The sequence below is a fragment of the Lynx rufus genome, unplaced genomic scaffold (assembly GCF_022079265.1).
Source record: "Lynx rufus isolate CCGP_SWC_20201006 ecotype Redwood Valley unplaced genomic scaffold, mLynRuf1.p SCAF_22, whole genome shotgun sequence".
In the NCBI taxonomy this organism is placed as follows: Eukaryota; Metazoa; Chordata; class Mammalia; order Carnivora; family Felidae; genus Lynx; species Lynx rufus.
In genome coordinates, this window is record NW_025814837.1 from 15,222,321 (window position 1) to 15,366,499 (window position 144,179).

At 37.1% G+C, this 144,179-nt stretch overlaps 1 protein-coding gene and 1 pseudogene across 5 annotated transcripts; one reads left to right on the forward strand and one right to left on the reverse strand.

Moving 5' to 3' along the window:
* The first annotated feature begins 7,967 nt into the window (after positions 1 to 7,967).
* SS18 (SS18 subunit of BAF chromatin remodeling complex) lies at positions 7,968 to 96,740 on the forward strand. Of its 5 annotated transcripts, none has more exons than XM_047086925.1 (11): positions 7,968 to 8,209; positions 10,816 to 10,892; positions 19,674 to 19,758; positions 48,455 to 48,608; positions 52,430 to 52,651; positions 68,211 to 68,378; positions 69,040 to 69,144; positions 71,946 to 72,038; positions 72,751 to 72,873; positions 75,664 to 75,797; positions 94,965 to 96,740. In XM_047086925.1, exons 1-11 carry the CDS (start codon positions 8,141 to 8,143, stop codon positions 94,989 to 94,991), a joined length of 1,257 nt encoding a protein of 418 aa, XP_046942881.1. In that variant the 5' UTR covers positions 7,968 to 8,140; the 3' UTR covers positions 94,992 to 96,740. The 5 variants fall into 5 exon arrangements, with proteins under 5 accessions (XP_046942881.1, XP_046942882.1, XP_046942877.1 ...); XM_047086921.1 differs by lacking the exon at positions 7,968 to 8,209 and adding an exon at positions 8,875 to 8,997; XM_047086922.1 differs by lacking the exon at positions 7,968 to 8,209 and adding an exon at positions 19,529 to 19,565 and having other exon boundaries at positions 10,840 to 10,892.
* A 23,261-nt stretch (positions 96,741 to 120,001) lies between these two features.
* LOC124517546 (ferritin light chain-like) lies at positions 120,002 to 120,429 on the reverse strand (annotated as a pseudogene).
* Between the last annotated feature and the right edge of the window lie 23,750 nt (positions 120,430 to 144,179).

Consider the following 144,179-nt stretch of genomic DNA (forward strand, 5'->3'; position numbering starts at 1 on the left):
TATTCTAGCAAGCAATCAGTGTAATTCACATTAACAGAATAAAACAGGAGTTATCAAACTACTGCCCAGGAACCAAATCTGTCTGGCCACTATACCTATTTTTGTAAATACAGCTTTACTAGAAAACAACTAGCATATTCTTTTCTATATTGTCTATTATTGTTTCCTGCTAAAATGACAGAGTTGTATAATTGCAACAGAGCCAAGGTGGCTTGCAAAACCTGAAATATTTACTACCTGGTCTTTTATAGAAAAAGTTTGCTGACTCTTGAAATGGGAATAAACCCTACCTCAATAAATGCCGAAGAGCCGAAATCCACTGTCTCATACAATCTTATTGACTCATAATTTAAACATTGAAAGGAATTTCCTTAATCTGCTAAGGGAATCTACAAGAAACCTCCAGAAAACATCATTTCTGATGGTTAAATATTGGAACTTTTTTTAAATTTGAGATCAGCAACATACCTGAGAGTACCTGCTCTTGTCACTTCTATATAACTTTGTAACTGGAGTTCTTTTTAAGAAACATAAGGCAAGAAAAAAGAAAAACTTTGAGTATTGGAAAGGAAGAAATGAAAATCATATCATTTTTACATGACCTAATTGTATATGTAATAAAGAGTCCAAAATAAATTATAGATAAATCGCTAATATTAGTGAATTTAGGAAGCTTGATGGACACATGATTGACATAAAACAAATCAACTATATTTCTGTGAAGCAAAAGCAGATAATTAGGGAAATGAAATAAGATTTTAAGTGGGGCGCCTGGGTTGCTCAGTCGGTTAAGCGTCCAACTCTTCATCTTAGATCAGGTCCATGATCTCACGATTCATAAGACTGAGCCCCATGTTGGGCTCTGCACTGACAATGCGGAGCCTGCTTGAGATTCTTTCTCTCCCTCTCCTTTTGTCCCTCCCCTGGTCTCTCTTTCTCTAAATAAATAAATAAATAAATAAATAAACAAACAAACTTAAAAAAAAATATCATGTGTATAGTATATTTCCAGGAAATACATATAGACCTCTACACAGAAAAAACTAAAATATTATTGGAAGAATCTAATGAAGATCTAAGTAAGGGGAGGTATATATCAGATTCATGAATTGGCAAACTCAAATTGATTTAGGTATTCAATGCAATATCAACAAGAATTTAAAGATGAATTTTTACCAATGGATACACCCATGTAATTATGATCACAATAAAAATACAGATTATTTTCATCATCTCAAAACATTCCGTTTTGCTCCTTTGCAGTCACCATGTCCCCCCTCCTCATTCCTAGTCAACTACTGACCTACTTTGTCACTATAAATTGACTTTGCCTCATTTAGATTCTTATATAGATGGAACCGACAGTACCCTTTTGTGTGACTTTTTCTATGCAAGCTAATGTTTTTGAGATTCATCCATTTTGCTGTGTATATTAATATTTCAGTCCTTTTTATTCCTGAGTAGTATTCTATTACATAAATGTATCATAATTTATTTATCTGTTCACTTGTGTTGAATATTTGGGTTGTTTCTAACTTTACGGTATTTTTATCAAAGGTGCTATGAGTACTCATGTACCAGTCTTGGTGTGGGCAATACGTTTTCATTTCTTTTGGGTAAGGAATAAATACTCGAGGGTGCAATTGCTGGATCATATGATAGCTGCATGTTAAACTTTATAATAATTACTAGTTGTTTTTCTATGTGGTTGTATCATTTGTACTCCCACAGGCAATATATGAATGTTTCTAGTTGTTCCACATACTTTTCGAAGTGTTATGATGTCACTCTTTAATTCTGGAAGTTTTACTGGGTATGTAGTGGTTTCTCACTATGGCTTTAATTTGCATTTCCATGATGATTAATGATGGAGAACTACTTTTCATGTGTTTATTGGCCACTCGTAAATCATTTCCAAGTCATGTGTCAAGTCTTGTGTCCATTTTGTTAGTAGGGTTGTTTGTCATATTGAGTTGTAGGGTCCTTTATATATTCTAGATACAAATTCTTTGTTTTAATGTTTCATAAATTCATTATCTTTTCTCCCAGATTATGGCTTGCCTTTTCTTTTTTCTTTTTTACATTTTTTTAAAGTTTATTTATTTTGAGAGGGAGAGGGAGAGAGCATGTATGCAGGGGAGTGGCAGAGAGAGAGAGAGAGAGAAAGAGAGAGAGAGAGAGAGAATCCCAAGCAGGCTCTGCTCTATTGGCACAGAGCCCGATGTGGGACTCGATCTCACAAACAGCAAGATCGTGACCTGAGCCAAAACCAAGAGTCAGTTGCTTAACTGACTGAGCCACCTAGGCACCCTAGGCTTCCCTTTTCATTTTCTTATGATATCTTTGAGGAACAGAGTTTTAAATTTAATTTTTAGCTTTCATTTTGTTTAGCAATCTCTGTACACAATGTGGGGCTCTAACTCATGACCTCGAGATCAAGAGTCACATGCTGTACCAACTGACCCAGCCAGGTGTCCCTCAGAGTTTTTAGTTTTTTTTTTTTTTTTAATTTTTTTTTTTCAATGTTTATTTATTTTTGGGACAGAGAGAGACAGAGCATGAACGGGGGAGGGGCAGAGAGAGAGGGAGACACAGAATCGGAAACATGCTCCAGGCTCTGAGCCATCAGCCCAGAGCCTGACGCGGGGCTCGAACTCACGGACCGCGAGATCGTGACCTGGCTGAAGTCGGACGCTTAACCGACTGCGCCACCCAGGCGCCCCCAGAGTTTTTAGTTTTAATGAAACTCAATTTATCAAATTTTTCTTTTATGCTTCTTGCCTTTTGTGTCTTATCTAAGAAATGTCTGCTTCACTCAAGGTCATGAGGATTCTCTGCTATTTGTTTTTTTGCAGAAGTTTTATAGTTTTACTTTTTTTTTTTTTAATTTTTTTTTCAACGTTTTTTATTTATTTTTGGGACAGAGAGAGACAGAGCATGAACGGGGGAGGGGCAGAGAGAGAGGGAGACACAGAATCGGAAACAGGCTCCAGGCTCCGAGCCATCAGCCCAGAGCCTGACGCGGGGCTCGAACTCACGGACCGCGAGATCGTGACCTGGCTGAAGTCGGACGCTTAACCGACTGCGCCACCCAGGCGCCCCTATAGTTTCACTTTTAAAACAATTGTTTTTTTATTCTTTTAAGTTTATTTATTTTGAGAGGGCAGGGTGGGGGGAAAGAGCAGAGAGAGAAGGAGAGAGAGAGAATCCCAAGCAGGCTCCACCCTGTCAGCACAGAGCCTGATGTGGAGTTTGAACTCACAAACTGTGAGATCATGACTTAAGCCCGACGCCCAACCGACTAAGCCACCCAGGCACCCCCAAATATTTTTTCTTATAATTATATCTGCCATTAGTATTGATGGGGTTTTGGAGTGATGGGAGTCTGGAGCTGATTAAAGCAATTAAAGCACGGAGACAGGACCCATGGGCAGAAAGAGCTACCTAGCCAAAATATTTCTTAAGGGTAGACTGCATATTAGGTATTTTAGACCATTTCGTGTCTTGAAGTATGTATTTTTCTCTATTAGATTATTAAGTACAAATCTTATCCTTGTTTAGTAATTTATAATATCCTATGTGTTTTTACATATTTTATCCATTAAAATTGGGACAATCTTAAAGAGTCTAGTCTAAGATAGTCACTTAGTGGTAGTGCATAATAAATAATAAACACTGTTATTTCTTTTTGTTAATGTTTATTTATTCTTGAGAGAGACAGAGAACAAGTGGGGGAGGGGCAGAGAGAGAGGGAGACAGAATCCAAAGTAGGCTCCAGGCTCTGAGCTGTCAGCACAGAGCCCAATACTGGGCTCAAACCCACAAACTGTGAGATCATGACCTGAGCTGAAGTCTGATGCTCAACTGACTGAGTCACCGTAGTGTCCCTAAACACTTATTTTTAATAGCCTTTTAGATAGGGTGGTTATTTTTCAGGAAGGTGAATGAAATACGAAATGTAGTGTCCAGTGTCATGCCAAAGGTGGAAGAACTGGGGACTCCAAACCTGTGCATTTGTCACAGTGAGTTAAGATTGAATACAGCTTCACATAAAAGCTTGTTTTAGAAAAGCAATACTTTGTTATAGCATTAACTCCCCAAATATATTTGATTCAGCTCCTCCTTAATTCATTCAATGCTTGATAATGTAAGAAGAGATGGAAATGCTCTGGGTAGTCTTTGTTATAGTCTACTTTGAATGAAACCTTCTGGAGTATTGGAAATAGTCTTTTGAGGAGAATTGGGAAAGGTGATTTGGTTTTGCCTAGCATAATGATTATTTATATAGATATATGCTGTTCTTCTTATGGTCTTGAAATGTGTGGAAGCCACAACTCAAAATAACTCATCAAATGCCATGGAGACAGTGAGCAGAAATATTTTGAAAGATACTACCTGACCGGTTTTGCTCTGAGCCCAATTATGAGCAAACAGGCTTGGTCTGTGCCCCTCCCCGTGTTCAAGGAATTTATGGCAGCAAAGGGGCTTCAAATATCAGCAAATGTGACAGTCTGAATATTATTATTTTTAATATGAAATTTATTGTCAAATTGGTTCCCATACAACCAACACCCAGTGCTCATCCCAACAGATGCCCTCCTCAGTACCCCTCAGCCACCCTTCCCTCCCTCCCACCCCCCATCAACCCTCAGTTTGTTCTAAGAGTCTCTTATAGTTTGCCTCCCGCCCTCTCTTTTTTTTTTCCTTCCTCTCCCCCATGGTCTTCCGTTAAGTTTCTCAGGAGTGAAAACATATGGTATCTGTCTTTCTCTGTATGACTTATTTCACTTAGCTGAATATTATTATAAAACAATATGTATTAAAGAAATGCTTAGATGAAAGTAATCTCAATTATCTATACATGTATGATTTTTTTTGTGAACTGAAATAATTTTTAATGCCATGATTATAGTTTTACTTAATATTAAGCATTTCTTGGAACACCTCATTTTATCAGTTTGGTGAAATACATTTGAGGAATATAAATTCATGTAACACAAAAAATTGAAACATTTGAAAAATCAAACATGGACAATTTTCTTACATTCATTAAATGTGTCTATATTCATTGGTATGAATAATCAAGAATGAATAGTTCATGTAGATTATTTTACTTATTCTAGACCACCGTATAGTTCTCTTAGGATTATTCTCAGACAAAAAAAAAAAAACCCTTTCACTTCTTTGTTATATGACCTCAATTCCATCTTCAGATATCTCAGACCAAGGTGAATCTAAATAATGGGACTGATTTTTCTGGTTGGGAAAATGGTTGCCTGGGTAGGTCAGTTTTAAGTTCCTAGAGTCATTTCTCAGACTTGGGTCAACTTCCCATCTTCATTTTTTGTTTTCTCCTTAACTAAGTACTGGGTACTCTTTATTCTCCCTTTTCTCCCAAATCTGCTACCACTCAATTTGTACTTTGGGATTCCTTTCTCCCCAAACTAATGGTCAAATGAGACAAGATTTACTCTGTGTCCCAAACTGTCTTTCCCCTAACTCAAGGCTCTTACAGTTATAAAGACTCCAAAATTGTAAAAAGGTTCCTCCAAGTTACAACTTTTCTGCTCGATATCTGAATTTTCTATTTTTGCAGTTCAAGCTGACTGACCGTGTTTACCAAGGAAGCTTGAGAGTAAACATAGGGTCCCTTTAAAGTGTCTTCTCTTAGGAGATCATTTGTATTTCTAGCTGGATCTTTACTCCAGTGGCGCCCTATCAATGTCATGTGATGGACATAGAAAATAATGGTATTTTTATGGCACACATGCCATCACAGAAAAGGCTGTGGTTATTTATGCCTAGTACCCTAGAGCCTAACCTGCTACTCTGAAGAAATAAACACCTTCGGCTGAACTGTTACCTATTTTTCATTGATTTTTTCCTGATGTTGGGGAGCTAAAATTTAGACAAAGAAGGTGCTTATCTTTGGGTACCTCCTTGGAATGTAAATCTCCTTGGCACTCTTTTTTTTTATACTGTAATACAGAAATTCAGACTACTCCCACAGGTTCATGTTAAGATTTTGGTGCTATCTGCCAAGCAGACATAAATGGAGCAGTAGGATTGTTTCATTTTTCCTACTGAAATATTGCTCTTAACAATTTAAAGTACTTTCCTGTAAACATCAAGACATGATGATGAAAGCCAGGTGTTGGACATACTGTGTTGATGGTGGACAAGAAGTAGGTTCTGTTCTAAATTCTAGTTTTTCCAATTTCATGTGATTACAATTAACTCCAAATATAACAGTGGTTTTTTCTTGTTCGTTTGTTTTTTAAGGCTTAGGGTAGTGAAAGATAAAAATTTGTTGACAACACTGACTATTAGGAGTATAAGTTCTCTTCCCTTTATTCTTAGGATGGCTTGAGTCTTTTTATCCTTTAGATGTCAGTTTAAAGAGAAGGCATTCCACCCTAATTCATTTGAGTGCTCCTCATTCTTTCAGTCCCTTGGTAGGCTTCTAGTCTCTTAGAAGTTTACATATTTACATATTTGTTTCTACTCTGTCAGCCCTATCAGAATATAAACTCCAAGAGAGCAGGTTCCATGTCCACGTTATTCACAGTTGAATCCTAGGTGCCTAGCATAAAGCCTAGCACACAGAATACACCCACATTTGCTTACTCAATGAAATTTAGGACCTTTTGTGAAGAGCATGTATTTGAAACAAATATTTTTTAAAATACACATTTTTCTTAATTTTTCCAGTTTATTAAAAATTTTTTTCTTAACGTTTTTTGAGAGAGAGAGAGAGAGAGAGAGCGAGCAAGGGGAGGGGCAGAGATAAAGGGAGACACAATCTGAAGCAGGTTCCAGACTCTGAGCTCTCACCGCGGAGCCCTGCGAACCCACAAACTGAGAGATCATGACCTGAGCCAAAGTCAGACGCTTAACCCACTGAGCCACCCAGTGCCCCTCCAGTTTATTTTATATGTAAAGGAAGGGCTTGATATTTGAGCCTCATTAGTGTTGGATGACATTTTACATAAACATTTCCTTTGTGTTATATGGAAGTCCAAATTTACAGAATAATTACCTGCCTCGCCCCTCCTCCAGCACATTACCCACATTTGCCTGTGTTCCTGCCATAATTAGAGACCTTTGGGTCCCCCGCCGCCGCACGCATATTTGAAGCCTGACAATTTGGGCCTAATTTACAAGGCATTAAGTATATAATTGTAAAAGAGTGAAGGTGTCCTATCCCAAAACTTAATCCCGAAGATCCAAGTCAGACGAAATCAACGCACTTTTCTGCTAAGGGCTTGTCCCAAGAGGCGAACTACTCTCCTCTGGCTCTCTAGCCAAGTTGGCCGACTGCCCCTGAGTACTGGACACAGCCCTCGTTTCCCGATTCGGGGTCAGGTTTACTTTCAAATTGTTAGGCATGCTTGTGTGTGCGTGCGAGACTGTGAAGTCCGAGGTGCGCCTTTGGGGCGTAGCCGAGCCGTTTAAATCAGCGAATCCGCGTTCACCTAGACCTTGCACACCTCTGCACATCTCGGCAGATGCTCCACGGGTTTGCACGAACTTGAGGGTCTTGACCTTCCTCCTTTCCTCTCCACCGTGCCCGGACAGCCTGGGGCGGCCACTTCTTCCCCGGGGGCGCGGGGTTAAGATGAAGTTGGAAAAACTGAACCAGATCTAGAGCCGAGCGCCGAAACGCACTTGGAGGGAGGCTTCAGCGCGCCGGAGAGAGAGGCAAGTTGCACCCGCGCGAAAGGGGCGGGCCGGCTCGGGCCGCTCGCATTTCCTGTGACAGGGTCTGCCCCAGCCTCTCCTTCTCCCGCGGCGGCGGGACCATTTCCTGAATCGCTGAAGCGGAGGGAGGACTGGGGCGCGGCCCTACCACTAGCTCAAAAGGGAGGGGGGACGGGTCACGAAAGGAGGAAGGACAAGAGGTCTACCTAGAGCAGGGCAGTGCTGCGAGGCAATGCCTCGCTGGTAACGTGCCAAAAGAGGACTTCTATGGTCCGGAGTAACTCCTGTAGGCCAGGCCGGCCGGCTCTTCGTTCGGCGCCGGAGCATCCCCCCTCCCCGCATTCCCGAGGTGGTTCGGCCCGAGAGGCCGGCGTCTCTCCCCCAGTTTGCCGTTCACCCGGAGCGCTCGGGACTTGCCCGTAGTGGTGACGGCGGCAACATGTCTGTTGCGTTCGCAGCCCCGAGGCAGCGAGGCAAGGGGGAGATCACTCCCGCTGCGATTCAGAAGGTGAAGCCTTGTGGGGTCGGGGATGCCAGGCCCATCCTGCCCTTGGGAGCGCCACCCGGGGCCGGCCCGGGAGTCGGCCCGGCCAGGGGCGGAGGCGGGCCTGCTGGGAGGCGGTCGTGTGTGGGAACCCGAGCCGCGGGCTGTGCCTGAGTGGGTGGCGGAAGGCGGCGAACCGGTTCTCCCACGGAGTCCTTCGCACGTTTGGGCTCTTTCCTACAGGCACAAAAGCCCAAGTAACCGCCGCTGGATTTCTCTAGGGATGGGGCGGCGTTCCGGCGGCGGGGCGCGTGCGCCCGGCGGCAGCGGCCGCGCGGGGAACGGCTGTTTGTCGGAGCCGGCGCCCCCCGCGGCCCCGCGCGTCGCTCCGGAGTTACTTTGGCGTCGCCCCGCCCAGCGCGCCGCGGCTGCTTCGCGCACACCCGATCTCGGGTCGCGGGAGGCCGAGGGGAAGTCGGAGCGCGGGTCGCCGCCCTCCGTTGCGCTGCGCACTCCGGCCGTCTTGGGGAGCTCGCTGGAGAACTTGGAGGGGAGGGGGGACGCTGCAAGAGTCCGAGGGGCGGGCGAAGGAGGGCCCCCTGGACTTCGGGGTTACCCTCGGAGTTCTCCTCTCCCTCCCGGATTCACTCCCTATCCGTGTACATCAGGAGATACTCACTGAGCGCCTACTCTAGGTGCTGAGGCTACGGTGGTGAGCCATGGTCCCTGCCTTCATGGAACTTGGAGTCTAGTGGTGGAGACAGTCTGATAATCGTGACCTATTGCAGAAGTCGTGATAAGTAGTCGGGGAGGTGCGTCCCTTTTTAGAGGGTAGTGCCTCTGTCGCTGCTGTGTTACTGCCAGTTAGGGACACAAAGGTTCTTTATTGTCCGCTACCCCGTGTTGCCTGTGAGCAAGACAGTAGTCTCAATTTTAGTCAGCCAGACTTTGAAAAGTTACTTTCTAAATCTAGCAGTTTACCTTAAATATTTCAGTTTTGTTGTATACACGGAGATGAGGACGGAAGTTGAAGAAAAATCAACTTTTCGTACCAGTCAGGGCACCGATGTATGCCTAGTAGATTATGTTAATGGGCTTCTGTTCACTGTCAAGTTCTTTCTGGTGTGGCATTTGACATTTGCCCAACTGTTGCTTTATTTTATGAACAAACCCGCTTGTCAGTGCCTGGAGATGCAGTGCATTCATACAGTGCATTGGGCTAAGTCTGCAGGCTGGCAATCAGCTGCAAGTACATACATGAAAAACAGGTTTCTGGAGGGATTCACTTTTTACTTTTATTTTTGGACTGTAGAAGAGTTCTGAGGTTGGTGGGTGGGTTGGTTTTCCAAAAAGAGTTTTTCTTCCATACATCTTAAGATGTTTATTGGTGATTAATTCAGGAGATGCAGATCAATTAGTTTTCATTCTCAGATGAGAAGAGAACATGGATTCCAAATTCAGTGCCTTATTTTACAGTGTGAGGGATTGATGTTAGAAATGAGAAGATATATTCTAATGGTGAAGTTTGTTAGGTTGAGGAATCGACTGAGAAGATACGTTGTGAAATCATTAGACTGGACTAAGGGATTTTAAAGACACATTTTTTTGGCATCCAGTGATTCTATTTAAGAAATAAGTACACTTTTTGGAAGAGGATGTCAGTATTTTTTTTTCCCTTTTTTTTTTAGCAAGTGAAAATTATTCCTATGCAGGAAGAAAGTCACAATTAATGTTAAATGGATTTTTGTGTTTTTTACTTAAAAGAGATACATTAAATTATTCAGATAGAGTGATTTTGGTATTATGTTATGCTTATTGAATTTGGGAAATGTGGGCCAAGTTCAGGAGGGACATCTACTCCTGTCCCTTGACCTTAAGATAAATCTGAGCCTCTAGAATCATAAGTGCTTTGCAAAGGATTGCAAAGCTGGCACTAAAACTGACTGGCCTTTTCATTGCTACATCAGTATTCTTTCCTCAATGCCACCTTGTTTAGAGGAATTATTTGACCCTTAAATCCAATATTGCTTTGAATTGCTATGAGACTATAGAATGATAAATCGATACGTGCTTTGTTTTTAAACTTTTGGGACGACTTAATTTTAAGGTAAGCTCATAAAGTCTGTAATAAATATTGTACATGCTTATAAATTATCTAGTTGATTATTCCATATTTGGAGAATCATAGAACCATAGTGTATAACACAGGGAAACTAGCCAGCTATCTCCTCAAGCCTCATGGGCTGGTGTTTTCATGTATTCGTTGTGGATAAGACGAAATTTTTCGTTACTACTGCAAAACATAAGAATGATGCAAAGTCAGCTTAGACCCTTATCTTTTAGTCAGGACAGGCTAAGGTTTCTATTACAGGCAGTCGAGGTAATAAAATGTTTGAATACAAAAGAAACCTCTTCTGGGCTTCAGGTAATAATTCAAAAGGTGAATAATTGGAATAGAATTATTTAAAAATTGTTGATTAAACATATCATTCCAGAGGTGTAGAATAAGATTGAGAAGACTTGAATGGGTTCAGTTCCTATGAATAAACATTTCTAGAAATCTGAAAGATTTTTGAAAATTTAACATGATGCACTGGATTTACAATAAACTTTTTCTAATTTTATTTCAGATGTTGGATGAAAATAACCATCTTATTCAGTGTATAATGGACTATCAGAATAAAGGAAAGACCTCAGAGTGTTCTCAGTAAGAATGATATGAAAAAATTTTTTGTTTCGTATTTCCGTGTTGGTTAACTTTTTGCTTTTCTTTTTAATAACAGCTTTACTGAGATATAATTCATATACCATGCAATTCACCTGTTTTAAAGTGTACAATTCAAAGCTTGTACTATCTTCATAGAGTTGTATTATTATTCAGTTTTAGAGCATTTTCATCATCTCCAAGAGAACCCTATACCCACTAGCAGTAACTTTCCATTTCCACCTAATCCCTCACCACCTGATAACCACTAATCTGCCTTCTGCCTGTGTAAGATTTACCTATTATGAACATTTCATTTAATGGATGCTACAATATGTGGTCTTTTTTGACTGAGTTCTTTTACTTAGCATGTTTTCCAAGATTCATCCACGTTGAAGTGTATGTGACTACTTCCTTTCTGTCACTGAGTAATTATTCATTGTGTGGTTGGTTATACTATGTTTTATTTATCCATCGGTAGTGGACATTTTCATTTCTTGGCTGTTATGAATAATGCTTCTATGAACGTTCATATACACATTTTAATGACTTCCTGATTTTTACAAAAGAAAAATTTGTTCTTTGGGATGCAGTGGGTATCTTTCTTTCTCTTTTTAAAGGTATCTTGCATTGTAAAATAATGACTTCAAATTTGTGTGTTGCCTGATCAGTGGAAAAGTTAGATCTTCACATGTATAGAATAGTTACCATCCATATATGTGGTTAAGAAAGCAAAGCAGGGGCGCCTGGGTGGCGCAGTCGGTTAAGCGTCCGGCTTCAGCCAGGTCACGATCTCGCGGTCCGTGGGTTCGAGCCCCGTGTCGGGCTCTGGGCTGATGGCTCAGAGCCTGGAGCCTGTTTCCGATTCTGTGTCTCCCTCTCTCTCTGCCCCTCCCCCGTTCATGCTCTGTCTCTCTCTGTCCCAAAAATAAATAAACGTTGAAAAAAAAAAATTTAAAAATTTATTTAAAAAAAAAAAAAAAAAGAAAGCAAAGCAATAGAGAATTGGTTATCATTCATAAGAACCAAACTTGTTACTTTGAAGTGATGTGTTGGAAATAAATGGTATCCTTAATAGAATCTGATGTAGTGGAGCAAGTTGAATATTTTATCAAAAGTCTCTAGAAGGGGCTCCTAGGTGTCTCAGTAGGGTGGGCATCTGACTTTGGCTCAGGTCATGACCTTGTGGTTCTTGAGTTCAAGCCCCTTGTCGGCCTTTGTGCTGACGGTTCAGAGCCTGGAGCCTGCTTCAGATTATGTGTCTCCCTCTCTCGCTACCCCTCCCCCACTCTCTCTCTCTCTTTCAAAAATAAATAAACATTAAAAAATTTTTTTAAAAAGTCTCTAGAATACCACTGTCCAGTAGAAATATATTGCAAACCACAAATGCAATTTTACATTTGCTGGTAAGACACATTAAACAAGTAAGAAGAAACAAGAGAAATTAATTTTAATAACATTTTACTTAACCCATTATTTCCAAAATTCTATCACTTCAGTACATAATCAGTATAAATATATTATTATTAATTTTTTTAAAGTTTGTTTCTTTTGAGAGCGAGAGAGCATGAGCAGGGGATGGGCAGAGACAGAGGGGGAGAGAGAATCCCAAGCAGACTTTGTGCTGTCAGTGCAGAGCCTGATAACGGCTCGAACTCACATGTGAGATCATGACCTGAGCCGAAATTAAGAGTTGGACACTTGACTGATGGAGCTACCCAACGTACCCGAGCTACCCAATATATACCCAATATATATACCCGGTATATATTGAGATAGTTTACACTCTTGTTTGTATCTAGTTTTTTGAAATCTCTTGTAAGTCTTACTCTAAAATGTCATTTTGAACCAGCCACATTTCATTCTACCTAGTGACTGCTTTGTTGGACAACACAGCTGTAGAATATTTTATTCTCACCATAGTTTTGTGACATCTGTCTTTCCTGGAGATCTCACTGGTCTGTTCCCAAGTAGATTTTCCCAACAGCCCTGGCTCTTGGCTCTGCATGGGCCTTCCTGCTGTGCTGGACTTTTGCTATCCCTTCATTCATGCTTTATCTAATTTTGAGTCTCTCATGGTTGCTTTGTCTTTTTCCTTTCTGTTTAACATTTTTGAAATGAAAAAGTCATGTAAAAAGTCATTGTAGAAAGGACATCATAGGGTGTAAAAGTCTATAGAGGTTAAAGCAAGTCACAGTTTACTTTTCATTCTTAGGCTTCTCTCCTTTCCACAGGGGTAACTACTTTTAATGGTTTAGTACCTGTCCTTCCAAACATTTTTTGTGCATTTGCACGAAGTGCACTATTTTTTTTTTTTTAACGTTTATTTATTTTTGAGACAGAGAGAGACAGAGCATGAACAGGGGAGGGGCAGAGAGAGGGAGACACAGAATCAGAAACAGGCTCCAGGCTCTGAGCTGTCAGCACAGAGCCCCATGCGGGGCTCGAACTCACGGACCGTGAGATCATGACCTGAGCTGAAGTCGGACGCTTAACTGACTGAGCCACCCAGGCGCCCCCAAAGTGCACTATTTTTAATGGGTTAGAATTTTCTAAATGGAATGGCTGGGTCAGAGACCATCCCTAATAGCCAAATTACCCTGCAAAAAGATTGTATTCGTTTGCTTTCTCCTAGCCAGGTTTCAGAGGCTTGGTTTTCAACACCCTCTGCCAGCACTGGATATTAGTCATCTTTCAAAAAATTTTGCACATCTGATTGGTGAAAAGGGGTATTTTTTTCTAAAAATTTTTATTTTGAAATAATTTAACTCTTAGAAAAAAAGTTTTAAAAACAGTGTAAGAAATTCCTTATGCCCATCACTGAAATGCCTTATGCCCATGACTGAAATTCCTTAAATGTTAACATATTATCTTACTTGCCTTATTACTCATTCTCCCCCCCCATATCATTCATTTCTTCTCCATATCGTTTCTCTGAAATATTTGAGAATAAGTTGCAGCCATGATTCTCTTATCTTTAACTACCTCAGTGTGTATTTTATAAAAACCGACACAAATACTTAATCAGAGTATAGTCGTTAAAATTAAGAATGCAATACTATTACCTAAACTTCAGACCTGTTTAAAATTTTGCCGATTGTCCCATTAGTATATATATTTTTTTGGTCTAGGATCCAGTGCAGGATCAGATGTTTAATTTAATTGTCACATGCCTTAAGTATTTGATCTGGAACCAGTCTTCAATCTGTTATTGTTCATGTTGTTGATGTTGTTGAAGCGTACATAGCAGTTATTTTGTGGAATGTCCCTCATTTTGGGTTTGACTGGTGTTTTCCTTGGTTAGATTCATGTTACGCACTTTTGGCAGGAGCATCACAGAAATGATGTGGTGTCCTTTTCAGGGTATTCTTAAGTAGCCATATGAATGGGAGCCATGGGAATAAGAATTTCCTCCCAGTATTTGTGAGAATTTTAATCAATTAGGATGATGCCCGTTTCTCCACTGTGAAGTTATTATTTTTTTCTTTATAATTCATATGTGTATCTTGTTGTTGGGGAGATACCTTGAGACGCACACAAGCTGTTTCATACTTTCCCTTTCTTTCCTCTCATTTTCACACATTAATTTTAGCACCCACCATGCAAGGATTCTTGATTGAAACAGTTATTACTGTGGTGGTTGCCAAATGGTGACTAAGTCCATCATTCCTTCTACATTTATTTGAAATCCCATTTTAAGAAAAAATTTCTCGTTTCCTGCCTCCATTCATTCGTTTATATCTGAATGGACTTATGGGTTCTTAACTGTATTCTTTAGGTTATATGTAATTCTATTTTCTTTCTTAAATTGTTTCTGATGTTGGCCACTAGAACCCCTCAAGATGGCCTCTTGGTAAGCATCCATTATTTTTTGAGCATTTTCTTATTTTCTTGCACTCCAAAATGTTCTAGGCTCATCTTGTACTTTTTCCTTTTCCAGTTTGGAATCACCCATTTCTTCAAAGCCCTGATTGTATTTTAGAGAATGATATTTAGAAACTTAAGTCTGAGTACTAGGATATTTTATTTTCTAGTCACTTGTACGTTTTGTATTTTATATGACCATTTTCATTACTTTATGTATGTTGTTTCATATCTGTTTATATTTCCAAATATTCTTTTCTTTAAGATTTTATTTTTAATTAATCTCTACACCCAATGTGGGGCTGAAACCTATAACTCCAAGATCAAGGGTCACATGCTTTTCTGACTGATCCAGCCAGGTGCCCTTATTTCAAAATGTTCTTTAAAAAATAATTAGCTGATCTATTTCCTTAGTTTAACTATGGATAGTAATCAGTAGGAAGGAGTTCGCTACCTCAGATCAGCCATGGGATAATAAAAGTTGACAGGTTCTGATTAGAATACTTATTTTCACGTATGGCTTTTTATTTATTTATTTATTTATTTTAATTTTTTTTTTTTTCAACGTTTATTTATTTTTGGGACAGAGAGAGACAGAGCATGAACGGGGGAGGGGCAGAGAGAGAGGGAGACACAGAATCGGAAACAGGCTCCAGGCTCTGAGCCATCAGCCCAGAGCCTGACGCGGGGCTCGAACTCACGGACCGCGAGATCGTGACCTGGCTGAAGTCGGACGCTTAACCGACTGCGCCACCCAGGCGCCCCTCACGCACCCCTCACGTACCCCTCACGTACCCCTCACATATGGCTTTTTAAACTGCCAGATAGCCAAGGGATTTTGTGGTATAGGACTGATTGAGTTTCTTAAAGGACCCAGCTATACATGACATGGATGGGAAGTGTTGATCTAGAATCAAATTTTCCAACTTGAGTCAGCAAAAGTTTATACTGTTTTGTTCTTTATGTTCTCAGCTTTTTTGTGTATAATGATAATTCCCCCTTCTTTGCATATTGGAATAGAGCTCATTTTCTCATGTATTTTGTGCAGATGGGGCTTAAATTGATTTAGATAGTCTTATACTTTGCTCTTCCTGATAGATTTAATTTCATTCTTAGAGTTCTTTAGTCTTTCTTTTTCAATTTGTTAGTGTTGTTTTGTGAGTGAAGAGAAAAAAATTCCTTGTCTCAACCTTAAATGTTCTTTTTTCTTGCATTGGGAAAAGGAAAAGGAAAATGAAGAGGAAATGAATAAATGACAGGCATCTGGGAATTGGTAGTTCAGTTTTAATTCAACAATTCCTTAAGATGTGATAACTTTGAAACTTTTTAAAATATAAAATAACCTTATTTTTATGAAAGCAGCATATGAATTGTAGAAAATTAAAAAACACAGATAACATAAAAATGAGATCGCAAATACTGTATTCTCACCACCTAAATATTTTTCACCAGTAGCATGTTTGTATATATTGCTGTATTTTTATCTACATACACACACACACAGTCATGGTACACTGAATAAAATTAGTAAATCACTTATGGAGCTCATATGCACAGGTCCTCTTCTCTTTAAATTCTGATAACATACGTGTGAGAATGTATTAAATGTATTATTATTATTATTGCTCTATGGTAGTGTTTGATTTGAGCATTTTCTATATCAACTTCTATATTTACTTAAATCAGCCCTTATTTTTTTGTATTTTGTCATGGGTGCAACTTTCGGAGGGTCCTGTAAGTGGTTTTCATGCAAAAATTTTGTAATAATCATTATGTAAAAGAGTTTAGTTTTAAATCTCTAGTATGGAAGATAACTTTTATTCTATAAATTATATTTCTATTATAAATACTATCTTCATAGTTTCTTGGTGAAGGTTTTTTGTTAAAAAGGAGATCTGACTTTCTCGGACTTTTTAGTTACATAAATAAATTTAACAGTGGTTATTTTATGTTGTTCAAGATAATTGGTGGAGTGGTTCTTAGTGGAATCTTTGGGAAGTGTAACTACCTCTCATGGAATAGGTTAACAATTACGGGTGTACTGGAATGTCTGTGAGTGTGTAGTAGGAAGTTACCATCATCCAGTGTAAAATGTTGAAATGTTTATATCTGCCCTTATCAGCACTCAATTTTCTTTTGTTAATGTAGACTGTTCTAGAGATAATAAGCATGTACATTAAAGTAATACTAATTCAGTGATAAATGTAATAGTGTTTGAAGTTTAGGAAAATGTTTCTTTAGTATTTATAGAAGAATCTGCTTTTTATTATCCTTTCATTGGGGTCAGCTGAAGCCAAATTCTTCTGGAATATTTGTTTATTGCTTTTTGGGTGACATATACACAAACTTAGAATATGTATATATACTACCTTTTCATTACTGTTCATCTTTGAGTCTTGAATGATCTTAGAAAAAGCTTATTAGATGAATGCTGTAAAAATAATGCGGTTTTACAAAAAAGAAAACCTACTGAATATTGGTAAGATACCTTATATTAAGTAAAAAAATTTAGGGCTATTGGGACAATTGGAGTAATTTGAATGGGTTCTGTGGATTAGATGATATTACTGTCCTAATTAATTAATTAATTAATATAAATTATCAGTTAATTAATATCAACATTAATTTGTTGTACTGTGGTTGTATATGAGAATTTCCTTGTTTTGGGGAAGTTGACACTGAAGTGTCAGAAGTATTATGTTTGTAATTGATTCTCAGAAGGTTTTGAAAAAAGTATGTGTGTGCTTGCATGTGTGTGTATATTGGTGTGTGTTTAGATATGGAGGAAGACGTGAAATGCCAATGATTGGGGAGTATGGGAGAAAGATATTTGGGAGTTTTTTATACTATTCTTAAAACTGTAAGTTTAAAATGATTTCAAAATTGAACGTTAAAAAGATTTAGGTTGGGGAAATGGCTTACAAATTAAGGTACTCCATAATAGATGCTCTATTTATAGATATTTAGAACCATAAGGGACTTTGGAGATCTACTTTAACTCTCTCATTATCTTACAAATGAGGCTTTAAGACCTTGGCAGATTAGATTTAACAGTATTTTAACATTGACTTGTTAAGGACTAATCAGCATGACTAACATTTTTCCTTAAAGGGTTAGTTAGAGGAAACCATAGTCCCTTAGTAAGGTTTGTTATTTTTATTTTTGCAGGGTGGTCAGCAAATCTCATATCTGAATATATTAAAGCCATATTAATACTCAGAGAAGAAAAGAAAGACTTCATGGAGTAGACTTTGAAATGGGTTATATGTTCTAATTAAAAATGGCAAGATTTGGGAACCCTGTATCTTAAATTCCATTCAAGAGCTCTCCAGAATAATGAAATAGTTCCAGCTAGTGGTGCCTGTTAGTGCTGTTGTAAGAATTTTGACAACATAATTAACCATTGTGAATAGATCAGTACAATTTAATCATTTCTGGTCCTTATAACAAACATTATATGCTTTCTGATTGAGCAACATAGGGTAATATGTGAGGAGAAGCGTTAACAGCCTAAATTATTTTTAAGCAAGAATATAAAAAACAAAAGGAAACAAAGGAACTTTGGGAAGTGTTGGGTATGTCTGTTATCTTGATTTGTGATGATGGTAGTCACAGGTGTTCGTATATGTCCAAATTCATCAAATTGTACAAATTAAATATGTGTTTCTTTGTATTTTAGTTATACCTCAATAAATTTGTAAAAAAAAAAAAAAAATTAAGAGCATAAACCTGTCAGGAAAATTTAAGGTAATTGAGAAATAAGGTTTTTTTTCTCTAATAAGAAAAAAGTAGTGAAACCAGTTCTAATAGAAAAAAATAATGCAGCAAAAACTTTACTAGGATTCCTTATATAGCGTCTAGAGAATGACTTCATCTGGGATCTGTATTAGAATACTTTATTTAGCTGAATAAAGTTCTTTTATCTTATTTTTATTATTTTAACTTGTATTTAATGTTTCTCAGTTTCTAAAACAGCCTGACAGTTTGGTATAGGATTCAAGTTTATATTTGGAGGGTTGACGAACACTAGTAACTGGATCATTACTAATTTGCAGAAGGTTAGCAAAACCAATTCGTAAGATCACAATGAACATGTTTAACCACTTCATTGCAGTAGTGAGAATTTGCTGTATTTTTAAAAGTAAATTCTTAATGGTATTGGTGTCCTGTTATTTTGTTTCATATATACATGTATGTAATTATTTTGTCTCATACATACATATATGAATATGTATATATGTAATTGAAGACACCTGTTCATTGTCTTCTCTATATGCTGAGCCCCAATAGATGGGCAGTATAACTGTAGCAGGCATAAACTATTGGTCACTGCTGCAGGAGAAGAAAAAATTGTGTGGTTCCTACCTCTTTTTTGACATTTTTAGCAGAGCGTGTTGCCTATACTTGGCTTTGAAGTTTTTGGCAACATGAAAATGGCAGAGGGAAGGGAATAAACATACCAGTTTTGTTGAATTCTTTCATTCTAGGTCTCTTTTTTAAAAGCATATGTACTATGTGTAGAGCCAGTAAATTTCTCAGTAATTCCATTTACTAAGCTGTACAACATTAATATTGTACATGTTACTAACTTTTCTGAACCTCAGTTGCCTCATCTGTGAAATGGAGAAAATATGAACTTTTACCTCATAGTGTTAGTTTAAGGACTAGATAAAATATATAGGTATATAAGACAACTATAACAGTATCTAGCAAATGGTAAGATCTGTGTTTATTATTATCTTTGAATGTATTTATTATTTGGAATTATTTTGCAGAGGAACTAGGAAAAATTGAAGTGCTATTGATGTTCAGGTAACATAAATCTTTTATTAAACTCGAGAAATAATTAGAATGCTATTTGTATTTAAGCAGATAGGAAGAAAATTATTTTTAATATTGATATTTGTTTTGTTTTAATAGGTATCAGCAAATGTTGCATACGAACTTGGTCTACCTTGCTACAATAGCAGATTCTAATCAAAATATGCAGTCTCTTTTACCAGCAGTAAGTACCTTTAAAATAGTGTAAAGTAGACCATCTTTATAGAGTTATGTATAGTATAACACATTTTTGTTTAGTGATTTTTAAGTATTGTTTAGTAAATCCTGCCCTCTGAGAACATGAGGGTATTCTTCTATTTGTTCTAAAAGCTTTATTGTTTTGCTTTCGTATTTAATTTGAATTAATTCACCTGGAATTGATTCCCTCCCTGAAAAAGTTATACCCATCCATCCATTCACCCACATACCCACTTGCCTACCAATTTATTTATTTAATTTGTAATTGCACAAATCATTTATGAATAAGTTTATAGTATTTCAAAGCAAATCCCAGGCATCCTATGCTTTTGCTGGTAAATACTTCAGTATGCATCTATGGCAGAGAAGAACCCTTGTTCCACCCAACAAGATTAATCAAAATTCCTTACTTTTTATTATAGCCGGCCTATCTTCAAGCTTCACTGATTATCTTAAAAACATCCAAATGTTTTTTTCTTAATTTATTTAATTTAATTTTTTATTTTTTAAAATTTACATCCAAATTAGCATATAGTGCAACAATGATTTCAGGAGTAGATTCCTTAGTGCCCCTTACCCATTTAGCCCATCCGCCCTCCCACAACCCCTCCAGTAACCTTCTGTTTGTTTTCTGTATTTATGAGTCTCTTCTGTTTTGTCCCCCTCCCTCTTTTTATATTATGTTTGTTTCCCATCCTTTATGTTCATCTGTTCTGTCTCTTAAAGTCCTCATATAAGTGAAGTCATATGATTTTTGTCTTTCTCTGACTGACTAATTTCACTTAGCATAATACCCTCCAGTTCCATCCACGTAGTTGCAAATGGCAAGATTTCCTTCTTTTTGATTGCCGAGTAATACTCCATTGTATATATATACCACCTCTTCTTTATCCATTCATCCATCGATGGACATTTGGGCTCTTTCCATACTTTGGCTATTGTTGATAGTGCTGCTATAAACATGGGGGTGCATGTGTCCCTTCGAAACAGCACACCTGTATCCCGTGGATAAATGCCTAGTAGTGCAATTGCTGGGTCGTAGGGTAGTTCTATTTTTAGTTTTTTGAGGAACCACCATACTGTTTTCCAGAGTGGCTGCACCAGCTTGCATTCCCCAAAACATACAAATGTTTTAGTGATTGTTTGCCGCAGAATCCAAACAAGGTCCACGTGTTGCATTGGTTTGATATGTGTCCTAAGTCTCTTTTAATCTATATCAGTTTATCTTTTTTATTCTCCATTTATTTGTTGAAGAAACTGGGTCGCATATTTTGTAGCTTCTCACATTCTGGATTTGGCTGATTGTATCCTCATGGTCCTTTAACATGTTCTTCCATTTCATCTCTTATTTCCTACAAACTGAAAATTGGGTAGGGAGGCTTGATGAGGGTTAGGTTTAGTTTTGTGTTAGGAATATTTCATTGATGGTGCTGTGTATTATCTATTGTATCACATCAGGAGGAACATTTTGGTTGTTCCATTTTTAGTAATGTTAAGATTGATCAATGAGTACAGCCTGATCAATCTATTATAAAGTTCTCCATCAACTATTCCCTTAATGGTTTTAGCTGTCATTGATGCTTGTTGATCAGATCTGTTATTTTATTTTGGGATCACAGAATGATGAATTTCTAATTGTACAGTTCCTCTTACATTTATTAGCTGTACTTCTTTTAAAAAGAAAAACTTCCTTTCATTAAGTATTTGATTATCCTGAAATAGTCCCTATATGAGAATCATGATAAAGGCTGGTTTCTATCCTCTTATCAATTTTTAGAGTAACCAGTTGGCCCCTGGCAATCTGTAAAAGTGACCAGTGATTTTTTTTTTTTTATTATTGTCATCTAAACGTACAGGTTTTTATATTTTTAATGGGTTTACGTCCATTGCAGTCATTCTTTATGACACTTCAAGTTATCTCATCTTTGGTCAGTGATCCCCTCTTCATTTGGCTCTTGTGTCCTTCTGACATGATTCCGGTATTCTTGTATAGCTTCTTTTCTTTTAGGAATTGGGAGAGCTATCAGGCTGACTATTTCTGCCCAAGAGCTATTCTGCCTCAGCCATTTATTCAAGCAGTACTTTTTCAATGGGAACTGATATTTAGAGACCACAATTTATAGATGTTTGGGACATTTATTATTACTGGGTTTTTGTTTTTCTAGGTATTTTTGGTGGACAGAACTAGTAAACACGTTTTTTAGAAAAAGAAATAAAGTATTGAATTAGTGATATTTCCCTTCAGGAAAGGTTTTTTAGTTAGCTTTGATTTTATGTATTATCTTTTCTGTCTTATTCTAAAAATCTTGGTACCTTAATGATATTATTATAGTTATTTGGTTTATGCTACTACACATATAAAGTAATTTCGGTATAACAATACCAAGGTTGCCACTAACAATAAGGTGCTCATCCTCAAGATATATTCCACTAGGAATAGATAATCAATAAATTTCTTTTTGAATCAGAAGTAATTTATGTAATTATTATTATGGACTTGATTACCAGCTAGGTAGAATTTATTTTTGTGAATGGTATGAGGAATGGATTTTATTTCATTTGTTTCCATTTGGATAGATCTCTGTCCCAGCATTATCTATTGGAAAAACAAAACAAAATAACCTTTCTCTATTTTGTTATGCCACCTATATCATATATCAGGTGTCCATATATGTGTGGGTCTTGGATCTCTATTCCATCCCATTGGTCTGTTTTTATAAAGTCCACTATCTTGTCACACTTGTCATAGTCTAATAAATCTTGATGTATGTTAGAAAACTTCTTACTCCTTGTGTTTTTCAAGAATACCTTGGCTGTTGGTCCTTTGCATTTCCATATATGCTTAAACATCACCATTTCCATCATAATCCTGTTGTGATTTTCACTGAGATTACCTTGACTCTAAATTAATTTGGGGAGAATTTATATCTTTACAATATTGAGGCTTTCAAATCATGATCATTGCACGTAGTTTTATTTATTTTGTCCTTTAAATATCTTTCAGTGGAGTTTTAAGATTTTCTCTGCAGAGGATTTGCATATCTCTCATTGGACTTACTGCTAGGCACTTCATATTTTTTGAGGCTATTTTAAGAGTCTTTGTTTTTTAAGTTTTCTAACTGCATTTGCTATTTACATGGAAATGCAATTGATGCTGAATTTCACAGTCTTGTTCAGTTCTTATTTCTAGCAGTTTTTCCGTAGATGCCTTCTGTTTTCTGTATTCACGAACATATTTGTGAATAATGAGTTTTGTTTCTTTCTTGCCAATCCTTACACCTTTTATTTCTTTCTCTTGCCTTACTTCTCTGGCTAGGACCTCCACTACATTCCTGAATAGAAGTGGTGATAGAGGACATCCTTATCTTGTTCCTGATCACAAAGGGAAAGCTTTCACTGTTTGACCATTAAGTATGATGTTTGCTGTAGTTTTTTTGTAGATGCCTGTCATCAGATTAAGGAAGTTCCCTTCTGTTTCTGTTGTACTGAGTTATATGTTGAATGGATGTTAAATTTTATTAAATACTTTTATTGCACCTAATGAGATGGTCATAAATTTTTTCTTCTTTAATCTGTTAATGTGGTGAATTACATTGATTTACTTTTTAATGTGTAGTAAATCTTGCCTTCTTGTAATTAACCTGCTTTTCATGACCCACTTGGTAATAATGGTCTTTGGTTTGGTTTGGTTTGGTCCTGGTCTCTTAAAAAAAATTGCTGTATTCAGTTTGTTAAAATTTTGATCAAGATTTTTATGTCTTTGTTCTTGAGTGTAATTGATCTTTAATTTTCCTTTCTTATAATGCATTTGTCTGGGTTTTATTTTGAGGTTATGTTGGCATTATAAAATGAGCTGGAGAATTTTCCTACTTTTTCTTATCTGGGATATTTTGCATGATAGAGCTACTGTTTCTTAAATGATTGGTGTAATTCTTTAGAAAAACCATCTGGATCTGGAGTTTTCTTTGCGAGAAAGCTTTTGTTTACTAACTCAATTTCTTTGTTGGTTATAGGACAGTTGATAACTTCCATATTTTATGAGTTGCCTATTTTGGTAAATTGTGCTGTTTAGCATTTACTAAGTTTCAAATTTATTGGCATAAAGTTCATGAAATAATCTTATCTTTCCAATATCCTCAGCGTCTGTGGTGATATTTTCTTTTTTATTTTTAACATAATTTATTCATGCTTTCTCTTTTAAAATGTTTTTGATCACACTTGCCAGTTGTTTTTACCTTTTTTTTTTGTTTTTAAGTCTTTTCAAAGAATCACTTTTTTGTTCTCAACCCCATTATACTTAAAAATTATTGAGGACTCTGAAGAACTTTATTTTTTTTTTTATTTTTTTTTTAAAATTTTTTTTTTTTCAACGTTTATTTATTTTTGGGACAGAGAGAGACAGAGCATGAACGGGGGAGGGGCAGAGAGAGAGGGAGACACAGAGGGAAACAGGCTCCAGGCTCTGAGCCATCAGCCCAGAGCCTGACGCGGGGCTCGAACTCCCGGACCGCGAGATCGTGACCTGGCTGAAGTCGGACGCCCAACCGACTGCGCCACCCAGGCGCCCCTCTGAAGAACTTTATATAGGTTATATATGTTGATATATTTGTAAATTTTCCTCAGTTTTTTAATTAAGACAGAAATTAAAAATTTTTTTATGTTTTATTTTATTTTTGAGAGAGAGAGAGAGAGACAGAATGTGAGCGGGGGTGGGGCAGAGAGAGAGAGGGAGACACAGAATCCGAAGCAGGCTCCAGGCTCTGAGCTGTCAGCACAGAGCTGGATGTGGGGCTCAGACTCATGAAACACTAGATTATGAGCTGAGCCACAGTCAGGTGCTTAATCGACTGAGCCACCCGCGCAGCCCAGGAAATTTTTTTTTTTTAACATTTATTTATTTATTTTGAGAGAGAGAGAGAGAGAGAGAGCGCGCATGCGCACGTGTGAGAAAGAGCAAGTAGAGTAGGGGCAGAAAGAGGGAGAGAGAGAGAGAATCCCAAGCAGGCTTTGTACTGATAGCTGGGAGCCCAATGTGGGGTTTGGTCTCATAAAGTAGGAGATCATGACCTGAGCTGAAATCAAGAGTGGGACGCTTAACCTACTGAGCTACCCAAGTGCCCCAAGACAGAAACATTTTTAATTTTAGGAGTTCATTTAAATTGAATAATAATAAACCCACTGCATGTTAATACAAATAACATTCTTTAAAGGAAAAATAACTATATCTTTTAGAACAGATTTAGTGAGCTATGAATAGCATTGTTTAATAATATTGCAAATTTCTTTTAAATGTTTGACTTAACAGAAAATAGCTGTATTCTCTTCACTATTTTTTTTTTAAAGTTTTTTTTAAATGTTTATTTATTTTGAGAGAGAGAGAGAAAGAGAGAGATCATGTGCACTCTCTATGGAGAGGCAGAGAGGGAGAGAGAGTATTCCAAGCAGGCTCCACACCACCAGTGCAGAGCCCGATGCGGGGCTTGAACTCACAAAGCTGTGAGATTATGACCTGAGCCGAGATCAAGAGTCTGATGCTTAACTGAGTGAGCCACCCAGACACCCCTCTTACCTATTTCTGAATTCCATCTAGTGTAATATGTTTTGGTTGAAATAAAATAAAATTTAATCTCTCACTCAGATACAGAATCAGAAAAGGGAAGACTGTTTTAATAGCCTTTTCAGATTGTTGTACAATAATCTTCTTTGATAGTATGGAGGATCTCAACAAGTGTTTTTTCTAAAGGTTGTTTGCAGTATGGAATCTGAAACCGTATCAATAGAATTTTCTTATTCTGGTACATTAAAGTTATGGGTCTGCCCTGCATTTTGCATTTTGGATGTATCTTCTAATCATGCATAATTTTGTAATATGCTTTGGTCATTTGGAAAATGTAAGTGCATTGAGTTATGTACAACTTCTAAATATTGACATATGATACCAAAACCCACATTTGATATCTCCACCAGTCTCATCAAAAGTAAGCATTGGGAAGCTGTCAAACTGAAGACAGTAGATACAAGTTTGCCAAATTCCCATTTCTTTTTTTGTTTTAATTTTTTTTTTAATGTTTATTTATTTTTGGAGGGCCTGGGTGGCTCAGTCGGTTGAGCGTCCATCTTCAGCTCAGGTCATGATCTCACAGTTCGTGAGTTCAAGCCCCTTGTCGGGCTCTGTGCTGATGGCTCAGAGCCTGGAGCCTGCTTCGGATTCTGTGTCTCCCTCTCTCTCTGCCCCTCCCCCACTTGTGCTCTGTCTCTGAAAAATAAATAAATGTAAAAAAATGTAAAAAAAATAAATAAAATGTTTATTTTTGAGAGAGAGAGAGAGAGCATGAGCAGGGGAGGGACAGAGAGAGGGAGACAGAATCCGAAGTAGGCTCCAGGCTCTGAGCCGTCAGCACAAAGCCCGACACGGGTCTCGAATCCACGAGCTGTGAGATCATGACCTGAGCTGAAGTCGGACGCCTAACTGACTGAGCCACTCAGGCGCCCCACCAAGTTCTCATTTCTTGCTTGAAAAGTCGAGTTTATCATTGGCAGCAAATGCTGTCAGTTGCTTTCCAGGCTCACTGTGTTGATTTTTGAGCAAATGTCTGCCAGATACCAAGCCTGGATAAGTATAGTTTAAACGTCCAGCAGTTTTTCTTGCAAGTAAAAATGGTATTCCATGAAAATGCCTGTATCAGCAAGCAACTCAGTGACAGGGTGCTTTTATCTTACTTTGATTTGCAGCAGATATATTTATTATTTTTTCATTTTGTCACAGAATATTTAACTGACATGGAGAATTTAATAAATGAGTACTTTTTACTTCTTCATCAAGCACATTCTTAAGTGAAAATGACTTTTTCTTTTTTATTTTAACTGTTAGTCTGTGGTAATCAATAATACAGTGATTTACTCTAGAGTTTGGTGCCTTGATTCATTCTAAGGCTCTTGCAGTTACGTCCACTTTTTTACTTTTGCACCATTGTTGTAAATATCAGCATAGCATAAAAATATTGTTATGGAAATCGTTTTGACCTTTTAGACTCTAAAAGAGTCTGGAGAACCACATTTTGTGAACTGTTGCTCTTTTGTATATTTTTGATTATGATTAATTTCTGATCTTTATTTCCTTTTACTTTTGCTGTATTTTGCTTTTCTTATTTCTGAGTTTTGAGGTGAATGCCTACTTTATCAGTTTTCATTTTTTTTTTAATTTTTTTTTTCAACGTTTATTTATTTTTGGGACAGAGAGAGACAGAGCATGAACGGGGGAGGGGCAGAGAGAGAGGGAGACACAGAATCGGAAACAGGCTCCAGGCTCTGAGCCATCAGCCCAGAGCCTGACGCGGGGCTCGAACTCACGGACCGCGAGATGGTGACCTGGCTGAAGTCGGACGCTTAACCGACTGCGCCACCCAGGCGCCCCATCAGTTTTCATTTTTTAATGCTAATAATATGCATTTAAGGGCATACATTTCTCTCTAATAGTGTGAATATGTAGTATATTCATATTTATTCGGTTTCAAATATCTTCTAATTTCCAGTGTTATTTCTTCTTTAAACATGGGTTGACAAATACATTTTTTTAGTTTTGAGACATAATGGCATTTTATCATTTTCTTTTTATTAATGATTTCTGGCTTTGTTGCATTGTGGTTATGTAACATTTTGTATGATTTAGTTCTCTGGAATTCTTTGAGATTTGTTTTATGGTGCAGTGTATGGTCAGTTTTTGTAAGTGTTCCGTGTGTAGTTAAAAAGAATGTGTGGTCCTTTGTCCCTGAATGCAGAGGCCTGTATATGTTTACTGGGTCAAATGTGGTGATCTTGTTTGAATCTTCTATAGCCTTAGTGATTTTTTTTTTTTTAACTTTTCTGATACTTCGTTTATTCTATCAGTTATTGAGAGATGTATGCTTAAAATGTATAATTGTGGATTCTTTTTTCTTTGTAACTCATCCAAGTTTTTGTTTAACACAACATTTTGAGGCATTGTTAGCAAGTGCATATATATTTTAAAATGTTACAGCTCTGTGGTTCTTTGTAACATATCATTATGAAATAATTTCCTTCTTTATGTCTAATAATGCATCTTGCCTTAATGTCTGCTTATCTGAGATTCATGTAGCTCAGTTGGTTTTCTTTAGTGTTTGCATAGTATATTCACCTTTCCATTCCCTTGTGTTAGAGATAATGTGTTTTATGAATGGCATGTAGATTTTAAAAAATAGTTCATTCTAGCAATCTTTTAATTTGCAACATTAAATCCACCCATTTATATTGAATGTGATCGCTCACGTTTCTGAGTTCAAAGCTATCATCATTCAGTGTACTTTCTGTTTGTCTCCTTTGTTGTATGTTCCTTTTTTTCTTTTCTTTTGTCTTCTAATTATTTTTTTTATTCCTTTTTTTCTCTTCTAAGTTGGAAATCATACATATATATACTTAATATTCCTTCGGTGGTTACTATACAGCTGGTAGTGTGCATCCCAGATCACGGACCCTTGGATGTTTTATTTCTGTTCATTCCTCATGACTCATTCATTGTTGTCATGCACTTTAAATCTCTACATGATTACTCACAAGTGATTCTTACTACTGTTTTTATTTTTAGTTAGTATTCATTAGAGTTATCATCATTGTTACCATTTCTGATACTTTTTATTTCTCCCTTCATTTACAACCTTTTTTCTCTGATCATTCTCTTTTTCCTCCCTAAAGCACATATTTTAGTATTTTCATTTGGACTGGTTTGCTGGCGACAAATACCTTCAGGTTTGTTGTTGTTTGAAAATGCCTTTATTTCAATTTCCCCATCATTTTTAAGCAGTGTTTTTGCCAGGACAGATTATTGTTTTCTGGCTTGTATGTATTGGAAATTTAGTTGTTAGTGTTACTATTTTGAAGGGAATCTATTTTCTCTGTGTTGAAGATTTTTTGCTTCATCTGGAGTTTTCTGAAGTTTTACTGTCCTATCTGTAGGTGTGGATTTCTTTTATTTATCCTGCTTGCTGTGTGTTGAGATTTCTGAAATCTGTGAATTGCTATCTTTTATCATTTTTAGGAAATTATCAGTTGGCTTTGTAGATTGTGAACGTGCCTGTGGCAAATGAACCCCTCCTAAGTTTGGGCCCACTTCTCTGGATTTCCTTTCTTCTTTTGAACTTGGCCTGATCATTTTTTACTACCTTGTCTGCTCTTCTATATCTTCAAACATATTATTTTTTTTTTTTAATTTTTTTTAACGTTTATTTATTTTTGAGACAGAGAGAGACAGAGCATGAACGGGGAAGGGGCAGAGAGAGAGGGAGACACAGAATCGGAAGCAGGCTCCAGGCTCTGAGCCATCAGCCCAGAGCCCGACATGGGGCTCGAACTCACAGACCGCGAGATCGTGACCTGAGCTGAAGTCGGACGCTTAACTGACTGAGCCACCCAGGCGCCCCTCAAACATATTTTTAAAGTATCTTTCCAGTTTTTTTTCATTGTTCTCAGTGGAGTTGTTTGAATGTCCTAGTTTATCATTACCTTAGATCAGTCCTTTAAGTATTAGAATTGTATTCTGTTTTGCTGTCCATAGAATAACTAATAGAATATTAGTTACTTTTTTTTTTTTTTTTTAATGTTTATTTATTTTGGGGACAGAGAGAGACACAGCATGAATGGGGGAGGGGCAGAGAGAGAGGGAGACACAGAATCGGAAGGGGGCTCCAGGCTCCGAGCCATCAGCCCAGAGCCTGACGCGGGGCTCGAACTCACGGACCGCGAGATCGTGACCTGGCTGAAGTCGGACGCTTAACCGACTGCGCCACCCAGGCGCCCCTAGTTACTTTTATGGCTACTCAAATATAACTGTTTGTTTGGAGAGAGAACAGACACTTGCAGAATGACTACTATGCATTGAGTCCTTCAGAACTTTTATTTCATCTTCAGAAGGCTTTTGGATATTAGTCCCATTCTACAGCTGAGGAAACAGTCTCAGATAGGTTAATTGACATGCCAAGGGACTCATAGTTGGTAAACGGTAGCATGGGATTTGAACACAGGCCTTACTGAAAGCAGTTTGTGCATTATGGTACCATATCTTGTTGCTACTAGGATGGAATGGAAATAAAATCTTGCATTTGCTCTTGTTGGTGTGTCAGTGTAGGATTCATCCAGGTCTTCACAGAGCTTGAATCTGAATTTTATAACCTGCGATGTCTTGATTATTTTCTTGTGTTGTTATGGAAATGAATGCAGTGATCATTTTCATGTTTTTTTTTTTTTTTTGGTCTAGCATTATTCTTATAATTAGGTATTAATTTTTAAAAAATGTTATGTGACTGGGTCTGCTTATAGTTTAGGGACTAAATGATTGGTTAAAGTGGCAGGTTAAGAATTTAGCTTATCATCATCATGGTGACCTGTAATTAAGTAATTCTTAACCTTGTTTCCCTGTTCTGGCACATCTGAAGATAGGACAGATTCTCAACATGTTCTCATCACTGACAACAATCATGGCAGGGATTCAAGTGTCAGGGTATTGAGGGTGGAAGGGGGGACATTTCCCTTTATTTTTTTTTTTTTTTTCAACGTTTTTATTTATTTTTGGGACAGAGAGAGACAGAGCATGAACGGGGGAGGGGCAGAGAGAGAGGGAGACACAGAATCGGAAACAGGCTCCAGGCTCCGAGCCACCAGCCCAGAGCCTGACGCGGGGCTCGAACTCATGGACCGCGAGATCGTGACCTGGCTGAAGTCGGACGCTTAACCGACTGCGCCACCCAGGCGCCCCTACCTTTAGATAGTCTTACTAGAATCTTGTGGGTGGTTGGGAAGTGGTAGTTTGCAAAATGTCCTCTGCTGTTTCTGTATCCCTTCTACTTCCCTTCTACCCACCAATTGCAATTCTTTTTGCAACTTACGATCCTGTGCAAACTGTGATTTTGTGAGTTTGTCTTGATTTGAAATATTGTCCCCATAAAATGTGGAAATGTCTTAAAGTCTTAAACATTACAGCCTCTTGGATATGTCCCATATACTCTCTAACTACTATAAAAATAAAACATAAAAATGTTTGGTCAGATCATGTATCTTGAGATTCAGTCACTCATCTTTTGCCCTTCTTGAGGAAACTCTTTGATTCTTGAGATGCCAATGTGGTAAAAGTGAGCTTACCGTAGAAATGCATTATGGTACAACAAAATCTCTTAGAATTTACTGTTCTGTTGTCACCTGTTAAGTTATAAACTCTTAAGTGAATTTTTGCATTTGTTTTTTTATAGAATTTTCATTTTTCCTTATAGATTAAATAGGACAATAAAAATCATTACCATTGTGTTCAGGGACAATAGTATGTTATTTGACACCACCTGGTTAGGAACCATCACAAAGGAAAGAGACACATTTCATTCCTAACCATCTACCATTATTTCACTCCTTTAATATGGAGTCACCATTTTATATCCTCTTTTACTAACACATGGAAATACTACCATTTGTAGGGGCGCCTCGGTGGCTCAGTCAGTTAAGTGTCTGACTTCAGCTCAGGTCATGATCTCGCGGTTTGTGAGTTCGAGCCCCATGTTGGGCTCTGTGCTGACAGCTCAGAGCCTGCAGTCTGCTTCTGATTCTGTGTCTCTCTATCTCTCTGCTCCTCCCCTGTTCACGCTCTGTCTCTCTCTCTCAAACATAAATAAACATTAAAAAAAAAATTTAAAAAGTACTTAAAAAAATAAAAAAAAGAAATGCTATCATTTGTATATTTTGAAATAAAATTTTTGCCTCCTAATATTGGTCAAAGTTTAATTTAAAATACATGGTCAAATTTTCATTAAAAATTCAAGTATTTTGAAGGTCAAATTGCTTGAGAAGTTGAGTTAACAAAGGAGGAGGAGTTTTTGAAAAAATAGAAATAAATATATTCTCATAGTAGGAGGTATTAATGAGAGAGACTTGAGGTAGTAAAGAAAAGTGGGGCTAGAGAGAGGGAAAAAATCAGCTAAAAGGTAAGTAATTGGATTGGAGGTGAAATAGGAAGTAAGGTAAATTTGGGAAAACCAGAATAATGGAAAAATAATGAATACAACCAGTCTGACAAAAGGGAGAATACTAGTCTGAGAAATTTTGACTCAGAAAAAAAGCTGTATGTTTTGGGGTAAAAAGTTTTCCAGAATGGAGTTTTTCACTTTACTTCATTAACTAGTTGTTGGAATTGGAAATGTGCTTATAATTATGTATAGGTTCAACTTTCAGGTTTTTATGTCCCCCCAAAAGAAGAATTATGTATTTATAGTACTAGTCATGTATCTAGGACTAGTCTCCATCTAGCAAACTTCTCCTGTTTGAAAGAAAGTCAGGAATTCAAAAACCAGAAATAAATGTAAAAAGATTTACAAGGAGAAATATAAATTACAAAGCCAGTGCACTATGACTTAGGCATTTTACTTTTTGTTGGGCCCTATGTATTCTTTTCTTTAAAATTTTTTTTACATTTATTTGTTTTTGATAGAGACAGAGCACAAGTGGGGGAGGGGCAGAGAGAAAAGGAGACACAGAATCTGAAGCAGGTTCCAGGCTCCGAGCTGTCAGCACAGAGCCCGACACGGGGCTCGAACTCACAAACCACAAGATGATGACATGAGCGAAGTCAGACGCTTAACTGACTGAGCCACCCAGGCACCCCTGTATTCTTTTCTTATGACAAAAGCATTATAAGTTTGTAACAGAAGCTATTTATTCTTAACCTTATACATATTTTAATAAGTTTGGCTCTTTAATTTTAAGCCCGTAGCTGGGAAGCAGCAAGTCAGAAATGGGAGAATAGATTCTGTAGGCAGACATACATACAAGCAATGTAACCAGACAGCAGACGTGGCGTGGAAAGAGACTGAATATTTATAAAAAGCTGACATAACTGAGAATATACACTACTCTGGCTTCGTTAGTATATGTGGGGCCCTATTTACCTTGGTAAACCTTGGAGGCATCATTTGAATATTAGTTCTCATGTTGGTTTTTACTTTCTGAAATAGCATAAACCATTGACATAATTATTTTCATCATGTGGACCAGGAACATTTTGTCAGTAGAAAATATGACTGTGCTATGTGTAAGTCTTTGCTTTTCTTCTCAAATGTACTTTGAAGAAATTGCATTTTTAACTATTAGCCTAATGTTAGTTATTGTTCACTTATTTTTGTCATCTGCCGGTTTTAGTACATATGAAGTGGTGGGCACCATCAGTTTTAGGAAAGACTTATGAGAGAAAACTTTAAATCAAGGGAAGTTTTTGTTATTTTTTATTGGGGAAAAACTTGGGAGAGACAAGAATCTTTTTATTGTAGTTCATTTTAAGGCATACAGTTTGGAAATATTTCTCAGTATTGAAAGTTTTAGAGATGGAAAGAACCTGGACAATCATAGTCTCGTGTTTCTCTGCCTCGGCTGCATATTTTAAAAGCTTCTTAGGTGATTCTACTGTGCATATAAGAATTGAAGACCTTATATTTCCATGCTTTTTAAATGAAGTATCCGGTGACATTCTGGGGATATACAAAATTTAGGAAAACATTCCTATTCCTGTACTGGCAACTTCATTTGATGTTGTAGACCACAAACCATTTTTGCGATACGAGGAAGAAAATCCTTATTCTATAATGTTGTTATGAGGATTAAATAAAACAATTCATGGTGTCCAGCATGGAGGGAGCTACACAGGAAATAGCGATGATGAAGATGAAGGTAGTACACAGCTAGAAAGTATAAATTGGAAGAAAAGTCAGATTCAGGAGTATTTGAAGTAAGACTGGCAGGATTCAATCACTCAATACATATGAAGGGTAAGGGAGAGAGTGGAGACTTGACCTGCCTTGACATTCACTGAGATTGAGTATATCAGCATGTCTGTTAATTTTAAAAGAAGATTGAAGGCTGTTAGGAATTACTTATCTTGCTTTTCAATGAATTCATTATGAGTATTAAGTTTTTAAAAATTCCTAATTTAACTAGATGTACTTCTTGAATTTTCAGCTTTTTAAAGATAACTTTTGTTTGTCAGGTATTCTGTACAAAGAATAAAAGTCTGAACTATTAATAAAAATTGAGGGGCACCTGGGTGGCGCAGTCGGTTAAGCGTCCGACTTCAGCCAGGTCACGATCTCGCGGTCCGTGAGTTCGAGCCCCGCGTCGGGCTCTGGGCTGATGGCTCAGAGCCTGGAGCCTGCTTCCGATTCTGTGTCTCCCTCTCTCTCTGCCCCTCCCCCGTTCATGCTCTGTCTCTCTCTGTCCCAAAAATAAATAAACGTTAAAAAAAAAAAATTAAAAAAAAAAAATTGATTTAGGGTAAGTACAGTCGTCTTACATTTCGTATTTCCTAAGTTGCCTTTTTTTTTGGTGAGGCACACTCAATGTTCTCAGCAGCCCTCAGGCAGCACTTGCTGAACCTTTCATTCCACATGCTTCAGGAAAAGTGGTCACACAGAGTCTTCAGATGCGGTGACTGTGCTGGCAGAGCATCTATGTGCTATGGTAATTCATTTGCTGAAATTCGGTATTCCAGAATTCATTGCTTACAGGTTTGACCCACCCGAAGTGAAGGAACGCGTGGTCAGAGCTGTGGAACATCTTATATGTGAGCAGAGTGTACATCATGTGTAAATTTTACCTTAACTTTTAGCATAGGTGATACTTTGATGTGGTTAGAACATCAAAAACTACAAAAAGTCATACAAAATTCTACTCTCATCTCTGTCTTACACCTTTTTATGCAAAGAAAAGCCGATATAAACACATGCTTTTCCTTTTTTCTATGCATGTAGAACCTTGCCATAGCACACTGTTTTATTTTTTTAGTTACATATTTTAAAAATGAAAGTGTTTACGGGGCACCTGGGTGGCTCAGTCGGTTAAGTGTCCAACTCTTGGTTTCGGCTCTGGTTCGTAAGTTCCTGGGATTGTTTCCTTCTCTATCTGCCCCTCCTCTCTCTGTCTCTCAAAATAAATAAACTTAAAAAAAATAGTGAAAGTGTTTAAATTCTTACTTAGAAGTTTGGAAAGAACTTTCTTAAATATTGACATCATTTGAAGAATTTGTAAGTTTTGACTGTTTGATAAACATCATAATGTGTGTTTAGTCATTATGATACTGACTTTTTTCTCTTTTGAAACTTTTGTTGTTTGACTTTGTGATAGTTTTTTTTTTTTTATTTTACCTTTCTAGCTATTCAGCTTCTTTAACATTCCCATCAAATGTTGACATTCTGTTCTTGAACATCTCTTTACCATATATACTCTTTTGGGGAGATTTCATCCATACTCCTGGTTTCTTACATTCCTGACTTTAGGTTCCATGTATACATCGATGACTTCCAAATATGTATCTTCTTGCCTGAGTGGGAAACATGAATACATTTTCCAGTAGACCTATCCATTTGGGTATTCCACAGGTCTCCCAACACAGTGTGGGCAAGACTCCATTTCCCTCAGCTCACCTTCTGTTGTTTCCTGCTGCTAAAAGAGAAAAAGCCCACAAGCTTGAATTTTTATACTTCCTATCTCAAGTGAGTAGCATAAACACTGAGTTCTTTTACTCAGAAATGTTGTGGTCATCTGTGATTTACTCACCTGCTACAGCTAGTTTCCAAGTCTTCCTCTTGTGCATAATATGGTGCTGCACAATAAGAAGCATCTAATTAAAACATTTTAGTATTAAAAACAGAAGCACGACCACAAGTGAAATGTCTTTTTAATTCTGTATTTGTATGAGATTTAGTATAAAGACATCAATTATATGTCTGATTTTGAGGTGGGGAAGACTTCATTGAGAATAAAAACAAAGGAGGAAACTATAAAGAAGGTACTTAATTTCATCCTTTTAAAAATATTTAAAATCTTTTATGTGCCAAAAAGTTCTGTAAATGAAATTAAAGACAACTCTCAACCGATGGTAATACTACAGTGTAATATATGTTATTTTAGAAGTACTGGACATTAAAAAAAAAAAAAAGAAGTACTGGACGTTTAAAGTACATTTTCCATAGTAGAAGTGATAGGTTTTGCTGTTGAGTGTTAGGAAACGTTTCTCAAAGGAGGTGACCCTGTATTTTGTGGAGAACTGAATTATGGAAGCACGTTCTCTGGATTAGTATAGGGAGTATTTTGCCAATATTATTGCCTATCCTGTCATTTCAGAATCTTAGCAAAAATCATGTTAACTCTTTGCTGGATAGTATATATGAAATTCAAGCACTGTCTAGTTGAGTCCAGATATGTATAGCAATTGGGTATAATCTTGCTGTGAGGAATATAAATATTTGTGTGTATATGTGCATAAATACATTTTTTTGGCAGAACTGTATTGTTAAATCAGTAAAAGTGGCTTCCATATGTACTAAGTAAGGAACTTAAAGATTGTCTCTTCATCATAATTGAAAACAATGTATCTAGCTCACTTCTCTAAGGAGAAACATTTCTTTGCCATATAATTAAGAAAGAAAAGAATCTAAATGTTGGAAATTAAGTAATTCACTCTTATTGACATGGAATAAGTACAGAAAAGTATTTGTACAGGGCTCTTAATTTAAGCATTGTTTATACTGGCAAAATAAAAACAAACTAGGGAGCTAGTCTCAGTATTGGGAGTAGGTAAAAATATAGCTTATGGGGTGCCTGTGTGACTCAGTTGTTAAGCATCTGACTTCAGCTCGGGTCATGATCTCATAGTTCGTGAGTTCAAGTCCCACATCAGGTGAGCTCATGCCCTGCTTCGGGGGAGTACGAATCCTGCTTTGGGTGAGCCCTGCTTCCCTCTCTCTCTTTCTCTGCCCCTCCTGGGATTTTCTGTCTCTCTTTTGCTCTCTCTGCCCCTCGGTCACTTGTGCTGTCTCTCTCTTTCAAAAAAAATAAATAAATAAATGTGTGTGTGTGTGTATATATATATATATGTATATGTGTATATATATATATACACACATAAAATATAAAATAAAATAAAAATAAAAATTAAACGTAAAATAAGTTTGTGTGTATATGTGTATATATATACGTATGTGTGTATATATGTATATGTATATGTGTGTGTGTATATATATATATGTGTATATATATATGTGTATATATATATATGGCTTATATAGTTGAATTCGTCCCTCTTGAAGGAGATTGAATTGTATGTTGATCAAGAATAATTCCTAAAGAAGAATGAAAGAAATCAGAGACTAGTGTAATTCTACTTGTAAAAACTGAAAATACATATATATGAATTTTTAATAAGTTTCTGGAAGTATGCATATCAATTTTTAGCAATGTTTCTTATTTGCATGGTTTCTTAGTGATGACACATTAGTTTTGTAATTTATCCAGATTGGTATAAATGTAAAAATAATAAATTCAAGATTAAACAAATACATACACTCTTGTTTCTTAACGGATGGTATTATTACAACCTTAGGAAAGGCTTAGAGTCCTATACTCCCATGTTTTGGGAGTGGATTAGTTGTTTTTTGAAGTATATTGTAGAGAATTCTGGTCTGGGAAGAAGGAAATTATTCTCTAAGATTCTGGACTGTTTAGTAATTAACCTCATTAAGGTTAGATGGGCTTAGTTTTTCATAGTGGAGATAGTCTAATGTTCTATTTGTTATGGTGGAGGTGTTTGCTGTTTCATAAAATAAAGGTTGAATTTCTGGGGAACCTGTTACTAACTGGGAAGTATATTGTTAGTGAGTGAGTCATTCTGGGGTTTAACTCCTTAGGAAGTTTGGAGAATCATCATGCTATGAAAATCAGTGGAAGGCATTATTAGTTATGAAAGTTCAATTGGTGAGATTTTATAGTGGGACTAAATTCTGTATTAGCTCTCTTACTTGAAGGACAAGATAACATGACAACATGATAAGATTATTAAATTGAGGAAATCATTTAATAAGTTCAAAAGCCTGCATCAGTTCAAGGCTACCCATGATGGCATGCTGACATTTCTTATGGGAATGAATGAGAAATCAGGGAGATCTTTGTGAACTGTTTCAGTTATGTTTAGAGCTCATTTTTGGTGAGACTTACGTAGGACTAGGAAGTAAGGCAAATATAATACTGATGAGGGTTTTGGATCCATTCTTGGTTGACCAGTCCAACACTTTCATTTGTATATGTATTGGTCATCAATCAGCTTTTGGCAGTATTTTATACATATGTTTCCTGTTTTGCTTAATAATTATTTTTAGATCTCCTATTTCTGTGTGTCATTTTACTGCCTCCTTGTGGGGAACCATACTAATGACAGTTATACAAATGATAGTTACACAGATGAAGGATTATTAAACTAAAAATTATATTTTACAGTAATAGGTTTATATTTTAAAGAAATATAGAACATAATTTATAGTCAGAATTGTTTTTAATTTTATAGTAAATCATTTGAGAGTTCATTTATTTACTAAATATTAAGTGGCTACTATGTGTCAGGCAATAGGTATTTTTTGAAACATCAGTTAACAAAATAGACAAATACTCCCATTTTCTTGAGTTTTACATTCTAGCAAGCAAGGCAGGCATAATAAATGATTAAATCATATAGCTTATTAGAAGATAATAAGAACTATGGAAAAGGAAAACATAGGGCAGGGAGAGATGTGTTAGGAATGCTGGAGGTGGAGGATGGAATTTGCAGTATGAGGCAGAGTGGTCAGGAGGACCTCATTGAGAAAGTGACATTTGAGCAAAGACTTGATGAAGAATGTTTTAGGCAGAGAAAACAAACAGTGGAAAGGTCCTGAAGTGAAACTCGGCCTGGCTTGTTCAGGGAACAACATGAAGCTTATGGCTACGACAGGAAAAAGTAAGGAAGTTGTATGGACAAATCCTATCTTGTAAACTGTTGTAAGGACTTTAGTTTTTTTCCTTGAAATTGGAAGCTCTTGGAGGATTTTGAGCAGAAGAGTGAAGAGCCATGTTTTAATAAGTTCATTCTGTTTCCTGTGTGGAAAATTTATGATAGAGGAGCATGGATCAAAACATGGTATCCAGTTATGAGGCTGTTGCAGTAATCAACATGAGAGATGTGATGGTGGCTCGTACCAGGGTGGTAACAGAAGGGGAGGTGGTAGAAATGGAAAAATTGTAGGTATATTTTAGAGGTAGAGTCTAAAGGATATCTAAAAATCGAATGTGGGGGGCAAAGGATGAGAATAAGAGAGGTGTAAGGGATGACTCCATGGTTTTCAGCAGAACAACTGGAATGAGGGAATTGTAATCAACTGAGACTCCTGGGTAAAGGGATTTGGGTGAGCGGTTGTAGTGGAGATACCAGGGATTCGGTGTTGTAGATTTCAGGTTTGAAATATCTGATAGACTTCCAAATGGAGATGAGGAATGTAGAGAATTAAGCAGTGTTGACAATAAAAATCATTATGAAAGTTACCACAAAAATATTGGTCCCTAATCAAATTTGAAATGTTGCTTGTATTTCAAAGTAACTTTTTCATTTAGTAAATATTCTTGAGTACCTTTGTTTGATACTAGATGATTGGGGGCTACAGCAATACGCAAGTATAATCATGGACCCAATCCCTACAGAACTTAACATATGATGCAAAAATCAGACGTTAAGTAATTGCACAGACATTTTATTTTTTTAATTTATTTTGTAAGTGTTTTTATTTATTTTTTGAAAGAGAGTGCAAGCAGGGAAAGGGCAGAGAGTGAGAGAGGATCTGAATCAGGTTCAGCACTGACAGCAGAGAGCCTGATGCAAGGCTCAAACTCACTAACTGTGACCATGACCTGAGCCAAAGTCAGACGCTTAACTGACTGAGACAATACAGGTGCCCCCACAAACATTTTAAATGACAGTTGTAGTGAATGCTATGAGGGAAGGGCACCTAGGACTATGGGAGCAGATAATGAAGCCTGACTATTCTGATAGTCAGGGAAGGCTTTCTTGAAAAAGTGACATTTGAGGTGTAATTCATATAAAATAAGATTGACTCATTTTAATTGTATAGATGAATTTTTACAAATCTGTGTAATTATCACTACAGTTAAGATATAGAACAGGTGTGTCTGGGTAGCTCAGTTGGTTAAGCGTCAAACTTTGGCTCAGGTCATGATCTTGTGGTTCATGAGTTAGAGCCCTACATCTGGCTCTACACTGACAGTGCAGAACCTGCTTGGGATTCTCTCTCTCTCTCTCTCTCTCTCTCTCTCTCTGCCCCTCTCCCACTTGTGATCCCTTTTTCTCTCAAAATAAATAAAAAGGCTTTTTTTTTTTTTTAAAGATATATTGGGGCACGTGGGTGGCTCAGTCGGTTAAGCGTCCAGCTTCAGCTCAGGTCATGATCTCATGGCTCATGAGTTCGAGCCCTACATCGGGTTCTGTGCTGACAGCTCAGAGCCTGGAGCCTGCTTCCGATTCCGTGTCTCCCTCTCTCTCTGCCCCTCCCCTGCTCACATTCTGTTTCTCTCTCAAAAATAAATATTAACAAAAAAATTTTTTTTTAATATATAGAACAGTGTTGTCATCGCAAAAAAGTTTCCTGATGCCCCTTTCTGTCCATTTTTTATTGGGTTGACTTTTTTTATTATTATTGATTTATAGGAGTTCTTTATATGTTCTGGATATAAATCTTCTGTTGGCTATGTAATATTTTTTCCCTTTTTTAAAGTTTTTATTTTATTTTTACTTTTATTTGAAATTTTTTAACATTATTCATTTTCGAGAGACACAGAGAGACAGAGCATGAGTGGGAGGGGCAGAGAGAGAGGGAGACAGGGAATCTGAAGCAGGCTCCAGGCTCTGAGCTGTCAGCACAGAGCCCGATGCAGGGCTTGAACCCGTGGGCCGTGAAATCATGACCTGAGCTGCAGTCAGATGCTTAACCAACTGAGCCACCCAGCTGCCTCTTAAGTTTTTAATTCCAGTTAGTTAACATACAGTGTAATAGTAGTTTCAGGTATACAATACAGTGATTCCATGATTCCATATGACACCCGGTGCTCACTACGAGTGCAGTCCTTAATCCTCATCACCTATTCAACCCATCCTCTCACTCACCTCTCTCTGGTAACCATCACTTCTCTGTAGTTAAGAGTCTGTTTCTTGGTTTGTTTTCTTTTTCCCCCTGTGCTCATTTGTTTTTGTTTCTTAAATTCCACATATGAGTGAAATCATATGGTATTTGTCTTTATCTGACTGACTTACCTTGCTTTAGCATTATGGTCTCCAGCTCTACCTATGTCTTTGCAGCTGGCAAGATTTCATTTTTTTTTTTTTTTACGGCTGAATAATATTTCATTATATGTATACACGGCATCTTCTTTATCCATGCATCAGTTGATGGACACTTGTGCTGCTTCTGTATCTTGGCTATGGTAAATAATGCTGCTGTAAACATCAGGGTGCATGTATCCCTTTGAATTCGTGTTTTTGTTTTTGTTTTTTTTAATATACGAAATTTATTGTCAAATTGGTTTCCATACAACACCTAGTGCTCATCCCAAAAGATGCCCTCTTCAATACCCATCACCTACCCTCACCTCCCTCCCACCCCCCATCAACCCTCAGTTTGTTCTCAGTTTTTAAGAGTCTCTTAAGCTTTGGCTCTCTCCCACTCTAACCTCTTTTTTTTTTTTTTTTTCCTTCCCCTCCCCATGGGTTTCTGTTTGTTTTTGTATTCTTAGGGTAAATACCCAGTAGTATTGCTAGATCTAGGGTAGTTCTATTTTTAACCTTTTGAGCAACCTCCATATTGTTTTCCAAAGTGGCTGCACCAGTTTGCATTCCCACCAACAGTGCAGGAGGGTTCATTTTCCTCCACATCCTTGCCAACACCTCATTGTTGTTGATTTTAGCCATTCTGAGAGGTGTGAGGTAGTACTGCATTGTAGTTTTGATTTGTATTTTCCTCATGATAAGTGATGTTGAGCACCTTTTCGTGTGTGTTGGCCATCTGTGTATCTTGTTTGGAGAAATGTTTGTTCATGTGTTCTACTCATTTTTTAATTGGATTATTTGCTTTTTTGGTGTTGAGGTTTGTAAGTTGTTTATGTATTTTGGATACTAAACCTTTATCGGATATGTCATTTGCAAATGTTTTCTCATTCCATAGGTTGCCTTTTTTCTAAATTCTGTTAATTGTTTTCTTCGCTTTGCTATCTTCTCTCATTTTGAAAATTGTCTTTTTATTCTCTTTATGGTGTGTTTATATGAAGAGGGTTTCTAACTGAAATGAAATCCAATTTATCAATCTTTGTTTTCTTTCTGTATCTTGAGAAATAGTTTGTTGTATCAAGGTCATGAAGATATGCTTCTGTTTTCTTCTAAACGTTTTTTTCTTAATCCATGATCCATTGCAAATTAAATTTGTGTATGATCTGAGTCTAGGAGTCAAGGTTCATTTTTGTTCATATAATATTCAACTGATACAGTACCATTGATTGAAAATAGCATTTTTTACCCATTGAATATAAGTTGTTTTATTATAAGTACAGTGACTGTATGTGTGGATCTATTTCTCACCACTGTTGGTGTGTTTATTTATCCTTATACTAACAACATATCTCAAATTAGTATAGCAGTTTGTGGTGGTCTTTTTCAAGAGTATCCTGGCTATTCTAATTTCTGTGCATTTCCATATAAATTCTAGAATAAGCTTGTGAATTTTCTTCAAAAAGCCTCCTGGGATTGTGATTGAGATTGCATGGAATTTCTAGGTCAGCATTGGGGAAACTGGTATCTTCACTATATTGAGCCTTCTAGTCAATAAAAATGGTATATCCCTCCATTTAGTAAGTGTTTAATTTCTTTCAGCAGTGTTGCATTGTAGAGCTATTGCACATCTTTCTAGATTCATTCCTAGTTATTGAATTTGCTATTGGTTTGCTAAAATTTTGTTAGGATTTTTGTTCATGAGAAAGTTTGGCTTGTAGATGTCTTTCTAGTAATGTCCCTCTTAGGTTTTGATATCATAGGTTTGGTGACCTCATAAAAGAATTGGGAATTGTTCTCCTTTTTGTGTTCTCTGGAAGAATTCATATGATTTGTTTAGTTTTGTATCCATCTATGTTACTTCCTTCATTGTACTACTTTGGATTTGATATGCTGTCTTTTCCTAGCTGCTTGAAATGGAAGCTTTTATCATTATTTTTTTTTACTTTTCTTAAACATGCATTATAAATATGCATTTTAAAGCTACAAATTGTCTTTTTAGCATAGCTTTAACTGCATCTCACAGATTTTGATGTTGCATTTTCATTATCGTTCAGTTAAAAATATTTAAAAATATTTTTTTGTGATTTCTTCATTGAGTAATAGGTTATTAGCTTTCTGTTCTTGATTTCTAGTTCAATTCCACTGTGCTCAGAAAACATACTGTATATTATTTCAATCTTTTGTTATTTGTTGACTTGCTCTATGGCCCTTTATATGGTCTAGTTTGGTCTATGTCATGAGTACTTGGGAAGAATGTATATTATGCAGGTGCTGTGTATAGTATTTTACATATACTAATTGAGTTAATAGCCGTGATTTCACATCTTTTATATTCTTAGGGTTTTTCATTTTTGTTTTGGTCTCATTATTCTACCAGTTACTAGAAGAAGTGTGTTAAAATGAAGCCATTATTATGGGTTTTTCTGTTTTTCCTTTTGGTTCTGTTAACTTTTGCTTTATAGACTTTGAAGTGGTGTTACAGGATGTATAGAAATTTATGATTGTTACATATTCCTGTTGAACTGATCCTTTTATCATAATGAAGTATTCCTCTAGTATTTCGAGTAGTGTTTTTTGATTTAAGTCAACTGTCTGATATAAATATAATGATATCACCATACTTTTATTAGTGTTTCCATAGTATCTTTTTCTTTTAACATGTGTATGTCCTTAAAGTGGATCTTTTGTAAACAGAATATAGTTGGGTGTTTTAAAAATCCAATCTGATAATATTTGTTATCTAAGTGAAATGTTGGGTCCAGATACATTTAACGCAGAACATGATATAATAGGATTTGAGAATATCAGCCTGGTATTAGTTTTCTATTGGTCTCTTCCTTGCCTTTCTTTGAACTAATCAAGCATTATTTTTTCCTCTCTACTAGTTTTTTAGCTGTACATTTTTATATGTGTATGCATTTTTAAGTAGTTGCATATGAAATTACAGTGTACATTTTGGATTCATAAAGATTCCAATCTAAATTTGTACTTTTAGCACTTGCTGAAAAATGCAAGAGACTTAGAACAGTGTACTTAACTTATTCCTTTTTGTGTTTGTCTTTTGTGTTAGTTCTGTCATATATTTTATACTTTTATGTCTGTTTAAACCATATAAGCCTTTGTTACAATTATTCTAAATATCAATATTAATTTATATTTGTCTAAACACTTACCTTTCCATTTCTCTGTATTAAGTCCTCTACTTCTGTGCTGCCATCTGGGGTTATTTTCCTTTAGCTTGATGAATTCCCTTCATCTGTAACAAGTTCTCTCAGCTTTTGTTTATTTGAAGCTCTTACTAATGCATCTTCATGTCAGAAGATATTTTCTCTTATAGAACTCCAGATTGGTTGGTTTATTTTATTTTCTTGTTTTGTCTTAGCATTTTAAAGATGCCATTTTATTGTCTTCTATTTCATTTATTTCTGATAAAAAAAAAAATGTCGTTAGTCTTGTTGTCCTTCTCCTGAAGATAATGTGTCTTATTTTTTCTGACTACTTTTAAGATTTTTCTCTGACTTTGGTTTTTAAGACCTTGACTCGGGTATCGTTTTCTTCATATTCTGGTGAGGTTTATAGAACTTCGCATGTCTGCTTAGAGACTTGTGTTAGCTTTGGAAAATTTTTGACTGGTATTTTTCAAATATTGCCTATGATTCATTTACTCTGCTTTTCTAACTCCAGTTAGATGTGTGTTAAACCATTGTAGCATGTTGTACATGTCTTTATGCTTTTATTTTTTTAATGTTCGTGCCTTTATGTTTCTTGGTGTGTCATATTTTTTATACATTTCTTTCAGCTTACCAATCTTCTATTTTGCTCTTTCTAAACTAGTGAGTTCTTAATTTCATTGATTGTATATTCCAGTTCTGGAATTTCCATTTGACTTTTCTAAGAATTCTAGTATTTTGCTGAAATTCTCCATCTATCCTTTTTTTTTTTTTTAACCACTGAGCATATCAGTCAGTTATTTTAAGGTCTCTCAGATAACTCCAAAATATGAATGACCTGAGTGTCTTTTTCTGTGTTCTGTTATTTCTTTTAGTTGTTCATCTATTCTTTTTTTTTTTTTTTTACAAAAATTTGAGATAAAATTCACATAACATGAAATTCACCATTTTAACTTTTTGAAGAATACAATTCATTGGTTTTTAGTATACTCGTAGTGCTATCCGACCATCACCACTGTATAATTCCAAAACATTTTAATCAACTCAAAAAGAAACCTCATAAATGTGGGCATTAAATCCCAGTTTTCCCTCTGTCCATTCCCTGGTAACATCTAATTAGTCTACATTCTTTCTCGCTGGATTTACCTATTTTGGATATTTCATACAAATGGAATTATACAAATGTGTGGCCTTTTGAGTCTGACTTCTTTCACTTAGCATAATGTTTTCAAGATTCATCTATGTTGTATGTTGAAGTATGTTGAAGTATTGATACTTCATTTCATTTGTGGCTGAATAGTATTCCATTGTATGAATGTTCTTGTTTATCTATCATTTAATAGACATTTGAGTTGTTTCTGAGTTTTTTTGTTTTTTTTGTTTGTTTGTTTTTTTGGCTATTATGAACAATGCTACCATGACATTTGTGTGCAAGTTTTGTATGACTCTGTGTCGTCAGTTCTCTTGGGTCTGTACCAGAAGTGGGGTTGCTGTGTCATATGGTAACTCTGTGTTTAACTTTTTGAGGAATTGCCAAATTGTTTTCCATAGTGGCTGCACCCCTTACAATCCTGCCAGCATGTATGAGTTTCATTTTTTCCACATTCTTGCCAACCCTTGTTACTTTCTGTAGTTTTTAAAAAAAATTATAGCCATCCTAATGAGTATTGTCCGTTTATTCTTGTTTTTGGAATGCTTTGTAACTTTTCATTGAATGCCAGACTTATGAATGAACAATTGTGGAGCTCTACTTGGTGTTATCTAATTCCAAAGAGAGTTAAGTTTTCCTTTGGAAGGTGAAGTACTTAGAGTACCTTGAGTACTGAGCGTTGTCTCTAAGAGTTGTTAGGGCTGATATAGTTGTTTTGACCTTAATCTAAGAAGAGCCTTTTTTGAAGTCTCAACAGAGAGCTTGCGTTGTTTACAAAGGCCTTTCTGACTTGGTAGGGACTACTGCCAGTCTTTTGTTTCCCTAGCCCTGGGCAGAAGCTGAAATTTCTGCTCAGCTCTTTAGCCTCTTAACTGCTGTTCTATGCTAGTTTTTGTGAATTTTCATCCTGTTTGTGGTTCTTCCACTCTGGGATTTTGTTCTTCAGGTTCTAGCTTTCTGATAGTCCAGAATTCCTCCTCCTTCTCAGTCCAGTAGGGCTGCTGACTCTGCTCGGGCTCTGTTTTCTTGTTACCACAGCAAAGTTAGGGAAAAAACCAAGGTGTTTGGAGGAGCTGATCTTCTGTGCTTCCCTTCTTTCAAGAGTTGTAGCCCCTCCTGTTTCTCTCTGTGTAGATTGCTCTTCAGTGCCTTCAAACAATTTTTACATTTGTGTAGATTTTATAACTTTTATTGGCAGATGGGTTAGTTTGATAGAAGCTACTCTATTACGATGGGAGCCGTGAATACTGATGTTTCATTAAGTGTGTCGCAAGAAAATGAAAAAGCTCTTACCTATTGAGAGTGAGAACATAACATTTTCAGCAGAGAATTTGGACAAGAATATAGAAGACGGGATTTTTATTTTCAAATGAGAAGAAGGTCACAGTCAGCCATATTTGAAGGATAGTAAAGGATCATTTCAAAGTAAGATATGTGACACTGAGTTGATGTTTGGTAATTTCTTAAAATTCTGAACGTTATTAAGTGTTTAAAGAATCTGAAGTGGATAAAGAATTTAAAATGAGAATTGAAGAAAAAAGTGTTTAATAAAGAGCAGTTATTTCTAGATTTAGTAGTAAAGGAACTAAGACTCTGAATTCTGTTTATTTACTTATTTGTTTTTAAATTTGTTTGAATTTTATTTACTTTAGAAAGAGAGCATGAGTGGGAGAGAGGGGCAGAGGGAAAGAGAGAATCTTACATAGGCTCCATGCTCAGTACAAAGCCTGATGTGGGGCCCCCTCCTGGGCCCGATCCCACAGCCCTAGGATCATGACCTGAGCTGAAATTAAGAGTTGGATGCTCAACTGACTGAGCCATCCAGGCACTCCAAGACTGTGAATTTTAAATGGGTGCTATTAGAGTTGTACTTGGTTATTTGTGTAAATGTTGGTGATGTTAAATTGTTGGCGATTTGAGTATTTACGTGTGATGACTACAAGACAATGTTTTATCGGTTAAGGGTATCAGAGAGGATTGTGTTCACAAAATCGAGATGGTACAGAAACAGTAACTAAGTAGCCATGTAAAAATGTGGGAGAAGGACACCCGAGTGGCTTAGTTGTTGAGTGTCCAACTTTTGGTTTTGGCTCAGGTCATGATCTCACGGTTTGTGGGATTGAGCCCTGTGTTGGGCTCTGTGCTAGCAGCACACAGAGCCTGCTTGGGATTCTCTGTCTCCCTCTCTCTGCCCCTCCCCACTTGCACTCTTTATTAAATTAAATAAATAAACTTAAAAAAATGTGGGAGGAAGAGAATGACAAGTATGGGAGCCAACATTATGTTTTTAGAACATAGAGAGGTAGAGAAAGAAGGCAGAAATAGATCTGTAAATAATAGCTCCTTCTCCTCCTGTAGGCTTAAAAATGGGGATTTGGAAAGAAACTAACCATTTGCTTTCTTCACCAAAATATCCCCAAGAAGGGAACCAGGTGTTGCAGACCACCTTGTATCTGTGTTTTTCCTTTCGCCCTTTTGTGAACTCTCAAGGTTAGTCAGTGATTTTCTTCACACTTTCATTAGGAAATTTGCCAAAGGCATCCTTTTGAGGCAGCTGTCTCTGTACCCTTGGAGGCCATCAGTAATGTTTCCGATCTATAGGAGTCGTCGGCACAAAAATGTTGGACTGAACTGAGTCTTCGTGGTTTAAAACATTCCCTTGCCAAAATTTATTTCCCCCTCAAACAGTACAAAGTATATCATATTTAGGGGCTTCCTGTCCTTTTATAAATTTTTGTTACAGTGACTTTTCAGGTAAAATCCATCATTAATAGTAAATATGTCTAAATATATTAATAATGAAAGGAAACTTAATTTTTAAAACATAATTTAAGTAATAACAGTGAACACATTAAAATCCTTGTATATAAACAAATGTGAATTTTGGTATAGAATATTTTAAAAACTTATTTTCACTATCGAGATTTTATAAAGTAAAATATACTTTAATTGTGGTGTTCTTTTGGTCTGAGGTGGTCAGAAGATATCTTCACACTAATGATCTTGTTAAGTTTGGGGGTCATATTAAATTTGATGTAAATAATTGTTATTAAAATGCATTAGAATAAGTTGAAATGTATTTGTGTTTTTGTTCCTATTTAGTTTAATAGTACAGGCAACTGTTACATGCATCTTTAATATATTAGTCTAACTGTTTCTCTTGTTTTACTAAACTGTCTTCTTTCAGCCACCCACACAGAATATGCCTATGGGTCCTGGAGGGATGAATCAGAGCGGCCCTCCCCCACCTCCACGCTCTCACAACATGCCTTCAGATGGAATGGTAGGTGGGGGTCCTCCTGCACCACACATGCAGAACCAGATGAACGGCCAGATGCCTGGTAAGTTTTTCTCCTCTAAGACATTAACACCAGAGTTGCTTAGCAACTGAAACGACATGGGGGCTCAAGGGATACTAGATTGTTGATGACAAAACTGCTTTGAATGCCCCCGAGTACAAGCTCTCTTAGAGTTTGTTAGCTACAGAGCTACGTGACCTGTATTCAGTGTTTATCAGGCTGCCCTTGGGCTTTGATGTAGCTGACACACAGCATTCCTCTGATGAACAGAACTGGCTAAATTTAGTCTGTCTGAAACTATGCAATACAGCTGGCTTTAGAAGCTTTTTGGAAAAAAAGGCATTGCGCCATGACTTAAGAATTAAAACCTCTTTATAGATTATAAAGGTATTATAACATTTCCTTGGGTTTTGTATTTACTTGAAAATTTACTGGTCTCAGAAACAGTATTGCTGGAAAAAACACATGAGGAAAAGAAAGAAAACAATCTGTAAAGTGCTAATGTAATATATTTAGTATTTCCACATTGATACTATTGAAGCTGAGTATAAATTTTTACAAATATATATGTTTATGGCATAATATAAATATGGAAATTGATATTAAAACAAATTTAAAGGAAAAATAATTTCAGATGTTTTAGATAATGAGTTATTCCTTTTACTATTTTTCCGTTCTAAGTTTGGAGCCATTTAGAGTATCTTCCAGGCCGTTGGATGCTTAATTAGTTACCTTTTGCTGATTTGAACTTTTAATCTGAAAAGTATCATTAAACTCTTTTGTTTTTGCAACAATAGCTACAACCCATACCCATAATTCTTGGTGGGTTGTTTTCTTCATTTAATGTGAGAATATTTTTACTTTCTAAAGACAAAGGCTATTTTCATTAACAAAGTATTATACAGATAGCAATAATGAAAGTAAATGAAATAACAAAGCAATTCATTTGTAAAATTAGTAATTAGCATCTTTAGGATAGTCTTGTCTTAGCTGATTGTGTTGGTTGGTAGCATTGGTATCCAGGGACAGTGGGTGTAGAAAATGAAGTAAAGGAGAACACAGAGCAAAAGAAGCCAGATAGCCCGGTTTATAAAAGATGGGTGTGCGATTGATCGTGTAGAAGGGTGATGCTGTTTCAGTGGCTGTCTTCTGTTTCCTTTGGGGGCTTGCCACAGTCCATGGCCCCCATGACCCACACCCTGGGAGGGGAGAAATAGGAATAAAGACCTCTAACTACTTGTTATGTTGTAGTCAAGAGGAAACTTCTGGTGAGTCCACATTTAGCTCATCAGGACCTGTTGCTTTTAGAACTGGAAGGGTAGTGCGAGTTAGGAGTTTTGTGACTTTTTATGGTCGTACTGTTAATTAGAATTTTGACTTCTCCATATAAATTCAAGCTTAAGGCCAGAGAAACACTTGAGCAGCAATGTAATTATTGTTAACGTGACATTTGGGTTTTTGTATAAGGCCATCTGGAGTAGTTACATTCTTTATAAACCAGAGATTTTTCAACTAGTTATGACATAGGTTGTTCAGAACACTGTAGAGCTTCCAAAATAGTCTCTTATAGAGTGTTCTAGTTAGGTGTAGGAGAAATTGGTCCAGTTACTTATGTTTCCTTTATTTAAAACCTTAATAGAGCTTAGCCAACTTTTTTGTGCACACAAATTTGTATCTAGTCTTTCAGTTTCCTATTTTTGTGTTGTTTTTTATTATTTTGTAAATCTAAGTCATAGAGCTACTTATATCTTCTTTGATCTTGGTCAGATAACATTAGTTTCAGATTCCTTTTTAAAAATGTTTAACTGATTTGAAAAAAAATAAGATAATGTATGTCTCTGGTACCAAAATCAAAAGGTACCAAAGGGTATACAGCCCTTACCTCCAGATACTTTGTTCCAGAGAGTCATTGGTATCTGGGTATCCTTCAAGAGATAATTCTCTGTATCTAAAACATATGCATATTCACATTCCTTTTTCTTTTGTCTTATTCTTAAAAAAAAAAATACAAGTGGTGGCATATATTATGTAGTATTATGTTTAATATTTTTCCCTCTTAAAGATGTATCTTAGAGACCATAAGTATATAAAAATATATTTTGGAGACCACTCAGTACATAAAGAGCTGCCTTATGCTTTTGGTGGCTGTATTTCATTCTTTTTCATGGAATGCCCCTAATTTATTTGAACTATTCCCTTATAATGAAATACAGGTCATGTCTAATCTTCCAGTATTAAAAACTATGCTGATGTGAATATGCCTGTAAAATAAAAGCAAGTAAACAAGTAAATAAATACGTATGCAGTTTTGCATTCATGGACATATGCACACGAAGACCTGTATATTTATAGGATAAAGTCCTAGAACTGCAACTGCTGTGTGAAAGATATATGCATTTTAAAATATGATAGTTATTGCCAGGGCACCTGGGTGGTTCAGTCGGTTGAGCATCCGACTTTGGCTCGGGTCATGATCCCATGGCTTGTGAGTTCGAGCCTACCTCGGGCTCTGTGCTGACAGCTCAGAACCTGGAGCCTGCTTCAGATTCTGTTTCCTTCTCTCTCTGCTCCTCCCCTGCTCACAATCTGTCTGTCTCTCTCAAAACTAAATAAACATTAAAAAAATTAAATAAAATATGGTAGTTATTGCCAAATTGCTCTACATAAAAATAGTACTTATTTATATATTTATATACCTCAACAATGTATGAAATTACTTTTCTTCAGAGATCAAAACTTTGGGTCTTTAGAATCTGAAAAATGAAAAAAGGATCTCATAATTTTAATTGGCCTTTTTATTATAAATGAAGCAGGCAGTCCTCTCATATTTATGTCTCTTTGGTAGTTTTTGTGTGAACTAATCATTCCTGTCCCTTGCCATTTTTTTTTTTTTTTTTTACTGCTGGTGGTCTTTTACTTCCTTTATATGTTCACGTAATTAGTTCAGTCTGTGATATGTCTTGTAAAAAATTTTTTCCTACTTTTTAATACTTAGTTTCGTTTTGTCTGGTTTGGTCATACTTACATTTTTTTATTTTATGTAGTCTAGTCTAGTTTATCAGTTTTTTATGGCTCTGGGTTTTCTGGCATGCAAGAAGGCTGTTCCACTTCAAGAATATTTTAAAAGTTCTTTTTAAAATTCTCTTTTATGGTTTCTTTTCCTCATTTTCTTTTTTAATGTTTAATATTTTATTCATCTGGAACTATTTTTGGTGGAAGGAATGTGGTAGGACTTTTTCCAGATGGCTACTCGTTTGTCACACTATTTATTGAATTTCACCACTATTATCATTTACAGAATTAGAAATTTGGGTGTGTTTTTAGACTCTGCTCTGGGTCCATTGATCTGTTAATTCATTTATATGCTAGTACTACACACTTTTCATTACTTCAGCTTTAGAGGCACATGGGTGGTTCAGTCCATTAAGTGTCGAGCTCTGTGTCGAGCTCTGTGCTCTTCGGGCAGAGTCTGCCTGGGGTTCCCTCTCTCTCTGCCCCTACCCCGTTCATGCACACATGCTCTCTCTCAAACTTAAAAATAAATAAATAAAAATAAAAAATTACTTCCGCTTTATATGTTTGCTCTCTTATAAAGCTAGTTGATCATTGCTTTTCTTTTTCAGAATGTTGCTGGTTTCTAAAAGCATTAGTTTCTTAATCTATAAAATGGGAATAAGTTCTCCCTCACAGTATTTGCTCTCATTCATGTAATGCATTTACTTTGCTTGCTGTTGATTAAATACTCAAGTTATTGTTTGCTATTGTTGTGGTATGCAAAAGAAAATAAAAAGCTCTTTAAAGTACTTTTTAATAGACCATGTGTTTTAACTTTCATATTTGGTTCTGACCACTTTTCTTCAAAGGGCCTAACCATATGCCTATTCAGGGACCGGGACCCAATCAACTCAATATGACAAACAGTTCCATGAACATGCCTTCAAGTAGCCACGGATCCATGGGAGGTTACAACCATTCTGTGCCATCATCACAGAGCGTGCCAGTACAGAATCAGATGACGATGAGTCAAGGGCAGCCAATAGGAAGCTATGGCCCCAGACCAAATATGAATATGCAACCAAACCAAGGTAAATAAGCTTGATATCATTCTCCACTAGAATGCTATGTTAGCCTTCGAAAGTAAAACAGTTATTTCAAGTTGGTAGCTGATTCTTGAAAATACAGTTTAAAGTAAGTAATGGTCATTCCTATAAAAAAGGAACATTGAACTTGACACTAGTTTAATTGTTTTTGCATTTAGAAGTTAAATTGCTTAATTTAGCTTTTAAGCTTATTTACTTTCATGTCTTTTGGACAGTTCATTTGAGATTGTTGTATTTTTATTAAAAAAAATTTTTTTAATAGATGAATAGCCAAACATTTGTTTAGAGCTAGAAGGTTGAGAAAATATAATTTTATCTTAGCAAGTATAAGCTATTAAACTTTTACTCGATGGTTTTGTTTTGTTTTTTTTTTACTTATTAAGGATTTATTAATTTATATGAATTTCCCTTGATTTTTATGAATGTTTTCTGATGTTGTGTTTCAGCATTAAGAGGTAATTTTAACGTAATTTGTTATTAGAGTTTTCAGTAGAGATGCTGCTGTATTCTTCTATTCTTAGAATGGGGTGAAGTCTATTAAAGTTTGTTACCAATCTCAGAGAATGAAATTATCATGTTTCTTTTTTAAATATTCTTGTGAATAATAACTAAAAACCAGTAAGTGGCGCTCTGTTCTGCTAATTGCCTGCTAAAACATTTGGCATATTGCCAGCCTAAAGCTATTTCAGTTGCAAAATGTGAGGTTAAGTGTAAGATAGAATTCATATTTGCAAAAAATTTTTCTAGATTTTGATTTTGAAAAACAAAGCACAAAAGTGCACCCAGATAAAGGGAGTTAAGGTTAATTTGTTGATAATTACTTATGATGAAATAATATATTCTAACACTTAAATAGTAATACAGAAGCTTTTATATTTTTGATGAGATACACTGAAAACAAAGAGAGCCAATATAATAAATTATCAGTGTAGCTTCACAAAAGTGGCACTTGCTCCATTTCTCCCCTCCCCCTCAAGTTGTTTAGTGCCCATGATGGAATTCCTTTTTTTTTATAAAATTAGGTCAATTAAAGGTTTAGAATAACAGCAAGATCCAGTCAGTGGCAGGTCAGAGGGGAGTTCAGAGGTTTCTCCATACAGTTTGGTTACCAGGAGAGAGAGAGCAAGAAATTTGGTAATGATTCTCACAGCATCTACAGTAATGATGGCACACTATTTAGAAACTGTAATTAAGAAAATGATAGGGTGTTTACAAGAATGGATGTTGCTATAAGATTTGGAGAACAAAAAAATAATGCATATAGCAATGTGCATGTAGAAAATAGTAACTGATTTTTGGAGAAAGGAATTGAGGTTTTTATAGGAATTTTTTGTTCTAAACGTAGGGACCAACTGTTCTTTTTATTTGTTATTTATTTAAAAAATTTTTGTAATGTGTTTTTATTTTTGAGAGAGAGAGACAGCGTGCGAGTGGGGGAGGGGTAGAGAGAGAGGGAGACACAGAATCTGAAGCAGGCTCCAGACTGAGTTCTCAGCACAGAGCCTGACATGGGACTCGAACCCATGAACCGCGAGATCATGACCTGAGCTGAAGTTGGATGCTGAGCCATTCAGGCGCCCTTTTTATTTATTTTTTTGAGACAGAGAAGGCACAAGTGAGCAAGGGGCAGAGAGAGAGAGAAAGAGAAAGAAAGAAAGAAACGGGGCTTGCCCGGAGCTCATGTTTTACTCGAAGCAGGGCTGGAGGTCACCCCAACTCATGAACTGTGAGATCATGACCTGAGCCAAAGTCAGATGCTTAACGACTGAGCCTCCCAGGCATCTGGGACCAACTATTTTTAAAAATGTCGCGTTTTGTATTTGTATTACTAGTGTATAGTTTTTCTTTCTACTATAGTAGTTCTATTGCTTTTTGCTTTGTTTGCATAATTTATGAATTTCTTACTAGTCATTTTCTGTATAGTCTGTTTTCTGTGTAGGGATCTGACTTAAAGAAATAAAAGTTATTTTTCAAAAAACAATACGATGGAAATCTGTGAGGAACTTTTCAGTATTTTAAAAGTCTCTTCAGGACAAATAAACTTATCAGTTAAATTTTGATATTTCATATACAAAGAATACCAAAGAAAATTACAGTTGCCAAAAAAAGAGAGAAAGTTATATGAGCTTGCAGGAATATCTACTTTCTTAATTATGAGTTCCTTGTACGACATTTTAATTCTATGATATCTATTGGATGAAAAAAAATTTTATATGAGTTTTATTTAAAGTTTTAATATTCATTGCATATAAAACATTTTCTTAGCTTTAAAAGTAGGCTTCATGTTTTACATTAAAAGTTTTGTTTTGATAAATAGGTGGAAGAAATCAGAGGGGACCACTTTTTAAACAGTTCTTTGAGAAATGCTTAGAAAACATCAAAATCCTATAAAAGGAAACAATTTAACTTTCAGAACTCTTTAACATTTGTTGAGATATTACTAGCTGTTCTTTGAGTTAAAATCAAAATATCGAAATCTTTTGGCTATCCCTGTATTTCTACATACATATTTCTGTATCAAGAGATCTTAGAAAAACTGTTAAATCTACTTACCATTTTTTAAATAATGGGGTTAATTAGTCAAGGAAAAGAAACATTTGTGGGATTTCTTACATTAAACTTCTGTCAAATGACAAAAAAATGGAAAAAGACTAATGCGGAGAATTTTTATTTTAAAACAATAATTAAAAGGCAATTATTATTACATTAATTATTATTTAAGTGACATATTTGGGAGCTTTAACTGATAATGTGGTAGTAGTTTTCTAAACAGAACGTTACAGATCAAAGTCTAGATACATTTATTCTGATAGTTTTGAAGTGACTTTTGTTTTTCCCTTTTTCTTCCCTTCCTTCTTTCTCTCAGCTTTGAAAATGAAATTAAGGGGGGGGGGAAGTAACTTGTCTAAAAATGTTGTCATTGTAATTTAGGAGTCTGATGGAAATTAATACAAAGAACAGATAGACATTTATAATTTATCATTGTGATTGTTTAAAAAAGCAGAGAAGTATTCTGTTAATTTATACTATTAGCTCTAGTATAATAAGGCACATTGTGTACTAGTGTTACAATAAAAGTACTATCTCTAGGAATGAAATTGTAGAATCTTTTGAGCTTCATTAGTTCTTTAAAAGCTGTTTTTAGCTTTTAAATGTTTTACTGAAAAATTAAATCAAATCAGCACAAAGACTGTTATAACTAAAACTTGCAGACCAACCACACAAAATATGTCTTTTCAAAAAGCTACACAAAAAGTTGACCCCATTAAATTTACTAATCATATATTACTGTGTTCATGGTTAGTAAAAGAAAATTCAGCAGTTAATGTTTTTTTTTTTACTTAAAAAAATGCATGTGTATGGGGCGCCTGGGTGGCGCAGTCGGTTAAGCGTCCGACTTCAGCCAGGTCACGATCTCGCGGTCTGTGAGTTCGAGCCCCGCGTCGGGCTCTGGGCTGATGGCTCGGAGCCTGGAGCCTGTTTCCGATTCTGTGTCTCCCTCTCTCTCTGCCCCTCCCCCGTTCATGCTCTGTCTCTCTCTGTCCCAAAATAAATAAAAAAACGTTGAAAAAAAAAATGCATGTGTAATAATGGCATTGGTATTGGTGATTTGTAGTTGATTTGTAGTTTTATACATATCTGTGAATTGAGAAGACTGAAATATTTTTTAATTTAGCAACTAAGTTTATTACTATAGCACAGTATTTTTCTCCGTGTTCTCTTAGAGGGTCTACTACTTCCAGATAAAATGAAAAGTTTAGGAACTTTTAAGTTGTTTCTTATACTGGTGGCAAAATGTTGTAGTCAATCCAGCATAAACTTTCCTGTGTTATTTTCACTATTATCCAGATAAAAGTTCGGGGATTATTACTTTGAACTTTAAGAATAAGACTTGTATTCAAAGTAAATCACCATCCTCTTACATAATTAGATCTGCTTACTCCTATATACAGCATAAACTTCACTGGAATTCAAATACTTGAATTCACTAGAATTAAAAAAAAAAAAATGGAGGAAGTATATCTGTTTTGTTCTAGTTCCTAGAACAATGCCTCAAAGTAGGCATGCAAGATCTGTTTCTTCAGTGAATAGGAAGTAAACCCAAATGTTACATGCTGACCTGGAAATACAGAGTTAGTACTTTAAAGATATTTCTTTAATAAAACAAGTGGTACGTTCATTAGAGTATTAAAAGTCAAGTTAGAATAGCAAGGCTTTCTGAAAGTGACCAACAGTTACATTTGATAGAATCTGCAGTTTTTATTCCCAGGCATTAATATTTGTAGTTTTTCTCATTTAACATCATTTTAGTAATTACACATTCAAATATAAAGAGTTTTCACAGATTACTTTTTGCTAAAACATGTATTTCACAAGTTCTGTGTGTATAATTCTTTAGACTTGGATCCAAATCTTGGCCCAGTAGATTATTGTATGTGGGACCTTTGACGAAATTACTTAATAAGGAAGGTGAAGTGAAACGATGCATATATAAATTCTGATTCAGAATTGTTTGCATACTTTGTATGAAATTAGTTGGTCAGAATAAAAAGCTTTTTAAAAAAATACTTATTTTGAGAGAGAGAGGGAGAGTGTGAGTGGGGGAGGGGCAGAGAGAGAGGGAGAGAGAAAGAATCACAAGCAGGCTCCGTGCTGTCAAAGGCAGCGCCTGACACGGGCTCGAAATCACAAACTGTGAGATCATGAAATCAAGAGTTGGATGCTTAACTGACTGAGCCACCCAGGTGCCCCTAAAAAGTATTTTTTTAATAACAACAACAAAAAAAATGAGATAAGTTTATCAGTTGTCTCTTTTAGGCACATCAATTTATTTCTGGTTTTAGTTTTGTTTGAATAATGTTAAGAAAGTCCTGATTCACTTAGGTAATAAGTTACAAATGATAATAGTCTAATCTGGAGGCTTGATGTTAGAGTAGTGGGAAATTTTTATCTCAGTACTTTTATTATGTAAATATGAAGGACAAAGAATATGTATTATCATAGCTGGGAGTGTTATATTTATCTTATTATATTGTGGATTATTGTCTGATAAGAGCTATACCAAGCAGATGTGCTTGAGATGAGCCTAGCACTTAATTGTATATGTGATCATAGTAGTATATTTCTTTGCACCTCTTTATTATCAGTATTTGTAGATCTACCTCATTTTAAAAATAGCATTCATGATATGGATCTAACAATTTATTTAATTAAACCATATCCCCCCCTTTTTTAAAATATGGATGGTTTTATTGGTTGATTTTTTTTTTAATTAATGTATTTATTTGAGAGAAAGTGCAAGTTGGGAAGGGGCAGAGAGAGGGAAAGAGAGAATCCCAAGCAGTATCCATGCTGTCAGTGCAGAGCCCTGCGACGTGCGGCTCAATCTCATAAACCATGAGATCATGACTTGAACCAAAACCAGGAGTTAGATGCTTAATTGACTGAGCCACCTAGTCGCCCCACCGTATACCCTTTTGATAATGCTTCTAGTCTTTTACTATTATAACTACTTCTGGAACAAACATTTTTGTATATAGATCTTTGTGTACTTAAACAAGAATTTAGTAGAATGAAGTTTAGAAATAAAATTGTTAGGTAAGATACATAAATACTTAAAATATTTGAGAGGCACATATATTCAGCCCATAGCATTTGCTATTTGCATTTTTTCTGTGAATTGCCTATTGTGTTCTATATTCTGTGATTTGTCTACTTATTACTAATTTGAAGGAGTTCTTTATAGATTAAGGCTAGTCACCCTTTATTTAGTATATATAAAACATTTTGGAAGTTTTAGAACACTAGGAATTTAACTTTTTAAAATGACTTGTTCTAGTAATAGGATTCTGAAATGGTAATGTTACTTTTGTGGAAATATGTAGTTATGTATTAATTATGTCAGGCCTTTTGTTCAGCATTTGTTAAATTCTGGTCCAGATAGACTTAGGTAATAATTATTGCTAAAATGCTTTGGAGGACTCTGCCTGCTTGCTAGTGTGTTAAAACGTCTCAGAAGTCCTACAGTAAAGAAACTGATTTGATTTTGGTTAACACAAGTGTTTCACAAGTATAACACAAGTGGTAACACGAGTATTTTTTTGGGGGGCGGGTGCATATTACTGATCAAAAATAGGAACTAATATTCAGCGAGTGCCAGGTATGTATGTATCCAATTTAATCCTCACAATATCCTTGAGGTAGTAGTACTATGATTATCTTCAGTCCCTGCATGAGAAAACACGTCCTGTAGAAATCTAGGCAGGCCTCGTTTGTGCAGTTCTGGTATGCATTAATTTGAGTTACCACAGTTTGGTTAAATGACACCTTTTACCCAACAGCGTGGTTCAGATTTCAGTTATGGTAGATGAACTGTGAGCCCTTGTATGAAGTACAAACTTAGCTTCTGTCTCTTCAGTTTACGAATCACTGCATAAATAACAGATGACTGTCATAATCAGTGACTATTCATGTCACTTTTAGATGCTGCCAGTGATTGATCGCTGTGTATTTATCAGTTTATGCACATAAAGCAGAGTATATAGCTGTATTGCTTCCTTGGTTCCGAGTTATAAACCTTCACGATATTTTATGAAAGATAGAAGTGTAGTAGGGAAATGAGAAGTAATACTGCTGGAAATGAAATCCAAATCCTTTGTAAATAAAGTTAGAGAAGAAATTGCTGACTGGGAATGTTGACACTACTGCCATTTGAGAGACTCTAGATGTGTACTGCAAGTACTTTAGTGAAGGTGAACTCATTGATAACGTGAGAGTACTGGTTGTGATGAAAAGAACGAAGCTGTCCCAAAGAAGGTAAGACTGACAAAATACTTCCTGTTGAAATTCTTGGAGACATTTCATAACATTGAAAATAGAAAGGATAAAATGTTGGAAGCTGACCTGGACTTAGAAAGGAAGATGACAGTTGGCCAAGTTGTAAGAAAGATGCCAGCTCTGAGAAGTTAGCTGACTGCAAAGTTATAGGGAATGGTTCCTAAGACTGGCCTCACTTGTGACACTGACTGCAAGTTCTGGGTTCCCTTAAGCACTCTCAGGTTCAGAAATTTACTGGAAAGATACACAATTCTCACTGAAAACTGTTACACTGAAGAATTATGATTTATTATTATTAACATCAACCAAGGGAAAAAGTGCATAGGGAGAAGTCCAGAAGAGGTACCAAACATGGAGTGTCTCTTTCCCTGGGAGTCAGGATGCATTGCTCTCCTGGTCCCAATGTGTAACAATATGCACAGAGTATTGCCAGCCAGGGGAGTTCACCTAAGCCTCAGTGTTCAGAGGTTATATTGGGGCTGCATTATGTAGATTTGATTACCCAAGTTATTAATCTTAGTCTACAGTATGTAGTTCTTCTGAGTATGACCCGAAGTCCCTACCCAGGTTCAGGAGCTGTACGAATCCCCAAAATGTAACAAATATAACAAATCTTCAATATGAAAAAACGCTACAACTTTTTTACTTCCAAATGCAACACAGAAAACTTACAAATGAAGACATTATTTCAAATATTGTATCCCATAGAAATGGCATGTTTGACTTCTAGTTGATTTGAATATGTGAGAATTGTGTGTACACTCATCTCTCTTCACTGTTAAAATTAAATCTATGTAATATTGCTTAATATTGCAGGCTTCTGTTCCGTTTCAGGTGTATGCAGCAATTATATCATAGTTCAGATTATATTAGATGTTTGTTTATAATTTGATCACTATTGCTGTCTTGGATGAGTTTTTCAAGGTTGTAATTTTTTCCTCAATGATGACATTTTTCTGGTTATGAAAATAACTAATATTTAATATGAAATATCTGGAAAATACAGAAAAGAGTAAAGTCTAAAAATCACCTACAGACTTACTCTACAAGTTTTAAGTTACTTTACAGACAAGGTACAGTCCACCTAGGTATAGTAGGTAGACTGTACTTAGGCTCTTTGTAGCAGACGTTTGTTTGAGTACTTGTAATTACATAATTATTTGTAGTATCTGTTTAATTATTTTTTCCTAGACTCTTAAGTTCTATGAAGTCAGGAGCGTGTCTTGTTCACTACTTCGTCCTATTTGTTGACCGATAGATAAGCTAGGTTTCCTCATGTCATAACAAATTAGAAAGCTAGCATTCTTCTCTGTGCTATTGTCATCCATCAACTGTCATTCCAGAAATGAACCAAATAAAGAAGTGTCAGTTACTGTCAGATAAAACAGATGACCATCAGTTTACTGAAACCTTTTGGGTTTAGGGGACAAAATCCAGATGAGTTTCTTCAATAGATTATAAACTCTGTTTCATTACATTTTTTATTTAAAGATTTTTTTTTTATGTTTATTTACTTTTGAGACAGCATGTGTGAGCAGGAGAGGAGCAAAGAGGGAGGGGGAGAGAGAGAATCCCAGGTGGTCTCCCTGCAGTCAGCACAGAGCCGGACATGGGGCTCAATCCCATGAACCAGGAGATCATGACCTGTGCTGAAATTAAGAGTCGAACGCTTAACTGACTGATCTACCCAGGCGCCCCGTGATGCATTTTTTTAAACTTTATTTTGAATTAATTACAGGTTTATAGGAAGTTACAAAGGTAATACAGAGAGAGCCTATGTGTCTTACCCCAAGCCATCTCTAATCCCTCGCAACCACTGTTACGCTTTCATTTTTATACTTTTGTCATTTTCAGAATGTTATATAAATGGAATCACACAGTAGGAGGCCTTTAGAGATTAACTTTTTTCACTCAACCTAATTAATATTTTTCCAAGTTGTTGCATGTATCAGTTGTTCATATGTTGGTATTGCTGAGTTAGACTTCCATGGTATGGATATACTGGTTTGTTTAACCCTTGAGGGATATTTTAGTAGTTTCCAATTTTTGGCTTTTTACGTAAAGGTGCGATGTACAATTGTGTACAATTTCGTGTTTTTATTTGCACAAAAGTTTTCCCTTTTTTGGGATAGATATCAGCAGTGCAATTGCTGGGTCATATAGGTATACGTTTAGTTTTTTCAGAAACTGCCAAACAGATCACTAAAGTAGCTGTAGCATTTTAACGTTGCCCCCCCAGCAACGTATAAGAGGTCTGCTTCTTCTTTTTTCTTTCTTTCATTTTTATTTTTTATTTTTGAGAGAGAGGGAGCATATGTGTATGCACAAGTGAGGAAGGGGCAGAAGGAGAGGAAGGGAGAGAATCCCAAGCAGGCTCCACACCCAGCACAGAGCCCGGCACTGGGCTCAATCCCAGGACCCTAGGATCATGACTTGAACTGAAACCAAGAGTCGGATGCTTAACTAACTGAGCCACCTAAGTGCCCTGAGAGATCTGCTTTCTCCGAATTCTTGTCACCATTTGGTATTGTCAACATATTTTTTTTTAATCTTAGCTGTTCTAAAAATGTGAAGTGATATCTCATTGTGGTCTTAATTTGCATTTCCCTAACGGCTGCTGATACTGAACATCTTTTTTGTGTGCTTATTTGCCATCTGTATGTCCTCTTCAGTGAAGTCTCTTCATGTCTTTTGCCTATGTTCTAGTTGGATTGTTTGGTTTTTTACTGCTGAATTTTGAGAAGTCTTTATATATTCTCCTAGGATTAATTTTTAAATTTTCTCCCAATATTTTTTTACATAAAATTCAAACATGCAGGACACTTGAAGGATTGTATCTGTATAGTTGCCACCTGCATTCTACAGTTAGTATTTTACTAAATTTGTTTATTGTCTGTCCATCTACTAATCCATCAATTGTGTCTTATTTTTCAAAATGCATTTCACAGTAATCTGCAGATATCAGTATACTTTACTCGTGAACACTTTAGTCTGCATATCATTAGGACTTAACATTGTAAAATTTTATTTATTTTTAAAATAGTCTTTTTAAGGTAACATGTATGTGCAGTGAAATGCATAGATCTTAACTGTATCATTTGATGAGTTTTGATGTATTTATAACACGAATTCCTTATGATTCTTTTTATAGCTAACACCTTAAGTACCCTATGAGATGCAATCTTACTCCAATTTAAACATTAAAAAAAATTTTTTTTTAATGTTTATTTATTTTTGAGACAGAGAGGGACAGAGCATGAACGGGGGAGGGTCAGAGAGAGAGGGAGACACAGAATCTGAAACAGGCTTCAGGCTCTGAGCTGTCAGCACAGAGCCCGACGCGGGGCTCGAACTCACAGACCGTGAGATCATGACCTGAGCCGAAGTTGGACGCCCAACTGACTGAACCACCCAGGTGCCCCCCAATTTAAGCATTTTATATGAACCATAATCCAGCTTCTTTTATGGTCGAAGTGGATGATTGGTTATTCTTTCTCTTAGAACTCTATCTCATCATGTGGTCCTAAGACTACATGGATTGGAATCACCTGGGGTAGTTGTTAAAAAAAAAGATTTGTGTGCCCTATCCCATGCCTGCTAAACCAGAATCTCTAGGAATAAATTTTAGAGATTAAATTTTAACAGATATTCTAAGTCATGCTTATTTATTCCCTCAGAATTTTTCTGGGCAGAATAATCTCATATGTGCCAAATGGTTTGTAATTTTCCAACTTTCATGCTAAGTGACACAAAACTATATGTTCTAATGTAGCGCATCTCCATGGCTTTCTACTTGGGCTTGTTAGAGTTCCTTTCAGTTGATTATGATAGATGTTTAGCACTGACTTTGTTTTTGAATTAATTTTATTTATAGTAAAGTCAAAACTATGTATGAGGTCCAACTCTTAAGAAATTGCCTAATGTTTTATTTTTCTGGATTTATTAAGCAACAATACATCCCTTTTCTAACTTTCAATCACCAGAAAGCTAAATGCATACTCTCATTCCCAGACTAGTTTGTAGAGATGCCTATGATTTACAATTATGCTCTTGAGAATCCAGGGTTTCTTGACTCAACGCTGTTGACATTTTGAGCTGCATAATTTGTGTGGAGGCCTATCCTATGCCTTGTTGCGATATTTAGCAGTAGATCTGTCCTGTCTCCACTAGGTGGCAGGAGCATCACCACTCATAGCAGTTGTGACACCTAAAATGTCTCCTGGGGGACAAAATCACGCATGGTCGAAAATCACAGCTTTAAGAAATGGTTAATATGAGGATCTGCATATAAGGATGGTCTGTGTTACTAAGGAAACAGCAACAAAAGTTATTGATACTAGTATGTTTTAATACTTTCATGAAAATTTCTAAAAATTTCATGTTACGAAAAAGTTTATATCTCTTAGTGAACTTTTTTTACTAGCTGATATCTATCATGCTTCTGTTTTTTTTTCATTGGCTGCTAGGAAACTCAGCTAAGTTTGTATTAGTTACAGTGACTTTACTAAGTTTGGAGGATTTTATTAGTTACTTGGCTGTTCTTTTGTCTTTGATATTATATCTAAATGCCTTATGAACTATTGAAAACTTGATGAGAACAGATGTACATTGTAGGTATGTAAAAAATTCCGTTCATTTTAAATGGCTATTTAATAGATAGTGGGTTAGCTAATTGAGTTTGCTAGAATACTGGAATTTTTTTCTTGTAAATAAACTGTTAGTAATACCTTCAAATGAGAGCTACAAATGGTTTAGTTTGAGATTGAAAAGTTAAGAACAGTAGTAAAATGTGGTGAAATATGAATAGGAAAATATGCTTGGAGGGCATTACTTAAGCAATTTCATAGTCTAATTCTTATTATAGCATATAGATAGAGGTGGGGTAAAGAAACTTCTTGCATTTTAGGATTTTTATATTACAGTATATCAGTACATATGATACACTATTAGTGTATTATTAGTATAGTAACATCTATAAACTATAGTGTGTGTGTATATCTAGATATAGTATATTATGGATAATGTTACCTAGAACTGTTATCCTGGGATATATTACATGGGAGAAGTATGATTTGACTTTGGAGAGGAGATATACATAGTGGCTTTAAAGTTGTCATCATTTACTAGCTGTGCAACTCTAGGTAAGATTCTAAATGCTTGTAAACCTTAAATTAAATTTTCTTACCTGTAAAGTGAAGTTGATGATAGTATTACCTGTTTCATAGAGTTTGGGAAAATAAATAGTATACATAAAGCTCTTAGCTTAGTACCTGGCCTGTACTAAGTTCTCATTAACTGTTAGCTGACATTTAACCTTTATTTAAAATCGTTCATAGGTTAGTTATATGATTTATAGAGTTTTAGTGTATTGGTTTCCATTTGAAGATGTGAATATATGTGTGTGTATACAGAATTTTTAAAAAAATTACATAATCTTAAATTTTTCACAGATTAATGAAAACCTAATGTTATTTTTATAGTTGACTCTAAAAAAATTTTTGACCAGTAACTTAAGATAAAACTAAGTATTAACCATCTCATTGGAACAAAGAACTCCAATGACATAAAATGTGGTGATTTGGGAATATTTTACATCTGTTTAAGATATAGCACATTATTTCCATAGAATATCTGTTACATATGAAACTCAGAATGGAAAGAAATAATATTGTGATGAACATTTGTTATATGTTCTCTTAAAACACTTTTACAAAACATATGGTAGATAATTAAGACATTAAGATCTTTGTGTATGTAATATCACACTTTGTTGCGCATCTTAGCGTCAAAATGATTTATTTAAAAGATGAAGAACAACTTTTAAGCCATATAGTGATGTGTGATGTCATTGTTTGTAGAAAATGGTTATAATGGACTCATTTTGTAATCTTCCTTCTGTAGTACAGATTTTTACAAGTAATTTTGGTGTAAACTTTTGAGATTCAACTCTCATTTCCATTACTGTCTCAAAGGATGATAGACATTTGCCAGTGTAGCATATTTCATTATCACATGGAAAATAATACTATTCTTAAACAATCAAAGTTGAAGTCCTAATTTTTTTTTTAATGGGTAAGGCTTCAAGGAAAAAGATGAAAAACAACATGTTTTAGCAATGCTATCCTCCTCCATTCTCTGTGGTTTTAGGTTTGATCCTGACTGATGTGGAGGATCCTCAGAGGGAGGGAAGTGACAAAGAATAAAACGGTGGTGGTAATTGAGCTCTTTGGGATTGGAACTGCTGACAGTCCCAAAAGATAAAGCACAAGTGCCATGGTCTTTTCTATTTGGGGCTTAAGCTGGATTACTTTTCTCCTTTAGAGCAAAGCTTAGAATTTTTTTTGTTATTATATCCTTTTGGATTTCCCCCCAGCTATGATGTTTCTGCTTTCTTCCTCCTCTATTTGAAGTTCTGGTTCCAATGCATACTATATGCATTAGTTTTATAGTTGCCTTCTGTGAGACAGGAAGCCTTTAATCAGTGTTGGAGAAGAGAGTCAAAGCAAAACCTTCATTTACTGAAAATGAGTTACAGAAATGCCTAATCATACTGCCTATTAGATTATACCTGCTAGTGTTCAATACTTTATTATATACAAAATATATTTTAAAAATTACAACTTCAGTTAAACTAGTTTCAAGCTTGTGTTTTGTCTGGTTCCCAGTTGGTTGTCTTGATCTGTGGATTCCTTAGCTAAAAACTAGAAAATTAGGATCCTTACCTCTGTTAGTTGTTGGTGGTTTACATGAAATAAACATGAAAGTATGTCTGGCAGTGTTAAGTGCATTTAGTGTTAAGTTCTCTTCCCTTCCATTCTCCACCGAGCCATCTTATCCCTACTATAAAGAGTTTATTTCCTTGTTGAAAGAAAAGTCCTAGCGTAACCTTTGAAAGACTTATATTTATGATAAAATTAGAGGGAAAGAGGAATTTGAAACGAAGTAGAAGAACAAAAGATGGCAAATAGGAGAAAAAGAGCTCTGATAAATTACTTTAGATAATACAGGTCTTCAAAGTGGAAGAGTTAAATTCTTTTTGCTAATGTTGTTGCTGCTTTTGTAGGCTAGTAATATGTTTAAAGAGGTAATTGTGTTTTGTTTTTAACTTTTATTTAAATAAACGATGAACTTTTGGCTGTTCTGCGTAATTTCTACTGTACAAGTTTTCTCAGGCCTCTAATCCTTTACTTTTGTCCTTAAATTGTCCGTGAGTCAGTAAAGGAGGAGTACGTAGCTGTTTAAGCAGTAAACTGGGGGATGACTCATATGTACTTCTGAGACAGTAATGGTTATGATGGTAGAATGATGAGTTCTCCATACCATCACTTGACCCAGTGAACCTCTGAGGAGCTGTTTACATTGTTAGGTGGCAACACAGAACTTTATGGCCATTGTTGATTATTTCACGTGATATATTTTTAGTGTTGCCAATGTGATACTATAGCAGTGGTAGTGTGGCTACCTGGATATTGCTTGCTTTGGAGGCTGTAGTTCTTTTTTTTGTTGTTTTGATTTTTTTTCATGTTTATTATTTATTTTTGAGAGAGAGGGTGAGAGAGCACGAGTAGGAGAGGGGCAGAGAGAGAGGGAGTTACCTTCTAATCCAAAGCAGGCTCCAGGCTCTGAGCTGTCAGCACAGAGCCCAACGTGGGGCTCACACTCCCTATCCATGAGATCATGATTTGAACCGAAGTTGGATGCTTAACCTACTGAGCCACCCAGGTGCCCCTGGGCACTCTAATTCTGATACCTGACTCTATGGCTTATTAACAGTTTTCTGCCTAGGTATTTTTGATTGTGTGTGTGTTAGTACTTACTAAGAAGCACTACAACCCTTTGATTTCAGGAAGACCTTTTTCATTTATAAATCTTATAGATGGAAAAGGGAAAGAAGACCCTTTAAAGAATTAATCCTAAAATTAAAGTTTATGAAATCCGCCAATATAAATGTATTTATAAATGTGTCGTTTCCCTATCTACCATTATATAATGAAATGAGTGGGAATTGAAAAGGGGGGGAAAAAGGGATGTCCAGAGATTAGGTTTCTTTCCTAATCTGGTTTGACCCCTGCTTTGCTGTGTGATTTTGTGAAGTTTGTTGTGGTATATTTTCTTATATAGCTTAAAGATTTGGGGCGCCTGGGTGGCTCAGTCGGTTGAGCGTCTGACTTCGGCTCAGGTCATGATCTCACAGTTCGTGGGTTCGGGCCCCACATCAGGCTCTGTGCTGATGGCTTAGAGCCTGGAGCCTGCTTCAAATTCTGTGTCTCCCTCTCTCTCTGCTCCTCCCCTGCTCATGCTCTGTCTCTCTCTCCTTCAAAAGTAAATAAAAACATTGAAAAAAAAAAAAAAAAGATTCTGTTTTTCCCAGGAGAATTCTGTAGATAAATACTATGTAGCATATCTTGAAAAATGCATATATTCAGGATGTTTACATATTATATTCACTTTGTTTTTTAAAGAAATTACTAGAACACTCCTTCAGTGGATTTCAGATGAACTACCATGTATTAGTTGTTTTCCCTCATTTGCAGATTATTTTTGGCATGTGAACTTCAACTGAAAGATTTATTTTTATTGAAGTCAGTTTTCATTATAATACCTTACATATTTTGGGGGTTATATGATAAAATACTTTTGTATTTCTCTTAAGGTATTAAAATTATATGTAAAAAAATTGTGTGCATAATATTTTGTCTCTTTTCAGCTCCAATGATGCATCAGCAGCCTCCTTCTCAACAATACAATATGCCACAGGGAGGTGGGCAGCATTATCAAGGCCAGCAGCCTCCTATGGGAATGATGGGTCAAGTTAACCAAGGCAATCATATGATGGGTCAGAGACAGATTCCTCCTTATAGACCACCTCAACAGGGTAAGATTACATTTGGGAAATTTCCTGCTTAATATAAATAAAAGTATAGTTGAAAGGCTTTACATTTTAATTAACATTTCATATAGGCAAATTCAGGGCTTTGTGTTTCTTGATTTTTAGTATTATTATTATTATTATTATTACATATTTTTTTCTAAAAGGTAGTGGATATAGTAGGTACAAAGGTTCATGGAGTGGATAGGAACTTCCTGCTACACAGCTTCCTTTTATTTTTTTCTGGGAAGAGGTTATATCATAAAATTTTATATCAAAAGCTCACTAATGTATAGCAGAAAATACAATTTTAATTTTGAGAAGTTACTTAATATGTGGTCAGAAACAAACTCTAGTTTATTCCAAACTGCTCTAACATCAAAAAGAAAATTAATTTTCTACTAGTTTGAACCTTTTTTAAAGAAGTTAGTGTTTGTTTTTTTAAGTTGGTATTGTTAGGTCCTGTATGTATGGTCGTAATAATTTTTGTGAAACGTGGTGTTGCTGTGTGTTATGGATGTGTGTGTATAAAAATAGTTCAAAGTATCTCAATTGCCAGAGCATCTACAGGTGAGAAATAATCTCTTATAATATCAGATTAGAAAAGAAAGCCTTTGATGACATAGAAAACAAATTATTTATGTCTTGACTGGTTGTGGTTTTTCAGGCCCACCACAGCAGTACTCAGGCCAGGAAGACTATTATGGGGACCAATACAGTCATGGTGGACAAGGTCCTCCAGAAGGCATGAACCAGCAATATTACCCTGATGGTAAAATCTCCTAATGTTAACTTTCCCATTTTCTATTCCCTCCCCCAATATTAATGCAGATAGCTGTTCAAAACATTTTAATGAGGATGAAGAAACTAACAATATGTTTCTTCTAAATTTAGAAACACTTTAATAATCTAAAGCACCAGTGATTGCATTAGTGTATAATCTCTATCAAAGTGTATTTTGTTTAAATAGTCCATATTAGTACCATCAGGAATGACATTCTGTCATTGGAATCCTTTCTTATATAAAAGAAGATTGAACTAAAGCAAATGTTACTGATTTCACTTTTTTTAATAGCAGCTTTATTGAGATAATTCACACACTGCAAAGTTCACCCATTGGTTTACTTTTATGCATTGTATAAATACATAGAAGATAATAGTTCTTGAGTCTGTTTCCAAGTTTTATCATTTTAGTTAATGTTAAATACTTCTCAAAGAACTGTGGTTTATATACATTAGCATTTACATTTGAAAATTTTGGAGGCTAAATTATACCCATAATATAACTGTGTATAGAGTTAGTAGAATAGGAAAAGCATTTGGAAACCAGATTTTAATTTTAATTATTTAGCTTAATGGTATTTTTTTTTAGTGGGAAGGGGCTTGTGAAAAGGTGGTCACTGAAGATGTATTGCATTTAGTAATGATCCAAGCAGAAGTAGGCTTTCTCACTGTACAGGGTTTTCCATTTTTCTGTATGTTTGAAATTTTATGATACAGTGTTGAGGAAAAAATAATCCAAACATACAAAACTGTGGTAAATTGGAGGTAGCTGTTCACGTTACAGTATGATTTGTCTTGTTATGAAAGGATTTGTCAAAATCTTCATTTATCCAGGAAGCTCCCCTGGTATATTTAAGTAAACTATTTAACAGAGAAACTTGGAGAAACTAAAAATTAAAAGCTAAAGTGTTGGGACTGGCGATTTGAAGCTAATGTAAACTAGTAAGAAGATAGAATGTGGTGTATTTAAAAAATCATTTAGCTGCCAGTTTTGGGTTCATATGTAAAGCATAAAGGTACATCAGTATAAGGATGCTGGTTTTTACTGCAGAGGCAGAGCAAACACTCACCTGTAGAATTTTGCATATGATAAATGTTTGCCAGTGATAGTGAGGATGTGTACGGATATTTCTTACAAGAAAATGACATATTTTTTTAAGTCTCAGGTTTTCTTGCCCTGAATATTCAGAATGTTGGATTTTTTTTTGTTGTTTCACATGTAGACATTATATTAAGATTTTTTTCAGTGAGAAACTTCAGAATGTTTATATACTGTGGATATTTTAAAGAAGTGAAATCTAGTTTGTTAAATTTATTTATTAGGAAGTCTGAAAGTAAACAATTGTTTTAATTTGTAAAATGCGTTTTATATAACTGAGTTGAATTTGACACTATTATTTTGGTCCTGTGTATTTCCTGAAATGTGAAATGTATGTTGTTATAAATATGACCTTTCTATTCAGAATAGATAGACATATTATTTTTGTATATATCAGAACTTTAAGGTTACTGTAAATTACTTATTACGTCAGGGAATTAAAAAATCTAAATGGTATCATTTTTGCATAGGTGTGTATTAATATCTTTTTCTCACATTTATGTAGAGTATTCCATTCATAACAACAGTTTTCTGAAACAGCATTGGATATTTTCTTACCAGATATTTATGCCAGTAAATATATAGATTAGGAGTTGGCAAACTTCTTTCTGTAAAGAGGCAGAGAGTAAGTATTTTAGTCTTTGTGGGCCATATGGTCTTAGTCTCAACTACTGAACCCTTGTTGTAGCATGAAAATAGCTGTAGGAAATGTGAATGGGCATGCCTGTGTTCAGTAAAACTTTATTTACAGAAACAAGCCACTGGCCATATTTATACTGCAGGCCATCGTTTGCCAACCCTTAATGTAGATATTTCTGAGGTAGTTTGGGAATGTTGGAATCCTAGAACACTGAGTATAACATTTATTCATAACTGTATTCCTTCTTAATTAGGCATTCATTGAAAATTTAGTTTAGATTTTAGCTAACTGAAGTGTTATTTCCTCTATTTTCTTAGTACTACTTAGTTAAAAGAACTAGACTATTGATTTTCATTAAAGTCCAGTCATAAAATTTATCGAGCCTTAATACTAAAGGGGTACTCTAGCACTTAACACAGTATTAATTTTATGTAGGTATATGTTTATGATACTCTAGAAATACTTTCTAAAGACTTCTAGAATGGCAGCGTTAAGCAATAATGTTCTTATATCTGAAAATAACTTTATGAGATACATTATGCAAGTAAATAGAATGTGAAAAATTTGTTTCAGTTTCTTTCAGGGGAAAAAAACTTATGGAGCTTTTTTATATTTTGCATTGTTTTAGCATATGCTGTGGAATTGGCGACCAGCAGAACAGGTGTTTAACAAAATATGATAATTGCTTCCTTTGTTCATTCTAATTTAATTCAAGTTATTTACATGTGAAAGGCCTAAATGCTTTCATTCTCTCTTTTTTTAAAAAAATTGAAGACAAAGTTTTTCTCCCCCCCCCCTTGATGAGGATGATCAGTTAAGACTAAGTGTAATGTTTCTAAAACTACTGTTTTTGCTTTTAAAAAATTTGCACGTTATCTCAATATGGAAACAATCACATTGGTAAATATTTGGCTAATGCAATTGAAATTATTTTTTATGTATTTCCATTTCTTTTTCTTTTTTTCAATTTTATCTGAAAGTTTAAATATATTTAGGGTTTTCACTCAGTGGCCATTAACGTTTCTTCCTGTCTCTTGTCGAATTGATGTAGGTCATAATGATTACGGTTATCAGCAACCGTCGTATCCTGAACAAGGCTACGATAGGCCTTATGAGGATTCCTCACAACATTACTACGAAGGAGGTATCTATATACCTTCACACACATACACATATATATCCCCTTCTACAGGAATGAAAATTCTTGCATAAGACAACTTCTACCCATGCAAAGCTCTTGTAGAATACTAGTTGCTGGCTGTCTTGAAAGTTACAGGGATCCCAGAACAATTAAAATAATTTCCTTACAAATATTTAAAATGTGTAACCATGACTTGCCATTTCTAACAACAATAAAAAGACTAAAACATTTAAAAATAATTTTTTCCTCAGTGGAAATTTTCTATTTGAACATAAATCCATCAATCCAATTTTTTTTTCTTGTGTGTGTTTACATATGTATAATTTTACATATAAGTATAGTGCCTTTAGGAAACAGCTTGCTGATCTTGTGTAGCTAGTGTGTGCTCTTGTAGCTGTCTTTAATTTTGTCTTTTTTATTTTATTTAGCATAGTCATGATCTTATGACTGTGATGTTCCAGTAAATGTAATGCTCGTATGGCAGAGACGCTGAAAATGCTGCAGTTCAACCTTGCAAAATTGGCTTTAACTGCAGTTTGTTTGGCCGAAATCCTTCTGTTTGGTTTGAGTTTTTTCTTTGTTTTGTTAACTTTCAAAAATCAATATGGCATTTCATTTTGTTCTTGTGTTGTTGGCTATGCATCTTAGAGTAAAAAAGTTAATTAAGCAAACTTCTCAGTTTTTTTTCTTTTTCTCTTCTCCAATTATCCTGTAGGAAATTCACAATATGGCCAACAGCAAGATGCTTACCAAGGACCACCTCCCCAACAGGGATATCCACCCCAGCAACAGCAGTACCCAGGGCAGCAGGGCTATCCAGGACAGCAGCAGGGCTACGGTAATAGTTTTTTGCAGTTTTGTTTTGAAATATTGAAGGACATCTTTAATGTTTATTTCTCTAAGAATTCTTCTTTTCAAAAATACGATTTTAGCTCAGTCTATTACTGACTGAGTAATTGAAAATGTTTTTTCTCCAGTAAACTGGTAATCCATTTAAAAAGAAACATAAGCTAGAGGGGGTTCATTGACCAAAGGTAAGGTATGTAATCATTTAAAATGAGTTCTTAAACCTCGTTGGCATTCATGCCCAGCCAGTAGCTTTGTGTGTGCTTGGAAAACCGATGAATTGGGTGATTATTGACCATATCTACGTAATTCGCTTAGCAAACTTATTTCTAAAAGTAATGACTGTTACTATGAAAAATAACATTGACTTTTGGAGTACAAATGAGATTTACTTGGAATGCATAAAGAAAATGTTTTGTCATTCTTTGGTTAAATAGCAATATACACATCCATAGAGGTGTATTTATTGCTGTTATGTATCTTACAGAGTTTGGGGAAGTATAGCTGTATTTTCTTATTATAAACTCACTATAAGAGTTATAGTAGCTGGATATCTAGCTTTAAATAACTTTATTAGACAGGGAGTGGGAATGATAAAGACCTGATCTCTCATTCATAAATTTTAGGCCACTGTCACTACTCTCTATATATGAAAATATGGTTCTAATGCTAGAGAAGTAACTGCTTATTAATCTGACATCATCTCTTGCTAACATAGTCTCTTTTTTACATCAGTAATATTTTATTATTTTTATTCATTAGTTTAAGCTCTGAGATTACTCTGGGCACCTCTCTCTACTCGTTATAGCAAGCCTCAGAACCAAAATCAGATTGAAATTCTCTTGTGTCTTCCACTTATGCATTGAAATTTGGTCAGGTGTTAGGAGCCAGGCATTTCCCCCCAAACTGATAAGTTCTAGTTCTTTAATTTGAGATATGACTTTAGAAATACTCCATGGATGGGGGCACCTGGGTGGCTCGGTTAAGCGTCTGACTTCGGCTCAGGTCATGATCCCACAGTTCGTGGGTTCGAGCCCTACATCGGACTCTGTGCTGACAGCTCAGAGCCTGGAGTCTGCTTTGGATTCTGTGTCTCCCTCTCTCTCTGCCTCTCTCTCGCTTGTGCTCTCTTTCTCTCAAAAATAAACATTAAACAAATTTTTTTAGAAATATTCCATGGATTTCTTGTTTGTTTTTGTTATTTGTTTTGTCTTTTTAAGTGAGCTCCAGCATGGCTTAAACTCACGACTCTGGGATCAAGACCTAAGCCGAGATTAAGAGTTGGACACTTAACCAACTGAGCCACCTAAGCATCCCGGGATTTCTTGTTTTTACAAAGGAATTCTTGCTCTTCTCAAATGGCATTTTCATTTCCTGACCATTGAATATTTGTATTTTGAATAAGTATTCTAGTTTTACTGTGTTTACGTGAAAACAAATATGATGTGGTTAAATCAGGTAAATTCATTTATTTAAGATAAATATTATTTTCAGTGGGAAGAGGGAGTAAATGAAATGTATTTTTGGTTAGAGTAGTTAACTGCTGTTTTGTTCGACCTTGGGAATCCCAAAGGAGAAGTTCCCATTTTGCTTATTTGTAGGCTTCTGTTGTCATACTTTCTTCTAATAGAAGAGTTAGACTTTTAATAATTGAGTGTATAATAATTAAATAAATAATAGACCGATGGAATTTATTTAAGCTTGAACATTTATTCTCTTTGACACTTTCCTCTGCCATCAGTGTTTTTTTTTATGGCAGATTTTGAATGGCTATGATAGAAAACATTTAAGTGTCAAAGCTTTTCGGCTTATGCTTTATAAAGCATTCTTTACAATAGGCAGTAGTAGAATTTATGAAACAGACATATTTGTTTGGCAAGCCAAATTAGTCCCTTGCCATCTCTGGAATTGGAAATCATTCATTTTTATGGGTTAAGTATTAAAGGTGATTGGTACACAGAGTGTAACTTTTGAATCAAGTTTTTTCACATGCAACCTGTGGCTTTTCAAGTCTTTGGTTTTGGTTTGAAAATATTGTGGTAGTAAACTTATTAATGCAGAGCATAAAGCATTCTTTTGGTGATTGCAAATATCAATCTAGAATTTCATGGAAAATTATTCTTTGTGATTCTCTGGTGATTGCAAGTGTAAATCTAGAGTCATACAGCTGTAAATATCATTGATTCTCAAACTTTATTTAGAAATTATTTCAGTATTTTAATTTGAATCTGCTTGCTTTTTCTTTTATTTACTTTTTACTTTTATTTTTAAAGTTTATTTATTTTGAGAGAGCGAGAGAGAAGGAGAGAGCCTGAAGCTGGGCCCGTGAGGGGCTCAGACTCATGAACCATAAGATCATGACCTGAGCTGAAACCAAGAGTTGACACTTAACTGACTGAACCACCCAGGGCCCTTGTTGCTTTTTCTTTTACCTGTTGCTTACAGTGGTTAACTTTCTAGTAGTGGTATAGATGAATTTTCTTGATACCATGGAATTAACCTGCTTAACAACTCCTGAGTCGCTTTTACGTATTTGGAAAAAAATTCATGACTAACACATAGCTTACTGGTTACACCGAATCAAAACATTTTGTACATGGCACTATCCTTATAATATTTTCATTCTTACAACCTTTGGAATTTATTTCAAAAAGCATTTGAGAAGATCAAGATACCAACTATCTTTTTTGTTTAGATATAAAAACGTGATAACACCTGGTTCTAAACCCTTTCAAGAATTCTGTTTTTATCTGGGCTTTTGTTTATGTTAATTATTTTGCAGGTCCTTCACAGGGTGGTCCAGGTCCTCAGTATCCTAACTACCCACAAGGACAAGGTCAGCAGTATGGGGGTTATAGACCAACGCAGCCTGGACCACCACAGCCGCCACAGCAGAGGCCTTATGGATATGACCAGGTAAATTATTTGGCCAACTGTGTGATTGCCCCATTATTTGCTCCCCCTTGATAAGGTTGTTTTTCACTTGAAGGCATGTTTTTCCCTCCTCCTGTTCATAGTATATGAGTTAACAAAAAAATTTACTTTTAAGTCTTTTTCATAGAATGCTAGCACAGCTGACCATAGTTACTGTCACATGTAAAACATGTCTTATCTCTGAGACCCAGCATCCATTCATATTCATATTCTCTTTCTCTTTCTCTCTCTCTGGTCTTCACCGGGGCATTCCAGACATCATTCCCTCTTCTAAAGCCCCTGATTTCTCTCATCTCCCTCACATTTATTGCTGAAGACTGTGCATTGACACATAGAGACATGGAATCCATCTGTGTCAACTCTCTTAGTAGCTCTTGTCTTCGTTTCAGCATATCCATTACCTTCTGCCACATTGGTGGTGTCCTGTCTCTTTAAATCCATAGTTACTTCTGCCTCTGTTGCCTCCTTTCATATCCCTTATTTCAAGTATTAAAAATGTTTATCTCGGGGTGCCTGGGTGGCTCAGTCGGTTGAGCGTCTGACTTCGGCTCAGGTCATGATCTCATGGCTCATGAGTTCGAGACCCACGTCGGGCTCTGTGCTTACAGCTCAGAGCCTGGAGCCTGTTTCGGATTCTGTCTCTCTCTCACTCTCTTTCTCTCAAAAATAAATAAACGTTAAAAAAAAAATTTTTTTTTCTTAACGTTTATCCCCTGTTATCTTTCCTTCTGCTTTCACATATGTAGAGATGTAGCTCATTCTAAGATGACTGTATCCTCTTGAACCTAGTATTTATTTAAGTTCCTTCTTTTCACCAGTAAACTTTTCAGACTTAACTAATCTGTGCCACAGTCATTGTTTTCTGAATCTTGCTGTTATGCATACTCTAAATTATAATGAAAGTGATGTATTATGTTGGCAGTTTCCTTAGATTGATTTCAGATTTGTCTAATGACCTTCTAGTGAGGAAAATCTGGTCTGCTCACTACTTAAGCTACCTAAAACAGCTTATTTTTTTTGTAAGTTATGGTTCCAGGGCCAGTGTTGGTGATCTGGTTTGAGGAACAACACAATGCAGTACTAATCAGAACTTGAGGTATGAGCAATTTTTTTATCAGTGCTCTCTCAAGCCTACAACGCCTTGTACTGACACTTCCTATTTAAGTGATAAAAGAGATAAAAGAGACTTAAAAGGGTAAGGACAAATAAGTCATATATTTAAAAATACACTATTAATCAAAGGGTTAGGCAGAAATTTTATTTAGATTTTAAAAGTAAAAAAAGTCTTGGCTAATGAGTGCTTAAGGGCAAGATTCCTGAGCACAAGATTTAGGCTCATTCTAGTCCACAAGTTAACTTTTTAATTTTTATCTATTTATAATTAATTAATTGATTGATTGATATTTTGAAGTAGGCTCCACGCCTGATGTGGGGCTTGAACTCACGACCCTAAGATCAAAGAGTCCCATGCTCCACTGACTGAGCCACCCAAGCAAGCACCCCCACAAGTTAACTTTTTAAAAAATGAGCTTCTGATCATTTATTCTTTCAGTCAACAAATATTTATTAATTATCTTCATGTGCTGGGCACTATTTTAAGTCCTATGCTCCCTACGGCTGGTGGAACAGCTAGCTATTTTGGTCTCTCTAACTTCACTTTTGAATGTTTATTGTTTATTTTGAGAGAGAGAGTGCCTGTGCACGAGCAGGTGAGGCACAGGGAGAGGGAGAGAGAGGATCCCGAGCAGGCTCCACCCTCAGTGTGGAGCCCCATGCGGGGCTCAATCCTACGACCGTGAGATCATGACCTGAGCCAAAAATAAGAGTTGGACCCTCAACCAACTGAGCCACCCAGGTGCCCCTCTTGCCTTCACTTTTGACACATTTGACACATGTTCCTATTTTCATTCCTGAATGGTCTTCTTTGCTTCTAATTACTGTGCTTCTTTACTTCTCTTAGATTTCTAGTGATTCCTTCTTTATTGTTTCATTTTCTTGTCTCACTTGTTTCTTGTCTTTCTTTTAAGTAAAAATGTTTGGCTCAGTGTTTTTCTTGGTCTCTCTACTCACCCTGTCTTATATTTTCAGTATCCTTAGCCCACCCTCTGCAAACCAACTTCAGCTCCATTTTTTCAACTTGTACAGAACATCTCTATTTGGATGTCTTGCCATTTCCATCAACTTCAGCATGTTGTGGACTAAACTAACCGTTTTCTCTCTAAATGACGTATTTCTAAATCCCCTAAACTTAACATCAGTCATTAAGTAAATGTTTCTTGAGCAACATTTATATGCCAAGTATCTACGATTGGGGTACATTGGGAAATATAGACAGACATAAACTGTACCTTTATGAGCTTAAATCTAGATAAATCTAGATGAGATCCAGAAGAATAAACAGATGGTATAATATAGTATGAGAAGTCCTTGAAGTCAAGACTTTTGTGGAAGGGGGATACTAATCTAGATCACAGAAAAAATGTTCTTTGGGAAGTATTATAATAGTGTGAGGGCCCAAGGACGAGTAGGTATTAGACAAGTAGACATAGAAGAGGGAAGTGTATTCTAGTCAGAAAGAGGTGCATTCACAAAGGACTACTAGTGTTAAGGGGTGTGGTTGAGTAAAGTAGAAGCATGGGGAGGGAGAGGCAAGATTGGAGAGAGAAGTTAGGTTTAGATTGGGAAGACTCTCACAAGCCATGTTACGGGACTTGGACTTTATCCTGACATCATTTGAAGCCTTTATAAGACATTTTAAATGATGTATATAATATATTAGCTGTGCGTGGCACTTGGTGAACATGATATGTAAAAGATTATGTGTTGTGATATATAGCATATATGATAGATATGTGATACACTACCTCTTTCATTATAACTATTCCACTCCATAAAGTTCCTAGGAATTTGGGATGGTACTATAGAAAAAGACCCATGACGTTTGGCTAGATGCCAGCCACATCTCCTTCCCCACTAGAAAAGGCTATGAAGAGGGGACCATTTTAGCTACTTCAGTGTTAGTAGTCTGCCCATATTTATCAGAGATTTCACCTTATCTGTATCCCCCAATCCAAACACTTGTTGGTCTTTTCATTTTAGGGAAAGTAGTTCACCTCTTCAAGATAATGAAGGGAACAGAAAACTAATACAGATTCTTAAATCCAATAGTAATATAATTATAGTGGTGGTTTAGGCAGATGACTCTTCTAGCAGTGTGCACAGTGAATTCAAAGGGGGGAAATTGAGAGATAAGCCTTGCTAGGGGCTGTTGTTTCTCCATCATTTCTTCCCATATCACTAAACAGCAGCTTGATTCTTTCAGTTCCTCAGGCCAAGAACCTGGAGTCATCTTGGCTCCCCTCTTTTTTGCAAATCAAGCATCTTGTCAACCAGCAAATTTCATCACCTCTCCCTTCAAAATATATCCAGTATCTGGCCATTTTTACAACCTTCTGCTCTTACCCAAGTCAGAGTTACAACTGTCATTCACCTGAACTGGTCTTCTGCTTTTGTCCTAGCTCTGCTATAGGATATGCTCCACATAGGACCCAGAATGATCTTTTAAAAACATTAGATTATGCCACCCCACTGTGCAAAGCCCTGTGGTGACTTCAGTCTTACTTAAAGTAAAAGCAAGACCTTAGAATAACCTACAAAATCCTACATGACTTGTGCCCCCACTACCTGTCCCACCACTTCATCTCTGTATTTTTAGAATTTTTTAAATATTTATTTATTTATTTTTGAGAGAGACAGAGAGAAAGAGCGAGCACACAAGAGGGGGAGGGCCAGAGAGAGAGAGGGAGGCACAGAATCTGAAGCAGGCTCCAGGCTCTGAGCTGTCAGCACAGAAACCGATGTGGGGCTCAAGCTCAATGAGCCCTGAGATCATGATCTGAGCCAAAGTTGGACGCTTAATCGACTGAGCCACTCAGGCACCCCTCACTTCATCTCTGTATTTATAGCTGCCCTCATTCACTTTGCTTCAGTCACTTTACTGTTCCTTAAACACATCAAGCATATTTCTACCTCAGAACCTTTGTATTTGCTGCACCCTTTATTGCCAGAACTCTTCCCCGAGACGTATAGCTGGCTTCCTCCCTTTCTTCAAATCTCTGCTGTGTTCTGTCACCGTATCATATCAAGGAGTCCTTCTACCTATGTAAAATAGTAACATCTTGCATTGCCTCACTTTATAGTAGCCCCCCTCTACCCACAGAGGATATGTTCTGAGACTCTTAAAAACCACAGATAGTACTGAACCCTGTATATACTATATTTTACCTATGTAAATACACCTATGGTAAAGTATAATTTTAAATTAGGCACAGAAAGAGATTAACCGTAAAGAATAGAAAAATAATTGTAACAGTATACTGTAATAAAAGTTATACAAATATGGTCTTTCTCTCTCAAAATATCTTATTGTACTGTACTCACCCTTGTGATGATGTGAGCTGATAAAATGCCTACACGATAAGGTGAAGTGAGGTGATGTATGCATGTGACATGGTGTTGGGCTGCTATTGACCTGACGATATGTCAGGAGGATCATCTGCTACTGAACCGCAGTTGACCACAGGTCACTGAAATTGTAGAAAGCAAAACTGTGGGTAAGGGGGAACTACTGTATTTTCCTACCCTTCTGTATTTAAACAACTTTTTTGAAGTATTATTGACATTCCATAAACTGCATATATTAAAAGTACACAATTTGGTACTTGTCAATGAGTCAGTCTTTTCAATTTTACCTATTCTGGTGTATGTCTGGTGATAGTTTATTGTGCTTTTCATTTTCATGTCCTAAAGGACAAGTGATAATGACTTATCTTCTCATGTGCTTATTTTTCCATCTATGTATCTTCTCTGAAATGTCTGTTCAAATCTTTTGCTTATTAAAAAAAAATTCAGTCCCTTATTTTCTTATTGAATATTGAGAGGTCTCTGTATATTGTACATACAAATCCTTTATCAGATATATAATTTGCAAATATTTTTCTGCAGTCTGTTGCTTCTCTTTTCATTGTTTCAACATTTTTTTTGAAGACAGGAACTTTAACATTTTTATGAAGTCGAATTTATCAATTTTGTCTTTTATGGATCATGCTTTTGGTTTTATGTGTGGGAAATCTTCACTTAACCCAGAGTCACAAATATTTTCTCTTAATGCTTTCTTCTAGAAGCCTTATATTTTTAAAAAATTTAATTTAATTTTATACTTTATTTTTGGCAGGGGCGGGGGGGAACATGAGCAGGGGAGGGGCAGAGAGAGAGGGAGAAAGAGAATCCCAAGCAGGCTCTGTCTGCACTGTCAGCGCAGAGTCCAGCACGGAACTTGATCTCGCAGATCAGGACCTGAGCTGCAATCAAGAGTTGGGTGCTTAACTGATTGAGCCACCCAGGCATCCCTAGAAGCCTTATATTTTTAGGCTTTACATTTAAGTCTATAATCCATTTTGAGTTAATTTTTCTATGAAGCACGAATTGAAGTTTGCATCTTATTTTTTCAAATGGATAGCTGATTTTCTCAACACTATTTGTTGAAAAGATTAGCCTTTCTTTACTGAGTTGTCTTTGAACCTTTGCTGAAAATCATAAATATGTCTTTCTGGACTGACCTATTTCTCTGTCTTTATGTCAATACCATGCTGTCTTTATTACTATAGTTTTACAGTAAGTTTTGAAATCGGGTGTTAGTTTTTCAGCTTTAACTTTTGCAAAATTGTTTAGGCATTTGGGTTTTTGCATTTCCATACGATTTTTATAATCAGCTTGTCAATTTCTACAAAAAGCCTACAGATATTTTGATGGGAATTGCCTTACACGTATAGATTTGCAGAGAGTTGTATCTTAACAAGAGGTCAGTGAGTATCCATCCTATGAGCATGGCATATGTCCCTTTAAATTTTTTTTTCAGCAGTGTTACATAGTTTTCAGCATACAGGTCTTAACATAGGTTTTGTCAGATTTATCTCTAGGTATTTTTATATTCTTGATACTATTGTAAATTTTTTAAAATTTTAATTTACAATTGTTAATTGCTGGTTGTATAAAAGTACAGTTTGTTTTTTTATATTGATATTTTACCAGAACTGTAATATTAACTCACTTATTATTTCTAGTAGTTTTTTTGTAGATTGTCAGAATTTCCACATAGAAATCATGTGTGTGGAAAAAGACTTATTTTTTCCTTTACAATCTGAATGCTCCGCTTTTCTCCCCTTAATCTAACCTCACCTTAAAACCTTTAACACAATGTTGAATATAAATAGTGAGAGTGGACATCTTTTGTCTTACTCCTGCTCTTAGGGGGTTAACAGTCGGCCTTTCAGCCTTACATGAGATGTGTAGGGTTTGTGTGGATATCCTTTATCAGATAGAACTTGTTGCTTGTATTCCTAGTTTGCTGCAAATTTTTATCAGGAATGAATACTGAAATTTGTCAAATGATTTTTCCATATCTTTTGAAGGAATCATAGCTTTCCTTTTTAAATTTAGTATGTTAAATAATATTCTTTGATTTTCAAGTTTTAAATCAATCTTGCGTAGCTAGGATAAACTATGTATTATCCTTTTTATATGTTATTAGAGCTGATCAGCTAAAATTTTGTTAACAGTTTTTGCATCTATGAGGGATATTGGACTCTAGTTTTCTTTTAATGCCTTTATCTGGTTTTGTTATCAAAATAACAAAATATTTTGTTATCAAAATATCAAATAGCTTCATAAAGTGAGTTGGGAAGAAATGATCCCTTTTCAGTTTTCTTGAAGGATGTGGATGAAATCAGTATTATTCCTTCTAAAATGTTTGGTGCAATTCACTAGTGAAGCTGTTTGGACCTGGATTTTCTTTGCAGGAAGGTTTTTAATTACAAATTTATTTTCTTTATTAGACATAAGGTATTCAGGTTATCTGTTTCTTCTTGAAGAGATGTTTCTATTTGTTAAGGGATTTGTCCATTTCATTTGTTTTGTTGATTTCTTTTTTATCCTTTTAGTATCTCTAGTATCAGTAGTGATACTACCTCTTTCATTTCTGATATTGGGAATGTGTATCTTCTCTTCTCTCTTTTTTTCCCCCAGTTAATCTGCCTAGCAGTTTTTATGTACTTTATTGATCTTCTCAGAGAGAGCCAGCTTTTGGTTTTATAGATTCCCTCCCCCCACCCCATCCCCATTTGTTTTTCTGTTTCCTTGATTTCTGCCCTCTTATTATTTCTTTACTTCTGCTGGCTTTGGGTTTCATTTGCTCTTCTTTTCTGGTTTCTTGAGGTAATAGCTGAATTCTCATTGATTTAAGAACTGCCCCACTTCCTAATATAGATGTTTATTGCTATAAATTCCCCTCTAAGTACTTCTTATGTTGCAGCCCACAAATTTGTGTATATTATGTTCTTATTTTCAGTCAGTTGAAAATATTTCCTGAGTTTGCTTCTGATTTCTTCTTTGATCCAAGTGTTATTTAAAAGTATGTAATTTACTTTTTAAATATTTGGAGATTTTCCAGATATTTTTCTGTAACTTATTTCTCGTTTAATTCCATCCTCATGATAGAACATACTTAATGTGACTTGAATTCTTCCACATTTATTGAGACTTACTTTATGGCCCAGAATCTGGTCTGTGAGGATGTTCTATAAATGTCAGATCAAGTTGGTTGATAGTGTTATTCAAGTCCCCTATATCTTCACTGATTTTCTTTCTACTCTATTAGTTATTGGGAAAAATATTTTAAATCTCTGGCTATAATTTGTGTTTGTCTATTTTTCCTTGCAGTTCTTTCCATTTTGCTTCATGTATCTTTTTTTTTTTTTTTTTTTGAGAGAGAGCAAGCATGAGTTGGGGAGGGGCAGAGGAGAGGGAGAGAGAATCCAAAGCAGGCTCCACGCCCAGTGTGGAACCTGACACAGGGCTCTATCTCACAACCCTGAAACCTTGACCTGAGTCAAAATCAAGAGTCAGATGCTTAACTGACTGAGCCACCCAGGTGCCCCTGCTTCATATATCTGAATGCTACCTTCTTAAGGTTTACACATTTTTAGGATTTTTATGTGTTGATTAATGTACTCCTTTTACTATTATGAAAAAACTTCCTTTATCCTTGATAGTATTCTTTGCTCTGAGGTCTTTTTGTCTGATATTAATATAGCCACGCTAACTTTGTTTGGATTAGTGATAGAATTATAAATCTTTTTTATCCTTTAATTTCTTTTTTAAAGATTTTATTTTTAAGTAATGTCTACATCCAACATGGGGCTAGAACTTAACAACCCTGAGATCAAGAGTTGCATGCGCTACCAACTGAGCTAGGCAGGCACTCCTTATCCCTTTTTTTGAACATATTTGTGTTTTTATGTTTGAGTTGTATTTCATGAAGGCAGCATTTGTCAGGTCCTTCTTTTTTATTCAATCTGACAATCTCTGCCTTTTAATGGAGGGGCTTTGAACGTTATGTTTTATGTAATTATGAATATGGTTGTATCTGTCATCTTGATTTTTTTTTATTGTTCTTTATTCTCCATTTCTTTTTCTGTCTTATTTTGAACAATTTTTTTCTGCTTTTAAAAAACATTTTTTTATAGATTTTATTTATGTATTTATGTATTTATTTATTTATTTATTTAAGTTTATTTTGAGAGTGTGAGTGGAGGAGGGGGAGGGGAGAGAATCCCAAGCAGGCTCTGTGCTGTCATTCCATAGCCCAATGCGGGACTCAATCCCATGAACCATGGGATTATGACTTGAGCCAAAACCAAGAGTCAGACTCTTAACCAATAGAGCCACCCAGGCTCCCCAGAAAACCATCTTTATTGATTAATTCATGAACTTCAATTCACTTAACATTTTAGAGTGTACTATTAAATGGGATTTCTTTTTCCAGTATAGTCATTTATCTCTAAACACCCAGCCCTGGGAAACAGGTAGTTTACTTTCAGTCTGTATAGATTTTCCTATTCTGGATGTTTCACATAAATGGAATCATGCAACATGTGATGTTTTGTGATTGGCTCTTTTTACTTAGCATAATGTTTTTAAGGTTCATCCATTTTGTAACATATTTTAAGTGATGTTATACCACCTTATGTATAGTATGAACCATTTCAATAGTTTACTTTCATTTTTTCCTTTTCAACTTTCTGTTAATGTTATAAATTTTACTTGTACATATGTTATAAACTATATAGTACATGGAATTTTTTTGTTTTTTAAAAAGCAGTTATCCTTTAAAGATATTTCAGTAATAAGAAAAAATCTTACATATTTACTCATGTAGTTACTATGTCTGGTGCTCTTCACTCCTATGGTGGATTCATTTCACTCCTATGGTGGATTCATAGTTCCATCTGGTATCATTTTCCTTTTCCTGAAAGACTTTGTTTTAATGTGTATTGTAATGCAGGTCTTCAGCTTATGTATGTTCAAGAAGGTGTTTATTTCTCTTCCATTATTGGAAAATATTTATTCTAGGTATAGAATCCTAGGTTGACAGGATTTTTTTTTTTTTTTTTGGCTGTTTTTTACGATTTTCCCTTTGTGAAATTATCTGTTTTTTATGCTTGGGGTTCATATAGCTTCTTGGATTTATGGCTTCATGGTTTTTGATCAAATTTGGAAACATTCTGACCAAGTAGTTTTCCTGTCTCTTACCTCTATATCCCTTTCTGTCCTTTTCAATTATGTGCATATTTGATTGCTTAAAGTTGTGCCATAGTACACTGATCCTCTATTTTTTATTTTCCCTTTTTTTCTGTTTTGTTTTGGGTAGTTTCTCTTGCTATATCTTAAAGTTCATTGATGTTTTCCTATTCATTTTTTATCTGCTTTTAATCCATTCCCGGGTATTTTTCATCTCAGACATTGTATTTTTCATCTCTAGAATTTCAAGTTGGGTTTTTTAAATAGGATTTCAGTTTAGGGCCTTTTTATATCTTCCATGTCTCTGCCTAAATTTTTGAACATATGGAATACAAGTATGATGACTATTTTAATATCCTTCTCTGATAATTCTTAACATCTGGGTCTCTTTTGATTAATTGTTTGTTTTTTTCCTTCTCATTATGGGTCATTTTCCTCATCCTCTGAATGCATGATTATGTTTCATTTTATGTCAGAAACTGTGAATAACACTTTTACTTCGTTGGGTGATAGATAACGTATGTCTTCTTAGAAATATACTGGAGCTTTGTTTTAGGATACAGGTAAGTAACTTAGACACAGCTTGATCTTATGAGGATTGCTTTTAAGGTTTGTTAGGCAGGACCAGAGCAGTGTTTAGTCCTGGGCTAAGTATTTCTACTACTGAGGTAAAATCTTTTTGAGTACTCCACCCAGGCCCTTGAATTGTAAGGTGTTTCACTCTGGCTGGTGGGAATAAGCACTATTTCTTTATGAATGCCAAATATTGTTTCCCCTAATCCTTGCGGTTGGTATTTTTCCTTGCATACATTTGCATATCAGTACTATGCTGAATACTCAAGAGAATTCCTCTTCAGATTTCCACAGTTCTCTCTCTCTGCATTTCTTTCCTTTCTGGTACTTGATCCTGTGAACTCTATCTCCTGTTCTCTTTCCAGACTCTAAGCTTTATTTCTCTAACTCAGACTCAGCCTTAGTTTCACTCCACACACTGCAGTGTAGAGACTCTCAGTGCAGTAAAACATACAGAGGGCTCACCTCATTTGTTCCTAGTTTCTCAGATTGGTGTCCTTTGTTACCTTGTGTCCTGAATAGGATTATTTCATATGTGTTGAGTGGTTTTTGGTTGTTTCATGCTGGAGGTCCATCTTGACTGGAAACATATTTTAATTCTTGTTTTAAATTTATTTTGAGAGACAGAGAAGAGCATGCATGTGTGCGCATGCTTGAGCTGGGGAGGGGCAGAAAGAGAGGGAGAGAGAATCCGAAGCAGGCTCTGTGCTGTCAGTGCAGAGCCTAATGCAGGGCTTGATCCCGTGAACTGTGAGATCATAACCTGAGCTGACATCAGAGTTGGACACTTAACTGATTTAGCCACCCAGGTGCCCCATGTTTTAATATTTTTTTAAAATAGACTTTCTTTTTTTGAGGAGTTTTAGGTTCACAGCAAAATGTAGCAGAAAGTACAGAGAGTTTTCATATATGGGCATAACCTATATATGTATAGCCTCTCCTGCTGTCAATATCCCACACCAAAGTGCTCTATTTGTTATAGTCAGTGAACCTACATCAAGAGATCTTTATCACCCCAAGCCCATAGTGTACGTTAGAGTTCACTCTTGGTGTTGTACATTATATGGGTTTTGATAAATGTATAATGACATATATCCACCATTATAGTATCATGCAGAATAGTTTCATTGCCCTAAAATTCCTCTGCTCCCTCTATTCATCTCTCTTTCCTCCCTAATCCCTGGCAACCAGTGATCTCTTCATATTTTTACCTTTTCCAGAATGTCATGTACTTGGAATCAGGTAGTATGTAGCCTTTTCATTTCACTGGCATTTCACTTAATAATATGCATTTAAGGACTTTTTGTGGCTTGATAGCATATTTCTTTTTAGGGCTGAGTAATATTCCATTGTCTGGGTGTACCACAGTTTGTTTATCCATCCATTTACTCAGAGACATCTTGGTTGCTTCTAAATTTTGGCAATTATGAATAAAACTGTAAACTTCCGTATGCAGGTTTTTGTGTGGGCATAAATTTCAACTCATTTCCATAAATACCAAGGAGCATGGTTGCTGGATGATATGGTAAGAGTCTTTTCGTTTTGTGAGAAACTGCCAAACTGTCTTCCATAGTGACTACCATTTTGCATTCTCAGCAGCAATTATTGAGAGTTTCTGTCTTTCCACATCCTTGCCAGTATTTGGTGTTGTTAGTGTTCAGGATCTTGGCGATTTGAATAGGTGTGTAGTGGTATCTCATTATTAGAATTTGCGTTTCTGTAAATGACATGATGTGGACATCTTTTCGTATCCACTTACTTGCCACCTTTATATCTTTAGTCAGGTGTCAGTTCAGGTCTTGGACCATTTTTTAATTGGGTTGTTTGTTTTCTTATTGTTGAATTTTAAGAATTCTTTGTATATTTTGGGGAACAGTCCTTATTAGATGTGTCATTTGCAAATATTGTATTGCCTTCATGGCTTGCCTTCTCATTCTCTTGCTCTGTCTTCTGTAGAGTCGAATATTTTACTTTTAATGAAGTCCATCTTACCAGTTATTTTTTTCATGGATTGTGCCTTTGGTGTTGTATCTGAAAAGTCATTACCAAATTCCAGAGTCATCTAAGTTTTCATCTATGTTATCTTCTAGGAGTTTTACTCTTTTGTATTTTACATTTAGGTCTAGGATCCAATTTGAGTTCATTTTTGTGAAGGGTGTAAGATCTGTGTCTTGAGTCATGCACGTGGATGTCCAGTTATTCTAATGCTGTTGAAAAGACTATCTTTGCTCCATTGTATTACCTTTGCTTCTTTGCCAAAGATCAGTTTATTATATTTATATGGGTTGATATCTGGGCTCTCTGTAATGTTTCATTGATCTACTTTTCTGTTCTTTCACCAATACCACACTGTCTTGGTTGCTGAGACTTTATAGTAAGTCTTGAAGTCGGAAGTATCAGTCCTCTGGCTTTGTTCTTCTTCAATACTGTGTGGCTGTTTTCTTTTCTGGGTCTTATACTTCTTGTACTGTAAACTTCAGGATCAATGTGTCAGTAACCACAAATAACACTGGAATTTTGATTGGGATTTTGTTGAATCTTTAGATCAAGTGAGGAAGAATTGACATTTTAATAATGTTGATTTTCCTATCCATAAATATGGGACATTTCTTCATTTGTTTGGTTCTTTTTGATTTTTTTGCATCACTTTCTTAGTTTACCTCATATGTATCTTATACATATTTTGTTAGATTTGTATCTGATTTTCATTTTTGGGGGTGCTGACATAAATGGTACTGTTTTTAATTTCAAATTCCACTTGTTCATTGCTGGTATATAGGTAAATGATTGATTTTTATATATTAACCTTGTATCCTATGATCCTTGCTTATTTTTTTTTCAACGTTTTTTATTTATTTTGGGACAGAGAGAGACAGAGCATGAACGGGGGAGGGGCAGAGAGAGAGGGAGACACAGAATCGGAAACAGGCTCCAGGCTCCGAGCCATCAGCCCAGAGCCCGATGCGGGGCTCGAACTCATGGACCGCGAGATCGTGACCTGGCTGAAGTCGGACGCTTAACCGACTGCGCCACCCAGGCGCCCCGATCCTTGCTTATTAGTTTCAGAAGATTTTTTTTGTTGATTCTTTGGGGTTTTCTACTTAGATGATCATGTCATCTGCATATCTTTATTTCTTTCCCTTATTGCATAACCCAGGAATTCCAGTATAGTGGTGTAAAAGTGTGGTGAGAGGGGACATCCTTGCCTTGTTCCTCATTTTAGTCGGGAAGTTTCATTAATTATGTTACATGTTTAAATTTTTCAACATAGCATGTATCTCCATTGACAGATTATATATTACGTATTTCATGCTCCCTTCCCCTAGAATGTCAGTCCTTTAAAGACAGCACCATGTCTATTTTTTTGTCACTTTTGAGTTTCCATCACCTAGTAGAACATCTCAAGTAGTCAGTAGATATTGATAAATAAAGTATAAGTAAGTGAGTAAATAAGGCCTTTACTTCCTAAACATGGATGGTGCTCATAAGAATACAGAAAGAGGTCGCCTGGGTGGCTCAGTGGATTAAGGATCCCACTCTTGGTCTCAGGGTCATGAGTTTATTAAGCCCTGTGTTGGACTCCTTGCTGGGCGTGAAGCCTACTGAAAGAAAGGAATGGAAGGGAAGAGAGAGAGGAGAGGGAGGGATCCCTAAAAAGTACTGTGACAGAATAATTTTAAGATTTATTTGATTAGATGAATAAAAGAAATTTTGGGGCGCCTGGGTGGCTCAGTCGGTTGAGCGTCCCAACTTCAGCTCAGGTTATGATTTCACCATTTGTGGATTTCAGCCCTGCATTGGGCTCTGTACTGACAGCTCGGAGCCTGGAGCCTACTTCAGATTCTGTGTCTCCCTCTCTCTCTGTCCCTGCCCCGCTCACACTCTTGTTTGTCACTCTCTCTCTCAAAAATAAATAAGCATTCAAAAACATTTAAAAGGAAGAAATTTAAAGATGATTGGTATTGTTCAGGTTTCTAGCCTAGAGACTCTTCATTCAATATACTCTCCCTAGATAATCTCATTTACTCACATGGTTTCAGTTTAGCATGCTGTTGACTCCTAGATCTCTATTTCCAGTCTGACTCTTGCTTCTCAAAATCAGATGCCTACTGGACATCTCCACTTAGATGTATCATAAGTATATCAATGTAGCATAAGCAAAACAAATTCATAATTTTTCTACCCAAACTTAACTCCTCCTTTCTATATTCTCTATCAAAGAAGAGAGGTATTATCATTAAGTTAGAATGCCAGGTGCCATATTTGATATTTAAGTCTTCCTCCCTCTCTCCATCTTATACATGACAGAATCTTGTTAATCCTCCTTCCAGTTCTCTGTAACCACTGCCTTATCTTAGTTGAGACCATCAACATCTCCTACCTTCATCACGGCAGGATCCTTCCACTCTGTTGTCTTTCTTTCTCATTATTTCTTTACACTCTAATCAGAGGAATTTTGTAATTAAAAAAAAAAATTTGAAAAAGCAGACATAGAGAAACTGAGGTTTAGAGAGTTGTAGTGACTTACCCAAGATGACAGAGCCAAGAAGTGGTACAGCTGGGTGGCAAATTCTGAGTGACTAGAACCTGTACTGACTAGAACTCACTTTCATAGGCTGTCTCCAGCAATGTCAGTTCTTGAGTAATCCAAAGAGCGTTTTCAGGTTTTTCTTCTGTAATAACTTTTTCAGGTGGAGAGTATGATCACTCTTCCTTGTCAGGTGAGAAAATCGAGGAAAGGAGGATAGGTAACTTTCTCAAGGGCAAGAAGCTGTTAAGTAGTGGAGTTCATACTAGTTCATGTTAAGTAGTGGAAATTGGTTTCTGGCTCCCAAACCCATACTTTTAACCCTAGAATTTGCTAATGGTTGCAGATATACAGTATACTTTTTTGGCCTTGCTTGTGGTTTGATTTGATTCCAGCAGTGGGATCAAGTGTGGGTCAACTTACTTAATTTCTCAGTGCAACTTCTTCATTTATAAAGTGGAGATAATATTTACTGTATAGGTTATAGATGGACACAAAGCATTTATTAGTGTCTGACACACCAAGGTGTGTATAAGGTGTTAGTTATTGAGATATATTAAGAGTTAGCTATTATTAATAGTAGCCAGACTTATTTCTGTTAGTCCACGTTCTGTATTACCAAGTAATTACTAGCTTCTGCTTCTCATTATTGTATATTCCTTTTTTACTCCCTACTTGCCTCAGCATTCTTTACCCGTTTTTCCGTCATACCTTTGCTTTAGTTACTCCTTTATTTGAAATACCCCTTTTTCTTTTCTCTGCTATTCATATTTTTACTATTTTCTTAACGTTTCTACATTCTCTGAAATGTTTTTCTAATTATTTTAGCTGTGTTAACCTTTTCATTTCTTTTTTTTCTTTTAGTTTACTTATTTTGAGAGAGAGAACATGAGTGGAGGAGGGGCAGAGAGAGAGAGAGAGAGGGAGAGAGAGGAGAATCCCAAGCAGGCTCCACGCGTCAGCACAGAGCCTGATACAGGGCTTGAACTCACGAACTGTGAGATCATGACCTGAGCTGAAATCAAGAGTTGGATGTTTAACCAGCTGAGCCACCCAGGCGCCCCTAATCTTTTCGTTTCTGAACTCTATAGAACTTCTATCATTGTACTTTATTTATTTCTAAGTTTTACCTTCCCTGTTTTTCAAATTTATTATGGTGATGAGCATATAATAGTTGCTCAGTAAATGTTTGTAATTGGTTGAATAAAGTATTTGGCATACATTATTGAAGAAGTCTTATAAATTAGTGTCAGGCACTCTTCAGTACTTGGGGTATAAGGATGGCTAAGACCTCACTACTGTCAAGTAATTCATAATATAGTAGATAAATTATAGCTTATATTTATATAGCTTATATATAAGAACTTATATATAAGTTCTTAACCTCTCTTTTGCTTTCACATGATTCATAATATGTGCAATCACTTTCATCATTAATACTTCATTACACACATTGACTAGGGGAGCTCTTCCCTCCAGCATTGAGGCTTGCTTATTTATGATACCTTATAATTTTTAAAATGTCCTTTCTTATTTAAGTGCCCTAACAAACTGATGAGGTAGGAATTAATGTCACCATGAATGGAAAGAAAATTAAGATCTAGAGATGGAGATGTTAGTGGTCTTACCTTTTAAGTGAAGAAACTGAGTCTCAAAGAGCATTTTTAGACTCAGAAAGTTAACAATAGAGTTGGGACTTAGATTATCTAAATACTATGATGAGTTAAGCAATTGAATAAGACGTTCCTAGATGCTAAGCATTGACTGCCTAGTTCTTATTCTAAACTTTGTATTATAGGAATCTTTATACAAATACAAAAGAGAGGATATCATGGATCCCTGTATACCTACCAACCAATTTCAGCAATTATCAACATTTTGCTAATGTTGCTTTTTATACCTCCCATGCTACCTTTTTCTTTTAAGAGTTTTTTTTAATTTTTTTTTTAAACGTTTATTTATTTTTGAGACAGAGAGAGACAGTGCATGAACGGGGGAGGGCCTGAGAGAGAGGGAGACACAGAATCCGAAGCAGGCTCCAGGTTCTGAGCTGTCAGCACAGAGCCTGACATGGGGCTCGAACTCACGGACCGTGAGATCATGACCTGAACCGAAGTCGGACGCTTAACTGACTTAGCCACCCAGGCGCCCCTCTTTTAAGAGTATTTTGAAACAAATTTTAGATTTGATATTCTACCCATAAATATTTCTTTTTTTTTTTTATTTTTTTTAAATTTTTTTTTTCAACGTTTATTTATTTTTGGGACAGAGAGAGACAGAGCATGAACGGGGGAGGGGCAGAGAGAGAGGGAGACACAGAATCGGAAACAGGCTCCAGGCTCTGAGCCATCAGCCCAGAGCCCGACGCGGGGCTCGAACTCACGGACCGCGAGATCGTGACCTGGCTGAAGTCGGACGCTTAACTGACTGCGCCACCCAGGCGCCCCTACCCATAAATATTTCAAGATGAGCACTAACTTTAAATTTTGCTGAATATAACTATAGGAAGTACATTAATATTTTTAAAATACTTAACTCTCTTTATAGTGCATGATTCCATTAGATACAGAGTGGCATTCAAGAGATTTTCAAATATATCTTCTTCTTTAGAAACATAAACTTTTAGGGTACTATCCTAAGGTATAGAAGTAGTTTATTTCTAGAATACATTCTCTTTTTTTTAATTTTTAAAAAACATTTTATTTATTTTTTATTTTTTTAAATTTACATCCAAGTTAGCATATAGTACAATAATGATTTCAGGAGTAGATTCCAGTGATTCATCCCCTATATAACACCCAGTGCTCATCCCAGCAAGTGTCTTCTTTAATGCCCCTCACCCATTTAGCCCATCCCCCTACCCACAACCCCTCCAGAAACCCTCAGTTTGTTCTCTGTATTTAAGAGTCTCTTATGTTTTGTCCCTGTTTTTATGTTGTATTTTATATACATTATATTTTGCTTCCCTTCCCTTGTGTTTGGTATCTTACATTCTACGTACGAGTGAAGTCATAGGATATTTGTCTTTCCCTGACTAAGTTTGCTTAGCATAACACCCTCTAGTTCCATCCATTTTTAATTTATTTATTTTGAGAGAGAGCAGCATGAGTGGGAGAGGGACAGAGAGAAAAGGAGAGCGAGAATCCCAAGCAGGCTCTGAGCTGTCAGCGCACGGAGCCTGACACGGGGCTCTGTCTCTTGAAACCGTGAGATCGTGACCTGAGCTGAAATCAAGAGTCAGACTGAGCCCCTAGAATACTTTCTTGAAATGAAATAATTAATGTGACTTGGAAGGGGAAATTTAGCCAAAGGAAACAATTAGCTGATTATGTGCTTCCTATGAGTACTGTTTTTGGAGAATAGGTGCTTTTATGAGCATCTCTTTTAAACACAGTTAAGAAATCTTTTTAAAGTAGGTTCTCTTCTACCTTTCTTCTTCCTTTTCAAGGAGGAGATGTTCCTTCTCTTCTCCAAAATCTAACCCTACCATGTTTTTTTACCTCCCTTGTAGAATTCTACCTCATTTATCACTTCTTTTTATCTGTCCTCTTTTTTTCTCTTCTGTCCTGTCAGCCCACAGGCTCAAGTTTACCTTATTAAAAGCAACAAAAACAAGGGGCACCTGGGTGGTTCAATTGGTTAAGCGTCTGTCTTTGGCTCAGGTCATGATCTCACTGTTGTGTGGATTTGAGCCCTGTGTCAGGCTCTGTGCTGACAGCTCAGAGCCTGGAGCCTGCTTCTAATTCTGTGTCTCCCTCTCTCTCTGTCCCTCCCCCACCCCTACTCTCTGTCTCTCAAAAATAAATAAACATTAAAAAATTTTTTTTAAAAAATGAAACACACTTCTCTTGACTTTATGTACCAGCTGCCTGTCTGAATGCCTTTGCTGACATTTTGTTGGCCTCAGGGAAAAGCCAAGCTTCTTCAGTATGGATGGAAGGTTCTTTTCCCTTTATCTCCCAGGTGCCTTTCCATCCCTGCTACTTATTACAGGTGCCATTGATGTTAATTCATAATAGTAATTATAGTAAGGTAAACAGTTACAAAGTTGTTACACTAACACATAATTAATACACAGTACATAACCACACCAGGATTCAGAACCAGAACTTCTCATTCATTCTTGCTCAGTAGAGTTCCAACAAAATTCACTAAACATTTAAATTCCTACTATGTGACAGGTACTATTCTAGGTTCAAAGGCTCTGAAATCCATTTGCAATTGAATGTAATATCAGGAGCAATTACAGAGATACTGTGTACTAAATATATAACAATTTCTGTTTGTTGTTGATAAAGTTGCTTTTGTAGTATGACAGTGTTAAGATTTATTTATAATTTTCTATGCTAAACTGTTATGGTCAAATTATGGTCAAATCATTATCTAATTGCATTTTTAAATTTATCTTTTAGGGACAGTATGGAAATTACCAGCAGTGAAAAAGTACTTACATTCCAATAGCCAGTATCTATTAGCAGCCATATTGTCACCTCAGCACTGTGGACACCTCTGTGTGAAGAGATCCTTCCATTCCATCTAGTTTTTGGAAAAACCTTGTGGATAAGTGGCTGTTTCATCAGTAAGCAGCCTTTGTGGCTTAGTTGTAACAAGGCTTTAGTAGCTAAAAAATACTCTTGATTTCACATTTCTACTCTAGATGGCAACATTGGACAGAAAATACAATGACATAACCAATTTGCAATGATTTGGGAACTGTGTTTCAAATGGACTGTTACAGACTGAAAGGTGTGAACAGCTTTGTATGTTTATGAAGGTTAAGGGAATTTAATACTTTTCCACAGATTCTTTTGTAAGGGGATGAGGGAAATGTACACTTTTTACAGCAGCAATATTTTGTATATTATGTTTATTTCATGTGAATATGCAAGGCGGTACACTACGCATTGGACAGAATCAGAAATCCTCTGTTGATGTGGATTGGAGCATGGTGGATGCTTGATTGTGTGGGTCTCAAAATGGTGTACTATAAAAGATAAAGGTGAGGGAGAAGACAAAGCACACCATATGTCCACTGTTACGTTCTTTAGAGGAAATTCAGATCCCTTTTATCTGTGAGATAATCAAGGGCACTGTGATAGTTTTGAGTAAAAAGACATTTTTTAAAAGCTTTCCAGTTTTGTGGATTAAAACCTTTTTATAAAGATCATTTATAATACAGTTTTAAAATGTGAGGCAATAAGAATTACTTCATGTGGGATCTGAGGAATCTAGGTAGCAGTTTCATGTAAATGAAGTGGTAATTCTCTCCTAAAATAGCAATAACTGAAAATGGAAGTGTTAATTTTACTTTCTTTGAATAATCAGGGAACTTAGTGAATAATATCAAAGCATTTTTTAAATGGTATCAAAGAAGAGTCAACACTGATCCAGTAAGTTTATTTTTTAACATTAGAAGGATAATTGGTTTATAAAATAGAATAGTTCAGAAGACTTTACAAACCTTTATTTCAACTTTCTTCACTGGAAATAATGCCATTTATAAAAGGACACATTTAAGTTTTTCCCTTTTTTATGTTGGTTCATATAACACAAAGAGATGTTTAGGAAAATGCTTATTGATGAGGTTTATTCTGATCTGTATTAAAAGCATAAAGGTTGCAGTCTAGATCACTTTGTTAGCATGGCATATTTAATCATATTTGAGACTGTCCTGTGCCTGATTATTTTAGGTAAATTCAGGGATATTGCATTGGGCAGGAAATCATGCATTGTGAAGTTTATAACCACAATTATTTAAGCATAATCTGAAAACATCTAGCCCAAAGGTAAGTTGCTATTTTCATCATAGTTGCCTATGCCCAGGGAATAAGATGTATTCTTTATAATTGAATTGGTTTTTCCCACTTCTAACTGGAAACAAAACAGAAGGGGTGCCATAAATTTGAATAAGCAAAATGTACTGTTCTCAATATACTGTAATCAAAAGGAATTTTAATGTGTTTCTGTGTGTGTATGAGAGAGAGCGTGTGTGTTTTAAGGTCAGAATAGAATTTTTTCAACTTGGTCAGTAGAAAATGGACATCAAGTTTGAACAGATAAAGCATGGACAGCCTTATTGTGATTGAAAATGCTTATAGGTTCTGTGCCAATTTTCCACCACTGTGTACTTTGTTGCTATTTAAAACTGTATCAACTCTAACGGAAGAATAAATTATTTGTGATTTTAATTTTCTCATTTGTTTCTTTAAATTAGATCTCTTTGACTCTCTTGTTTTGTCTGGAGACTTTGCTGTGGGTTTTTTATATAAGTTAGTCTAGTATAAGCAGACTATATTTGTATTCTAGGACTTTATCAAAATTCTCTTGCCATGCCCAAGTTAATTAGAATTAACTGTTCAGTAATCAGCATGTTGTGTGGGCTGTTTGTTACAGAATTCTTTCTCTGAAAATGAAGTCCATGAGGCTATAATCAAGATGACTGAATTAGATAAATGAGTTGAGGAGACAAAATTGTACTGAACCCAACCTGGTGTAGATCTGTTATCTCATTGGAAATAAGCTCAACTGACATTAAGAAATAATTTGTCTTGCCAACCCATCTTCTGTTGTCTTATTCTCCTTTTAATGGAAACTAAAATTGCAATTTTAATAAGCAGAATTTCCTCCAGGACTTTCTTCCTAGAGACTAGTGCATTTGCAAGGTTTAATTGTTTTATAACAGTCCTATTTCATAAAAGTTTTTAATTGGTGGTGACAAAAATTACCGTACTCCTTCGATGCCTAGTAAGAAGAGTAACTTTACCAGGAGCTTTCTACCAAATTTGACATCTCCATATAGACTATATTTCCTAAAACTGAAGTTATTATTTTAGCGAAATGTATTATAATGAAGAAATATCATACCATCCTATAAAATTCTAGAAACACAATTTTGCTAAGTAAAGAGCATGGTGATCATTGATCAACATTTAATAATATTCAGTTATACTAGTTTAGTTGTTTAAGAATATCTTATTATTCTGTAGAGTTGTGATGGTACATTGTTTTTGGCACATATTTTTAACTTTTTAAATGGAATATTCAAACATATGCCAAAGTAGAGAGTATGTTATGACAAGCCCCATGGACCAGTGACTTAACTTAGGTTACTGGCTAACTTAGGAAGCCATGGCTAATCTTGTGTTGTCTCTACTTCAACTCAGAAATGGAAGCAAATACTACATCCTTGAATTATTTCACTAAGTACCTCTAAATAAGGAACAGCTCACCCTTGAGCAACATGGGTTTGAACTGCATGAGTCCATCTACTTACATGTGGATTCTTTTGATAGATATAAATCTATTTTCTCTTCTTTATGATTTTCTTAACATTTTCTCTAGCTTCCTTTATTGTAAGAATATAGTATATAATACATACACAAAATATAATCAACTGTTCATGTTATTGATAAGGCTTCTGGTCAACAGTAGGCTATTAGTAGTTAAGTTGTTGGTGAGTCAAAAGTTATACATGGATCTTTGACTATGTTAAGGGGTTGGTGCCCTTAACCCCTTTGTTGTTCAAGGGTCAACTGTACTCTTTTAAAAACACCTTGCTACTAGAACTCTTCCTGCTCTTGAAATTTTTTAATTTCACTATTAATTAGAAACCATCTCAAAACTTGTATTAATAAATCACTGCTTTTTCTTTCATTTAAAAAAATCATTTGTGGGGTGCCTGAGCCTGACCAGCTCAGGTCATGATCTCATGGATTGTGGATTCAAGCCCCACATTGGGCTCTGTGCTGACAGCTCAGCTCAGAGCCTGGATCCTGCTTTGGATTTGGTGTCTCCCTCTCTCTCTGGCCCTCCCCCACACTCTTTCTCCCCCACTAGAAAAAAAAAATGAAAGCTCTAAACCTTACAGTGTACAGTCAATTTTAGAAAAACAAGCAAAAAAACTCACATTTTTAAAATAAATTTGCAAGTTAGGGAAGTTGCAAGAAGCTATGAAATTGAATATGTAAAATCTTAAACCTTTAATACAGTGAAAGATATCATAACCTAAGTTAAAAAAAGACTGAATATGTGTAATATATAGAAGACATAGGATTAATATTTGGATATGGCGCTATATATCTTTCTCAAACATAAACAAAAAATAAAATTTTTTAATAAAAAAATTATGTTAAATAATTAAGTCAGCAAAAATAGATTACACAAAAAGTAAACATGCTCCATAATTTAATCTTTTAAAGGTAATAGCTGTAAAAAGTTTGATATATTTCTTCCAGCTTGATTATACACACATAAGCCAACATCTGTTAATTGTTTTGTCTCTTTCAACAAAAAGGGAATTATATACTACCTATACTATATTGTAACTTCCTTTTTAAAAATAGTTTTAGAAATATCTCAAATGCTTCCTATTCTGTGTTGTGCCTAATTTTTTACTATTAGGAAAACAAAGCTTTCATAATCGATCTGGTAAGGGTTTGGGTTTTGGTTTTTTGTATGTTTATTGAGATATTTCTATAATGGTAGATTTTAAATATGTTAGGTGTAAGGCTATGTACATTTTTAAAAGTGTCCTCCTAAAAGAGAAAGCCTTGCCAGCAACAGATTATTAGCCTTATTAATTTTTACAATTTTAATAGGCTTTAAAAAGTGTTATCTCGGGGCGTGCCTGAGTGGCTCAGTCAGTTAAGCGTCCGACTTTGGCTCAGGTCATGATCTCACGTTTCGTGAGTTCGAGCCCCGCATCGGGCTCTGGGCTGACAGCTCAGAGCCTGGAGCCCACTTCAGATTCCTTGTCTCTCTCTGTCTGCCCCTCCGCTGCTTGCACTCTGTCTCTCACATTGTCTCAAAAATAAATAATCATTAAAAATTAAAAAAGTGTTATCTCAGGATCTAATTTGAATTACATCTGGTTTATTTGTTAAGTTTGAGTATCTTTTCAAATGCTTAAAGACACTTTATTATTTTGTGCTGTGAAATGCTTCTTAATGTCCCTTCTTCATTTTTCTATTGGGATGTTTATTGTGTAAGAGAGAGGAAATAATATAAACATGTGCACAAATATGTATAATTATATATAGCTCTCTATCCAATATATTAATCCTATGTCTTCTATATATTACACGTCTTCAGGCTGTTCATTATTTAAAAAAAATTTTTAATGTTTTATGATTTATTTTTGAGAGAGAGAGAGAGAGACAAAGCATGAGCAAGGGAGGGGCAGAGATAGAGCAAGACACAGAATCTGAAACAGGCTCCAGGCTCTGAGCTGTCAGCACAGAGTGTGACGTGGGGCTTGAACTCAGTGAACTGCAAGATCATGACCTGAGCCAAAGTCGGACTCTTAACTGACTGAGCCACCCAGGTGCCCCTGTTCATTATTTTTTAACTTAGGTTATGATGTCTTTCACTGTCTTAAAGGTTTAAGATTTTACATATTCAATTTCATAGCTTCTTGCAACCTTCCCTAACTTGTAAATTTATAAAAAAAAAAAATGTTTTATTTTTTGCTTCTGATTTTCAAAAATTGTGCATTGTAAAGTTTAGAGCTTTCATTTTTTTCTCTGTGGATAACTGGTCATTTTAACGTTATGTATCGAATAAACCAACTGATTTGAGATGTCACCATATTCTATTTCCTTAAACACTAATTATAACTAAGCCATGTTTGATTTAATGCCATTTCAAAGACTAGTTAGATTCACTTAAGTACATTTTCATTGGCACAAAGTTGTGGGTTCTTCCCCCCTAGCAAGCTATGTTTTATTGGATAAGAGTTAACTGCAAGAGCATAAACAACAACTGGCTTCTTAACAGTAAGAGAGTTACTGAAATGTGATTTTGGAGAGTTTTGCTTGTTGGAAGTTTTCAAGGTTTTTTGTACCCTACTCATTAATTACCTTCATAGCTGCCCCAAAGTATTTCAGTATTCCAAAAAAGAAATCACTATAAAATCTCGTTTATTTTTAAAACCCCAACTCCCAGAAATAGACAATGCAATATAATTTTCATTAACTCAATAAAGACATATACATACGGTGATCATACAATTTATTACTTAATCTGGGAAACTTTTGATAATGAAGGGAGGATATTATATATACACACATTTATGTACATGTATATACATTGTGCACAGGCATAAAGATGTGTGTATGTGTGGGTTATATACTTGTACATATGTGGATAAACGTGTATATTTTGTATTTTGTCTTTTTCCTGATAGAGATCTATAGTTTAAGACCTTAGATACGTGAATGATACATTTGTTTAGGCTATAATGTTTAACTGTGATAACCTACCAAGAAGTTTCTCATGAAACAGTGCATTAAAAATAATTATTTAATGTTAAAATAGATGAATAAAAAATCCTGAATATTCTGAGAGACTTTTACCATTTTTGATCTGTATTAGAGAATATGGCTTATTCCCTAATATTCTTCTCTCTCTTAAAAAAAGTAATCCCCAAGTTTTGGGTGGGCACATAACTACCTGCCCAGTGACTGCATTTAGTAGCTTCCATTGCAACTAGGTATGGACAGTGACTGTAAGTTCAGCCAGTGGAATGTGAGGTGGAGTGATGTGTTCAGCTTCTAGGTCACATCGTTAAAAATGCGCTCCATTTTCTCTTTCCCACTTCTGAAAGGCTGGAACATGACCTATTAGTGGGGAGTTTTGGCCTTATAGGTAAGAAAAATAATCTGGTAGCACAACAGAAATCCCCTGAATGGCCTCATGAAGCCCATTCTATTGCCTATTGGTGTGGACTCTGACACGAGAGAATCAACCTTTCTGTCTCACTAAGCTTTTTGTGATGGCATCAAAGCCTGTAGTCTAATGTAAGGTCCTGTAGTAGAAGGCCAGTTCACACCACCCTATAGCATGTTCTGTTTGGAGTCATAATTTTTAGGAATGACAAGCCTAGTATACTGTGTGTATGGTGTACTTCACAATCGTTCAGTGACTAATCATTTTTTTAAGTTTATTTATTTATTTTGGAGTCAGGGTCGGGGGGAGGGACCGAGGGAGAGGGAGAGAGAGAATCTTAAGCAGACTCTATTTCCAGCCTGGAGTCCTCTGTGGGGCTCAGTCTCACAACTGTGAGATAATGACCTGAGCCAAAATCAAGAGTCGGACACTTAACCAGCTGAGCCACCCGGGCACCCCAGTGACTAATCATTCTTGACTGATGAAGTAGGGCAAACTATAATTCCTTTAAGATCATCGTCTATTTTCCATCACTTGAATGAACTGAATTCTATATTTGGTAACAAGAGGTTTAGTTAATTTTAAAGTACTGGTAAAAATATACGTCATATATATCATTTTGGCATGTGTGTAGTAATAATTTTATAAATAGTATGTTTTCTAAGTACTTAAATTGAGAATTTTGTTAGGTAGGACTTCGTAAAATCTCTTAGGTTTTTAACTTTATTTTGGCTTCTGCTTCAATTTGTTCTTTGGACTTTTTTCTCTAATGCTTTTTTGTGGTTTCCTTAGTCTTCCGACTTTCACTATATGAAGTATGTACTTTGATTCTAGTTTCCCTGCCAATTTTCTTTTGGAAAAAAAAAAAAAAAAGATGTACCAAAAGCATTTTATTTTTACATTTATTGTGGCTCTCATTATTCAGCTTAGATCAAATATGAAGAATTTTATATCTGTAAGAGATATAACTCTATTACCTGTGGAAGGAGATTTTGGAATAATGGTTAATTTTCATATACTATTTCATACAGATCATCAAATTTTTTACCTTTCAGACTCCTGATCTTAGTAGATTAAAATACTGTTTGTATGTATGAAGGATTTTATCTTCTATCAATATGACTATACTAGGGAATTATTTCTGTTAATGCCTAGTAAATTAAGAGCAAGGAAGTGTGGCTGTGGCTTTCTTTTCAGTACTATTATTCTATCCATAGAAATCCTATTTTCTGTTCATTAATTTCAGTATTCCATTCTTTCCCAAGATCTCACTTCACAGCAAGCTTTCCTACTTCAAGCTCAACATGTTAGTGCTCAGTCCTCATTCCCACATAAACACAACCATTTTGAGAACGTGAACTGATATTAATTACCCCCTTGGCACCAAAAAAGTCAGGATTTCCTGATGCGGCACGCTAATGTAAAATGCATTAGTGCAAACGCTGGCTCCAAGGGGTAATACTCTCTAAATAAACACAGCAATGTTTTTCTTTATTCACGACTCTCAGGCTATTCTGAAAGTCATTCATCTCCATACCCCCCCAAAAGCATTTTGAGTTTTAATAAGTTATAACTGGATTTTCATAAGAAGAAATTGAATTCCACGCTGCAAATCCATGGCATTTAACTCTTTGGTTCTTTGGAATAAAATCTACTTAAATGTTCCAATGATTAAATAGCATTGAACCATAACTTGCAGTAGTTTGTTGGAAGATAACAGTTCATGTTTATTGATTCGTGCCACTAAAAATGTGTCATTTCGACCTAAAGAATGTCACTTAAGGCCAGAAATAATATGTATGGGGTTTTTTTTTTTGTTGTTGTTGTTTGTTTTGGTGCGGGTGTGAGTGTATATGTGAGTTTGAACATTCAGTGTAGACTTCTAGTCAAGTGGAAATTATTTCATGCTTTGATGTACCCTCTCCAAACATACTATTGCTACTACTGTCATTACTACTACTGGGTAAAACAAGTGAGCCAAACCAAAGATGGCCAGGCTCAAATAAGTGAAGATCTAATATGGAACAAAGTGGAATAAAAATGTAAATTGGTGAGCAAGGCCGAAACCATGAACCTCCCGCGTTTGGAGTCTGGAAGCCGGTAGTAGTGTCATTCGACAAATTGGCTCCCATGAAATTGAGATTGAAAGTATTATACGATCAGATCCTGGGGCAAGGTTTACTGCTTGACCTCAGAGGCTAGGATGTGACTCCTCCCTGTTGCTCCCACTTAACAAAAAGTGACTTTAAAAAGCTTGCTGCTATTGACTATTACATAGATCCTTGTTCTGAAGAAGCTGAGCATAATGATGCTGAAAACTACGTATTTAGCTTCTTGATCTGGAGCTAAACTAAGATATTCTGAAGTGTGGTAATTAGGTCTAAAATATTCCTAAAATAATCTTTGTAGGGAAGAGTTCTCAAATGGTTGATCTTGGACTTGGTGCAGGGGCCTCTAGGTATAAGTGGAAGTACAGAAGAAAGGAGGGAAAGAGAAAATTAAAAGACAAAAACCTTCTACTTTAAGCCCATGAAACTAAAATTCTGAAATTTGTCCACAAATCTCTTGGCAGAACATGTATTCCCACCCCACATAAAGTTAACTTTATAGGAGAGTCTGACATTTAAAAAAAAAAGAATGTTAAAGACACTTGAGGAAATAAATCCATTTGCATAGATCCTCAGATATGAAATTATAACGTAAAACTTGGACAAATTAAGAGGTATATTTAAAAACAGAAACCTTATAAGCAAAGAAATATATACATATAGCCATTGAGATAAGCACAATTGGCATAAACTGTAGGCTGGACACAGTTGAAGAAATTTGTGAATTAGATAATAGTGAACAAATTGTTCCATATTTAAAGAGATATGGAAGGGAATGCAGAGTTTTAATAAGGTAGCTTAAGAAGGAAATAGACGGTTGGTAGAAAATCTATATGTAAGAAAATAGAAGTTGGCAGTGTTCCACAATTAAATCTATAAATACTCAGATTATAAATCCACCCTAAGTCCAATCAGGGCAAAAAAAAAATGAATCCATATCCAGAAACAACATGATGGTATTCAGAAAGAAAAAAATAATCTATTAACATAAAAGGCACGATTAGACTGGAAAACTCAGCAACAGTCAAAAGATAGAGGTGTCAAGTGCTGAGGGAAAATAAGGCAGCCTAAATGTTATACCCAGCTAAACTATAATTCTGTAGTGAGGGTAAAATAAATGTTCAGACTTAAAAAGACCAAGAGAGTTTATCATTCAAGTTGTACTTGAGCGAAAAAGAAAACCCAAAAGAAGGTATAGGATTAAAAAAAATTACCTAAAATTTGTCAAATATAGTTATTTTTTTTTCAACGTTTTTATTTATTTTTGGGACAGAGAGAGACAGAGCATGAACGGGGGAGGGGCAGAGAGAGAGGGAGACACAGAATTGGAAACAGGCTCCAGTCTCCGAGCCATCAGCCCAGAGCCTGACGCGGGGCTCGAACTCACGGACCGCGAGATCGTGACCTGGCTGAAGTCGGACGCTTAACCAACTGCGCCACCCAGGCGCCCCTCAAATATAGTTATTTATGGAAAACATAACTTCTCTTTTGGGTGCAAAGAAAAGGTAAAGTTAAGTATGATAGGTTGATTGCATTCATGACCTCAATTCTTTACCCTTCTCTGAATTCATGCCCCTTTGCCATGTGACTTTGCAGTTCCTCTCACTGAAGAGGTGCAGTCAAACTTCTTGTCCCCTTGATTCTGAGTTTGGCTGTGTGACTTGATGTGGCTGGTAGGATATTAGCTGATATGATTCAAAGAGCCTTGTAGAAGCACTGATGCAGTTCTGCTTCCACTCTGTACCTCTGTCTTTGCCATGGAAATTTGCCCAGGCTAACCTGCTAAGGAATGTGAGAAACATATGAGGCAAAACCAAGTCAACACTAGCCAACCCCCAGCCAAGATCAGCAGAGCCACCCAGCCAGCCAGCCAACTGACCACAGGTGCATAAGCAAGTCTAGCCCAGATCAACTAGACTCTGCAGCCTCTTTAGCTAAGTAAATGTTTATTGTGTGTTAACTGATTTGTGTGTGTGTGTCTTTGTTATGCAACACTGTAGCAATAGATAGTTGATATAATAGCAAGATACAAGATAGGAAACATGATGAATGAATTTATAAAGCCCACAAAGGGGCTTTCATGTTCAGGAGAATAATAGAAAGACTGAAAAGCTTTAGGCTTTGTTGGAAAGTTTTCAGGTAAAACTACAAGAGTAATGTTTAAAGTATTAATACAAAAAAATGTACAAGTCATGATTTTAAGAAGAAAATACAATTCAGAAATTTAGGAGCCAGAAAAGAGGAAGAAAAAGAAGGAGCAAGAGAAATAGAGAATATGTACTAATCCAATGGAAGGAAGGAATAAAGGAGTAAAAAGGGGAAAGATAGCAAGAAACTCAAAAAATAATAGGATAGGATTGTATCTAAACATAGCAATAACAGTAAATATAAAGTAAACTTATTTATTAAAAGACGTTAAATTGGGGAGAGGACCCAGCTATATTATTTTTATTAAGGGATATTACTAAAAATAAAAAAAATGGAAAATAGATACAGGTGTGTAAATACCAAAGTAAAGTTTAAAGCAAAAGCATTAGTAGGAACAACGAAGGATCCTAAGTAATAATAAATAGAAAAAACATTTAAGATATAATAACTTGGGAATATACAAAGCAAAAACAATTGAAAGCAAAAATATAAAACTTAAAATCATAGTGGAAAGATTTCAATCTACTTAGAGCAGAAACTTGGCTCAGATAAATAATAAGGGTATAGAACGGTTCTATCTAATTGAAATGTCAGCCCCATATGTAAGTTAAAATTTTCTAGTGGCTACATTAAAAAATGAAAAAACAGGGAAACTATTTTAATATGTTTTATTTAGCCCAATTTATCCAAAATACTATTTCAGCATAAATAAAATTCATGAGACACTTTAATGTTTGTTTACTTTTGAGAGATGGAGCACAAAGCAGGGGAGGGGCAGAGAGAGGGAGACACAATCCAAAGCAGGCTCCAGGCTCTGAGCTGTCAGCACAGAGACCAAAGTCGGGCTTAAACTCATGAACCATGAGATCATGACCTGAACCGGAGTTGGATGCTTAACCAACTGAGCCACCCAGACACCCCCACGAGACATTTTATATTCTTCTTTTCATAGAAAGTCTTAGAATTTAACTTATATTTCAACTTACAGTACATCGCTAGTCACATTTCAAGTGCTCAGTGAGAGGCTACTGGTCTGAGGCTACTGTATTGGATAGTCTTGCTGCAGAAAACCTAATAGGGAAATCTCAGATCCTGTACCTGACGGTATACATTTTTCAAGTACATGCAATATATACAAAACTTGACCTTATGCTAATTTATAAAAGAAATCTGATCAAATTTTTTAAAAATCAATATTATATAAATCACTTTTTCTGGAAACAGTACATTTGTTATGAACTTTCAAATTTTATTAATAACTTGTGGTTAAAGAAAATTGCAGTGGAAATTTAAAAAATTTTTAGAACTAAGCTACAATAAAAGTTGTCAATAGCAAAACTTGTGAGATACTGATAAAACAGTTCTCAAAAGTGAACTGACAGCCTTAAATGCCTTTATGTAAAAACAAAAGACATGGAAAATAAATTCAACTCAGGAATATAGATGAAGCTGAAATTAAATGCAAATTAAACAATAACGAAGGGTTTTGAAGGGAATAATAAAGATAAGAGCATAAATAAATGAAATAAGAACAACAAAAGGATCACCAAAAAGAACCAAATATCTTTTTGAAAAATAATAAAAGCTATAAATTGACCAAAAAAAAAAATTAAGGCACAAGTATACAGTTTTAGAGGAAGAGGAATGTGGCTACAAATGTGCTATATATTCCAAATATTTGCTAAAAGTGTACCATAAAAGGGCTGTTTAGCAAGCCTGGTTTGAACTTCTTACATCTGACATTAATATCACAAAATATAAATAGGTGTGACATAGGATGTGGTCTCTGGCACCTTTAGGAATCATGACTAGATTTAGGAATCAAACAATTGTTTAATCACTATAGGCCATTTATGAATTTTCTCATTGCCCAAAGGGAGTCACTGTCAGCTCCCTGAAGGCAGGGACTTTGTTTTTGTCTACTGCTGGTCATTTAGTACCTGGAATAATTTCTAATATGTAATGGATGGGAGTTTCATAAGTATTGGTTGAAAGAGGGTATTGGCAATGTTGGTTATGAATTGGGATGTATGCAGAAATTTAGAATTCATGCATTGTAAATGAAGTAATAAAACAGGTGGGTTAAAAGCCAGGGCCTTAACACAGTGCCTATAACACACTGTCTGTGATGCCTTCTCCACTGTTCACAGTCCTGGCTTATCCTGAGGTATCTGGCTACAAACCCTGGCCTGACCTCTGGTGAGGTTATTTATAGTCTGTCTGTATCAGACTCACATTCCCCTGGAGGTGCCATGTACTGTACTGTATATGAACTCAACTGGTCCTAAGAGTTTTGGATAAGGGAACATGAACTTGTGTAAATACCTATCCTTCAGCCATATAATAGAAGGATGCATTTCATTTTTAAATAGGCCTGGTCGTACTGGTGATTTATTAATGAATTAGAGCATCACAATCTTTTTATAAATGGTTACAAATTGGTAAGCACAGTGATTTTCTTCTGTTTCCCCTTGTTAATAATAATAATAATAAAGTCTCCTTGGAGGAGTATATTCTTGTGGGAATGCAGATGGAAGAAAAGTGGCATTGATGATAGCATTCCTTTAGTTCGGTCTCTGTTATCCTCTGGTCTGTGCCCGGAGCTAAAGAAACCACAGGGTTCTGCAACTTGCTAGGAAAACATGCTGTTTTGCTCCTGCAGCAGTGTAGCCAACTATATGATACATATAATGACCTTACCATCGTGAGCTTCCTTGGGCCTCTCCTCTTCCCATCTCCTGGCCTTGGCCGTATGCCCATTCTGCCTTAACAATGCTCCTTCTGTTTCCCAGGGTTTGTCCCGTTCTCTTCATTACCCTCCCGAACATTCCATCACATTCCAAGTGGCTTTCCTTACTGCATAATATTCACTCAACCATGTTCAAGTTGCCTGTTAAACCTGTTTCTTTTATTAACATTTTCTGGCTTCTTGCATTTCCAAGTTCCTCTCGCAGACAGTTGGCTTACATGAGGGGTGATGGGCTTCTGGCCTGGCATGCTTAGTTAGTAGTAATAACTTCTCTTCTGTGAAAACGAGATAGCAAGAGCTCCTTGGTAAGCATGTGTGGGATCTGTACACTCATCTCCAGGCTGACACATCAATAAGCTTGCCACAAAGGAAGATGAATGAAAATTCAGGCTGAAAAGGATAAGAAGCCGTATCATATCACTTGTATTTGGAAACTCAGATATAAAATTATCTTCAAAAAGAAATACTACCTCCTCATTTGAACTGAATATACTGTGTTTCATCTAATCTAAGACCCATTTAGTTCACATTGTAGTGTCACTAAAATAGAAATTTTTTTTCCTCTCTTGATAATACATAAAATAATGATGTGTCTTACAATTAACAGTGTTATATACTACACGAATTACAATATAAACGGTTTTAATTTTTTTTTTTTTTGAGAGAGAGAGAGAGAAAGAGTATGAGTGGAGGAGAGGGACAGAGGGAGAAGAGAGAATCCTAAGCAGGCTCCACACTCAGCGCGGAGCCTGATGCAGAGCTTGATCTCACGACCCGGGGATCATGACCTGAGCCTAAATCAAGAGTTGGATGCTCAACTGACGCAGCCACCCAGGTGCCCCACAATATAAATGTTTTTAAAAGTACGCCATTTATTTTCATCTTTTTCATTTTCTTAATAGACTAAAGTTTCTTAGAACCTATAATAAGTGAATAAAAAGCCTTAATAGAAAACCCATATCTTAAAAAAAAAAAAAAAAAAAGCATACTACATTATCTGTGCTAGCTTTTGCTTAATCATTTGTCCTATTGTAAAAGATTTGGCTTTTCTTATGAAAATGCCTATTATCATCATTGCTGGGGTAAACATCTTTGTATGTATGCTTGTTCACTAAAGAGGCAAGATAGCAGAGTGGTTGAGTACATAGGATTTGGAGTCAGACTGCCTTGTTTTGAGTCTTGGTTCCTTCACTTATGAGTTATGAAAACTTGGGCAATGACTGAACCTCTCTGAGCGGCAGGTGCTGCATCCTTAAACTAGAGATAATAGTATACCTACTTCAGGGTTGTTGTAAGAATTAAATGAGTTAATATATACATTATTTAAACTTCCTAATGTCATTACATATTAATAGAGTAGTGCCTGGCACATAGTAAGTGCTATATAAGTGTAAATTGTTATTATTTGGGATTATTTCTTTAGGATAGGTTCCAAAGTGGGCATAAACATTTTCTAAGGCTCTGGGTAAATACTGTGACTTTTCTTTCCAATTAGATTATATTAAGTTACACTCCTGGAATGGATTGAGTATATATTATCCCAGTTTTGCCAATTTTTAGCATTTTTAAAGATAAATCTTTGCTCATGTCATAGATGAACATGACAGTTTATTCTAATATTTATTTCTTCAATTATTAGCCTGGTTGAATTGAATATTGGCCATTTGTATTTCCTTATTTTTTAAAAATCTAAGCCTTTATTTATTACTTAATGATTTTAAACGACTTCTTATATATTTGGATAAGTTCAACAGGTAATAAGTTGTACTTTTATACTCTATTTGAATAAGTTATGTAGTGAGTTATACTTTTTTACTAGTCTGTTTTTTGATTTTGGCCTTTTGTTTTTATTTATTTATTTATTAATATTATTATTTTTACATTTTATTTGTTTTTGAAAGAGAGAGAGAGAGAGCACAAGTGGGGGAGAGGCAGAGAGATGAAGGAGACACAGAATCCGAAGCAGGCTCCAGGCTCCAAGCTGTCAGCACAGAGCCCGATGCGGGGCTCAAACCCACAAACCGTTAGATCATGACCTGAGCTGACGCCAGACACTTAACTGACTGAACCACCCAGGCGCCCCTCATTTTGGCCTTTTATACATATATAATTTTGATTTTGTGTAGGAAATATATTTTGTTGCTTGAAAGCTTGGAAAAATCCTTTTCTTCTTTGTTTTATGATGTTTAGGTTTATTTTTTACAAGTAACTTTAATTTGTAATATTTTTCAAATATTTTTCCAGAAGTAGCTATCTAGTTTCCCCAACACGTTTATTGATTAATTCGTTCCCCTTAAAATAGGTTTTGAAGTAACACATGCTAATTTTAAAACAATTAGAAAATACATAAAAGCTCATAAGGAAGAAAACTAAAATTGTCTATAACTCTACTATTTAGTAATAACCATTATTAATATTTTGGAGTTCTTCCCTCCTTTTTTCCCCTCTGCACGATGTAACGTTGTTATTCTTGCGGTTTCCTTTACTGTATATTAGAGTCTTCGGGGGGGGGGGTCTCTTTATCTTGTTTCATTGTTCTATCCTTGACTTAAACCCCACCACTTTAACTGTTTTAGCTTTACAGTCTGTTTTAATGTCTCACTTCACTACTGTTCTTGAACATGCCGATCACACTTCTGTCTCAAGACCTTTGCTTTTGCTTTTCCCTCAGATAACCACATGTCTCACTCCATACTCATTTCTTTAGCTACACAATGTCACTTTATTAGTATGGTCTTCTCTTCCACCCATTTTATTTTATTTTATTTTATTGTTACTATTTTTAAAAATATAATTTATGGTCAAGTTGGCTAACATACAGTGTATACAGTGTGCTCTTGGTTTCAGGGGTAGATTCCCATGATTCATTGTTTACATACAACACCCAGTGCTCATACCAACAAGTGCCCTCCTCAATGCCCATCACCCACTTTCCCATCTCTCCCTGCATCAACCCTCAGTTGGTTCTCTGTATTTAAGGGTTTCTTATGGGTTTGCCTCCATCTCTATTTGAAACTATTTTTCCCCTTCTCTTCTCCCATGGTCTTCTGTCAAGTTTCTCAAGTTCCACATATGAGTGAAAACATATATCTGTCTTTCTCTGACTGACTTATTTCACTTAGCATAACACTCTCTGGTTCCACCCACGTTGCTGCAAATGGCAGGATTTCATTCTTTCTCATTGCCAAGTAGTATTCCATTGTATATATAAACCACATCTTCTTTATCCATTCATCAGTTGATGGACATTTAGGCTCTTTCCATAATTTGGCTATTGTTGAAAGCGCTGCTATAAACATTGGGGTACAAGTGCCCCTATGAATCAGCACTCCTGTGTCCTTTGGATAAATTCATAGTAGTGCTATTGCTGGGTCATAGGGTAGTTCTATTTTTAATTTTTTGAGGAACCTTCACACTGCTTTCCAGAGTGGCTGCACCAGTTTGCATTCCCACCAATAGTGCAAGAGGATTCCTGTTTCTCCACATCCTCACCAGCATCTGTTGTTTCCTGAGTTGTTAATTTTAACCACCCTGACCAGTATGAGGTGGTATCTCAATGCGGTTTTGATTTGTATTTCTCTGATGATGAGTGATGTTGAACATCTTTTCATGTGTCCGTTAGCCATCTGAATGTTTTCTTTGGAGAAGTGTTTATTCATGTCTTCTGCCCATTTCTTCACTGGATTATTTGTTTTTTGGGTGTTAAGTTTTGTAAGTTCTTTTTGGATTTTGGATACTAACCTTTTATCCAATATATTATTTGCAAATATCTTCTCCCATTCTTTGGTTTCCTTTTTGTTTTGTTGACTGTTTCCTTTTCAGTGCAGAAGATTTTTATGTTGATGAGGTCCCAAAAGTTCATTTTTGCTTTTATTTCCCTTGACTTCAGAGACATATTGAGTAAGAAGTTGCTGCAGCTGAAGTCAAGGAGGTTTTTGCCTGTTTTCTCCTCTAGGATTTTGATGGTTTCCTGTTTCACATTTAGGTCTTTAATCTGTTTTCCACCCATTTTAAAATAGCAACCTCTTATCCCTGGGTACCTCCTATTCTCCTTCTTTATTTTTATTCCATGTTTATGTCATTAAATCACATACTATGTATACTACTTCTCAAAATAAAAGATTCCTTTCAAAATATTACTGCTCATTGACAATGCCTCTGGTCACCCAAGAGGTCTGATGGAGATCTACAATGAGATTAATCTTGTTTTCATTCCTGCTAACACAGCATCTGTTCTGCAGCCAATGGATCAAGGAGTAATTTTGACTTTCAAGTCTTATTATTGAAGAAATATATTTCATAAGGCCATAGATGCCATAGACAGTGATTTATGATTCCTTAGATGGATCTGGGCAAGTGAATTGAAAACCTTCTGGAAAGGGTTCACCACTCTAGATGTCATTAAGAACATTCGTGATTCATGATAAGAGGTCAAAATATCAACACTTACAGGAGTTTGGAAGAAGTTAATTCCAACCCTCACGGATGACTTTGAGGGGTTCAAGACTTCAGTGGAGGAAGTCACTGCAGATGTGGTGGAAATAGCAAGAGAACCAGAATTAGAAGTAGAGCTTGAAGGTGTAACTGAATTGCTACAATCTCATGATAAAATCTGAACCAGTGAAGAGATGCTTCTTGTGAATGAGCACAAGAAGTTATTTCTTAAGACGAATTCTACTCCTGGTGAAGATGCTGTGAAGATCTTTGAAATGACAACAAAGGATTTAGAATATTCCAAAAAACTTAGTTGAGAAAGCAGTGGCAGGGTTTGAGAGGATTGACTGCAGTTTGGAAAGAAGTTCTGCTGTGGGTAAAATGCTATCAATTGCATCACATGCTACAAAGAAATCCTTTATGAAAGGAAGAGTCAATTGATGTGGCAAACTTAATTGTCCTATTTTAAGAAATTGCCACAGCCACCCCAACCTTCAACAATCACCACCCTGATCAGTCAGCAGCCATCAAAACAAAGGAAAAACCCTCACCAGCAAAGATTATAATTTGCTGAAAGCTCAGATGATGGTTAGTTGTTTTTTTTTTTCAACGTTTATTTATTTTTGGGACAGAGAGAGACAGAGCATGAACGGGGGAGGGGCAGAGACAGAGGGAGACACAGAATCGGAAACAGGCTCCAGGCTCTGAGCCATCAGCCCAGAGCCCGATGCGGGGCTCGAACTCACGGACCGCGAGATCGTGACCTGGCTGAAGTCGGACGCTTAACCGACTGCGCCACCCAGGCACCCCGATGGTTAGTTTTTTTAAGCAGTATTTTTAAATCTGTCTTCTCTCTCTCTTTTACAGTGAAATATTAATAGAAGTCTGGGGTAGACTGCTCAATGAGTTTTGGTAAATTCATACAGTTGAGGAGCCATCAACATAATCCAGTTTTAGAACACTTCCGTTACTCCAAAATATTTCTCATACCCATTTGTAGATAATGTCTGTTCTTATCCCTGATCCAGCAACCACTGTTCTGCCTCTGTTGCTATAATTTTGCCTTTTCTAGAAATCTCATGTAACTGTAGTCATATACTATGCTATCTTTTATTTCTAATTTTTTTCATTTGACCTGTTGATTTTGAGATTCATTCTGGTTGTGCATATCAGTAGTTTTCTCTCTTTTGATTGTTGGGTAGTAAGTATTCTATTGTATGGATATACCACATTTTGCTTTTTCATTCATCAGTTGATGGCCATTTGCATCGTTCCCAGTTGTAGGCACTTATGAATAATGCTGCTATAAGCATGTGTTAACAAAGTCTTTATGTGTCCATTTATTTTCACTTCTTTTTGATACATATTTTGGAACGAAATTTCTGGGTTTTATGGTAAATGTATTCTTACGTTTTTAAGAAACTCCCAAACATGCACAAAGACTTGAGAGAGACCATGAAGGGTTTAAGTTTGAACTAACGTGTTGCTGCTAATAGACGATTGCAAATCTAAATACAGAACCAAGGAGACAGGGTGGGGCTAGAGCTAGACTCAAGAGTCATAAAGCACAGGGGTGGTGTTGATGCCATGGAGTGGATGAGATGACCTGAGGAGTTCATGTAATATAAGGAGGACTGAACTCCAGTGACATAAGCATTTGTGAGATCAAGAGCATTAGGGAGACAATGTGAGAAATCAGGAAGTAAGAGAACCAGGAGAAATTATGTCACAGAAACTAAGGGAAGAAAAGTTTATACAGTAAGTGTGATCTCTGCATCCAAACACACATCTCCAGCCTTTCTGCAGAGGGTGACTAGGTCTCCAGCAGAACCCTTTTCGTCAGGGTATGTTTCAAATAAATACCCGGGCTGAGGTTCCTGTTAGAGACAGTATTTCTCAAACATAGTCTCCTACTCCGTGGCTGCAGACCACTTCTCCCTGCCTTTCAGATGTACCCTTTCTTCTGGAGTGAGTTAGCCACCAGTCTGCTGTGTTCCCCAAGCCCCAGGAACCTCAGGTGATACATTCATCCCACAGCTGTTGCGAAGGGCAACCTGGGCTTTAAGTGAGGGGAATATGTATGGGGTTATCACTCACAGTCCTTTGAAAACCTCTCTTCAGAGAAATTTCCATCCTCACATCACTGTAACTTTATACCTTTTGTGCTCTTACATTATGTGTCGAGAAAAAAAGCCTTAGCTACCTCCTTAGCAAAATCCTTTCTAGGTGGGCTAGGACCTTATTTGGAGTGGGTTTTGGACCTCAGCCTAAGGTAAGACTGAAAGGTCCACTTTAGTACACTGGATTTCTAACCACTTGAGAGCGCTCCAAAAACAATTAAAATAAATGTTGAATGCAGGGACAGATGATTCCATAAATGATAATTTTCATTCCTTGTGATCGCCTCTTGGGTGTCATTTATACTGTTGGCCACTCCCTGATTCTTGACCGCCTGACTGCCCTCTGCTGCCTCCATTTCTACTTTATCAGCTATTTCTCATCTTTTCCCATGCTTACCTTTTAATGCCTACCCTTTAAATCTTGGTTTCCTCCAGAGTTTCATCCTTACTACCTTCCCTTACCTTTTTATTAAATATATTTTCCCTGAGAGAATTCCATCCGTATCCCTGGTTTGACTACTACATATATGATTTTCTGTCCTCGACCAGGTTACTCCACTTCACTTTAAACTAATGGTGTGTTGCAGCTGGCTTGTATCAGGTCATGAGAGCCAACTGTTAACTTTTCCAGAATTTTGTGAGCCAGTTGCTAAACCCAGCCATTATTAAAATTACATAAACTTACAATTAAGTTATATTAAGAATAAAGGTAATAAATATTCCTGCTGTTATGCCCAGAATTCGTGATCCCCAAATACCGCCAGGGAGCCGAGTCCGATGTAAAAGCAAAAGAGCCTTTATTCGAGCTAGCTCGAGCTCAATCCCCTACCTGCACCGACGCAGCGGTGAGATACCAGAGAGAGAACGAGTTTCAAAAGCACAAAGGTTTTGTTGGGGTCTAGGGGCAGTTGGTGAGGTAATGGCTGTGGCCTCAGCCCATTGGCTGGGGAAGGGTCGGAGTCCTGTTACGCAGGTCGCCGGGCGTGTTTTGATGGGAAGTTTGAACGGGTGAGCGGGAGGTTACTCAAGGGGAGGAGGCATGGTCTGAGGTTTCTGCAATTTTCCCCGGAAAGGGGGCATGTCGGGGACATAGTCACTCAAGGTGGAGGACACAGAACAAGATGGAGTCGGCCGGCGTAGGTCCACTCTTTCTTTCACCTGCTACTTTTTAGTATCGATGCTTTTGAGATTTTGTATGTCTATGGTATCTTTGGAAATCCTTGATAATGGTGTGCTACAGTGCCTCACTTCCAATTCTGCATTTGGTGATGTCATGTTGGTTCCTTGAAAATGGTCACAGTGGGAGTGTTTCCACCATGGACATCAGGAAATGCTGCACCTAGGGGCTCAGCCTAACCACCAAGAAAATGTTAATAATGTAGGTTAAACTTAATAGTGTGTTGCTCTACAGCTGTTAGGTTGTGAGTACACAAAGAATTGAAGGAATATTTTAATAGTCTAAAACTATTATCCAATTTAGCAAAAAAAAAAAAAAAAAAAAGAAGTGCTCATCTCATTGGTGAGCAAGAGAAGTTTTGACTCATGTTTTCAGTGTTTCACTTTCTCTCACTTCCTAATGTCAACATAAATAACAGCCATATTTATGCCCTGAGTGCACTCATTCACCAGCTGCAATCACGGGTTGCAAGAGTTGGGCAATAGTCAACGAAAACATTCTGCAAGAATTGATTGGTGATTAGAAATTTATGCTAAAGAGTATTATATGCTCTATTATTATTTGTAAATTAGGAACTACGCAGCCTCCATATCAGTAAATTGTATAAAACGTATGTACATATATATGCATGCATTCCCCCTGTCTGCACGAGAGCCAGTTAAATATTTACCATCACATCACTTCTTGAAACCCTCAGTATCAGTTGCTTATTAGACATTTTAAGTTTACTATGATAGGCATCGCAGACTTAACATGTCAGAAGTGGAATTCATTTGCCTTCTAATGTCTTTTCCTCTTCTGATACTCTGTATCTTAGAGAGTTACCCTACCCTAGGAGGTAAAAAAAAAAAAAAAAAAAAAAAAAAGTGAAAACAGTGGCTGTAGATTGCTTAAAAGGGAGATAAAGGCTTGGTGGAGTTTTTCTGTTTAGTATAGTTTAGTTGTAAGAAAGAATGATCTTGGGGCGCCTGGGTGGCGCAGTCGGTTAAGCGTCCGACTTCAGCCAGGTCACGATCTCACGGTCCGTGAGTTCGAGCCCCGCGTCGGGCTCTGGGCTGATGGCTCAGAGCCTGGAGCCTGTTTCCAATTCTGTGTCTCCCTCTCTCTCTGCCCCTCCCCTGTTCATGCTCTGTCTCTCTCTGTCCCAAAAATAAATAAACGTTGAAAAAAAAAAAAGAAAGAATGATCTTGAACATATTCATATGGGAATGAGACAATGGAGAGGGGAGAATTGGAAGCTCCAGGAAAGAGAAGGAACGGATAACAGGACAGTCTGGGATAAGGAAGGAGAGGGCAGGGTCCAGAGCACATTGGCCTTGGACAGAAGAGAGTCACCTCTTCCACACTGACAGGAGGAAAAGAGATAGGGATCAGGGTGTGTCTTAGGTTGGGTTCTCTGGGAGCAGAGCCTGAGACAGGGATTCTTGTTCAAGTGATTTGGGTGAGGGGTGCTCTTAGGAGAAGGAATGAGAGAGGTATGAGAGGGTAGGGGAAGCAGGCTAAGCGAGAGTGTGATTTTGACTGGATACTAAGGTCAGCTTACTCACCTTGAGGCCTGGGACTGGCCTTTTCCCCCTGTGCCAGTCACTCATTGGTTGAGGTCTGCTCATCAGAGGAATGGGGCTTAACCTTCCAGACCATGTGGGCTCTGTCTGGCTGAGGACAATTCTTCAAGGAAGGCAGTAGCTGTGAATTTTAAACAACCAGCCCTTGGAGCAGCTGAAGGACAAGAATACCTGCCACAAAAGGGGATCTGAGTGGGGCACCAAGAGCATCCACTGTAGTGTGGATACATAGGCATAGATGGGGGACAGATGCAAGTGGAGAAGAGACTGTGACAGTTCCTCGTGAGTGGTCTCTCTCTAAACTAGTAATCCGAATTACCTGCTGAGGGTGGGGAGGAATCTGGTGGGCACAGACAGCTTGAGTAGGGTGGGAAGATTTTCAGCAACTGCTATATGTAAGCAGTGGGGGAGGGGCAGCCCTGGGCGGTACTCAGAGTCCAGGGACTGTTGGAGACATGGAGCGAGTAGTGACAGCACTTTGCATTGTTACTTACATTCTTCTGCGGTCTCCGTGTGGGAGTGCAAAAGGCAGGTGGTTGGCTTACCCAGTGTTGACATTTTGCTGGGTAAGTATAATGCAGGCAGAAAAGGGTAAGTAAAAGGCATGAGGATGATGGTGAGAGAGTTACTGAAGGCTCTTACTACCTTTTGGGAAGGCAGAAATGTACACAATAAATTACAGGGGCAAGAGAGTGTGTTCACAGTGCATGGATAGAAGTACAAAGTAGCGGATACGATCACAGAAGAAAGTGAAGCATTTTCTGGGTTGAGGATGCAAATTTCTATGGCTTCACATAAAGGGGACTGCATTTGAACTGCCTCTTGAAGGGCCAGTGGGAGAAAAAAAGTCTCCTTGGGAGGATATGGAAGGGAAGGGTGTAGAGAAAGCCTGGAAAAAACACATGAAAGCAATCTGGTTAGAGACTGATGATTTAACAGTATGTGTGCTAAAGCCTGCAACAAGGCACCTGCAGTAAGTAAAGTCAGATAGAGTGGTTGGCATTGGCTCTTGTTCTTAGCCCCATTCTCAAACAGGAGCAGGCTAAGTTTCTTATACTGGAGGTAAGAGGGTGGCAGTGGGTTTGGATAGAGGCCTGGCTAGGAGAGTAGCTTGCGACGCCATCTTTGGAAGCAGGGAGGCAAAGAGTGTGTTGCCACATCTCGGTACTCTCTTAGACTTATTTCCATGGCTGTGAAATGGGTACCAATTAACAAGGAGATAACTGGATTGTTGGCACTGCCTTTGAAATCTCGGCCAGCTATGAGCCCAGAGTTGCCCCTATTGATGTTTAAACCAGAGTAGACATTGCAACTGGTAGGCAAACCAGACCTCATCCAAACCATATTTGGACCCAGCACCTGACCCAGGACTACTGGCACCTAGCTGTGCCAGCTCCCTTAAACTTTCATTAACTTTATAATAACACATTTTACTCAATCAGTATTTTGGTTTCTGCACATGTGGGATTTTGATGGGGTTTTATCATGTAGAGGTGGTAGGGCGGACAAAGTGAAAAGAGTTGAAAAGGTGTTTTTGAAGACAGAAAGTGAAAATAGTTAAAAAGCTATTTTTTATTGAAAAAATGAAAGTAGTACGTATTCTTTATAAATCAAATAATGTAGTATAAGAAGAAAAATCAAAAGTAACCATCCCCTCAATCCACCAAAAAACCCTTTCTTCCTAGAGATAATCATTAACAGTTTGGTATATAGCTTTTCATGCATACATAAACACATAAGGCACTTACATTTACATATAATATATTATACACAATATTCTGGTATTTAACCTAATACTTTTCAGTCAAAATATATCTTGGGGTGTTTTAATATGATTAGTGTTGCTTGTTTTCATAGCTACCTGATATTCCATGGTATTTGAACAAATTCCCCATTGATTAGAATTTAAGTAGGTTCTACTTTTTTATCATAAACAATAGAACAACGAACATCTTACGTATTCTTCTTTTTGTTCGTAATTACTTTAGATCAATTCCTAGAAGAGGGATTATTGGGTCAAAGGGTATGATGGTTTCACGTATCGGTTAACTACCTGATCTACATTGCCAGACTGCCTTCCAAAAATTTGCATAAATTTACTCCCAGTGAACAGTGTAGAATAGTGCTTATTTCTTTACCAACACAGAACATTATCAATGTTTCTATACGATGGGTTAGTTTTATATGTATGTAAATATATTAGTATAAATATATTCGCTACAAAAACCTTTGTTTCCATTCGGTCTACGGCTTGGGAGAGGGCTCGAAGGTGGTTAAAAAGCTGCCTGGTGGCTGCAGGGAGAAGCTCAGGCACAAGCCGTGCAAAAGGGGGATGCCAGTGGGCCCCCACCAAGGCTGCTGGGCTCCAGAGGCTCCTAGTTGTGCTTGCCGGTGAGCTTTTCCAAGAGATACTCGTGCAGCCCAGCCTGGAGGCGGCCAGCCCGCCGAGGTGAGTCAGGAGGTCGCCATCTTCTCGGTGAGTTTCACTTGTTCACCCAGGAAGTCAGGAAGTGGAACTCCAGGAAGTCACAGAGATCGGGGTCTGCGCGGGCAGAACCCGGAGTATGCAGACCCAAACGGGCGTGGTTCAGGTTCTTCTCCAGAACCAGCGTGGCTTCCATGGCGTCCGGGGTTTTACCCACTCATCTTCCCGTGGCTTCTGCACGTCCTGGAGGAGGGCGTCGCCACCGCGCTGGTTTTGCCTTTTCAAGAGACGCTCAGCACAGCACGCTCGCGCTTCTCAGCCAACCGGCGGAAGAAGTGGCTCACGCCCTCCGGCTCAACGCCGTCCTGGTTGAAACAGAAGCCGAGAGAGAGGTAGGTGTAGGAGGCCTGCAGAGGCATGTTGACCAGGTGGTTGACGGCGGCCCTCCACTGCGGTGGAATAATTCTGACGAATCTGGGAGTTCATCGTTGATCGGTTATGAGGAGCTAAGCTCCAAATAGGGTGTTGGCTGGTCCCGGAGGCAGGGGGTGGCGGAGGAGATGGCTCAGAAGGTTGCGACTGGAAAGAGGTTAGAGCGTGGCCGGAGGCTGATAGAAGGGGCGTCCCTGGGTCTGTTCTGGCCAAACACTGTAGACAGATTCGCCGGACCGCCAGGTGCACGCCAGGAGCTCCCGGATTAAGGTTACGTTTTAAGAAGTTTTTTTTTTTAAATAGTCATAGTGGTAAAAGGTCAGCTTCCACCAGGAGAGCTGATACTGCAGATGGAAAATACTCTCTGGGTAGTTGAGTTCAAAAGTATGTTTAATAGTTAAGGTTACTGAGGTTCTGTTATAAATTTACTGAGTTAATGAAGATGGTATAGAAATCCTGGGACTGATGATTTAAGTCCTCATTAGTTTGAAATTCTACCCAAAATTCATGGAGATGGAATTCACCTCTGTGGTTAGAGATGGCAACTTAGTAGAATGTCTTTTATTAAGAGTTTACTTGTGGGGCGCCTGGGAGGCTCAGTCGGTTAAGCGTCAGAATCCTGATCTCAACTAAGGTCTTGATCTCTGGGTCATGAATTAAAGCACCACCAAAGAGCCTACTTTAAAAAAAAAAAAAAAAAAAGGTTTATTTGTTATATGCAGAAATGACATGATCAGAAACTTTCGGTATGTGGGGAATGCTTCTCAAACCTAAGCTTTCCGTATTATATGGTCATTTAAAAACTATTTAAAAAGAAAAATTTCTTAGATTATTTTATCAGTAAGAGGAGAATAGGTTAATGTCAGCCATTAGAATTATTGTATGTATAACATATTTTGCTTATGCATACTATGAAAATATACACATAGATGGAAAAGAAATTAAAAACATCATTATTATAACAAAGGTTTTGTTGTGAAAGCTTGTGTTTCTGTATCTCCATCTTGATCTCTCTCTCTGGACCATTCTTCCAGACTTTTTTTGATATGTAAGTTTGGAACAAAATGTGGTTGGAATTCTTGGGCTCACTCTTCACCCTTCCTTGCATTCACATCCTTGCTAGATCCTCATGACATGGATGGAGTGACTTCCCTGCTCCTTGACTTTGGGCTTGTCAGTATTCCTTGCGTTGGCTAAAAGAATGGAAGTTTTAGTTTTCAGTCTAGAACCTTGAGGTGAGCACGCCTTGGCTAGCTGACTGGGTCAAGGAAGACAGGAGACATGAGCAGATTCAGTGTCGTATGTGAGGCAGAACCACACCGAACGATTGATAGAACCATGAGAACAAGGGCTTATTGTTGTATGCCACTAGTTTTTATGGTTGTTATGCAGCATCGTTTTGGCAATAGCTAACTGGTACACATTTTTTTTTTTTTATGTTCTTAGTGCTCCAGTAATATTTCCACTGATTTTTAAGTTCAGTACTTAAAGTACTAAAAAGTACTTACCTCTAATATGTTTTGAATTTGATGCTTATGATCTTATGATCTTTATTTTGTACAAGGATTTCTTAGTCAAGTCACAGCCCAAGAGAAAATTCACCCAACTTTTTTGCCCTCATAAACTCATAAATATAAGAAAGCAAACTCAATTTTAGTTTCCTCAAATCCTTATTTAATTCTAAATAAACCTTGCCTGTTCTTTTAAAGTTTTTGCCAGGGTCACAACAATGAGAAATGATATCAAAGTTCTTTAAATGTTTACTTTTTGCATTCCGTTTTCAGAATTCTCTTCATGTCAAGCAGGTCTGAAAAGTTAAAAATAACTACCTCCAGAGATTTCTTCTTGGGCTGTATTCTTCCTTGGGAACCTCTAAGCTTTTCCCATCCAAACTGGGTCATCATCCTTGCCTAATTTAAAAATCTCCCAGATCCAATGCTCTACAAAAATCAATGAGATCTTTCCCACCAGATAATCCCTGCAGCCACACGTTATATTCTCTGGTCTGATTCTGCATGAGTTTGATTTTATGTACTCTATTGTAATAATTTATTAACTTGATAAAATCTGCTGACTCCTCATGGAAAATATTCTGTTTATATATTATATTTCCTGTGGCTTTCTTTCCATAGCTTTTATTATTGAGTATTTACATGAGAATAGGGCCTTTGTTTTTTAAAAGTTCATCTGTGCCTGCTGTTTCTTGTCTCCCCTGAAGTCAACAGCCCTCTGTTTGTGACATACATCGTGCTTTTCATATTGAAAGCACTCAGTGAATCCCGAATAATTAATCTTCCTACCATGTCTCTGAATTACCTACCTGGGTGAGTTGAATCAGCCCCATTTTACAGCAGGGCAACACACAGAGAGATACAAGGTAGTCACTTGATCATGTCCGAGTTCAAGTGTAAAGCCCTTCTATCTCTTGTACTAGATGAAACCCCTCTCCTTGCTTACAGTTAGTTCTGCTGGGTTATTATCATGTGTATCTTATTATGCTTACTTTTTCTCTGCACATTTCCGAAGGAAAGATATGTCAGTGGGAAGGGAAAGGTGAACACTCAGTGATGAAACTTCACAAATAGTCATTCCAGATAATTCTCAGGGGAGTGGTTGCTGGATCATCTGTTGGTAAAGTTGAGGCAGTAGCCTTGTATAGTAACACCATGTTTGCATGGACTGAGGGACAAGTTCTAATTTTGAACTCTCCTTACACATTGTCTATTCGTTGTCAAAGACCGCAACTTTGGGGTCAACTGACAAATAGCAAAATGAATCCTGAATAGAAGATCCAGCATATTCACATTAGCTATTAAATTAGCTTGACTTATTCAGATTCTTTTGATTGTTAAGCCCAGATAACATCAAGAATTTGCTTACTGATTGGCGATCAACAGCTGTGATGATTAAAACAAAAATTTTAAAAATCTGTGGTGCAGTTTTAGTAATTGATATATATATATATATATATATATATTTTATTTTATTTTATTTTTTTTTTTTCCTTCAGAAAAAGAGAGGTCATGCAGTTCTTACAGATTAGTGTTCCAAACCAGGGGTAGTAGGGTGGGAGTGTCCCACACTTTCCTGCCTTCTGAGATGTCTGCCACTCTACAACTTTCCATTCCTCTTTGCTGCCTTGATATATTCCTGTTAAGATGTTTCAGGAACCTCAAATGCATCAATCTCTATCTCTCAACCCATCCTTTTCTTTTGAATCCACATTGTATTTTCTTGAAGCTCTCTTACGTGAGCCTACTGTTTTATCCTCCCACTAGATTATAAACTTCTTGGGGGCAAGGACTAAAATTAATTCATTTTTTTTTTTTTAATTTTTTTTTTTTCAACGTTTATTTATTTTTGGGACAGAGAGAGACAGAGCATGAACGGGGGAGGGGCAGAGACAGATGGAGACACAGAATCAGAAACAGGCTCCAAGCTCTGAGCCATCAGCCCAGAGCCTGACGCGGGGCTCGAACTCCCGGACCGCGAGATCGTGACCTGGCTGAAGTCGGACGCTCAACCGACTGCGCCACCCAGGCGCCCCTAAAATTAATTCATTTTTATATTCTCTGAAGGTTTAGGATTCCAGTGATACTCTTCTTTTCTTACTATTTGAATAGTGTTCAATTCTACACTATAGTAACGAATGAAATGTAATACTTAACATATATATATATATCTGTATCTCCCCTTCCCCATTTGGGTTAGACTTGGATGGAGAACCTACTCTCAGAAGTAAACACCATGCGGAAAAACAAACGTTAACAAATACTTTGTTATAGTTGTTATTAGGAGCTTATCTAAATCAAATCCAGGATCACAGTTTTGGTGAATTTCACAGTTTTTGTAGCATTCATAAAGGGAAACTCCAAAATCTCTTAGTTACAATTTTCAAAATCACGGACTACAAATGGAAGCTCTGTTTGTGTGTCATCTGTAAGAATAAAACCACGATGGGCTACAGATAGGAGGAGAGTATGTTTTCATATGTCCTCAAGAATTAATTCCACTGCTATTCACCAACCTTTAGGAATGTGGAAATAATATGCCTGTTGGCTATTTGTGTTAGAACAGATGTAGCATTAATCGGTCTAGCTAACAGTACCAGGTCTGCAGTTGGCCAGTGTAAGACTTTAAAGTTATTCTCCTAGAACGAGAATCATAAGAAAGTCCTCCAAATCGCATTGTTAGTAGGCCCAAACATTGTCATTGTCTACTACTTACTCAGGTTACCCCTCTCGTGAATCATTTTTACCTTCTCCCAGGAGACACAGGGTCACCTCTCTCCATAGCTTGCCCTTCCTGGAAGGCAGTTTCCTGTCCATTGCATCAGTGGCTTTTGGAAAGAATGTTGCCCCTGACCTGGGCAGCTAGTCCTTCAGCTGTTCTTTCAGAACCAGGAGCCTCTGTCCCTGGTGAGACTAGGCAGCAGCAGGTTGCCCTCCTGAATTTCAGGGAACACAAGGCTAACCCCTGTTAGCCGTGGTATTTGAAGCCATATACCCTCTAAATCTTTTCTTCTTCCCCTGCCCTTTTCCTCCTAACATAAAAATGGAGGTAGATTATTTCAGTAAATATTCTTGATACCTTCCAAATTTGAGCTACACAAGGGTAGCTATTAAATGTTGGACGGGAATGACATCTACAGCTCACAAAATGGATTGAGGAGACTAAGAGCTTTATACCATAAAACACAATGTTAATGGCATTTGACTTAGAGGGAGATGACCTCTGCTTGAGTCCTAGCCTCAACATTTTCAGACCAATTCCATCCAATAGCCAGTAAATATAAATCTTGGATATGTGAACAGCTCTTCTGTTTTGTGGGAATTGTCTAGATCTCTCCTTGCTAGGTTTACGTCCACATGCTCCCAAGCATCCTGTTTTCCTGTCCGCATGCTCTTATGTCCACAAGCATCCCATTTTCCTGTCTTGTTCCTCTCTTAACTCTTGGCATTCTGTAAAACCTAGGTTCAAACTCACTTCACTCTTAGCCTCTTTTAACCAAGTTGTCCAGCCCAGCACCAGCCCTTGGTGAGCGAGTGTCACTCAAGACACTATGAGCAGGGGAGATACATATCCCTCCTCAGAGCCTCAGGTTTCCACGTGTATAGAATAGAGCAGATAATCTGTCTTATATGGTTTTGTGACCTTAAAGCACCATGTTAGCTCAATTTTATTCAACAAACTTACTGAGCACAGCTAGGGCACTAGGGTCTACTGATGAATAAGTTACGTTCTGTTGAAGGCAAATGAGAATCAAGGCTCATGGAGAAAGAGAGAAGTAGGGGGATTGCCAGTGGAGTAGCAGTTTATCAGCATGGGGAGGAGAGAAGGCTTCCAAAAGAGCCACACTTGAACTGAGCACAATTCTGGAGCCAGACAGCTGAGGGAATAGGTTTAGAACCTTCTATGCAAAGGAAGCAGAGAGGTATTAAGAAGCATTAGTAGTTCTTAGCGACTGGGATAATGAAAATAGCTTCCATTTATTGAGCAGCTACTAATTCGGTTCTGGACTCTCCTAGATTCAGAATAAGATGTTTTACATACTTAACTCATAATCTACTACAGCCTGTGTTCCAGAGAGTAGGCAACTTAATTCATTTACTGTTGAACCCTAGTGGCTAGCATAGCACCTGACACATTTCATTTGTAGAATGATTAAACGAGCCCTTATGGCAATTCTTAAAGATAAACATTGTTATTAGATGAAAAATATGTCCATTTTACATTTAAGAAAGTTAAGGCTTAGAGAGTTTAAGTCGTTTGTCCACGGTCATGCAAGCCCAGGTTTATTCTTCCCCTAACGCCTCTGCTTCCTACTCTGGCCTGCTGACCGCTGTCACATGCAGGTACTTTAAGAGTGAGAGGAAGGTCCAAGGTTTTTAATTCAGTCGACTAAGCAGATGGCGATGCCCTTCCGTGAGAGGGAACATGGAAATGAGCAGGTCAGTTCTGGGTGTGTGGCGTTTGAGGGGCTATGAGGCGTCAAGTGGAGATGGTAAGTAAATGAGAAGAAATCACAGTGTGAAATTTGGAGGCAAGAGCTGAGCTGGGAGCAGGTATTGGGGAATTACCAGTTGTAAATGGTAGGTTGAGCCCCAAGGCCTCAGCCTCTAATGGCTAAGCACAGGGAGCTGACGGGGGGGGGGGGGGGGGGGGGGGAGCCGAGACAGCGAAGCAGGCAACTCTCAAGTAGAATGAGCGGTGGGTCCCAGCGAAGGTGGCATGCTGGCGGGGAGAGAAAAGAAGAAAACGGAGGAAAGAAGAGGAAAGAAGGGGAAGGGTGGGAGGGTGAGAGGGAAGAAAGCAGAAAGAAAAGGAGGGAGGAAAGGGAAGGAGAGAGAGAGACATGAGACCTTACCCTTTTGGGTTTAGCGATTGAGCGGGAAGAATTTCAGCCTTGTGTGGCTGAGTGGGGTCAGAATTTAGGCTGCCGGAGTTGACAAGTGAGCCTGTTGAGGAGGTAAAGGCGAAGACTAGTCACTTGAGAAGCTTGACTAATTACTTCCAGTAAGTGTTGAGTTCAGGAAATGCACTTCCCCCTACTTGCAACCTTCTTAGAGATGAAAGCAGGTTAACGGGAATATCAAGCAGAGGCTCCATCCCAGTGAGACAGAGTTGAGGGCTGATGTGCATCTGGGACATTACACCGGCAGGGTGGTTGAGAGTGTGTTTATATGCACGTTGTTGATGGATTTGTATTCATTTGGTTATTCAGCACATATTTACAGAGCGTATCTCCTGTGCTACGCACTGTTCTAGGAACTAGGGACACAGGAGTAAACAAAAGAGATAAAAATGCAATCTCTTTCCTCATGGTGCCTGCGTCCTAGCAGGGTGTGTTTGTGTGTGCATGCACACAGTGGCTCTGGAGAAAAAGGAAACAGAAAAGGAGGGTGGGGGTTTGGAGGTGGGGGGGGTGCAATTTTAAATAGGCCGTCAGGGAGATCCTTCCTCAGAAGGTGGCAACTGAGGGACCTGAAAGAGGTGAGGGAGTGGGGCCATGGTGACCTCTGCTGGAAGAGTACTTCAGGCAGAGGGAACATAATCATACAAGCAGCTCAGGATTTTTTCTCTAACATTAGCCTTTCCCTTTCTCTTTGAGTCACTTTGTAAAACCAATGCCGGGTGGTAAGAGTGTGAAGCACTCTAAAGAGAAATAGTTCTAGGGGCGTCTGGGTGACTCAGTCAAGTGTCCGGCTCTCGATTTCGGCTCAGGTCACCATCTCATGGTTTGTGAGTTCGAGCCCCGTGTCAGGCTCCGTGCTGACAATGCAGAGAACCTACTTAGGATTCTCTCCCTCCTCTCTCTCTCTGCCCCTCCCCTGCTCTTGCTTGATCTCTCGAAAGAAAGAAAGAAAGAAAGAAAGAAAGAAAGAAAGAAAGAAATAGTTCTTCTGAGAGGAACTTGTAACTGGGGCTACTTAGTCATTGCTTCCCCTAGTCAAGTATACGGGCCCTTTGGGTTGTGGGACAACTGACCAAGAGAGAAAGGCCTAGTCACTCTGAGAGGTTCGGATAGCAACTGTAGAGAGTGGGGAAATTTAAAATATCAATTTTTCCTTCTACTTTTATGTGTAAATGGACAATTATGTTTCACTAACTGTAAATGAGTTCATTTTGCCTTTGCTTGGATCCAGCTTATGAGAGAAATGTTACAAATCATCCTTTTGTATTTGCTAAATCTGGACCTAATTCCATTTTTCAAGAAACCGTGTTTACAGAAATAAGGCCACATGGAAATGAACAAATAATGAAAAATGGAATATAACAAACCCCTGAAGTCCTAGAGAATTAAAACTCTGCCAGAATTATTTATAAAATGTGTACCAGCATCCAAAAGTATTTACATTTGCTCCATGGCTTATAAAATCTGGTGCAGTCCAAACATACTTGGTCGTTCCAAGAGACCCGAAACATGTTTCTGAAATCCTGTGCCCAACTCCAGTGCAAAGCAAAGAGCCCCATATGGTGGGATCGTAATCTTGACATGCAAAATTCTATGTAACTAGAGATCTTCAGGATCACTCAGAATAGAAGTTGCATTCTGCATGTAACTCCGGATTGCTCCCCAGTAAGTCTATATAGATGAAGATCCAAATTCCTATGACTCCCTGAAGTTGGTGCGGTACAGGGAGTCGGGAATCCTGAATCTGTGGTTGCTGGGGGTGAAAGGGTCTGGACTGCACAAAGATCAACGTGGGGAAAAATGAATGAAGATCATAAGGCCCTATGAAACAGAAGGGGGTATCTCAACACCAAACAGTCAAGTGATTTATCAATGTTTGAGCAATGTAGAATCCAGACCACGCTTGCAAAGCTCCCCAGTACGGAGCAGCGTTGGGAGGGATAGCAGTGTTGCCGGGGGGTTTCGTTGCACGTCCTCCTCGGCGCATTTCTTGCTTCCATGACCGATTCAGATGGTGGAAACACAGTGCTCTCCATCCGCACCTCTTTGAAACAAGAATCTCACATTCAAGCGTCCCCTTTAAAATGGTGGCTACAAGAGCCAACTCTTGCTGCTAGCACAAGGTCTCACAAGGCTGTTAATCATCAAGTACTGATAGCTACTGTTCTGCGCTGGATGAATACCAATTAGAGAGACGGGGACGACCTGAGGAATGGAGAAGGGAGAGCAGTGGGGGACTGGCTTTGTTGTTTTGGGGAGGGGTTGCCAAAAAAATATTACCTGGGGCGCAGTGCTCTTCTCGCCAACCCTGAGGGGTGACTGATGAAAACGGCAGACTCATTTACAAAGTATAAAGTAGGGGATGTATCGGGGGCATCGTGTTATTATTAATAGGGTTTGCTTTTCTAGGTAATGATAGCTGAATCTTCGTGTTTTCCGTTTTAGAATCAGACAGCATTTGTCTAAATTTGATCATCCTGTCTGTTTTCTCTTACGGTATCTCCTAAAAGAGGTTGTGCGAAGCTCCAGGGAAACTTAGAAAGAGAGGCTCTGGAAACCAAAAACTTACCATCTGCAAAAGAGAGGAATTTACCATGGAACATTTTAGGAAAATGGAATGAAACGTTCTTCCAAGTTGAAGAGCATCGCAGCTGGAAAAACAGTCCAAGTTGGAGCAGGTAGCTTAAGCCGGTAGGGCTTTCGTCAAAATGAGGTTTTGTTTGCTCATGTCCATCTCTCTCCTGAGCCAGTGCCTTACAACTCAGTGTGGAGACTTGCTGTCTTGAGTGCCCCCTGCTCTGCCTTATGCCTGTCCTCATCTGGTACCAGAAGTCTTTCAGCACCTTGGGATGCATCGTGGGCACAGTGACTCTCACTACGACCAGGAGGTTTTATGACTGGCTGTTATATCCGAAGCAAACGTGTTGAGGACCAACTACCTGCCTGGGAATCGGAAAGGAAAAACATATTTCCCCCTAGTTTATTTGAGAGTTGTCTTCCACTGTCCCAGAGTGCTGAGAGCACAGCGTGGAGCTGTTCAGAGAACTTGATGAGGTCCCACAGTGCTGAGCACATAGAGTTTCAAGAGGCTGGGAAATTGTTACCATTGGAGTTAGTTTGAAAAGTGGTCCATGTGGGGGGAGGACAGAAATTAAAATGAGATGCCTAAGAAACATATTAACTAAAATTATGTTTGATTTGCCATCAATTGCTCTCTCTTCTAGATGCTTGGGAGAGTGCCTCCATGGGGAGCTGAAAAGCGTTCAAGGCCTCTTCTAAATTGATGGTTCTCCCAGGGCTGATGGAAGAGTTTAGGAGTAGGGAGAGCCATGGAGACCTTTCAATTAGCCGGGAGGCCCTTGTGTTGGATTTGAGAAGAAATCAGAAAAAGATCATTTAGCTGTAAGAGTTGTTCCTTTGTTCTTTTGTTCCTTGCATCTAGCAGGCGCTGAAAAGCTATAGATTGAATAAAGGAATGTTTATTCTAACATACTAAAATAATATGCTATTTGAAACCAAGTAGTGGATCTAGCCAGAATTTGTTTCTTAGATTATTATTCTATGACAAGGAACACTTCACTCTGTGTGAAAATAGAGTTAAAAGACAGCTTTGCAGAAATTTCCCTTGGATTTGAGCTTATTGGCTCATTATTTGCTCAAGTGATTCATGATCTAGAGATCGTGGAAGTCATAGCAATACTGAAATTGCCAAGTAGAAATAAAAGCAAACCCTATGTAGCACGTCTTAGATTGAACATAATCATGGAGGTAGCTGACAAATGAGTATATTTTGGGGAGGGGAAGAATCTACAGAGGTTGCCTTGAGTATAAAGCAGACCTCAGCCTTTTGGTTGATATACTAGTTACCATAGTGATTGATTGAACTTTGCTATAATTAAATCTTTTTGTATTTGTATAAATATGATGTAGTGGACCTTCTGTAGCTACGTTTGTGTTTGTGTTTTTCCTTTTTCTAAAAGATCACTAGAGGGTATATGCCCTCAGGTACTGATGTCCTTTGCAACCTTCCAACAAAATCATAGAGAATGGGGAACAGTGTTCTATCCTGTTGATGGGGTAAGGTGAGAAAGTGGGAGCCTGAGAAGGCCATGGAAGAAGGCTTGTGGAATCATTCTGGAGGACACACTCTGGAGGGGCCATATATGTAAAGAACAAATGCTACTTCACAAAGAATTTCTTTTTGCATAAAGATTATGTGATCAAAACCAGTTAAACCCAGACAAATGAAGGGGTGCCTGGCTGGATCCATTGGAGGAGTGTGCAACTCTTGACCTCAGGGTCGTGCGTGAGTTTGAGACCCACGCTGGGTATAGAGATTACTTAAAAAAAAAAAAAAAAAAAAAACCAAAAAAAACAAAAGGTAACCAAACCAAAACAAAACAAAACCCCAGACAAATGAAGAAGAAAAGCAGAGTGATATCAAGAAGAAAAACTGGAAGAACATAAAACTTCATAAACTTAGGCTGCCAAGTTGCAGCAGATTGTGAGATCGGGGAAGACATATGTCAGGTGTAGGGAGAAAAGTGATCCATCCTAACAGCAATTCCGGTGCCTAAAGATTAGTCTAAGGACTAACTTGAAAATGTATAGCATCAATATCTTGTCACCGTGTCTGTGAGGGGCTCAGTGAAATCAGCTCTTCTGGAAAGAAGAGAGGGGATTCAATCCTCTAGACCAGTGTGGTATCTGCAAAGAATTCTTGGAAGCTGCCCAAATGGAGTGTGACTTTTGGGAGATCAGCCAAATTGTGAAAGCCAAGGCAGTGATTGACAAGTGGGAAATAGACAAATTGTCCTGGGACTAAGAGGCTTTGTGAATTTGAGCAGCCTTGGGTGCCTGAAAACAGGAAGCCAAGAGTCTGGATCAGTGGTTCTCAAACTTAAATGTGTGAATGAATCAGCTGGCGATCTTGGTAAAACATAGATTCTGATAGAGTAGGCCTTGGGTGAGCCTAGGATTCTGCATTTCCAGCAAACTCCCAGACTGTACTCAGGACACCATTTCAAAGAACATTCCATAAGTAGCCAGGGGTCCAGACCATTATGTCTTAGTTTGGGCAACTTACACTGTTGTTGAAGAGGAGTTTTTAGCATAGTGGTATGTCTGAGATTATATGTTTAATTTTATTAGGTAAGTTAGTTAACATGTTTTTAATTGTTAATATTCTAAATAGATTGGATTTTAGGTTGCTTAAGCTGCCTTTGGTGACAAGTATTGTATCAATGTCCTATTCTCACATTACTGACAATTTGTAGTTTTGGTTGTTGGGATTGGATCGTCTCTCTCCAGATGGTATTATGCAGAGAAAACTCGAGAAGTGACATTACCTTCATCTATTTCTAACTGCAACAGAATGTACCAGGACTCGTTTCTTCCCCTTTCTCTTGATTTCTTTTCTTTTTTCTTTTCTTTTCTTTTCTTTTCTTTTTTTTCTTTCCCACTACTGAGTCCCTGGATCTCAGCCAAATCCCTGGAAATAATCCAGACCTACACATTTCTCTTGCCCATTACAAGTGAAACAGTAGTAGCAAAATAGAAATAGCTCTATTTACTAAAACATTTTCCCCCTACAATTTAAGATTACAGCTGGCATGCCAAATCAATATTAGGGACATGTTTAATACACTTCTGTATTTTGGGGGTGGGGAATAGAAATAACACCTTTTATTTCAGAATCAGTTTGAAGGGAGCTGACTTCATCCGCTGAATAGAGATCTCAGCCCATAATCTTGGGTTCCTGAGCACATAGCACCAGTTTAGCTTCTAATTTACTCTCGGGTGACTTAATGGTATTGCTTAATTATAACAGTTGCAGATTCCATCCTCCAAAATATATCACAGGCAGCCAAACATCTGCAGGGTTTTGTAGCAGGGTGGATGCCAAAATGAAATGCTCATTTTTTGTATTATTTTGCTTTTATTAGTTTTTAATACATATACGTAATAAACAAGATGAGCAAGACAGCACTTACATATGCACCAATGGTAATCAAATGTAAGATATTAAGTTGCAAAAATGCCCATTCTATGGAAAGGAATATGCTCCTCGGGAGAATCTGGGCTGTGACAGGGGACACTTTAAAATAACATTAACTTTTCAGTGGTGGAAAAGGAGTAAGAAAACTTCTCAACATGGGAAGTGCAGATCAGAGCTAGGAAAAAACCCCTGCAGAATGCACTGAACGCCAGCAAGAAATTTTGTTTTTCTGGGAAGAGGAGAGCTAAGTGCTGACTCATTGAAACACCTCCATTACTCGATACTGCGTCTTCAAAACAGGTTCTAGAAATCCGAACTGCTGTCAACAATCTCAGAAAGTTAGAAACAAGGTTAGCCCGAGTTTGTCTCAAGCTTGTGAGTGACAAATAATAATGAAAATAATCTTTTTGTTTTTTGGTAAGAGAAACGATGTTTTCAAGATAAGAACAGAATACCCGAGTGCCATTTCTAGAAATTAAATTTACGTCTTCTTTGGCAAAGTAATGGATGATATGATTTTACACATAACAATAGTTTGGGAAAATATTTTAGAGCTAGTTTTTCTTTCTTTTGTTGTACAAACATAGTCCCCATCGTTAATGAAACTAGATGTATGTATTTCTAAACTGGATGGGTTTTAAAAGAGAAGAGTGTTCTTTAAAGAAAAAAATGTTTATTTTTATTTATTTTTTTAAGAGAGGAGTATTCTTTACCACAATGCCTTAAAAACGTCCTAACCAACAAAACTTCCAACTTCACCAATGACTCATCTCCCTTGTGCAGTAGTATTTGTGTAAATTAAAGAAAAAAAAAAAAAAAGGAAGAAAGAAAAGTACAAAATATAAAAAAAAAATGGCCAATTAAAAACATTGCTTCTGTATATGCTCAGCAGGGATCTGGTAAAAATTAAGCTGGGGCTAATGAAGCTCTAAGCCCCTGCCTAACGCCACAGAGGGAGGAAGGCTGAATATTGCCTGCTATGAGGCAAACTGCTTAAGGAGCTTCGTGAAGGTCTCACTGAAACCAACTTAGCAAACGTTCCCGGCCCCCAGCCTTTATGAAGATCATCTCCAAGCAGATAATATTGCCGCCGCCGCGGACCCAGGTGCGACTCCCGCGCATGCTTACCGCGTAGTCAGCCTCTGTGAGGTGTTCACGCGAGAGCCCAGGGAGCCTGCTAAGTGGGGCTTCTTGAACAATGCGGGCCGCTAGGCCGTCTCTCCTCCGTACCCGGGGGGTGCCAGGCATAGTGGCGGCTCATCGTGAGACTCACCCGTTCCCTTTGCCGAACCCAACTTGGTGTTTCGTTTTTGTTTTTGTTTTCAAACCAGGCGGCTTCCAGCAAAACAGTTGTTGGTGTCCTGACTTGTCTCTTATGACCGCATTCAGGCCCTTCCTAGAAAATGTTTAGAGGGGCGCCTGGGTGGCTCAGTCAGTTAAGCTTCTGACTCTTGATTTCGTCTCAGGTCACGATCTCCTGGGCATCAGATGGAGCTCCTCTCCTTCCCTCCCCACCCTGTATCTAGTCCCGGCTGAGTGTGCAGCCTGCTTAAGATTCTCTCTCTCTCTCTCTCTCTCTCTCTCTCTCTCTCTCTCTCTCCCCCCAGCTTGCTCTCTCTCCTAAAATAAAAAATAAATAGATAAATAAAATGTTTAGAACCCCCTACGGTGTGAACTCCCCAAGGGCTGGCCTTTTTGAGGCTGGAGCTCATGCAGAAGCCTCATTGCCACCAGGTTCATGCCTCTGTTCTATTCCTTCTAGATCTTTTCTGGAGACATGTTTGCTCATTGCAGACCATTCAAAGCACTAGTCCTCAGCTCAGTAGCACAACACCTGAAAGCTTGTCTGAAATGCAGAAACTCAAGCCTCACTCCAGAACAACTGAATCAGCAGGAGCTTTTCACAAAAATAGTCTAAAAATATGGAGGCAAACCATATAAGAGACTCTTAAATACAGAGAACAAACTGAGGGTTGCTGAGGGGTATTGGGTGGAGGGGATGGGCTAAATGGACGATGGGCATTAAGGAGGGTGTTTGTCGGGATGAGCACTGGCTGGTATATGTAAGTGATGAATCACTAAATTCTGTTCCTGAACTCATTATTACACTATATGTTAACTAACTTGGATGTAAGTTAAAACAACAACAACAACAACAACAACAACAAAGAAGGAGAATTTCAACAAGAGCTTCAGCTTTTCAACAAAAGTCTATGCACAGGCAATCAGAAGCACTGTTCTGATTCATTTTGGAGGGTTTTAAGGACCAAATGAATTGGCCCACCCAAGAGCATCTGCATTAGAAAGAGACTTCTGGTGTTGCAAAATTTTGTACTAAAAGGACAAAAGTACATGATAAATAGGAATCTCTATAAAAAGACTTTTGGAAATTGGATCCTCTTGGGTATTGCTATTGCCACTTCCTTCCAAATTCTACCACACAGGGGGCCCTCTATTCCATCGCAATTCAAGGTTGAATTTTGGGAAAAGCCAAGGTTGCCATCTTGCCAACCATGGCCAACCATGATGTTGGAACTAATTTTTTTTTTTTTGGATGTATGCATCTATTTTTCTTTGGAGCCAGAGATTAGCACAGTTATTCAGCAAATAGTTATAAAACTTAAGGCCATAAGAACTGTAAACAGTGTGACAATGGCATTAATAACACTCGGCTGGGAACCTGAAGACCTCGTTTCCAGTCCCAGCTTAGCATTAACTGGTTGTGTCTTGGGCAAGTGACTTAATTCAGCCAACATTTATGGAGTTCCTACTAGACCAAAACAATGAGGGCAATAGGAAAATGAAAGCCATCTAGTGGCTGTTATAAAGAAGTGTGCTGCTTTTGATCAGGGTTTTGTTTCCAAGAGGAACCCTTAAAAAAAAAAAAAAAAGAAATGTCTTGTGGAAGGCCAATAAAGAAATAGGAAAAATTTGAACTGTTTGGTTTGAAGCTGAAGCAGAAAGTCCTGAACCTGTGTTCAGACTCAGAAAATCAATATCGAAAAGGTAAATCCCACTAGAAAAGTAGGCCAAAGAGAGAGAGACAGAGAGAGCGCAATACATCAAGTAATAAACACAAATGGATAAAGAGTAGTCAACCTGCAATTAAGCACCATTAGGATACCATTTTTAATTTTTCAGATAAAATTTAAGAATGCCAATTTTTGTTGTTGATAAGCATTGGGGAGAGGGCACATAAATACTTCTGGCATTTGTTCTTTTTGGAGGACAGTTTGCTTTACAACCTCAAAAACATGCATCCTCTGTTACGTACAATTCTGTTTCTAAGATTTTGTTACTAGAAATCAGAAATACAGGGTACAAAGATGTACAGGTATATTCATTGCAGTACAGAGATGTTCATTGGCAAGGCAAATAAACTTGAAACGATCTAAATTTCCAACAATTTGAGAATAGTGATATCTACATTTTGCTAACCCAGTGCAACAAAATAGTACATAGTAACTAAAAATGAAGTGTAAGAATAATAATCGGCATGGAAAGAAGTTTATGCAAAAACAACATATACATCATGATGCGTTTTGAAAAACAAGTATGGTGTGCACATGTATTTTGTAATTTTACAAATATAAAAAAAAATTACAGAGCCATTGTTAGGAAGGCGGCCGTACTCTGCTGGGATCAAGACATTTATGTTCCTGTGTTGACTTTACTTCTAACTAATTGCATGATTTGGGGGGCAAGATCTCTTCTCTTGGACTTGGTTTCCTCATTTCTAAAATGGACCATGTAGTAGGCTGAATAATGGCCTTTAGAGAGATTAAGTCAATCTGTGGAACTTGGAAAAAAAAAAGTCTTTTTTTTTTTTAATCTTACTTATCTATTTTGAGAGAGAGAGAGGAAGTACAAGTGGGTGGGGGAGGAGCAGAGAGAGAGAAAGAGAGTCCCAAGCAGGCTCTGTGCTGTCAGTGCAGAGCCTAATGTGGGGCTCCAACTCACGAACCTTGAGATCATGAGCTGAGCCAGAGTTGACGCTTAACTGACTGAGCCACCCAGGCGCCCCTGGAAAAAGAATTTGTGACAGATGTGATTAAATTAAAGATTTTGAGAAGGGAGGTTGTCCTGGATGATGCTAAATGTAGTCACAAGTGTCCTGATAAGAGGGAGGCAGAAGGGAATGTCACACAGAAGAGGAAGAGGCAGTGTGACCCTGGAGGCACTGTGACCCTGGAGACAGAGACTGCAGTGATGGGGCCACAAGCTGCAGAGTGCTGGCTGGCCCCAGAAGCTGCAAGAAGCATGTGCGGACTCTGCCCTGGAGCCCAGACCTCCAGAGAGGGAGCTCAGACTTGCCAGCACCTTGATTTTGGCCCAGCCATACTCATCTCAGATGTATGGCCTCCAGAAGTGTGAGAGGGAGACTTTTGTTGGTTTTAAGCCTCAGAGTTTGTGGTCATGTGTCACAGCAACCATCAGAAACTCACGCAGGCAGTTTGGACCAAATTATCCCTTAAGTCTGTTTTGTTCCAAAAGTGTTAGAATCCTGTAATTTGCTTTGTTAGATGGAGAGAAATTAAGGGGTAAATAGTGCCACTCAATAATTTGGGAAGAATAGATTCTTCTTCCCCTATCATATGTATTCTCTTTCCTTTAAAACAGAAGTAAAGGAAACTAAATATTAACAAATACAAAGTTACCTATGGAAGGGAAGCTTATATTAGCTTGTTTTATAGAGGACCAGATTGTGTGATGTTATTATAATGAATCGTCAGGTCACCTTTATTTACTTGCAGACCACGTTTAGCTATTTCCAGACAAATTGGAGAAGAGCGAGAAAACACATAAAAGGTAGAGTGGTCTTCTGAGATCTATGCTCGTTCCGCACATCTATGGTGGCAAAGAAATTCTTTACTTAGTACCATGTTGGGGTCTGCGAATCCTTCGGAAGTGGTCCTGTAGAGTTTTGTGGAAGAATGTGAGGGCATCTGGTCACGAGGTAATGTAGATAGAAGTCTTCCATGTGGATATACCACTTTTAATGGTTTCACTAGAATTCTGTGTAGCGACAGGAACTCTCAGGCATGTTAATATTGGTATCAAAATGTGCTATGTATTTTTCCTTCCTTCTAGATTTACTCATACGTGTAATATTGTGTCTAAACACATTGTATTGAAACAGTATAAGCTGAATGCTTACTACCACATTTTCCAGTCCTGGCTTTGTTATGTTCCAATGTAATTGTAATTATCTCAACAGATATTGCAAAACTATTAAGAACAAGATGTTCAAAATGTGATCATTTCTGGCTCAGGTCACAAGAAAATAGGTGCCAACTACTCCAGAGTTCCAGACTACCACCTTGGGAATCATGAAGGGGTTGTCTGCAACCTGGTTTTGTAACTCTTAGCTGTTCTAGTCTGTCTGAGCTGTTGGAGAGACTAACAGGAAAGTTTGGGGTGGGGGGGGGAAGGAACTTTGGGGCAAGTTTAGGAAATATTCTACAATTCCAAAAGGAGAGGAGGAAGGGGTGTTTATGTCATCTCATACCTAGGGAAATATACTTCAACAGGGCTGACACTGGTTGCTTGCTTTGACAGAATGGGGAATATTCGTTACTGGGTAGGGGACAGCCCTCCCACTCAGGACTTGTGGAGCAAAAAATGCCTGATGGTTTCTCTGGAACCAGGGTGAGCCACTAAAGCGTGAGAGCTGGTATGGGATTGTCCAAGGTCCCAAGGTCCCGCTGGAGGGATAAGGAGACCCTTATCAAGGGTCTGTCAAGACCTTGACAGAAAGAGGCTGGAGGGGTGCAGCACGTTGTCAGAGACTGAGGGAGGAGGTGTAAGCTCCCAGCCTAAGATGATCCTTTCTCCGAGGTGTGAGAATTGCAATTCCTATCCACAATTCTCTGGTAGGAGGTCCTCCATTGCCCAGGTTCCCACTGAAGAGCCCAATGGTTGAAAGAGTCAGCTGTAAGTCTTCTGGAGGGCAATTTCACACTATATTGCCGCTCCTGCCCTCTTCCCCTCCCACTCCCCTCCACGCTGAAGCGTTGGCTGGAGCTGAGTTGCGTATGGTCGGGAGGTGAAGACAGTGCTGGTTGAGTAAATGATGAAGTCAGCCCTGCTCACCTTCACCATTGTCAATGTCCAGCTGAATGAGGCCTAGCTGCAGAAGGGAAGGAAACTTAAAGTATAGTTGGAGAATTTAACCAGTATCAGGATTGAACATTTTATTAATGAACTGAGACTGTTTGGGGGACTAGAGTCACCAGAGGAACTTTTGTTGCCTGAATATCCAGAAAAGCTATGGGAGCTGCCCTAATTTTCATCCAAGGAGATAGTAAAAACTAGCTCCAGACAGGGCTGATTTAAAGGACCACAGGAAAGAAATATAGTGCTTTATGACTACTGAACAGCTTTACTTTAAAACTTAATTTATTAATACATTAATAGATTTTTTTAGGTCTAGAAAAGAATGTGTTTGTGTGAAATTATTTTTTTAAATTTTTATTTATTTTTAAGAGAGAGACAGAGAGAGAGACAGAGACAGAGCACGAGTGGGGGAGGGGCAGAGAGAAAGGGAGACAGAATCCAAAGCAGGCTCCAGGCTCTGAATTGTCAACACAGAGCCCGATGCGGGGTTTGAACCCACGAACTGTGAGATCATGACCTGAGCCACTTAACCCACTTAGCCGCCCACGTGCCCCCCGTGTGAAATTCTTAAACCTTGTGAGTTTAAGACTTCTTAAGTGTAATAAATAGTTGCATATGTTACTATTGAACATGTAATGTAGGTAACTTAAGAATATGCTGCTGGAAATTCTCATTTTAAGTTACGGATTCCGTTGTCTCAAGTTAAAACTTTTCAAACCACTGGTAGGTGAGTCTTTTTAAGGCTTCAGTTGGGTCACGTTAGTCATATTTGAGTCATGGGAGGAAAAAAAATACCTTTTTTTCTTGAAAATAAGTGATCTGACCTTTTTGGGCTTATATAACTCAAGAGCTGAAGCCATAAACTTCATACTGAATGTGAGGTGAGTTTTCATTGAGCAAGCCAAATGAAGTCAAATTAGAAAAAAAAAAATGGTTTCGTATTTTTTAGATGGGACTATTAAAAATTTAGGCCTGTGTTCTTGATGATTCGCATGGCTTTTTAGAGACACTCAGAGCTAAAACAAATCACCAGTTGATTAACTTTTAAATTTGCCTTCTTCTCTACTGAGGAGTTTGTGTACTCATAGAATTAAAGGCAAGTATACATGTTAATAAAATGTTTAGATTGGGAAATGAAGCACTTTGGTTTGAAATTTTACTGAAATTGAAAAAAAAGATAGGACTTGTAATGTGGTCATATTATTCATGTCTAATGATGAGTTCCTCCTATTTTAGTCTGGAGAACTTTATCTAAGAAAGTGAGGGGACCCACCCATTCTCCTGGACATTAATGTGAAAGCTACAAGCATTTTTAAAAGTGACGTTTTAAGTTTATGATCAAATTCTTAATATTAAATGTGGAAAACATAACCCGTCTTCTTGGTTTTGCCACTGGATTTTGCAGACTGTCTAGGGCCATTACTTGACTTCTTTGTTCCAGTTAAATCATCTGCAGGATATTTTTCTTTATTCTGTGGTTTACAGTTGAAAGGGAGAGTGAATTTCACCCTTTAGAAGGAGGGATCCACTGCCTGGGGTAAAGGAGGAGGCTGAGGAACTCTTACGTGCTCCTTAAAAACCGTTTGTTAAAGCAATCACCCAGTGAACCCAGGGCTAAAACCCAGTTGAGGGCATTTTTGTGCTGGGACTTCTATCAATGATGAGTGTTGCTACTTCCATTCCCATCAACTTCCTATCCCCAAACTTCTTTGTTTACCACGGTAGGGAGTGGGGAGAAAATTTTCTCTTCTAAAAGGTATTGATATTTTGGGAGGATGATTCTTTCCTTTGATAATAATATTTCCCCTTTTCTAAAATAAGGAAGCTTTAGATTTTAAAATCTGTTTCTTGCTAACCTGTAAAGAACTTGTATCCATGCTAAAGCCTTTTTCCAGATATCAAGCTGTGAATGTAATGATTTCTTTTCTTTCTTTTTTTTTAACTTCTTCTTGTTAGACATTTCCTTCTTGAAATAGTGCTCCTTCGTAAATAATTTTAGGATAAAATGCCCTACTAGAGTCTTGACCTTTTAATATATTCTTATTAAATACTGCTAAAGGCCATGTAGGAATCTAGGTAGTAAAATTTAATCTTATGCATTTTTATTTAAAAATATTTTTAGGGGCGCCTGGGTGGCGCAGTCGGTTAAGCGTCCGACTTCAGCCAGGTCACGATCTCGCGGTCCGGGAGTTCGAGCCCCGCGTCAGGCTCTGGGCTGATGGCTCAGAGCTTGGAGCCTGTTTCCGATTCTGTGTCTCCCTCTCTCTCTGCCCCTCCCCCGTTCATGCTCTGTCTCTCTCTGTCCCAAAAATAAATAAACGTTGAAAAAAAAAATTAAAAAAAAAATATTTTTATTTGCTCTTTATTTTGACATAGTTCCAGATTTATAGACACCTTGTAAGCATAGTACAAAAGAATTCCCATGTGCCCTGTCGTTCATTTCTCTACATTTTTATGTTATACATTTGTTTTATACCTCCCCATTCCTTGTGTATGTGTGTATAATGCATGTCTACACACATATATGCATTTTTTGTTTTTCCTGTACTATTTATTTATTTATTTATTTATTTATTTTTTAATGTTTATTTATTTATTTGAGAGACAGAGCACAGGCAGGGGAGGAACAGAGAGAGAGGGAGACACAGAATCCGAAGCAGGCTCCAGGCTCTGAGCTGTCAGTACAGAGCCTGACGTGGAGCTTGAACTCACAAACCATGAAATCATGACCTGAGCCGAAGTTGGATGCTTAACCGACTTAGCCACCCAGGTGCCCTTTCTGAACTGTGTTTCATTAAAGAGTAAGTTGCAGACATGATGCTTTTGTACCCTTAAATACTTCAATGTATGTTTCCTAAAGCAAGGACATCCTCTTACATAACCACAGCCAATCATCGAAATCATACAATTAGCTTTGATGTAATACTATTATCTAATCTACTTTATTCAACTTGCTGATTTTCCCAATAATTTCCTTTATACCAAAAGAAAATCCCAGATGATGCACTGCATTCAATTATCAAGTCTCTTTAATCTCCTTCAATCTGGAATGATCTCCAGTCTGTCTTTGTCATGACCTTGACATTTTGATGAGTGCAGATCAGTTAGTTTGTAGAATGTCTCTCAATTTGGTTTTTGCATATATATTTTTAAAAGAATCAAGTATTCACTGTGGAGGAGTTGCAGAATTCTTGTTGCTCTAGAAACCCATAACTTCAAAGTTTGTTGACTATGTGAGCTCAAATATGTGAAACACCAAAGGGAGTTAATCTCTGAATTTATACGTATGCTTTCTGAGCCATTTGCACATATGAACATTCCGAAGATTCTGTACATTTTGTTCTTAAATAAAAATAACAAGTGGCCAAACTTAAGATTCGAAAAATTTATGACTCCTTTTTAAGGGAAAAGTTCTAAGTTCTTGATTTTAGTAAGTGTGGCTGTACAATTTTTTTTTACCATTTGGGCTATTTGTCTCATTTTGTCTTAAGTAACAGAGATGAGCAAAAAGTTGTTTGTGAAAGGTTCAGGAGAGGTTTAATAGATAATTGAACTAGTTTACTGAAAAAGTCTGCAAAGATGTGCCATCAACTGAAGTTCTTTTCTGAAGGACAGCTGGCCCATTGCCATCCAGGGATCCTTTTGTCTCCCTTGAAATAAAGACTTCTCTTCTTCCGTCGTGTCTTTGTTTTTTTATGAGTCCCTAACATTCAGGCCTGTTCAATAGACAGGACTTTCCACATACAACGTTGCAGGATTTTTTAAATCATCAAATGGAGTTTCAGAATCTTGAGATTTCTTAGAAGTACAGTGAGGGCTTGAGAAATCAACGTTCTTTCTCCTTTGCCGCAAATATAAATGGAAGTGTGACAACTGTTTCAGGAATCATGTCTCTTTCTGAACAAGAGATTTTTAGTGTGCACTTGAGCAGGGGGCTGCTTGGGTAATACATGTGTTGTTACTGTTATTATCAAAATATATGAGCATAAAGCTCTTTCCCACTGAGATTAAAAATTACCTCCTGAGGTACAAGAAGTTGACCAGCCCTTCCTCCCTCCCTTCCCCCTCCCTCCCTCCCTCCCTCTCTCTGTCTCATCTTTCTTTCTTCCATTTTTTAGAAGGCAAAAAGGAATTATGATAAGTCATTTTTAAAAACACAAATAACAAGGGACGTTCAAGCACCAGATGGCCGTTGACTTTGGTAGGACTGTCAGCCAGACATAAGCAACGTTTTTGTGTTGGAACTTCTGCAGGTCTCGTACTTCTATGACCATCAATTCCCTCTTTCCAAAGATTTTCCCTATAACAGCAAACAGTGTAAGAATTATCGAATAACTGTCTTGGAAAAACAATTGTAGCTCTCTTTGCCATTAAAAAATGTGACTGAACACTTGAAATGCTGTGTTTCTGATTAAAAAAAAATAACAATAAGCCTATTGTACACACCTTTCTTTTGGATTTATTCTTCTTCGCAAGTGAAGCGATTAACATCAGAATTCTTTTAATTGGGCTCAAGCACTGCAATGCTTTTCTTGCAGAAAAATCAATGCAAAAAACCCAAACCCTGCTCCTTTGTTCTCCTGTTAATTGCTACCACCTGCTTTCTAGAGGTGCCTGAATTATTTTGTTTTTGGTGGTCTTAATATTTACCTGATTTTGAGCAACACAGTAAGTTAGTTTGCCACTAATTTTATTCTCGCCACCTCATGCCATCCAGAATTTTCTTGCTGAATCAACTCTTTGTGCTCTCAACTTTCTTTTCAATCCTCTCACCTCTGTTGCTGATCTGTCAGGCCCAGGGATTCGGCTTTGTTGCACCAATGCACACTTCAAAGATGTTTTAGAATTCACACTTCAAAATTAAAATATACATTTTCTTTTCAGTGACTGAGCCATGAAACAGAGTCACATGGGATAAGGAAGTGGTAGAGTAGAACAGAAAAAAAAAACTACAACATAGAAGCAAGTACTTCCCAGGGAATTAACTTTCTCAAACATGTGTTTCCCAGAGCTCAGAAAACACTAATTTCTGTGTTGTTGGTATTGTTTCTTTGTTCTACTCTGCCACTTCCTGATCCCACATGATTCCATTTTATGCCTCAGTCGCCAAGTAAAAAAATGTATATTTTAGGTTAGATTTTAACTTCAAGCACAGTGAGTGAGTACCCGCCCCCCATCCCCAGTCCTAACAATGGTAGCACTTGGGGTATGAGCTGGAAGCTGGGTGAGTGTAGCTGAGGGACTCTTCACAATCATGAAAACAGGAGTGACTGC

Bases quoted from the DNA above. Each gene is read 5' to 3' on its own strand.
- SS18 (XM_047086925.1), top strand. From the start codon at position 8,141: ATGTCTGTTGCGTTCGCAGCCCCGAGGCAGCGAGGCAAGGGGGAGATC. The intron at 52,652-68,210 runs GTAAATAAGCTT...GTCTCTTTTCAG, and splicing joins GAATATGCAACCAAACCAAG to CTCCAATGATGCATCAGCAG. The intron at 72,039-72,750 runs GTATCTATATAC...ATTATCCTGTAG, and splicing joins ACAACATTACTACGAAGGAG to GAAATTCACAATATGGCCAA.